This window comes from Equus przewalskii, chromosome 5 (genome assembly GCF_037783145.1).
Source record: "Equus przewalskii isolate Varuska chromosome 5, EquPr2, whole genome shotgun sequence".
Lineage (NCBI taxonomy): Eukaryota > Metazoa > Chordata > Mammalia > Perissodactyla > Equidae > Equus > Equus przewalskii.
Window position 1 is genome coordinate 36154074 of NC_091835.1, and position 109772 is coordinate 36263845.

Sequence of the window (109772 nt, forward strand, 5' to 3'; positions counted from 1 at the left end):
AAGTGATATTACATTTATCTTCTTTAATCAAATTAAATCCAAGCCCAAACCCTTTCCAGCCCTCTTGTCGGGAAATCCCATTTCATCTTCTATCAAGAAGAGGGTAAGGAACTTGCAGGATTACACGCATATTTTGCTGCTTGGGGAATGGGGAAAACCCCATCTAGTCCTCAGCCTATCTCAGCTTCTACAGATTACCATTTTATACAGACACGATGTTCTTTGAAGGATGGCTCTGCTGATTCTGGGCCGTGCCTGAGTTAAAGACATCTACTGATGCTGAAGTCCCAGCACTAAAAGTTCAGCTTCCCTTGATTCACCCCCAAGATTTGTCAGGGGTACATTTCTAAAGTGATGAAAACATATAATTTGTACAGAGTTTTGTCAGGATATGGAATGAGTGCAAACCGTATTATGTGTGGATAATTTTCAGATATTTCATATCTTTTGGCTGGTAAAATGTGAAAGGCATGTAGTCATATGTGTTAAGTATAGAGGGCAAAACTGGGAGCAATTTTGAAATAATCAATTCACCAGGTGCTGTTAAATAATTTCTGAATTGTATGGTGATCTCTAAGGTCCTTTTAAATAGTCCAAATGCATACTTCTAATTCTCAACATACTCTTTCTTATCTTTTCTTAGCCTCACAAGAATAATATAAATAACATATAATAAATTAATAATTATTAATAATAAATAATAGACAATAATACAAATATAAGAATGATATAAATCCCAATCTTGCTTTGTTCCTTCAAAGGCTCCTAAATTTGAGATTTTCAGTAAGTTCAGTCACAAGAACAGTTCAAGTGATTTTCCAGAACAATTCGTATTTATTATATTTTATATGTGTGTGTATCTATCTTGCTTCCATTGGACATACATTCTTTCTTTAAGGATAGATTCTGCAACTTACAATGTACATAGAAAACTCATAAATTATGCAAACAACTGAGAATAGCTACAATTACTCTCATTATTGATTACACTTTGATAAATTTTACTTTCTTTTTTCACATGTAATTTCTGTTTTTTATTTATTGAATGAGTTCTTGGAGACTTATTTAGACATAATTGTATATTTTATGCTTTTGTGTAAGTGAAAAGATAAATAAAACTTCCACATTGAGTATTGCTAATGCAGCAATTACATGTTTGACATTTCTTGTTTAATTTTTAAACAAAAATTGTATATACTTAAGGTGTCTAACATTTCTTTTTCTAAGATTGGCACCTGAGCTGTTGCCAATCTTCGTTTTTTTTCCCTGCTTTTTCTCCCTAAATCCCCCCCAGTACATAATTATATATATATATATATATTTGTTTTAGTTGTGGGTCCTTCTAGTTGTGGCATGTGGGACATCGCCGCAACTGGCCTAATGAGCGGTGCCATGTCTGAGCCCGTGATCCAAACCGGCAAAACCCTGGGCCGCAGAAGTGGAGCTCTTGAACTTAATCACTTGGCCACGGGGCCGGCCTCCTAACATGATTATTTGACATACATATACATAGTGAAATGATTGTCACAGTCAAGCTAATTAACATATCTATCTCCTCACATAGTTACCAGGGCATTTTTGGGTGGTGAGAGAACCTGAAATCTACTATCTTAGCAAATTTCCACTATTCTGTACATTTTTATTAGTTCTAGTCATCTTGCTGTACACTGGATCTCTAGACTTATTCATCCAATAATAACTGCAACTTGTATCCTTTGATGAACATCTCCTCATTGCTTCCACCTTCTTGTCTCCTGTAAACACTGTTCTAACCTTTGCTTCTATATATTCAATGATTTTTAGATTCATATACGTGAGATCATGCAGTATGTTGCTTTCTGTGTCTGGCTTATTTCACTTAGCATAGAGTCCTCAGGGCCTATCTATATTGTCACAAATGGCAAGATCTCCTTCTTTTTTAAGGCCGAATCATATTTCACTGTATGTGTGTATCACAATTTCTTTATTCATTCATCTATAAACATTTAGGTTGTTTCCATATCTTGGTTATTATGAATATCTGAAATAAAATTAGGAGCACAGACATCTATTCAAGGTACTGATTTAATTTCCTTTGGTTATATACTCAGAACAGAAATTGCTGGGTCTTAAATATTATGTAAGTAGAGATGAATGAGATAATTACTCTCCAATGTATTCTATAGAAATATAAAATATTTGTCATCTGCAGCAGGCAACTTTTAGAAAGACATTTAAAAAATTTTATCCTAAAGCAAGTCATTCATTTATTTTTGAACCTATCCATAAATGACTAAGGTTTATAGCATTATGTATGGCCTCCTTTCTCGCTCCACTCGCAGGCGAAGGAAAGTAATGAAAACAAAAGTGTCACAGACTAGAATGTGTTCAAGTAATCAAACTTATAGGTCATGCCCTTTATAATTGCTTCTATTACTTTTATAACTGAAAATTCATTGTATGTTCCAAAGTATTTAGATATTAATTTTATTCCATGTTTAACTTTAAATAGCTTTATTCAAATAAGCAATGTGGTGATTATGTTTTTAAGCCCTTATACATCAAATATTTTTTTCCTTTTGCTTTTGTCCGTAAAGAATAATAAATTGATTGGATCACAACATTTCTTTTCCACTTTACCTTAAAGTTATTTTATTGTTTTCTTTGATCTAGAACTTGGGAAGAAGTTGGAATTCAACCTAATAGTCCAGAACAGATAGGTGTTTCTTCCTCTCCGAGTTCTTCGAGGATATTTGCTCCTTCAGTAATTCAAAAAGTTTGAAAAGTCTAGATTTGAGATTCATTATGATCCATATGCATATTGTTTCTTTTTAAAATAATTTTTTCCTTTTCTTATCACTTCTATTTCCACAAAAAAAGATATATATTATCCACATGTCCAGTTCTATTGGATGTTCATTTCATTCTTATCTTGAATACTTAATCTTATTTCATCTTTCCTTTTTTTCTCAGCTTTATTGAGATAAAATTGACATATAGCATTATGTAAGCTTAAGGTGTACAATCTGATGGTTTGAAACACATATATATTGTGAAGTGATAACTACATTAAGGTTAGTTAACACCTCCATCACCTCACATAATTACCATTTTTTAGAAGATCTACTCCCTTAGCAAATTTCAAGTACACAATACAGTATTGTTAACTATAGTTACCATGCTGTACAGTAGTCTCTAGAACTTATTCATCTTATAACGGGAAGTTTGTACCTTTTGATCAACACCTCCCCATATTCCCCACCCCCTAGTCCCTGGCAGCCACCATTCTACTCTCTGTTTCTATGAGTTTGGCTTCTTAGATTTCACATATAACTGAAATCATATTGTATTTGTCTTTCTCTGATTTATTTCACCTTGCATAATGCCCTCAAAGTCCATCCATTTTTGTCACAAATGGCTAGATTCCCTTTTCTATGGCTGAATATCATTCCATTATATATACACGATATTTTCTTTATCCACAGAACTTCTGTTCATCAGAAGACCTCATCAAAAGGAAAATGCAAGCCACGACTGGCCGAAAATATTCACAATACACGTATCCAACAAACTGAGAGAAAGACAACCCAGTGTTTTAAAATGGGCAAAAGACTTGAACAAACACTTCACAAAAGAAGGTATAGGAATGACCAATAAAAACATGAAAAGATATTAAAACCACAATGAAATTTATTTTCGTACTTACCTGAAGAGCTAAAGTTCATAAAGAATGACCATACCAAATATTGGTGAAGATGTGAAAAGTGCCTGGCACTCTCATACATTGCTGGTGGAAGTATAAAAGGATAAAATGACTTTGGAAAATTTTCTTGCAGTTTCTTAAATACACATCTAGCCTATAAATCAGCAATTTCACTATTGGATATCTACCCAAGAGAAACAAAACCTATGTCCCAAAAAAAACTTGTGAACAAAATATAGTATATTTGTACAATGGAAAATCATCTGGCGATAGAAAAGAATGAAGTTCTGATCCATGCTATAATGTGGATAAGCCCTGAAAATAGTATGCTAAGTGAAAGAAGCTGGAAACAAAAAGTCACATGTTGTATGCTTCCATTTATATTACATCCAGATTAGGCAAATCCATAGAGACAGAAAGTAGATTACTGGTTGCTAGAGCCTGGGGGAAAGGAAGAATGTGGTTTTACTGGGCATGATATAAATGTTCAGGAATTAGGTAGTGGTGATTGCTGCACAACTCTGCGAAGATACTAAAAACCACTAACTTGTACAAATTTTATTTATTTATTGTCTTAGGAACACTTAACATGAGATCAACTGTCCTAAAAATTTTTTAACTGTACAATACAGTATTGCAAACTACAGGTATGGTGTTGTACCACAGACCTCTAGAACTTACTCATCTTGCATAACTGAAATTTCATACCCATTGAACAGCAACTCTCCATTTCCCCAGCCCCTGGCAACCACGTTCTACTCTATTTCTGTGAGTTAGACTATTTTAAATGTCTTGTATAAGTGGGATCATTCAGTATTCGTCCTTCTTTGACTAGCTTATTGTATTTAGCACCATGTCCTCCAGGTTCATCCATGTTGTTGCATTGGCAAGATCTCCTTCTTTTCAAAGTCTAAATAGTATCCCACTGTATGTATATACCATATTTTCTTTATTCACCTCGTCTGTCAATGGACATTTAAGTTGTTTCTATATCTAGATTATTGCGAATAATGCTGCAATGAATACGTGAGTACATATATCTCATCGATATCCTGATTTCAATTCTTTTGGATATATACTCTAGAAGTGGGAATACTGGATCACAGAGTAATTCTTTCCTATCTTTCTTTTTTTTTTTTTTTTAGATTTTATTTTTTTCCTTTTTCTCCCCAAAGCCCCCCCGGTACATAGTTGTATATTCTGAGTTGTGGGTCCTTCCAGTTGTGGCATGTGGGATGCCGCCTCAGCGTGACTCGATGAGCGGTGCCATGTCCGCGCCCAGGATTCGAACTGATGAAACACTGGGCCACCTGCAGCGGAGCACACGACCCTAACCACTTGGCCACGGGGCCGGCCCCCTCTCTCTTTCTTTTTTAAATTTTATTTATTTATTTTTTAATTGCAGTAATATTGGATTATAACATTATATAGCTTTAGAATGTACATCATAATATATTTTGAATTCTGTGTAGATTACATCATGTTCACCACCCAAAAACTAATTATAATTGATCCCCTCACATGTGAACCTAATCACCCCTTTTGCCCTCCCCTCTCCTCCCTTCCCCTATGGTAACCACCAATCCAATCTCCAATGATATGTGTTTTTTTCTTGTTGTTTTGATCTTCTACTTACGAGTGAGATCATATGGTATTTGACTTTCTCCCTCTGACTTATTTCACTCAGCATAATACCCTCAAGGTCCATCCATGTTGTCACAAATGACCGGATTTCATCATTTCTTATGGCTGGGTAGTAGTCTATCGTGTATAAATACCACATCTTCTTTATCCATTCGTCCCTTGATGGGCACCTAGGTGCTTCCAAGTCTTGGCTATTATCTATAATGCTGCAATGAGCATAGGGGTGCAAGTAGCTTTATGCCTTTGAGTTTTCAAGTTCTTTGGATAAATACCCAGCAGTGGGATAGCTGGATCATATGGTAGATCTATTCTTAATTTACAGAGTAATTCTAATTTTAATTTTTTGAGGGACCATTGTTCTATTTTCAGTAGCAGTCACATCATTTTACATTCCCACCAATAGCGTACAATGCCTCCAATTACTCCACAACCAAATGCGTGTTATCTTTTGTATTTTTTTAAATGATAGCCATCCAACAGGTGTGAGGTGATATCTTGTTGTGGTTTTGATTTGCATTTCCCTGACAATTAGTGATGTTGAGAACTTTTTCATATACCTATTGGCCATTTGTATGCCTTCTTTACAGAAATGTCTATTCAAGTTCTTTGCTCATTTCTTTTTTTGAGGAAGATTAGCCCTGAGTTAACATCTGCTGCCAATCCTCCTCTTTTTGCTGAGGAAGACTGGCCCTGAGCTAATATCCATGCCCATCTTCCTGTACTTTATATGTGGGATGCCTACCACAGCATGGCTTGCTAAGCGGTGTCATGTCAGCATCCAGGATCCGACCTGGCAAACCCCGGCTGCCGAAGCAGAACGTGCGCACTTAATCACTGCACCATTGGGCCGACCCCCTTTGCTCCTTTTTTACTTGAGTAATTTTTTTTTTTTTTTGCTATTGAGTTGTATGAGTTCCTAAGATATTTTGGATAGTAATTCCTTATCAGATATATAGTTTGCAAAGATTTTCTCCTATTCAGTAAATTGCCTTTTCACTCTCTTGATTATTTCCTTTACTGTGCAGAAGTTTGTGGTCTGATGTAGTGCCCCTTGTCTAATTTTGGTTTTGTTGCCTTTGCTTTTAGTGTCGTAACCAAGAAATCATTGCCAAACCCAATGTAGTGAAGTTTTCCCCCTTGTTTTCTTCTAGGAGTTTCACAGCTCTAGGTCTTACATTTAATCTTTAATCCATTATGAGTTGATTATTTGGTATAGAGTAATATGACCATCCAGTTTCATGCTTTTGCATGTGGATACCAATTTTCTCAAAACCACTTGTTGAAGAGTCTGTCCTTTTCCTATTGTATATCCACAGTAATGTCAAAGATCAGTTGTCATATATGCATAGATTTGTTTCTGAACTCTCTGCTCTGTTTCATCTGTTTATATGCTTGCTTTTACTCTAGTACCATATCGTTTTGATTACATAGCTCTGCAATATAGTTTGATATCAGGAAGTGTGATCCATCCAGCTTTGTTCTTTCTCAATATTGGTTTGTCTATTTAGGGGTCTTTTGTGGTTTCATATAAATTTTAGGATATTTTGTTTGTTTGTTTCTGTAAAAAAATGCCATTGGGGTTTTGAAAGAGATTGCATTGAATCTGTAGATTGCTTTATGTGGTACAGACACTTTAACAGTATTAATAATTCCAATCCAAGAACATGGAATATCTTTCCATTATGTCTTCTTCACTTCCTTTCATCAATGTCTTATAGTTTATGGGTATAGGTCTTTCACCTCTTTATTTAACTTTATTCTTAAGTATTTTAATATTTTTGATGCTATCTAAATTGGGTTGTTTTCATCATCTTTCTTACGATACTTCATTGTTACTGGATAGAAATGCAACTGATTTTAGTATATTGATTTTCTATCCTGCAATTTTACTAAATTCATTTATTAGTTCTAGAATTTTTGGTGGAATTTCTTGGTGGATCTATATATAAGATCATGTCATCTGCAAACAGAGACAATTTAACTTCTTCCTTTCTGAATTTTATGCCTTTTGTTTCTTTTTCTTGCCAAATTGCTCTAGTTAGAACTTCCAGTTCTATGTTGAATAAAAATAGTGAGCTTAGATACCCATGTCTTATTCCTTATCTTAAAGAAAAATCTTTCAGCTTTTCACATTGAGTATCATGTTAACTGTGGGCTTATCATATATGGCATTTATTATGTTGAGGTCATTCCTTCTACACTCAATTTGTTGAGAGTTTTTATCATGAAAGGACGTTGAATTTTGTCAAATGCTGTTTCTGCATCTATTTAGATGATCATACAAATTTTATCCTTCATTTTGTTAATGTGGTGTGTAACATTTATTAATTTGCATATGTTGAACATCTTGTATCCCAGGGATTAAACCTCACTTGATCACAGTGTGTGATTCTTTTAATATGCTGTTGAATTTGGTTTGCTACTATTTCGTGTAGGATTTTTGCATCTATGTTCATCAGGGATATGGGCCTTTAATTTTCTTTTCTTGTAGGGTCCTTAATTGGCTTTATATCAGGGTAATGCTGGCCTCATTAAATGAGTTTGGAAATGTTCCCTCCTTTTCAATTTTTAAAAAGAGTTTGAGAAGAGTTGGCATAATTCTTCTTTAAATATTTGGTAAAATTTACCCATATAACCATCTTATGCTGGGCTTTTCTTTGTTGTTGAATCAGATTTTTGATTACTGATTCAATCTCTTTGCTCATTATTAGTCTGTTCAGATTTTCTGTTCTTTCATGATTCAGTCTTGGTAAGCTATATGTTTCTAGGAACTCATCCATTCCTTCTAGCTTATTCAATTTGTTGGTATATAAATTGTTCATAGTAGTCTCTAACAATCCTTTGTATTTGTGTGGTATCAATTGTAATGTCTCTTTTTTCATTTAGAGTTTTATTTATTTGAGTCCTCTCTATTTTTTGGTAAGTCTAGCTAACGATTTGTCAGTTTTCTTTGTCTTTTCAAATATCAACTTAGACATTTAATCTATAGTGTTATTCAAATCTGCTGTTTCCTCATTGCTTTCTGTCTGGATGATCTATTGATTGTTGATGGTGGGGTATTAAAGTCCCCTACTGTTATCATATTGTTGTCTATTTCTCCCTTTACTTCTGCTAGTAATTGCTTTATATATTTGGGAATTTCATTGTTGAGTGCAATTATATATATAATTGTTATATCCTGTTGATGAATTGACCCCTTCATCGTTATACAATGACCTTCTCTGTTTCTTATGACATTTTTTTTTCTTGCTGGGAAATATTCACTCCAAGGTAACATCTGTTGCCAATCTTCCCCGTTTTTTTATCTTTTCTCCCCAAAGCCCCAGGACATAGTTATGTATTTTAGTTGTGAGTCCTTCTAGTTCTTCTGTGTGAACTGCCACAACAGCATGGCTACTGACAGACAAGTGATGGGGTTCTGCACCTGAGAACTGAACCCAGGCTGCTGAAGCAGAGAGTACTGAACTTTAACTGATAGGCCATCAGGGCTGGCTCTCATGATAATTTTTTACTTGAAGTCTTATCTTGTCTCATATAAGTATAGCTACCCCTACTCTCTTCTGATTTCCATTTGTGTGGAACATGTTTTTCATCCCTACTCTTTCAGTTTATATGTCCCCAAAGTTAAAGTGAATCCCTTATAGGCAACAGATTTTTGGATCTTGGTGGGTTTTTTTAATCCATTCATTTTCCCTTTGTCTTTTGGTTGGAGGATTTACTGCTTTACAGTTAAAGTAATTACTGATAGGTAAGGAGTTACTATTCCATTTTTTAAATTATTTTCTGGTTATTTTGTAGTTTCTTTCTTTCTCTCCAACTATCTTCCTTTGTGAATTATTTTTTAGTGGTATGCTTTAATTCTTTTCTCTTTAACTTCTACGTATTTACTAGATTTTTTTTCTGTTATTACCATGAGGCTTACATAAAATCTTACACATATAGGGTCTGTTTTAACCTTGTAATAACTTACTTCAATATCATGCAAAAGCTCTACACTTTTACTTCTCCTTCCCCCATATTTTATGCGATTGATGTTACACTTTAAAAATTTTTAATTGCATCCATTAACAAATTAATGTAGCTATATTTTTATTGAGATATAATCAACATATAACATTGTTTAAAGTATACAATTCTATATATGTATATATTGCCACATGATTACCACCATAGCACTAGCTAATACCTCCATCAGGTAACATAATTATCATACCATTTTTGTAGTCAGAACGCTTACCTACTAGTCTCTTAGCAACTTTCAAGTGTATAATTCTGTACCACTAACTATATTCACAATGCTGTGCATTAGGTCCTCAGACTTATTTATCTTCTCACTGCAAGTCTGTACCCTTTTACCAACATCTCCATGATTCCCCCATCCCCCACCATTAGTAATAGTGGTAACAACCAGTCTAATCTTCGGTTCTACCAGTTTGGCTTTTTTAGATTCCACATATAAGTTATATCATTCAGTATTTGTCTTTCTCTAGCTGACTTGTCTCACTTAGCGTAGTGGCCTCAGGTCCATCCATGTTGTCACAAATGGTGAGATTTCCTTCAATCTCATGGCTAAATAATATTCGTGTGTGTGTGTGTGTGTGTGTGTGTGTGTGTGTGTATCACGTCTCCTTTATCTATTCATCCTTTGATGACATTTAGGTTGTTTCTGTATCTTGGATACGGTGATTAATACTGCAAGAAACAAAGTAGTGCAGATTTTTTTATGTCATGCTTTCATTTCCTTTGAATACATACCCAGAAGAGGGATTGCTGGTCACATGGTAGCTCCATTTTTATTTTTTGAGGAACTTCCACTATATTCCATTGCGACTTTACCGCTTTACATTCCCACCAAAACTGCACCAGACTCCCTTTCTCCACATCTTCAACATCATTTGTTATCTTTTGCTTTTTTGATAACAGCCATTCTAATAGATGTGAGATGATGTCTGTTTGGGGTTTTGATTTGCGTTTCCTCATAATTTGTGATTCTGAGCTCTTTTCTATATATCTGTTGGTCATTTCTATGTCTTCTCTGAAAAATGTCTTTTCAGCTTCTTTGCCCATTTTTTAATTGGATTGTTTATTTTTTTGTTCTTGAGTTGAATGAGTTCTTTATAATAACTTATTATATATAAAGTTTGCAAATATATTCTCCTATTCCATAGGTTGCCCTTTCAGTTTGTTGATTACTTCCTTTACTGTGTAGAAGCTTTTCAGTTTGACGTAGTTCCACTTGTTTATTTTTGCTTTTTTCGGTCTGTGCTTTTGGTGTAATATTTAGGAAATTGCTTCCAAGACCAGTGTCAAGGAGTTTCTTCCCTATGTTTTCTTCTAAGAGTTTTATGGTTTCAGGTCTTACATTCAAGTCTTTAATGAATTTCAAGTTAATATTTGTGAAAGGTAGAGGACAGGGGTCCAATTTCATTGTTCTTCATATGGCTATCCAGTTTCCCAACATCATTTATTCAAGAGGCTATTCTTTCCCTCATTGAGTCTTCTTGGTTCCCTTGTCAAATATTAGCTGCTGATATATGCAGGGATTTATTTCTGGGCTCTTGATTCTATTCCATTGGTCTATGTGTCTGTTCCTATGCCAGTGCCGTAGTGTTTTGATGACTCTAGCTTTGTAGTATAGCTTAAAATCAGGAATTGTGATACCTCCAGTTTTGTTCTTCTTTTTCAGGATTGCATTGTCTATTAAGGGTCTTTTGTGGTTCCATACTTATTTTAAGATTGTTTTTTCTATTTCTGTGAAAAATACCCTTGGAATTTTGATGGGATTTCCCTGAATCTATAGATGTATTTGGGTAGTATGGACATTTTAATAATATTAATTCTTCTGAGCCGTAAACACAAAATATATTTCCTTTTGTTTATGTCTTCAATTTGTTTCACCAGAGTCTTATACTTTTCATTGTATGGATCTTTCACTTCCTTGGCTAAATTTATTCCTAAGCATTTTTATCATATTTGATGCTTTTAGAAGAAGATTGTTTTCTCTGTCACTTTTGTAGATATTATGTTTTTCGTATGTAGAAATGCCACTGATTTCTGTAGGTTGGTTTTTTTATCCTCCAACTTTAATAATTTGTCAATTAGCTCTAGCAGTTTTTTGATTGAATCTTTAGGGTTTTTTGTATATAAGATCATATCATCTGCAAATAAAGACAACTTTACTGCTTCCTTTCTGATTTGTATGTCTTTTATTTATTTATCTTGCCTGATTGCTCTAGCTAAAACTTCTGGCACTACGTTGAATAAGAATGATAAGAGTGGGCATCCTTGCCTTGTTTTGAATCTTATAGGAAAGGGTTTCAACCTTTCACCATTGAATGATGTTAGCTCTGTTTTTGTCATTTATGGCCATTATTAAGTTGAAGCATGATCCTTCTGTACCCAACTTATTTAGGGTTTTTATCATGAAACGATCTTGTCTTTTGTCTAATGCTTTTTCTGCATCTATTGAGATGATGCTATGATTTTTATAGTTCATTTTATTAATGTGGTGTATCATATTTATTGATTTGCATGTATTGAACCATTCTTGCATCCCAGGGATAAATCCTAAGTGATCATGATATATGAGCCTTTTTATGTACTGTTGAATTGGCTTGCTAACCCTCTGTTGAGAATTTTTCCATCTCTATTCATCAGTGTTGTTGACCTTTAGTTTTCTTTTCATATAGTGTCTTTTTCTGGCTTTGGTATCAGTGTAATGCTGGCCTTGTAAAATGATTTTTGGAGTATTCCCTCCTCTTTGATGTTGTGAAAGTGTTTGAGAAAGATTGACATTAATTCTTGTTTAAATGTTTGATTGAAGTAAACTGAAAGCATCTGATCTTGGGATCCTCTTTTTTCAGAGGTTTTGATTATTGATTCAAACTCTCTCCCAATTATTGATCTGTTTGTATTTTCTATTTCTTCGTGATTCAGTCTTGGTAAGTTGTATGTTTCTAGGAATGTATCTATTTCTTCTACATTATCGAATTGGTTGTCATATAGTTGTTCATAGTAGTCTTTTATGATCTTTTGTAGTTCTGTGGTCTTAGTGTTAATGTCTCTTCTTTTATTTCTGATTGTATTTATTTGAGACTTCTATATTCCCTCTTAGTCTAGTTAAATGTTTGCCAATTTTGTTTATCTTTTCAAAAAATCAACTCCGTGTTGTTGATCTTTTCTATTGTTTTCCTGATCTTTCAATTATTTTCACTCTGATCTTTGTTATTTCCTTACTTCTTCTAAATTTGGGCTTAGTTTGTTCTGCTTTTTCTAATTCCTTGAGATTTAGAGTTAAATTGTTTTTGGGGATCCTTCTTTCTTCTTAATGTATGCATCTATCACTATGAACTTCCCTCTAGGTACTGCTATTGCAGCAATCTTTAGTGTATTGTGTTTCCATCTTCATTTGGTTCAGATTTTTAAAATTCCTCTTTTGATTTCTTCTTTGACTCATTGGTTGTTCAGGAGTATGTTGTTCAATCTCTACATGTTTGTAAATTTTCCAGCTTTCTTCTTGTTTATTTCTAGTTTCATACCACTGTGATTGGGAAAGATACTTGGTATGATTTCAATCTTTCTAAATATGAAGATATTTGCTTTGTGTCCTATCATATGATCTATTTTGGAGACCATTTCCTGTGAACTTGAGAAGAATGTGTATTCCAGTATTGTTGGATGAAATGTTCTCTATACATCTGTTAGATCCATTTGGTCTAAAATATGGTTCATGTCAAAGTTTCCTTATTGACTATCTGTATGCATGATCTAACCATTGCTGAAAGCAGGATATTGAACTCTCTTAATGTTATTATGTCTTCATCTATTTCTACCTACAGATCTGTTAACATTTGCTTAATAAGTTTAGGTGCTCCAATATTGGGTGCATATATATTTACAATTGTTATATGTTCTTCATGAATTCTTCACTTTGTCATTATATAATGACCTTCTTTGTCTCTTGTTACCATTTTTGGCTTAATGTATATTTTCCTGTATAAGTATAGCTACCCTCACACTCTTTCAGTTTCCATTTCCATGGACTATCATTTTTCATCCCTTCACTTTGAGCTTATGTGTGTCCTGAAAGCTGGAGCAAATCTTTTGTAGGCAGCATACTGTTGGATCTTGTTTTTCTTAAGCCATTCAACCACTCTGTGTCTTTTGTTTGGATAGTTCAATCTATTTGTGGTTAATTACTGCTATAAAAGAACTTAATAATGCCATCTTATTCATTCTAGCTGTTTTGTAGTTTCTTTGTTCCTTTTTTCCTATCTTGCTTTCTACCTTTGTGGATTGGTGATTTTTCACCCTCTTATTTACTTCTCTTTATCTTTTGGAAATTACTAAAGGTTTTTGCTTTCTGGTTAATGTTAAGCTTACATAAAACATCTTATTGATATGGAGCCTATTTTACACTGATAGCAACTTATCAAATCAGCATTTACCATGTGTTCCCAGACCACAGCTGATAGGGGATGAAGCTTACAGGTTCCTGCCAATCCCAAACCCATACTGAGGTCTGTCTGCCATTACTTGATGCACAGGTGAATGAGATTCTTCATGGGTGGCTTGGCATATGGTACTGGATCCCACAATTCACCTAGAGTCAGTTTTGTATGTGGATGGATACTGAATTTTGGTTTTTAAAAGGGGAACAAATATGAGCAACATCTTATGCCAGTATGATGCTGAGTCACTCCCACTATATTTATTTTAATAGTATTCTCTTTTAACTTTTATACTAGAGATAAAAGTGGTTCAGACACCACCATTGCAGATTTAGGGTATTCTGAATTTGACTATATATTTATCTTTACCTGTGAGTTTTATGCTTTTATATGTTTTCATGTTGCTACTTAGCAGGAGCCCACCCAGGGAACTAGTGGGAGCCACATCTGTCCATGCACCTAGTAACAGGCCTGTTATTTTCAGACCCAACGCTGATGCAGACCCTAAGGAGGGAGTGTATCTAGGTGGTCTGTGAGAGTAGGCCCCAGCAATCCAAGGATGCATTGCGATAGTTCCCACTGCTGACAGGAGACACCACAGGGCCACTGAAATCATGAGCAGGGGACCAGGCTCAGTCATGAACAGCTGAAAGGGATCATGATCAGTGCAGATTACACAGCTGCTGCCCTCTCCCCCACCAGTAGAAGCAAGTGGAAGTAGTAACCAAATTCTGTCTCTATGCAGAGACACAAATCGATGCCATCAAGCAGTATGAAAAAAATATATTAAATCTCCAGAATAGAAAGAAAATGGCAAGTACCCAGAAAACAATCCCAAAGACACTGAAATCTATAACCTAAATGACAACAAATTCAAAATAGCTATCACTAAAAAAATCAATGAGTTAAAAGAGAATACAGATAGACAACTCAACGAGTTCAGGAGCTATGTCACAAAAGAGCTTGATACTATAAAGAAGAACCAGTCAGAAATGTTGAAGATGAAGAACACAATGGAGGAGATTAAGAAAAATATGGACTCTGAACAGTAGGGTCAATAATATGGAAGACAGAATTAACAATTTAGAGAATATGAATATAGAAATGCTTTAGATAGAGGAGGAGACCGAACTAAGACTAAAAAGAAATGAAGAAACTCTCTGAGAAATATCTCACTCAATTAGGAAATGCAACATAAGGATTATAGGTATCCCAGAGGGAGAAGAGAATGAGAAGGGGCCAGAAAGCCTGCTCAAAGAAATAATGGCTGAGAACTTCCCAAACCTGGGGAGAGAGATGGAACTCCATGTGACAGAAGCTAATAGATGTCCAAACTTTATCAACGTAAAAAGACCAATCCCAAGGCATATAGTAGTGAAGCTTGCAAAAGTCAACAACAAAGAGAAAATATTAAGGGCAACAAGGCAGAAGAAAATAACCTTCAAAGGAACCCTCATCAGGCTGTGAGCAGATTTCTCAGCAAATACCTTACAGGCTAGAAGAGAGTGGAGTGACATATTCAAAACTCTGAGGGACAAAAACTTGCAGCCAAGAATACTCTATCCAGTGAAAATATCCTTCAAATATGATGGAGAAATAAAAACTTTCCCAGATAAACAAAAGTTAAGGGAGTTCATCACCACAAGACCCTCCCACACACACAAGAAATGCTCAGGAAGACCCTCATACCTGAAAAAAAAGGAAAGGGGTTACAAAACCCAGAGCAAAGGAGATAAGTAGAAAGACAAAATCAGAAAATTGCAGCTCTCCAACAAAACAGGTTAGCAAATGCTAAGCATAACATTAAAGATAAAAGGAAGGGAAACACAGAGAATAAATATAATCTTGTCATTTTAACCACAAACTCACAACACAGAAGGAAGAAAAAAAAAAGACCTGACAACAACAACCTAGAAGGGGAAGAGGAAAGGAAAGTAATGGCTTAATCTGAGGAAATAAGAGGCTATCAGAAAATGGACTATCTCATCTGTGAGATGTTTTATACAAACCACATGGTAACCACTAAACAAATAACAAGAATAAAGACACAAATTACGAATAAGAAGAAAGCCAATATAGAAAACTACCTACCTGAATTGGTAGTCCAAAACTCATGGGACGAGAAACAAAGGAAATGCAGGAGAACTGGAAAACAAGTGATAAAATGGCAGCATTAGGCCCCCACATTTCAATAATCACTCTAAATGTAAATGGATTGAACTCTCCAATCAAAAGACACAGAGTGGCAGGATGGATTAAAAAACAAGACCCAAGAATATGCTGCCTCCAGGAAACACACCTCAGCCCCAAAGACAAACACAGACTCAAAGTGAAGGGATGGAAGATGATACTCCAAGCTAATAATGAACCTAAGAAAGAAGATGTCACCATACTAATATCAGACAAAGTAGACTTCAAAGCAAAATAGATAAAGAAAGACAAAGAGAGGCAGTTTATAATGATAAAAGGGACACTCCACCAAGAAGACATAACACTTATAAATATATATCCACCCAACACAGGAGCACCAAAGTACGTAAAGAAACTATTAACAAAACTAAAAGGAGATATCAACAACAATACAATAATAGTAGGGGACCTCAACATTCCACTAACACCAGTGGATAGATCATCGAGACAGAAAATCAAAAGGAAATTGTAGAATTAAATGAAAAACTAGACCAGATGGGCTTAATAGATATATAGAGAGAGACCACTTCATCCAAAAACAGAAGATTACACATTCTTCTCAAGTGCACATGGAACATTCTTAAGGATAGACCATATGTTGGAAAACAAAGCAAGCCTCAAGAAATTCAAGAGCATTGAAATGATATCAAGCATCTTTTCTGACCATAATGCTATTAAACTAGAAATCAACTACAATAATAAAGCTGGCAAAGGGGCAAAAATGTAGAGATTAAACAACATGCTACTGAACAACCAATGGATCATTGAAGAAATTAAAGGAGAAATTAAATATTATCTGGAGACAAATGAAAATGAAAACATGCCATACCAACTCATTTGGGATGCAGCAAAAGTGGTCCTAAGAGGGAAATTCATTGCAATATAGGCTCACCTCAATAAACAAGAAAAATCTCAGATAGGCAATCTCAAACAACATCTAACAGAATTAGGAAAAGGAGAACAAAAAAAGTCCAAAGTCAGTGGAAGGATGGAAATAATAAAAACTAGAGCAGAAATAAATGAAATTAAAACAAAAAGAAAACAGTAGAAAGCATCAATGAAACAAAGAATTGGTTCTGTGAGAAAATAAACAAAATTGACAAACCCTTAACCAGACTCACTAAGAAAAAAAGAGAGAGGGCTCAAATAAAATTAGAAATGAAAGAGGAGAAATCACAACAGATACCAGAGAAATGCAAAAAATTATAAGAGAATACTGTGAAAAACTATATGCCAATAAATTGGATGATCTAGAAGAAGTGGATAAATTCTTAGACTCTTACAACCTCCCAAAACTGAATCAGGAAGAAATAGAGAATCTGCATAGACCAATCACAAGTAAAGAAATTGAAACAGTAATCAAAAACCTCCCCAAAAATAAAAGTGCAGGACCATATTGCTTCTCTGGAGAATTCTACCAAACATTCAAGGAAGATTTAATACCTATCCTTCTCAAACTATTCCAGAAAATTGAGGAATATGGAGCACTTCCAAACACATTCTATGAAGCCAACATCACCCTGATCCCAAAACCAGACAAGGACAACATGAAGAAGGAAAACTACAGGCCAATATCACTGATGAACATAGATGCAAAAATCCTCAACAAAATTCTGGCAAACCAAATACAGCAATACATACAAAAGATCATGCACCATGATCAAGTGGGTATTCAAGTGGGATTTATACCAGGGACACAGGGATGGTTCAATGTGCACAAGTAAATCAACATGATACACCACATTAACAAAATGAGAAACAAAAACCACATGATCATCTCAATAGATGCAGAGAAAGTGTTTGAGAAGACCCAAAATCCATTTATGATAAAAGCTCTAAATAAAATGGGTATAGAAGGAAAGTACCTCAACATAATAAAGGCCATATATGACAAACCCACAGCCAACATCATACTCAATGGGCAAAAACTGAAAGCCATGCACCTGAGAACAGGAATGAGACAAGGACGCCCTCTATCACCACTCTTATTCAACATAGTACTGGAGGTTTTGGCCAGAGCAATTAGGCAAGAGAAAGGAATAAAAGGAATCCAAATAGGCAATGAAGAAGTGAAACTCTCGCTATTTGCATAAGACATGATTTTATATACAGAAAACCCCAAAGAATCCATTGGAAAACTATTAGAAATAACAACTACAGCAAAGTTGCAGGGTATAAAATCAACTTACATAAATCCGTAGCATTTCTATACTCTAACAACAAACTAACAGTAAAAAGAACTCAAGAACACAATCCCAATCACAATTGCAACAAAAAGAATAAAATACCTTGGGGTAAATTTAACCAAGGAAGTGAAAGACCTATAAAATGAAAACTGCAAGACTTTCATGAAAGAAATTGATCATCATCATAAAGAGATGGGAAGACATTCCATGCACATGGGTTGGAAGAATAAGCATAGTTAAAATGTCCATACTACCTAAAGAAATCTACAGATTCAACACTATCCCAATCAGAATCCCAATGACATTCTTTACAGAAATAGAGCAAAGAATCCTAAAATTCATATGGGGCAACAAAAGACCCCAAATCGCTAAAGCAATACTTGTCCTGGCCCCCACCATTACATGTGTGTTTAGAACTGGCCCCCACCACAACCAAGGCACCTACAGGTGGAACCCATAGCTGAGTGTGTGCACACTACTGGCTCCAGCCACCACAACTGCCAGCCCTGGTCCATACTGCTCAACCTGGAGGTGCCACTGAGGATCTAAGTAGCCCCTGCAGTTTCTGTAGACCCTCCCACAGTGCTTACCAAAGACAACACAAATGTTGATAATGTGGACTTCAGTGATCTGAGCTGATGAGTGATACACCATATAAAATACTGTTATGTATGTAATATATTTCAAGTAAGTCTCAGAGTAACACAGAACAAAAATCTATAATAGTACACACAAAATAAAGGCAAGGGAATCAAAGTATACTGTGACATAAAATCAACAACTCACAAAGGAAGACAGCAAGAGAGGGAGAAAGGAACAAAAGAACTACAAAACAGCAAGAAAATAATTAACAAGATGGCAATGATAAGACTTTACCTATTAATAACTAAATGTAATGGATTAAATTCTCCAATTAAAAGGCACAGAGTGGCTGAATGAGTTAAAAACAAATCCCAACTATATACTGCCTACAGAGACTCACTTCAGCTTTCAGGACACACATAGTCTCAAAGTGAAGGGATGGAAAAGCATATTCCATGCAAATGGAAATTAAAAGAGAATTACATCAAACAAAATAAACTTTCAGTCGGAAACTGTAAAAGAGACAAAAAAAGATCATTATATAATGATTAAAAAGTCAATTTATCAAGAGCATATAACAATTGTAAATATGTAGGCACCCAACATCAGAACATCTATGTATGTTAAACAAATACTAACACTTCTGAAAGGAGTAACAGACAACAATATAAAATATCAGAGGATTTCAATATACAACTTTTGACAATGGCTAGATCATCCAGACAGAAAATCAATAAGGAAACATTGGACTTTGACCTACACTTTATACAAATGGACCTAACAGGCAAAACAAAGTATTCCATCCAACTGCAGCAGAATACACATTCTTTACAAGCACACAGGGAACATTCTCTAGGACATATCACATGATAGCTCACAAAACAAGTCTCAGCAAACTTAAAAAGATTAAATATACAAAGTATCTTTTCCAACCATAATGGTATAAAAATAGAAACTAATAACAGAAGGAAAACTGGAAAATTCACAAATGCATGAAAATTAAACAACACACTGCCAAACAACAAATGGGTCAAAAATGAAATCAAAAGGAAAATAAAAAAATACCTTGAAACAAACAAAAATGAAAACACAACATACCAAAACTTATGGGATGCAGCAAAAGCAATGCTAAGAAAGAGGTTTATAGCAATAAATGTCTATAGTAAGAAAAAAGAGATACCTCAAATAAACAGCCTAGCTTTATACCTTAAGGAGCTAGAAAAACAAGAACAAAACTAAGTTCAAAGTAGCAGAAGGAAGGAGATTATGAAGATCAGAGCACAAACAAGTGAAATAAAGAACAGAAAAACAATAGAAAAAAATCAACAAAACTTGAGTTGGTTTTTGAAAAGATAAATAATAGTGAGAAATCTTTAGCTAGACTTACCAAGAAAAGAAGAGAGATGATCAAATAAATAAAATTAGAAGTAAAAGAAAGGATATTTCAATTGATACCACAGATACACAAAGGATCATATGAGAGTACTATCAACAATTATATGCCAATAAGTTGGACAGCCTAGGAAAAATGGATAAATTCCTAGAAACATGCAACCTACCATGTCTGAATCATGAAGAAATGGAAAATATGAACAGACCAATAACAGTATGGAGATTGAATCAGTAATCAAAAACCACCCAAAAAAGAAAATTCCAGGACCAGATAGCTTCACGGGTGAATTCTATCAAATATTTAAAGACGACCTATGCCAATTCTCTCAAAGTCTTCAAAAAAATTGAAGAGGAGGAGACACTCCCAAACTCATTTTACAGGGTCAAAACTACACTGATACCAGAGTCAGATAAGGACACTATAAGAAAAGAAAACTACAGGCCAATATCCCCGAAGAATATAGACATAAAAACTCTCAACAAAATACTACTAAAGAAATTTCAATGACACATTAAAGGGATCCTATATCATAGCCAAGTGGGATTGATCCCTGGGAAGCAAGGACAGTTCAACATATTCGAATCAATAAATGTGATACACTACATTAAAAGAATCAAAAACAAAAGTTATATCATCATCTCAGTAGATGCATAAAAGGCATTTGACAAAATTCAACATCCTTTCATGACAAAAACTAACAACAAATTGGGTATAGAAGGAATGTACCTCAACATAACAAAGGCCATGTATGACAAGCCCACAGCTAACATCATACTCAACAGTAAAGGTTCAAACCCTTTCCTATAAGATCAGGAACAAAAAGTGTACCCATGCTCACCACTCCAATTCAACATAGTATTGAATATCCCAACCATAACAATTAGGCAAGAAAAGAAAAGGCTTTCAAATCAGAAAGGAGGAATTAAATTTTCTGTTTGCTGATGCCATGATATCGTACATAGAAAAACCTAAAGACTCCACCAAAAAACATTAGAACTAATAAACAAATTAAGAAAAGTTTCAGGATACAAAATCAACATATAAAAAGCAATTTAGTTTATACATTAAAAAGGAACCATCTGAAAAATAAATAAGGAAAACAATCCCATTTACAATAGTATCAAAAACAAAATGCTTAGGAATAAGTTTAACCAAGGAAGTAAAAAATCTATTGTCTGAGAACCATAAGACATTGATGAAATAAATTGAAGAAAACACAAATAAATGGAAAGATACCTCATGTTAATGGATCAGAAGAATTAATATTGGTAACATGTCCATACTAACCAAAGCCATCTACAGATTTAATGCAATCTCTATCAAAATAACAATGGAATTTTTCATAGAAATAGGAAAAAAATCCTAAAATTCCTATGTACCACCTAAGAGCCCAGATAGCTAAAGCAATCCTGAAAAAGAAAAACAAAGCTGAAAGCATCATGCTTCTTGATTCCAAAATATATTACAAAGGTATAGTAATCAAAAGAGTATGGTACTAGCATGAAAACAGACACATAGACCAATGGAACAGATTTGAAAGACTAGACGTAAAATAATCTCTTTAATAAATACGTTAGGAAAACTGGATATCTACATTCAAAAGAGCGAAATTGGATGCTTATCTTCTACCACTCACAAAAATTAACCAGATTAAGTTAAAATTAAATAGATTAAGGACTTTAACTTAAGACTTGAAATCATAATACTCCTAGAAGAAAACATAGGGAAGAAGTTCCTTGACACTGGTCTTGGTAACGCTATCTTGGAGATGACAACAAAAACAAAAATAAACAAGTGGGATTACATCAAACTAAAAAGCTTCTGCGTTGCAAAAGTAGCAATCAACAAAATAAAAAGGCAACCTACAGAATGAAAGAATATGTTTGCAAACCATATGTCCAATAAGGAGTTAACATCCAAAATATGTAAGGAGCACATACAACTCAATAGCAAAGTAACAAATAATCCAATTTAAAAAGGGGCAGAGGACTTGAATAGAGATTTTTCCAAAGAAGATATACAAATGGCCATAAGAATATGAAAAGGTGGGGCTGGCCCCGTGGCCGAGTGGTTAAGTTCGCGCGCTCCGCTGCAGGCGGCCCAGTGTTTCGTTGGTTCGAATCCTGGGCGCGGACATGGCACTGCTCATCAAACCACGCTGAGGCAGCGTCCCACATGCCACAACTAGAAGAATCCACAACGAAGAATACACAACTATGTACCGGGGGGCGTTGGGGAGAAAAAGGAAAAAATAAAATCTTTAAAAAAAAAAAAAAAAAAGAATATGAAAAGGTGATCAACATCACTAATCATCAGGTAAATGTAAGTCAAAATGACAATGAGATATCACCTTACATCTGTTAAAATAGCTATTATCCAAAAAACAAGAGATAACAAATGCTGTGAGGATGTGGGAAAAAGGAAACCTGATGTACTTTTGGTATAAATGTAAATTGGTATAGCCACTATGGAAAACCTTATGGAGGTTCCTAAAAAATTAAACATAGTACTACCATATGATCCAGTAATCCTACTTCTGGGTATATATCCAAAGGAGACGAAACCACTCTCTTGAAGAGATATCTGCACTCTCATTTTCATTGCAGCATTATCCACAATAGCAAAGGCATGCAACAACTTATATCAGATGAATGGATAAAGAAAATGTGGTGTATATATATATATATATATATATATATATATATACACTCACGCACAACGGAATATTCTTCAGTCATGAAAAGGAAGGAAATTTTGCCATTTGTGACAACATGGATGGACATTGAGGGCATTTTGCAAAGTGAAATAAGTCACAGAGAAAGACAAATACTATATGATTTCACTTATACGTGGAATCTAAAAGCATTGAACTCATGGAAACAGAGAGTGGAATGGTGGTTGCCAGGGGCTAAGGGGTGGGGAAAATGAGGAGATGTTGGTCAAAATGTACAAACTTCCAGTTATAAGATGAATAAGTCTGGGCAGGTAATGTACACCTGGTGATTATAGTTAAAAATACCATATTATATACTTGAAAGTTGCTATGAGAATAGTTTTAATGTTCTCACCATAAAAACAGCAACAACAGTTAATTAAAGGGTGTGTTAACTTTATTGTGGTGAAAACATTTTGCCATATATACATGTATCAAATCATCACATTGTACACCTTAAATTTACACAATATCATATGTCAATTATATCTCAATAAAGCTGGAAAAAAAACCAATAAAATTTGTTTTCTCAAATTGTAATAGGCACTCCTACAATTTTGAAGTGTCACATTAGCCAGAGACAGGGTAATAGTAAATTGAAAGAAAGCAGCTTTCAAATCTCATTCCCTGCATATTTTCCCTCCAAAGCTATCATCTCCCAATACCTGGAAGAGGAAAAGTAGGAAAATTCCAAAATAATGTCAATCAATCATGCCACTCTATATAGAAGGAAGCAAACAGAGATGATAGTGGGAATGCAAGAAAAAATTGTTAAATAAACCTTTAAAATAGCATTGCCTTCTCAGTCCAGGGGCAGAGTATATATGTTGGAATATGCCATGTTGTCACCTTGACTGGGAGAGAGAATAGAGAAAGAAATGAGATTGATTGTGATTTTCCAAAGCTATTCATATCCGACTATGAAAAACAGGATTCAACACAGACAGCCCAAAGAAAAAAAAGATGACAAGTATCATGGAAGTCAATTTGAAAACATTCAGAGAGTTAAACTTAAACCTCCTTCCCCACTGTGGACCAAACTTCTCATCTATCTGTCTCCTCCTTTTACTATGAGTGAAGTGGGAAGAATGTTCAGGAGAAATAGACAAACCCTGATCATTGTAGTTTAGCCTGTATTGGGAGAAAACCCAAAGACTTATGTCTTCTCTCTATCTCAGTCTCTCTCTCCATCTCTGTTTCTCTGTCTCTCTCTCTCTGTTTCTCTGTCTCTGTCACCATCTCTCTCTTTCTCTCTCTCTCCCTCTCTCTCTCTCTCTCTCTCACACACACACACACACACACACACAGGGTTACTCCCTGATGTGTTAGAATGATAACAGGTACAGGAATTTTAATAAATTACAGTAAATAGAACAGAGAGAAAATATACCAATCACAAATGCCTGTAACACCAGTTCCCTTGTCTTCCACCTCTAGAAACAGAAAAGCACATAGATCACAACTCAGACATTATCAAATCTTACATTAAAGCTTTGAGAGGAAAAAAATACTTCTCACAACAGGTGGATAGAGAGTCAAGGAGAAATTACCTATGCTATAGTTGGACAAAAAGAAGGTCCAGGTGGAGCTGCCCACATCAAATACAAGTAAAATGAAAAATAAATTACTAGCCAAATACCTATAAAAATATTACAAAGAGAGAGAATGAAAGAAAGAACAAAGGAACAAAAGAGAGAGAGAAGAAAGAAAGAAAGAAAGAAAGAAAGAAAGAAAGAAAGAAAGAAAGAGAGGAAGGAAGGAAGGAAGGAAGAAAAGAAACAGAAAGAAAGAAAGAAAGAAAGAAAGAAAGAAAGAAAGAAAGAAAGAAAGAAAGAAAGAAAGAAAGAAAGAAAGAGAGAAAGAAAGAAAGAAAGAAGAAAGAAAGAAAGGAAGGAAGGAAGGAAGAAGGAAAGAAAGAAAAGAAAGAAAAGAAAGAAAAAGAAAAAGAAAGAAAGAGAAAGAAAGAAAGAAAAAAGAAAGAGAGAGAGAGAGGGAGGGAGGGAGAAAGGAAGGAAGGGAGGAAGGAAGGAAAAAATGAAAAGACAAAAGAAATTAAAAAGAAAAGGAAGGAAGAGAGGGAGAGAGGGAAGACAATGGGAGGAAGAAACGTAAAAGATATCTGAAAGAGGATATATTCTTAAAAACAAAATAAATTTTTGTGCAAATATTTACCACTGATAAATACATGAAAGAAAACATGCCTAGAGAATGCTAACGCTAGAATGTCCTACTCTCTCTTCTCTCTGTGCCTCTACCCAGGCAATTGGCCATTCTGAGAAAACTACAAATCTTAGCCATTTTCATTTTGCATTAGTAACCTCAAACTGGCCTTCTGGTTAAAATGCCTGGTAATCCTACTACATTTTTCTAACAAACTCCTTTTCTCATTTTGGAGTTACTAGATCAAATCTTCTCCTTTATCCTCACTTTCTGCTATTAGCCTTGCTTTATAATTCATTGGAAAAAAAAGAGTGGAAAAATTCCATTATCTTTTACCACCAAAATTAAAACCCCTATGTATCTTCTTTCTCTTCTGTCTGGTTACGAACCCCAATCCCTCTGTTTGTGTTTTTTCTTTCACTCTGTCTCTCCTCTGGGACTCCAGTCTGTCAGTTTCCCCTCTCTTTCCTGCACCGTCAGTGTCTCCATCTCTCTGAGATCATTCCCATAAGCATAAAAAACTGCTCTACTTCTACTATCAAAAGACAACACAACAACAAAAACAACAAAATTCTCCCTTCTATCCACATATATGTATTGACACTATCCTATTTCTCTGGTACCTCTTTCTTTAACAAAAGTCTCTACATAGTTGTTGCCACTTGCCATCTCCACATCTTGATTTCCCATTCTGTTTTGAACCATTTTTAGGCAAAACTTTGCCTCTTTTCCATAAAAATGGCTTCCTTTCAAGTTCACCAATGACTGCCATGTTGTCAAATCAGTGGGTACATCTATGCACTCATGTTACCTTTCAGCAGCATTTGACATAGCTGATCTCTCTTCTGTTCTTGAAACATTTTCCCTTTTTGTTTTCATGTCACTGATCTCTCCTGCTTTTCTTCCTGCCTCGCAGGCACCTCCTTGTCAGTCTCCTTTGCTGACTCTTCCTCTTCAAACCAAATTTTAAAATTTAGGTTCCTCAGTACTTGCTAATACAGCATCTTCTTGCATCATTTTCTCCATGTTGCCTGGTTACCTCATTTACTTCCATGGACACAAATGTTATTTTAATTTTGATAACCCCCCTCAAACTTACATCTCTAAATGAATAACTCTCCTTTGAACTCAAAATTCCAGTACTCAGTTACTTACTTGATATTTCATTTTTCACAACAAACACACATTCCAAATTTATCAAATCCTAAAATTAGCTCTTAATTCCCTCTTTGCAAATCTGTTTCTTCCTTGTCTTCCCCATATCAGCATAGTGCGTAATGTTCCTTGTACCTGCACAAGCCGGAAATCTAAAAATTATTCTTTACTCTGTGTTGCCTCCACAATGCAAACCATCACGTATTCTTATAGGACTCAGAAGTTTAACTCATTGCCAAAATCTAACAACCTGTATCCATCTCGTCTACATTTGCCGAGCAAATTTAAAGTGCAGACGGTCCCTGACTCACAATGATTTGACTTACAATTTCTCAACTTTATGATGATGCAAAAGCAATATGCATTCAGTAGAAACCGTACTTCAAATATGAAATTTTGATCTTTTCCTGGGCTGGCAATATGGGGTACAATAGTCTCTCATGAATGCTGGGCAGGCTTTACATTAGATGATTTTGCCCAACTGTAGGCTAATGTAAGTGTTCTGAGCACATTTAAGGTAGGCTAGGCTAAGCTATGATACTCAGTAGGTTAAGTACATTATACGCTTTTTTAACTTATGATATTTTCAACTTGTGATGAGTTTATCATGGCATAACCCCATCATGAGTCAAGGAAAATGTGTATTCTGTGATACTATTTTCAAACTCAAAGCCTTCATAGCTCAGTAGTGACTTCTGATACTCAGCTTCATGTGTGCATACCAATGTTCTAATATGGTATGGTCTTGTCTTAAAACAACTTGTACTCGATTTTCATTTAGATTTTATAATCAGTCTGCGATACAGAATGAACTGTATGAAGAGTTCCTGTACTCCATACAAATCTCAAATGTACTTGTGTCAGTCAGAGTTCCTGCGGCATATTTAAAGGAGTGATTGAAAAGAGTTTAATGAGAAGATTATTTACAAAGGTGTGGGCAGGGTTAAGGAAACCAAAAAGATAATGAGCATCCTGGAGCTAGCAACAGCTTGAGAGGCATTATCCACACATGCTAAGACCTGAAGAGCAAGAGCTGCCATCACTACTAAATATGGAGAGAGGATTTATAGCTGTAAGCAAGAGACTTGGATAGGATTTGTACCCCTCAGTGAAAAAATGCAGCCCCCTTCTCATTTCCTGAAGGTGTTTCCCATGGTCAATCCTAATGAAGCCAGACAGCAAGGAAATCCACTGATGTTCCTGATAAAGGTCAGCCTCTCAGGGAACAGAACAAGGTGGAGAGGGTGGAGATTGGATCTGAAAATGCAAATGGACAATATTCACACACAGTCAGAATTGTATATTATAAAAGTATCATTTCTCCCTAAATTAATTTATGGATTCAATGTATTTCTATTTTAAAATATTTTTTTGAAAGATGACCTTAAATTTTTCTGATACACCTGTGTAGCAGAGCAAAAATGTGGAAATTAAAAGTAATGAAAGAGTATATATCCTATCAAATATTTTAACATATTAAGACACTACAATAGTAACATAATTTTTGAATCTAGAGAAGGAACAGTCCATTAGTAATGTAAATATATAAGTGGGAATTTGATGTACAAAACTGGTGTATATTTTGATTAGATGTGTAGAAATAAATAACCACTTATAAAATAGTAAAGCTGGATTCCTATGTCACTTCTTATATAAAATAAATTTCTGTATTGTTTTATAATATTGGTGAATAATTAATCACCATGGAGTGCAGAAATCCTTTCTAAGCACAGCACAACATAAAGAAATCATAAAGGATATATGAACAAATTTTAGTATGTTAAAATGTAAAAGCTTTTATACCTGCACTAAATAAATAAATAAAGGCAAAACACAACAAACTGGACAAAATATTTGCCACATATATGAATAATATATGGATAATTCCTAAATATGCAAAGTACTTTTACAAATCAATAAAAAAGAGAAAACATATTCTCCCAAAATGATCTAAAGATATGAACAGTTTCTAAGAAAATAAAGACAAACAAATTAAACCAAAAGATTATTAACTTCATCTGCAATTAATGAAATGCAAAAAAGATTGAGATACCATTTTCTGCCTCTGAGGTTCGATAACTTTAAAAAAGTTCGATAATATCCAGTGTTGGAAAGGGTTTAGGGAAACTTGCATGTTATATACTATTAGGTGAGCATGTAACTTGGTAACATTAGTGGATGGCAATGTACTGGTATCTATTATAAATTTTAAACACTTTAATGAGGTAATTCTACTGTTAGCAATTTATCCTGTGACTATAATCAAACAAGTACGCAAAGATAGGAGACATGCCTGTGGCTCTAGGCTACCTTATCAGCCACAATCTGCACTTTCACAGAGGCTTTAGTCTCTAGCATTGGAAGGGCAAATAGCTGAATGTCTACCTGTAGGTCGTTTCTGGAAGCCCTCGACTTGTATGTGATCATTGTTCACATAAACACATAGGTGATCATCTGATTTAATCAAGGTCAATAATACAACCTTAGCATTCATTTGGAATTATTCTTTGTTTGTTTAGAGAGCCACTTATTTAATTGTTTCTTTTCCTCTGTCAAACCCTCTAAATTATAAGTTTAGTGAGGGAAGGTATCTTGGCTGTTTTATCTAGTCTTTTTCTTTTTTTTAAATTTTTAAATTTTTAAATTTTAATTTTTATAGCAGTAACATTGGATTATAACATTATATAACTTTCAGATGTACATCATAATATAATTTGATTCTGTGTAGATTATATCATTTTCACCATCCAAAATTGATTATAATCCATCACCACACATGGGTGCCTGATTACCCCTTTTCCGCTCCTCCCTCTCCCCTTCCCATCTGGTAACCATCAATCCAACTCTGTTGCTATGTGTTTGTCATTGTTTTTGTCTTCTACTTATGAGTGAGATCAGATGGTATTTGACTTTCTCCCTCTGACTAATTTCACTCAGCATAATGCCCTCAAGGACCATCCATGTTGTCACAAAGGGCTGGATTTCATCATTTCTTATGGCTGAGCAGTATTCAGTTATGCATAAATACCACATCTTCTTTATCCATTTGTCTCTTGGGCAGCTAGGTTGCTTCCAAGCCTTGGCTATTGTGAATAATGCTGTGATGAACATAGGGGTGCATGTATCTTTATGCCTTTAAGTTTTAAAGTTCTTTGGATAAATTCCTAGCAGTGGAATGGCTGGATGATATGGTAGATCTATTCTTAATTTTCTGAGGATACTCCACACTGCTTTCCGTAGTGGCTGCACAGTTTGCACTCCCACCAGCAGTGTACAAGTGTTCCCTTCTCTTCACATCCTCTTCAACATTTCCTGTTTCCTGTCTTGTTAATTATAGCCATTCTGACCAGAGTGAAGTGACTTCCAATACTATGTTAAATAAGAGTGGTGACAGTGGGCATTCTTGTCTGGTTCCTATTCTTAGGGGGATAGGTTTCAGTTTTTCTCCATTGAGAATGATATTTGCTGTGGGTTTGTCATATATGGCCCTTATTATGTTGAGGTATTTTCCTTCTATGCCCATTTTATTTAGAGTTTTTATCATAAATGGATGCTGTATCTTGTCAAATGCTTTCTCTGCATCTATTGAGATAATCATGTGATTTTTATTTTTTGTTTTGTTAATGTGGTGTATCACATTGATAGACTTGTGGATGTTGAACCATCCCTGCATCCCTGGAATGAAACCCACTTGATCATGCAGTATGATCTTTTTAACATATTGGTGTATTCGATTTGCTAGTATTTTGTCGAGGATTTTTGCATCGATGTTCATCAGTGGTATTGGCCTGTAATTTTCTTTTTTTTTTTTGTTGCCCTTGTCTGGTTTTGGTATCAGGATAATGTTGGCTTCCTAGAAGGAGTTAGGAAGCCTCCCCTCCTCTTCAATTTTTTGGAACAGTTTGAGAAGGATAGGTGTTAAATTCTCTTTGAATGTTTGGTAGAATTCACCAGGGAAGCCATCTAGTCCTGGACTTTTATTTTTTGGGAGGTTTTTGATTGCTGTTTCAATCTCCTTACTGGTGATTGGTCTATTCAAATTCTCTACTTCTTCTTGGTCCAGTTTTGGAAGGCTGTATGTTTCTAAGAATTTTTCCATTTCTTCTAGATTATCCAATTTGTTGGCGTATAGCTTTTCATAGAATTCTCTTATTATCCTTTGTATTTCTGAGGTGTCCATTGTAATCTCTCCTCTTTCGTTTCTGATTTTATTTATTTGAGCGTTCTCCCTTTTTTTCTTGGTGAGTCTAGCTAAGGGTTTGTCAATTTTGTTTATCTTTTCAAAGAAGCAGCTCTTGGTTTCATTAATTTTTTCTATTGTTTTTTTAGACTCTATTTCATTTATTTCTGCTCTGATTTTTATTATTTCCTTCCTTCGGCTGATTTTGGGCTTTTTTTGTTGTTCTTTTTCCAATACCTTTAGATGCACTTTTAGATTGTCTATTTGGGATTTTTCTTCTTTGTTGAGGTAGGCCTGAATTGCTATAAACTTCCCTCTTAGAATTGCTTTTGCTGTATCCACAGATTTTGGCATGTAGCATTTTCATTTTCATTTGTCTCCAGGTATTTTTTGATTTCTCCTTTGATTTCTTCATTGACCCAACAGATGTTCAGTAGGATTTTGTTTAATCACCACATTTTTGTGGCTTTTCTGGTTTTCTTCCTGTAGTTGATTTCTAGTTTCATACCTTTGTGGTCAGAAAAGATGCATGATATTATTTCGATCATCTTAAGTTTATTGAGACTTGTTTTGTGGCCTAATATGTGATCAATCCTGGAGAATGTTCCATGGGCATTTGCAAAGAATGTGTATTCTGGGGTTTTTGGATGGAATGTTTCATATAAATCTGCTAAGTCCATCTGGTCTAATGTATCCTTTAAGGCCAATGTTTCCTTAATTGATCTTCTGTTTGGATGATCTATTGATTGGTGTAAGTGGAGTGTTAAAGTCCCCTACTGTTGTTGTGTTACTGTCTATTTCTCCTTTAATGTCTATTATTAATTGCGTTATATATTTCAGTGCTCCTGTTTTGGATGCATAGATATTTACAAGTGTTATGTTTTCTTGTTGGATTGTTCCCTTTATCATTATGTAGTGTCCACTTTTGTCTCTTGTTATAGTTTTTGTTTTAAAGTCTATTTTGTCTGATATAAGTATTGCTACCCCTGCTTTCTTTTCTTTGCCATTTGCATGGAATATCTTTTTCCATCCTTTCACTTTCAGTTTGTGAGTGTCTTTAGGTCTGAAGTGTGTCTCCTGAATGAAGCATATACATGGGTCTTGTTTTTTTATCCAGTTGGCCACCCTATGGCATTTGATGGGAGCATTTAGTCCATTGACATTTAAAGTAGCTATTGATAAATATGTGTTTATTGCCATTTTGTTAAATTTTTGGGAGGGTGTTTTAGTAGTTCTTTTCTGTTCCTTTCTTTTTCTCTTGCTCTCTTCCCTTGTGCTTTGATGGCTATCTTTAGTAATATGTTTGATTTCTTTTGTCATACATTTTTCTTACTTATTATTGGTTTCTGATTTGTGATTACCGTGGTGATCCTATTTAATATTCTATGTATATAACAGTCTATATCAAGTTAATAGACTCTTTAGCTTGACCTCTTTCTAAAAGCTCTACTTTTTCACTCCCCACCTCCCACATTTTATGTTTTTGAAATCATATATAGTCTTTTGTTTAGTGTGTGTTCATCCATTACCCTCTTATCATTGAAATAAATTATTTTAGTACATTTGTCTTTTAACCTTCATATTATCTTCACACGTACTTGATCTGCTACCTTTACTACATTTTTACCTTTACAAGTGATTTTATTGCCTGGTTTGATTTTTGTTTTTTTGGTAATTTTTTAAATATCTCTATTTGTGGTCATCACTTTCCCACTTAAATAAGTCCCTTCAGCATTTCTTGTAGAACTGGTTTCCTGGTGATAAACTCCTTTAATTTTTGCTTGTCTGGGAAGCTCTTTATCTCTCCTTCCATTCTGAATGACAACCTGGATGGATAGAGTATTCTTGGCTGTAGGTTTTTTCCTTTTAGCACTTTAAATATGTCATGCCATTCTCTTCTCACTTGTAGGGTCTCAGCCAAGAAGTCCGCTGATAGCCTGATGGGCTTCCCTTTGTATGTCACTTGTGGCCTTTCTCTTGCTGCTTTTAGGATTCTTTCTTTATCTCTAATTTTGGACATTTTAATTATATTATGTCTTGGTGTGGGCCTCTTTGGGCTTGTCTTGTTTGGAGCTCTCTGTGCTTCCTGTACTTGGATATCTGTTTCCTTCCTTAGGTTAGGAAAATTTTCATCTATTATTTTTTCAAATAAATTTTCTGCCCCTTTGTCTCTCTCTTCTCCTTCTGGGAAACCTATAATCTGAATGTTGGCATGCTTGATATTGTCCCGGAGTTCCCTCAGACTGTTCTCATTCTGTCTAACTCTTTTTTCTTTTTTCTGTTCAGCTTAGGTGATTTCCTCTAGTCTTTCATCTAGCTCGCTGATCCATCCTTCTGCATCCTCTACTCTGGTATTGAGTCACTCTAGTGAATTTTTCATTTCCAGTACCGTATTTTTCATTTCTGCTTGGTTGTTTTTTATATTTTCCAGTTCTTTGCTGAGGAGCTCACTGTGTTCATCCAGTCTTCTCCCCATATCTGTGAGCATCCTTATACTATTTTGTTTGAAATCTTTGTTGAGTAAGTCATTTATTTCTGTTTCATTTATTCCTTTTGGGGGGATTTTGTCCTGTTCCCTTGCTTGGAAAGTATTCTTTTGTCTCCTCATTATGCCTCTGTCTCTGTGCTTATTTCTATGTATTAGGTGAGTCAGCTATGTCTCCTGATCTTGGAGAAGTGACCTTATGTAAGAGATGCCTTATGAGGCCCAGCAGTGTGCTTCCCTCTCGTCACTAGTCCAAATGATCCAGGAGTGACCCCTTTGTGGGTTACTTGTCTCTTTCTGCTGTGGCAGGGTGCTCTTACTGCAGGTACCCAGGGAGTCTAGTCTTTCCTTCCCTGGCCAGCTGTTTGCAAACCCAGTTTGGGGAACCTCAGCACCATTGGCTACAAAGACTATCAGCACACTCCTATTGCAGTTTTCCTCTTAATTGGGTTGGTACCCAGTGTAGCTGGTTGCTGGGCTCAGGGGCTTACAGTTGTGATAGGCTTCAGGCCCACAAGGCTGTTGTCAGTTCTCCTAGGAGTGCAGGTGAGTGGGGCTGGCCCTAGGCACAGGAACACTCAATTGTTTCAGGCTTTGGAAGGTGGGACTGATCCTTTTTGTGGCTATTTGTGAAGCATGGGTCTTCTGTGGCTGATAAGCTCCACCCCCCACAGGTCCACACACACCATTAACACAGTCCTGGCCCTTCCTTACCCCCTGGAGTGTACTCAGTTGCCCCAACACAGAGGCCCCCACCTCTCCTCCAACACTCCCCACAGCTCACTTGGTCCTCACACAACCCTGCCCCACAAAGTTGGACACACTTGTCTGCCTGTAGAGGATCAAGGCACCCAGTCTATGCAAGCCAACAGGTATCCTGAGGGATTGCTGTTGGGTGGGTCCAGTCCCAAGGGCAGGCTGCCTGCCCTGGCTGAACTGGATTAAATCTGAGCTCTAGTAGGTGTGGCAGATCCCAAGGCTAACAAGCCAGGGTAAGAACTTCACTGGCACCTGCCAGTGTCTGTGTCAGCATGCCTGTATTAGGTCACAACAATGGCTGCCACCCATGTCTCAGTCTCTGGAGAAGTCTCCCCTCTCACCGAAATGCACCCAGAGCCTACCAGGTGAGTCTGTTTTCACCAAAGAGATGTGCAGCTGTCTTTTTGGTGATTTTAGGTTGTTCTCTGAGATGGGTGAATTTGTGCATCGGTCCTTTAAGAGACAGGTTTTTTCAGCTTTCCTCTAATAGCTTCACTGGGGGTATTCCCTGTTGCAGTTAATAGCCAGCAAAGCCAGAGGGTAGGACACTCGTCTCAGTTGTGCTGAGTCTGAAGGATGCTTATAACAGTAATGTGTCACTACTAAGGTCCCTACTTCTCCAGGGAGGGCTGTAGACCTTAGGGTGGCTCCCCCCTGGCCAGCTGTGAAGCTCCACTGCTCACGAAGATGGCTTTTTTCTTCTCCAGATGGGTTCTGCCTCAGTCAGGACTGTCCCTTGTTATGGGCGTTCTTTTTATCCATTTTTCAGTTGTCTCTGTGGGGTAATTTTTCCAAGAATGGTTGTAACCTGGTTGTGTTTGTGGGAGGAACTGAGTTTAGAGTCTGCCTATGCCACCATCTTGATGAGATCTCCTGGAATTATTGTTAATATTTGTGTATTTGTTTAAATGTAATTAAGCATTTGACATATAACCTGAATCAAAGAATCTCTTTACATTATATATATGTTAAAACTCCTTTCAGTGTGATGCAATATAAATCTGTACGTGTTATCAAGAATAAAATGCTACAGAGGATTTCTGGGAAGATGGTGGCACAGGAGGCACAGAGTCACCTCCTCCAATGGACACAACAAATTTACAACTACCCTTGGAACAATTACCCCTGAGAGAGAATCAAAAACTGGATAAAAAGAATGCCCACAAGTAACAGTGCTGACTGAGGTGGAAGAAGCAGAAATTCCTTTTTGGAGAGTAAAAACCACATTCTAGCTGTGGTGCTTCATAACCAGGAGCAATCTTAAAGTATGAAGCATTCTCTGGAGGAGTGGGGGATCTGATCAGAAGATCTTGGCTGCAATCAGCAGCTTTTGAACGCAGTACAACTGAGACAAATGTCATCTGGTTTTGTACCCTATTAACAGCAATAGGGAATACCCCCAGAAGAGCTATTGAACATAAGAGAAAGAAAAGCCTGCTCTTAAAGGGCCTACACACAAAATCATGCACTTTGGAAAACAATCTAAAATCAGTAGAAAGAAAGGTGCACAGTCCTTTAGTGAAAAGAGACTCACTTTATAAGCCCTGGGTCTCAGCAAGGCAGAAGGCAGGTAGGACCACCTCCCTAAGGACTGAGACATCGGCAGCAGCCATTATTGTGACTTAGTACAGGCATACAGATGCTGCCAGACATCATTGGAGTCCTTCACCCGGCTTATTAGCCCAGGGATCTGCCCCACCCACTAGAGCTCTGACATAATCCAGCTCATCCAGGACAGGCAGCCTACCACCCAGGAACTGGCCCCATCCAACAGCAAGCCCTCAGGCAACTTGTGGGCCTGCAAAGACAAAGTATGTGGGGCCTTTGCAGCAGAGTGAATGGGTCCTCTTCAGTGTGTTGAGATGTGTGCACAGGGCAGGACTGCATTGATGGAGTGTGTGGGCCTGTGGGCAGTGGGGCTTGTCAGCTGCAACAGACTTGTGTTTCTCAAACAGTAACATAGGGATCAGCCCCACTTTCCAATACCTGAAACAATACTGTTGTGCAATGCTTTCAGCCAGCCCCACCCAGCTGCACTACTGAAAGAACTAGCAACAACTTTGCAGGCCAGAGGCCTACATCAATTGTAAGCCCCTGAGCCTAACAACCAGCCACACTGGGGGTCTATTCACTTAACAGAAAAACTGCCCCAGGAATATGCTATTAGTCCTTGCAGCCAACTGTGCTGGGGCTCCCCACACCTGATAAAGTGACTGAAGGGACCATAGCAGCCTCATGCAGCTGAGCATTACAAACTGCCAGCCAGAGGGACAGCCTAGATTCCCCATGCAACTGCAGCAAGTGCAACCCTGTCACAACAGAAAAACATGCACAGCCTACAGAGAGGACACTCCTGGAACACTAGGAACTGGTAACAAGAGGGAAGCATACTGCTGGGCCTCATAAGGCATCTCTTACATAAGGCCACTTCTCCAAGATTGGGAGATGTAGTTGATCTACCTAATACATACATATTAGCACAGATTAAGAGGCAAAATGAGGAAACAAAGGGATATATTCCAAATAAGGGAACAGGACCAATCCTCAGGAAAAGAAGTAAATGAAACAGAAATAAACAATCTACCTGACAAAGAGTTCAAACAAAAAGGCATAAGGATGCTCACTGATCTTGGGAGAATAATGGATGAACTCAGAGAAAGCATCAAGAACAAACTGGAAAATATAAAAAAGAACCAATCAGAAATGAAGAACACAACACTGGAAATGAAAAACTTGCTAGAGGGACTTAACAGCAGAGTGGATGATACAGAAGAACAAATCAGCAACCTGGATGAAATACTAAAGGATATGACCCAAGCTGAACAGATAAAAGAAAAAAGAATTACAAAGAAATAATTAAATTAAAAAGTCTAAGAGACCTCTGGGACAACATCAAGTGCACTAACATTCGTATTATAGGTGTCCCAGAAGGAGGAGAGAGACAAAGGGACAGAGAATCTATTTGAAGAAACAATAGATGAAAATTTTCCTAATCTGAGGAAGGAAATAGACCTCCAGGTACAGGAAGCACAGAGAGCACCAAACAAGATGAACCCACAGAAGTCCACATCAAAACCCATTGTAATTTAAAAAGTCCAAAATTAAAGATAAAGAGAGAACCCTAAAAGCTGAAAGAGAAAGGCAACTAGTAATATACAAAGGGACCCCATAAGGCTATCAGCTGACTTCTCAGCAGAAACTTTACAGGCTGGAAGAGAGTGGCACGATATATTTAAAGTGCTGAAAGGAAAAAACCTACAGCCAAGATTACTCTACAAAGTAAGGTTAACATTTAGAATGGAAGGGGAGATAAAGAGTTTTCCAGACAAGCAAAAGTTAAAGGAGTTTATCACCAAGAAACCAGTTTTACAAAAAATGCTAAAGGAACTTATTTAAGTGGGAAAGAGAACACCACAAATAGGAATAAGAAAACTATCCCCCCAAAAGGCAACAAAATGACTAGTAAAGGCAATAGTAAAGGTAGCAGATCAACCACCTATGAAGATAATATGAAGGTCAAAAGTACTAAAGTTACCTATTTCAATGATAAGAGGGTAATAGATACACATGCAGACAAAAAGAAGTTAGATATGATATCAAAAACATAAAATGTGGGAGGGGAGGAGTAAAAGAGTAAAGACTTTATAAAGAGGTCACACTAAAGAGACCATCAACTTAATTATAGATTACTATATACATAGGTTATTATCTATGAACCTCATGGCAATCACAAACCAGGAACCTGTAATAAATACACAAAAAATTGAGAAAGAAACTCTAACATAATACTAAAGAAAGGTAGCAAACCACAAGGGAAGAGAGCAAGAGAAGAAGAAAGGAACAGAGAAGAACTACTAAAACAGTCAGAAAAAAGTAACAAAATGGCAATAAGTACATACTTATCAATAGTTACTTTAAATGTCAATAGACTAAATTCTATAATCACAAGGCATATGGTGGCTGATTGCATAAAAAAACAAGACCCATATGTATACTGAATACAAGAGACATGCTTCAGACCTAAAGACACTCACAAACTGAAAGTGAAGGGATGGGAAAAGATACTCCACGCAAATGACAATGAAAATCAAGCTGGGGTAGCAATACTTATATCAGACAAAATAGACTTTAAAACAAAAACTGTAACAATAGGCAAAGAAGGGCACTATATACTAATATAGGAAACAATCCAACAAGAGGAAATAACACTTGTAAATATCTATGCACCCAACATAGAAGCCTCTAAATATATAAAGCAATTGTAGACACAATTATAAACAGACATAAAAGGAGAAATAGACAGTAACACAATAATAGTAGGGGATTTTAACACTCCACTTACATCAACAAATAGATCATCCCAACAGAAGATCAATAAGGAAACATTGGCCTTAGGTGACACATTAGACCAGATGGACTTAGCGGATATATATAGAACATTCCATCCAAAAACCCCAGAATACACATTCTTTTCAAATGCACATGGAATATTCCCCAGGATTGACCACATATTAGGCCACAAAACGAGTCTCAATAAAAGACTGAAATAATACCAAGCATCTTTTCTGACCACAACGGTATGGAACTAGAAATCAACTACAGGAAGAAAACCAGAAAAGCCACAAAAATGTGGTGATTAAACAAAATCCTACTGAACATCTGTTGGGTCAATGAAGAAATCAAAGGAGAAATCAAAGAATACCTGGAGACAAATGAAATGAAAATCTGACATGCCAAAATCTATGGGATACAGCAAGAGCAGTTCTAAGAGGGAAGTTTATAGTAATTCAGGCCCACCTTAACAAACAAGAAAAATCCCAAATAAACAACCCAACAGTGCATGTAATGGAACTTGAAAAAGAAGAACATACAAGGCCAAAAGTCAGCAGAAGGAAGGAAATAATAACAATCAGAGCAGAGATAAATGAAATAGAGCCTTTAAAAAAGTATAAAAAAATCAATGAAACCAAGAGCTGTTTCTTTAAAAAGATAAATGAAATTGACAAACCCTTAGCTAGAGTCACGAAGAAAAACAGAGAGAAGGCTCAAACAAATAAATCAGAAATGAAAGAGGAGAAATTACAACAGAGACTTCATAAATACAAAAGATTGTAAGAGAATACTATGAAAAGCTATATGCCAACAAATTGGATGATCTGGAAGAAATGGATAAATTCTTAGAATCATACAACTTTCCAAAACTGAATCAAGAAGTAGAGAATTTGAATAGACCAGACAGTAAGGAGGTTGAAACAGTAATATAAAACCTCCCAAAAAATAAAAGCCCAGGACCAGATGGCTTCCCTGGTGAATTCTACCAAACATTCAAAGAAGACTTAATACCTAACCTTCTCAAACTCTCAAAAAATTGAGGAGGAGGGGAAGCTTCCTAACTCATTCTAAGAAGCAAACATTATCCTGATACCAAAATCAGACAGGGACAACAACAAAAAAAAGAAAATTACAGGCCAATATCACTGATGAACATCGATGCAAAAATCCTCAACAAAATACTAGCAAATTGAATACAACAATACATTAAGAAGATCATGCATCATGATCAAGTGGTATTTATTCGAGGGAGGCAGGGATGGTTCAACATCTGCAAATCAATCAATGTGATACACTACATTAACAAAATGAAGAATAAAAATCACACAGTCATCTGAATAGATGCATAGAAAGCATTTGACAAAATACAGCATCCATTTATGATAAAAACTCTAAATAAAATGGGTATAGAAGGAAAATGCCTCAACATAATAAAGTCCATATGTGACACACTCACAGCTAACATCATTCTCAATGGAGGAAAACTGACAGCTATCCCTCTAAGAACAGGAACTAGACAAGGATGCCCACTTTCACCACTCTCATTTAACATAGTATTGGAAGTCCTAGCCAGAGCAATCAGGCAAGAAAAAGAAATAAAAGGGATCCAAATTGGAAAATAAGAAGTGAAGCTGTCACTATTTGTAGATGACATGATTTTATATATAGAAAACCCTAGAGGATCCACTAAAAAACTTTTAGGCACAATAAATGAATACAGTCAAGTCGCAAGATTCAAAATCAACATACAAAATTTGTGTTCTATACACTAACGATGAAGTAGCAGAAAGAGAAATTAAGAATGCAATCCCATTTACAGTTGCAACAAAAAGATTCAAATACCTGGCAATCAACCTAACCAAAGAGGTGAAAGATCTGTACACCAAAAACTATAAAACATTCTTTAAAGAAATTGAAGAAGACATAAAGAAATGGAAAGATATTCCGTGTTCTTGGATTGGAACAATTAACATAGTTAAAATGCCCATACTTCCTAAAGCAATCTACAGATTCCATGCAATCTCTAACAAAGTTCCAACAACATTTTTCACAGAAAGAGAACAAAGAATCCTAAAATTTATGTGGAACAACAAAAGGCCCCCAATAACCAAAGCAATCCTGAGGTAAAAGAACAAAGCTGGAGGTATCCCGCTCCCTGATTTCAAAATATAGTACAAAGCCATAGTAACAAAACCAGCATGGTACTGGCACAAAAACAGACATATAGACCAATGGACCTGAATTGAGAGCCATAAATAAAACCACACATCTTTCAATGGCTAATTTTCTACAAGGGAGCTGAGAACATACAATGAAGAAAGGAAATTTTGTTCAACAAATGGTGTTGGGAAAACCGGACAACCAAATGCAAAAGAGTCAAAGTAGACCACTATCTTACACCATACACAAAAATTAGCTCAAGATGGATTAAAGATTTGAAGGTAAGATCTGGAACCATGAAACTTCTAGAAGAAAACATAGGGAAACAATAGAAAAAATAAACATATGGGACTACATCAAACTAAAAATCTTCTGCACAGCAAAGGAAATCATCCACAAGACAAAAAGACAACCTAACAATTGGGAGAAGATATTTGCAAACCATATATCTGATAAGGGGTTTATATCCAAAATATACAAAGAACTCATACAGCTCAACAACAAAAAAACTAACAACCCAGTTAAAACATAGGCAGAAGATCTAAACAGATATTTTTATAATGAAGATGTACAGATGGCCAACAGGCACATGAAAAGATGTTCAACATCATTATCTATCAGGCAAATGCAAATCAAAACTACAATGAGATATCACCTCACTCTCATCAGAATGGCTAGAATGACAGGGAACAATAAGTGTTGGAGAGGATGTGGAGAGAAGGGAACCATCATACACTGCTGGTGGGAGTGTAAACTGGTGCAGCCACTATGGAAAACAGTATGGAGTATCCTGAGAAAATTAAGAATAGATCTACCATATGATCCAGCTATTCCACTGCTGGGTATTTATCCAAAGAACATGAAAACATGAATGTGTAAAGATACATGCACCCCTATGTTCGTCGCAGCATTATTCACAGTAGCCAAGACTTGGAAGCAGCAAATGTGCCCATCAAGGGACAAATGGATAAAGAAGATGTCATATATATACACAATGGAATACTACTCAGCCGTAAGAAATGATGAAATCCGGCCATTTGTGACAACATCGATAAACATTGAGGGTATTATGCTAAGTGAAATAAGTCAGAGGGAGAAAGTCATATACCATATGATCTCATTCATAAGTAGAAGATAAAAACAATGACAAACAAACACGTAGAAACAGAGACTGTATTGGTGGTTACCAGAGAGGAAGAGGGGAGGGAGGAGGGCGAAAGGGGTGATTAGGCACATGTGTGTGGGGATGGATTGTAGTTAGTCTCTGGGTGGTGAACATGATGTAATCTACACAGAAATCAAAATATAATGATGTACACCTGCAACTTATAGAATTTTATAAACCAATGTTACTGCAATAAAAAATAAAAAATGCTAACAAAAAAAAGGAAAATTAATGCATAATTGTAGGAGTCATCTATGCTATTGTCAGCCAGCATGCACCCTTCCTCCTGAGAACTCCCCACACTCCAATACATATAGCTGTAGCTGAGGCGGCCATATTTTTTAGGTCTTAGCCCTCCCTTAACTTGGTATTATTTACTATTTTTTCTAGTGAAATTAAATGAGAAGAATCTCTCTTGTAATAGAAGCTGTAAGATAGGAGGCCTAAGTAGTTATTGTCCATGTTTCCCACTATATGAAGGAAATCTTCTTCATGAAAACGTAATAAAGCCACCCCAAAAGAGAGAGGCAGAGAAAAGCAGTAGAGAATGCTGGTAGAATTAAGTTCCAAGCTCCCATTTTCCTGTGGCTAAGCTGTATCACTACCTTTCTTATGATTTATTTTCAAAGTTTTCCTAAATTATATGCAGTAACCAAGTATATTTCCAAAAGTTTTCCCATTTCTTCCAAGTTAGGTTGAGTCCTGTTTCTGTCACTTGTCATCAATAAAGTCTCACCTGTATAACAGATAAAAGGAAAGGAAGATAGTACAGAAAGAAAAGAGTGTAGATAACTGAATGAAAAATAAGGGTATAGGAAGAAGTGAAAGATAGAAAGCGATGGAGATTACGGAGGCTAATGTGATACATATGAATCGCATGCATTTCACTCACCAAAATTTCTCCATGGTACCATCATCGTTTATAATAAGAATATTTTAAAATCATATAGTGCTTCACAGTTTACAAGGAACTTAAAATTTTTCTTCTCATCTAAAACAATAGTTAATGTCTAATGAATCCCTACTGTGGTTTTGCCATTCTAGATGCTTCATTTATGGTCCTATTTAACCCTCAGACAATTAACTATGAGTTACAGCTATTACCAACCCAATCTTATGAATTAGGAAACTGAACCCACAGATGCAGACTAACTTACAGAATGTCCAATATACAAGAAATGTCACAGAAGATGCTTGAATCCAGGCCTCCTCTCTTATCTTGTACACCAAAAGTCTGTCTGCCACACCTGTGTTAATAAATCAAATGTCATCCTACATGAAATGAAAGTCCCCTAATGAAAACTTCAAGCTGAAAAACATTGGGGAGCGATTAGAAAAAAATCCATAAATGAGACTAAGACTACAGGACCAGAGTGGTAGGAAGAACACCAAGAAAGACAAAACTGTCTTTATATGCTGTCTTTTGTCACAGAAAAATAACACTGTGTCCAAATATAATAATAATAATAAATCAAGAAGAATGAAATAAGTAATCCAGTAAAAATTCTGTTCATAGATCGAATAACATAAGCATTGAAATAAATTGGATTCATGAGTTAAACTTGCTGCCTAAAACAGAAACAGATAAATAAAAAGATTGAAAATAAATAAATGAATGAATGACAGATGATTTGGGTCTTAAACAAAAGCAGTCTCAATACAAAGGAGAAAAGAAGACAAATAACAATGTTCTGAATAATGATTAGAAAGTGAGAAAGTAGATAAGAGATTTGTACTTGAGATTTTTTGCTCAAGTACACTGACTTTGAAGAGAAACTTATGAAAGAGGCGACAGAGGAAGACATGAATTTAACGGGAGGGTGGAGATGTGTGGGTATGTTTACATCTTGAAGGTAATGCATTTTAAATGGAAGTCGTTGTATATATGTGAGGAGGGTAATTAATGGAATAAGAACATGAAACACTGTGAGGGTAGGAGGAAGTGGATCTAGAGTCTATTTAAAAGTAGCCTCTGACAGGATGTATAGTTTCCAATAGAAGCAAGGAATTAATTTAAGGAAAACTGACACATGTAAAATCTGTTAGGAAGGAAGACATCTGCTAGGAACTTGGAAAATAGATGACTTCAGAAATTTATTTTAATTAAATTTTATTTTATTTATTTTTTAACTTTATGTTACTATCTATATTTCTTTGTATGTCTGCCATTTTTTTGTACATTATACATTAAATCTTTTATCACTTATCCATTCATCCCTTGATGGGCACCTAGGTTGTTTCCATGTCTTGGCTACTGTGTATAATGCCACAATGAACATAGGGGTGCAAGTATCTTTATGCTTTTAAGAAACGAGGAAATCTGGCCATTTGTGACAACATGGATTGACCTTGAGGGTATTATGCTGAGTGAAATAAGTCAGAGGGAGAAAGTCAAATACCATATGATCTCACTCATAAGTAGAAGATAAAAACGACAAAAAAAAAAAAAAACAGAACACATAGCATTGGAGATTGGACTGGTGGTTACCTTTGGGGAAGGGGGAGGGGGGAGGGCAAAACGGGTGATTGGGCTCACATGTGAGGGGATGGACCATAATTAGTGTTCGGGTGGTGAACACGATGTAATGTATACAGAATTCGAAATACGATGTACATCCGAAAAAGATAAAAATTAAAAAAAAATTTTATCACTTAGATTTCTCATTGTATTTGTTCTGAAGGTTTGTTTCCATAGGGTCACAATTCTAAATGAATAAATTTTAAAATATGAAAAAGAACAAAAAGGCTAAATATTCATGACAAATGATACGTTTTTTAGTTCACTTATATAATTCTCACAAAATCAAAGAGGTTCTGAAATTTCTAAGTTTCCTGGGATATCCTGATATTTTTCCTGTAATCTTATACCCTGCCTCCTTCTAGCATAAACTCGTTTATCAATTTCTGCCATGAAAAAAAGAGTTATAAATAACATAAAATAACAATAGAATAAAGGCAGGCAGATCTTGAATCTGGAATATTATTGAGATGTGAACCTCATAGCGTTTCTTTGAATCTTCTGATTTTTTAGCGGACAGCTTTCTCACACAGGCATGAATAGGGTCTGGTGCAGTTATCAGTACCAATGGTGTGCACATTTGCGTACACACACTTCCCCTGGAAATCCAGACTTGGCTGTGGTAAATGCCTGAGAAATTTAGAAAACACAAGTCACTGGCCATACTCATTGTATTTGAATTAAATAACATTATATAAGAACTTACTATGTGAATTCATCATAACAGGTGCTGTGGGGAACTCAAGGCACTCTCCTCTTTTCAAAGAGCTCATATATTTATTTTAAAAATGATATAGGCATCTAAGTAACAAGCTTCACAAAATGTGATAACTAAATATAAGTGGGAAAAAATACACCTGAATAGAGAGGAAGAGAATGGTCTCACTGGATAATTATGGCAATATCACAAAAAATGGGAAATATATGGGGCCGGCCCCATGGCTGAGTGGTTAAGTTCCCGTGCTCCGCTGTGGCAGCCCAGGGTTTCGCTGGTTCAGATCCTGGGCACGGACATGGCACCGCTTGTTGGGCCATGCTGAGGTGGCATTCCACATGCGTCACTAGAAGGACCCAAAACTAAAAATATACAACTATGTACTGGGGGGCTTTGGGAAGAAAAAGGAAAAATAAAATCTTTAAGAATAAATGGGAAATATGATCTGGGATATGAAATTATGTTTAAGTACAGATTGGCATGATAGAAACCATTCAACTATGCATGTACAGCTACAATTGGAAGAGGGATATTTTAGTTGTAAATACATTGCATTGATGTAAATACACTTGCATCAGCCAAAATTAGTAACGAAATTTGGAACATAAGATATATGTGTACATACGTGTGTGTATAATATATATATGTAATATGTCAGGACACTTCCCTTTGCTCTATTGTGCACTTCAATTTACAAAATCACCACTGACATAAATGCTATAGGGTAGATGCTACCAAACACTCTGATTGAACTTAGTCCTTAACTAGAGATGTAGATTATAAAGAACATTTTAGGTCAATATCAACAAAACTACATTTCATCAACTCTAGAGCACAATGGTCATCTATTATAGTCTGGAAAAAAGTAAAGCTTACCTACTCATTTATTAAATGCATAATACGTTCCTTTTCAAAATGTCAAAGGAATTAGAAAAAAAAGAATTTTGAACTGTGTTAGTAAAAATAAATTGCCAGACTATTTTTATATGGTCTTCCATTCATTAATTCAACTTACCTATTGAGTATTCTATGTACCAAATATTGTATAAGGTTTAAAGAAGAGGAAAACTTTCAAGTCACAGAATTCCAATAATTAAAATGATCAACCATGAAAGTAAGAATAGATTCACAATGTGAGACAATAGAACAGGCAAGTGTAGGAAAATATTCAAGTATGTTTACACATAAAATGTTTACACAAATTGTGAAATATTTAAATGACATATTAAATTATTTGAATACTAAAATTTTAGCATATGACATTAAAATCAATGATAGAAGAATAATGAATCATTTAACAGCACTTTGACAACTGATTAGTGAAATATATACATAGATATAATTGCATCTATGTGTGTACACACATGTACATGCTTAGCTTTCTCTGTCACATCCCAAAATAAATTTCAAATGAATAAAGACAATTTCAGTATACTTAAACGCTAGCCATTTGTTCACATAATAAAAGCAAATAGACTCAAAAAACAAATTAGTAAAGGAAAACAAGGGCAAGACATATCTGAGAGAGTACAGACAATATATAAGGAATCATACCAAGAAATAAAAGATATATGTGATAAGCGGACAAAAATATTGATACAGGTTATAGGAAAAATAGCCTCACTAAACAGCAGAAGAATATAACCTAAAAGAACAAAATAAAAATAATCAGCTTCCAAAATTATCAAAAATTTGAAATATTAATTAAGATTGGCACAGAGTGATGAAACAGCTTGCTAATATATTTATTTTTGGCATGATTGTCTAAGGCAATGTTTCTAGATGGTAATTTAGCAATATGTATTTAAAACCATAAAAAAGGCCCAAATTCTTTGGCTGAGGAATAATGATTCTGTATTTCTTCCCAATATAAATACCTGATAATAAATACTTGCCAAAATTCATATATAATGATGTTCTTCCCCAAATTATACTTATTATCTGAAATTGTAATCAGACAGATCGTCTAATAATAGAGGCATATTTACATAAATTATGAAATATCTGAATGACTATGATTTATAAAATTGTTGACAGTGTAATATGAAATAACAAAAAAGAGAATTAAAAAGATCTAAATTCTGTGCCCAGTAATCTTCTCTATTTCCTCCAGCTCTTTAAGGAAAAGACACTGTAAAAGGCATAAGGAAATGGATCATATGCTAGAAACTTACAGCTCAGGAGAAGGAAAGGAGCCATCCTCCCACCTCCATTTATTGTCCTCTTCCCTATAAGATAGGCCAAGCCAAGTATGATTTTCTGCAAGTAACTTCATGATACTCTTCATGGAACCAAAATACACAAAAATATTAATACTAAAAGCATATTAGAGATGAAAAATATGGAACTTACATCAAGTGAGAAGAAAAGAATCATAAAAATAAGAACAATGCAGTCTATAAATCCCCACTGACAAATAGAACATCAAAAAATATTTCAGTACCATAGTGTCCGTAGTTTCTTGAACCAAGAATTAAATAGGAAGAAGAAAATAAAGATAGCTAACAGAAAGTTTTATATTCAAGATGACACCACACTAAATATGAATTGCTTTTACTAAATATGAACTAAATTACTAAATATCAATAAATATCAATTATTTTTCTTAACTCATTTGATCATTTATTAAATTTTGTGCTTATTTTTTTGAGTTTGATATACATCATTGAACAAAAGTATCTGCTTTGGGGGCATTTGAGCCATATGGAAATTAACAACATACATATACGGGATATGGTATTTAAGAAAGTGACAAATACCATAAAAAATTTAGAGTGGGTAAAAAGAACTAAGAGTACAGAGGAGGGCATCTGGGGGGACACTGATACACAGGTTGCAATTTTGAATAGGGTTGTCAGGGCAAGCTTTATTAAGGTGATAACTGAATCGATACTTGAACGAGGTGAAGTAGTTATCCATGGCTATATCAAAGAGAGGAACATTGCATGCAGAGAGAACAGCAAATGCATCATTTCTACTGTGAGGGCATGACTGGTGTGTTTGGAAAAGAAAGATGTGCTGAAGTGGAGTATATCTGAGATAGGTGAGTGAAAAACGAAGCAAAAGAGTGCCCCTTTCCCTGGTTTTAGAGCTGCAGGTGAGCCCTTCCTTTGGTACCTACAATATGTTCGTATTCCAGAAGTAAAGAATGAAATATAATCTCACCATCAATATGCCCCTTTCTGTCTTTAAAAATGTAGCATTCAAAGTGACACAAAGATCAGAACAGTTTAACCAAGAGACCATTTCCGCGGTTTGGTGGTAGCAGTGGTCTCTGTATTGCACCCAGTTATTCAGAGAATGTCCACACCTGTCTCCTAGGAAAGAAAATATTTAAACCTCAGAGTTCACAGAACCTCACAAACAAGGCCTTACGGCTTCATAAGTTTTCCCTCTTAAAAGATTGAGGCTGTTATTAAGAATTATTATTAACTCAGAATTTTTTCCCTTCCAGATTACCTTGCATGGTCTTTAGTTCTTCTAAAGCCTCAAGGAGATACACATTCTGGTTTTGGAGCCACTTCAGGGTTTCTACATGAGACAACAAGACTTAATATTAGATGAGAATACATATTACATTTTATTTTTGTACTATTTCAAGAGTCATAATAATGACAATAATCAAGCAGCAAAATATGCAAATAATTTTAGTCCAGCCTCTTTCCCTACTGAATTAGTTTCATCTTTTGCTGAAATAATCAATGGCTTAGAAAGCAGCCTTTAAAAATGCACAACATAGTGATTGTTGTCAACAATGTTGTATTATAAATTCAAAGTTGCCAAAAGAGTAGATCTTGTTTTTAACACAAAAAAGAAATGATTATTATGTGACATGATAAAGATGTTAGCTAAAGCTATTGTGGTAATCATATTGCAATATTTAAATGTGTCAAACCAACACGTTGTACACCTCAAACTTACACAATGTTACATGTCAATTATATTTCAATAGAAAAAAAGAAACCAGCCTTTTAGCAAGGTCAATCACTAAAGGACTCTCAAATGGCTGATTTAATTATTCAATAGAAACTTGACACCTCACAAGAAAAAGAAAAAACTAGTATTTTAATGCAAGTCCTTTGTAAAATATTTATTTATCATCAACATAGACTCTACTGGGAGAGGACCCTTAGAAGCTTGAGCCTGGTCTCCCCCAGACTTCACTCCGTGTGCCTTTCCCTTTGCTGATTATGCTTGTTATCCTTTCTCTGCCATAAATCTGAGATCTAAGTACAACTGTAGGCAGAGTCCTGTGAGTTCTAGTGAATCATCAAAATTGAGTGTGGTCTTAGGGACCTCTAGCACAGATGAAATTTTTAAATACAAGGTGTTATTAAATACCTTTAATATTAGGCATAAAATTTCAGTTCAGATTACATTATCTTCATTAATATGATCAAATGCAGAAATGCTTTATTTTAAACCTATGCTATTATTAAGATGGAATTCTTTAGTTGAACTTGATGACTAGTACCATGTTCCCCTCACAAAAAAATTACTGTAAATTTCAGGGAAAGTTTAAGCCAGATGATATTTGCTTTAGGCCTAGAACGTCTATAATTTTATTAAATTTCACAAAAATAATATGTTATATCCCCACATTCTAGAAGCTAAACTTTCAGACATCATTGTTTATAATCTTTTTGTTGATATGTTTATTTCCCACAAAAGTAAATTTAGGTACTCCAGTGTAAAAAGTATATATTTCCTTATATTAGAAAAGAATTGCACTTTTGTAACAAGGTAAAAAACTGCATCAAAGAGAATGGTTATATTCATAATTTATGTCCAAAACATTCTTTAATTTTCTGAAAAATGTAACTCAGTAGCTATCAACCAGGGGCAATTTTGCCCCAAGGGGACATTTGTAAATATCTCAAGACATTTTTGGTGTCATAACTGAGGGGCCGGTGCTACTGGAATCTTGTAGGTGGAAGCCGGGGGTGCTCTTAAGCATCCTACAATCCTACACCCACTACAGCAACGAGCTATCCCGTCCAATGTGTCAGCAATGCTGAAGTTGAGAAACCTTACCCTAACTAAATGATGTTAAGTTTAACTATGATCTAAAGGAGGCAATCAACTACTAGTGTTTTATTTTTGAGTCCTTTTACATATCTACTGAATTTTAAACTCTGATCATCTTGCGTAGTCTCTCATTTTCATGTGAGGAAACAAGACAAAATTAGGACAAATGGCTTCTTTTTTATCTTTAAACATTCCCCTTAATACATGAGATTTTCAAAGTGAGCAAATATGCTTTTTTTAACTCCTCTATATATTTTAAAATATTTGAATCTCTATATTTTGTTTAAATAGAAAAATTCCCAAATAGTAACACCTAGAGAGTAGTAAAATAAAGGGAAAATTTACCTTCAGATAACAAAAAGAGAACGTAGAAGAATAAAATCTGGTTATTTATACTTTACCATCTACGTTGGTGCGCTCAGGAACTGAGCCCCATTCATCCTCTGCAGAGGAGGAAGAGGAGGAAGAGCAAGAGGGGGTTCCAAGTCCACAATAGGGATTGTCTCTGTCTGCTCTGTGGTTTCTTTTAGCACAACAAATATGTAATTAATTTATAACTTTGTAAAGCAAATGAGATTAGAAGTTGATTCTTTTCAAAGATCGCTAGAAATATAAATGCAGTAACAATAAAATCGAAAACACTCCAAATCACATTTCTACTCAACGGCCCATCCAGTTCTCCTAAAACTATTTAAATTGATTGCACTTTGGATCTAGCCAGGAAATAGATAATTATTTCCGTTAATTATATTTAAAGGCACTCTTTTAGGTATGTGGGAAATATTAAAGAAAATATAAGACATTTATGCCCGTGTTATAATCACAATCAGCAGTGATGATAGATTAAAATAACTAAAATTTTATTTTCATTAAAATAGTATAGAATATTTACATTAAAAAAAAATACCTGGACGTGGTTCAGAGTCTGAAGCATTTGACATTATGGAGCCTTTTGGGTGATTTCTTGTCCCAATGGTGAGGAAGAGCCCACAAAGATGTTGGTAGGTGAATGAAGTGATATTTCTGCCACTATCCTCCTAGAGTTGGTGAGAAGTCCAGACCTAGGCTAAAGTGGGACAGCTACTTACAGTTGTATGATACTAATTTACTTTGGTAAAAACCACAGAGGAAACATGAATCAATAACTGGATATACTTCTAAGAGATTTGCAAAAATTAAAATTGCCCCTATTTAATTGAATTATGTACAACAAGCCTTTTAGTAGCATCTGTTTGGTACAGATGTGCAAATATGTTTATTTAACTCATATGAGCATAGAAAATTATTTACACTGGTGATCATAGGTAGCAAGACTACGGGCAAGAGGAAAAGATTATTCATATTTGCTTCATTATTAAGCCTCATTATATATATATGTATTATATTTATCATGTTTTAAAAGAAATTCTAATAGAAATAGGGAAGTAAAAGCAAAGAGTGATTCAGCATTAAAAAAATCATGCTGTGGGCAAACTTTATCCTAGAGAATGCTAATAGCTGTATTTTATTGAAAGACCAGAAATGTTAGAAACAATGTGTGTCCATAAATGAAAGACTGGTTAATTTTCTATTAATATAATGAAATGCTATACATTCAATGTAATCAATGTAATCACTTTATTGAAATTTGCTTTATGGCATAGACATATATTCATGTAGAGAAATTGACTGAATAAAAAGACTACGTCAAACTAAAAAGCTTCTGCACAGAAGGGCAAACTATTAACAAAATGAAAAGGCAACCTACGGAATGGAAGAAAATATTTCCAATTCATTTGTCTGATAAGTGGTTAATCTCAAAAATATATAAAAAAATTCATAGAAGTCAATAGCAAAAATTAAAAAAGATCTGATAAAAAATGGACAGAGGAACTGAATAGACATTTTTCCAAAGAAGACGTACAAATGGCCTACAGGTACATAAAAAAGTGCTCAACATAATTATCATCAGGGAAATACAAATCAAGGCCACAATGAAATAACACCTCACCTCTGTTAGAATGACTATCACCGGAAAGACAAAAGATAAAAAGTATGGCCAGGGTGTGGAGAAAAGGGAACTCATTTGCACTGTTGGTTGGAATATAAATTGATGCAGCACTAGGGAAAACAGTATGGAGGTTCCTCAAAAATTAAAAATAGAACTACCATATGATACAGCAATCCTGCTTCTGGGTATATATATGCAACAGAAATGAAAACTAGATCTTGAAAAGATATCTGCACTCCTATGTTCATTACGGCATTATTTGTAATAGCCAGGATATGCAAGCAACCTAAGTGTCCATCAACTGATGAACGGATTAAGAAAAGAAGCTGTGATATATATATGCACACAGGCATACACACATACACACACACACACAATAGAATAGAAGAAAATATTGCCATTTGCGACAACATAGATGGACCTTGAGGGTATTATGCTAAGTGTAATAAGCCAGACAAAGACAAATAGTGCATGGTATCATGTATATAGAATCTCGAAAAAAAAGTCAAACTCATAGAAACAGAGAGTAGAAAATTCATTTCCAAGGGGTGGGGGTGGGAGAAATAGGGACAAGTTGATAAAAGGATTTATACTTGCAGCTATAAGGTGAATAAGGTCTGAGGATCTAATATGTAATATGGTGACTATAGTTGACAACACTGCATTGTATAATTGAAATTTTCTAGGAGAGTAGAACTTAAATGTTCTCACCTCTCAAAAAACCATGTGTGGATATATGTGTGTGGTGTGATAGATGTGTTAACTACTAGATGGGAAGTATCCTTTCACAAAGTATATGTATATCAAATCATCACAATGTACACTTTAAATATCTTATAATTTTATTTGTCAATTATACTTCAATAAAGCTGAAAAAAGAAATGTGTAGCTTAAAATCATACAAGGATAGAAAGGAAATGGAAATGTATACTTTAAAATGTTGCCAGTAGATGCCACTAAGCAGTTTATCATGGCTGCTGCTTATATTCTTCTTTGAATTCTAATGTATTTTTAAAAATTTTTTATAAAGAGCATGCTTTACATTTGTAAGAATGTCAAATAACAAATAATACTTAAAATTGTTAAATAGAAAATCAGCATATCATTTATTCACCTTCGTTCATTTTTCATATCAGTCCAGGCATTATTTTCCAATTTTTCTTCTGTTAATAAATTTTCCCCTTTTCATTTAGAAATCATAGCTGCACAACGAATTTTTTAAATCCAGTGATAATAATCTATATAAAGGTGAAATCCTGAAGGAAGTTTAGAGCATGTTAAAATAACATAATCTCGGAGAAGGGGTGGAGCAAAATGGCGGGGTGAGCTGACCCAGGATTCTCTCCCCTCCAAAATACAACAAAAGATTGGAAAAACTGAATTTCAGAGAATAAATCTAATGCCAACATGTTTGAGACCTACCATACCAAGAAGGCAGAGATCATAAACCTTGCTGATGCCCTCGCAGGCACTGGAACGGGCAGGAGAGAACGTCACTGCCCCCCCTAGAGTCTGCGATCCCTGCTGCGTGGGTCCGGGAAGGAGCGGGGGAGGGGCCACACGACTGGGGGATCATCCAGGACTCCTGCCGCTGGTTCAGTGGAGACCCGCTGACGGGGGAAAGCTTCCATGCGCGGGGACCCCATAAACGCAGGGCCTCAGGAGATCAGAGAACAGAACTGATCTGAATCCAGATCAGCACACAAGAATAGCAGCCCCTCCCTCCCGGCAAAACACACTGGGAGCGCCATCTTGCCCGAAGGTGGAGAGCTCAGAACACATGGCTCTCGACCCCCATCTAGTGGCGACAGGGTGTAACTGCAACCGAATTCTACCACCATGTGAAAAAACTGCTCCTCTACCATCCAGCAATTTATAAAAGCCCCAGACCAGAAGGAAAACAATAAAAACATCGAATTAAGTCCTGAGGACTTGGAATTAGGTAAACTAAGTGATAATGAGTTCAGAGCAGCTATAATCAAAAAACTCAATGAGGTAGACAGAAAGATAGAGAAACAAGCCAATGAATTCTGGAGTTACTTCACAAAAGAGATTGAAATCATAAAGAAGAATCCAACAGAATTACTAGAGATGAAAAACACAATGGACCAGATAAAACAGAATATGAATTCCCTGAATGCCCGTGTAGCCACCATAGAAGAGCAAATTAACATAATTGAAGATAGACAGGCTGTATGGCTCCAGACAGAGGAAGAAAGAGAACTAAGAATTTAAAAAAATGAAGAAAATCTCCAAGAGAAAGTGGATTCAATGAGGAGTAAGAACTTAAGGATCATAGGAATTCCCAAGAACGTGGAAAAGGAAAATGGAGCTGAAAGTGTGCTTAACGAAATTATTGAAGAGAAATTCCCAAATCTAGGGATTGATGGAGAAATGTGTGTAAAGGAAGCTTTCAGATCTCCTAGATTTGTCAGTGTAAAAAGACCTACTGCAAGGCACATAGTAGTACAATTGGCAAGAAGGAAAGATAAAGAAAGAATACTCAGGGAAGTAAGAAAAAAGAAGAAAATAACCTATAAAGGAGCCCCTAGCAGACTTTCAGCATATTTCTCTACAGAAACCTTACAAGCTAGGAGAGAATGGAGTGATATATTCAAAGCTTTAAAAGATTAAAATCGTCAGCCAAGAATACTCTATCCAGCAAGAATTTCCTTCAGATATGAGGGAGAAATTAAATCTTTTCCAGACAAACAAAAGTTAAGGCAATTTGTAACTAAAAGCCCTCCACTACAAGAAATCCTCAAGAAGCCTCTCATACCTGAAAAAAGAAAAAAGGGAGAAAGGGGTCACAATCCACAGACTAGGGAGACCAATGGATAGAACCAGAACAGGATAGCAAATATTCAACTGTAGCATTCAGGTAAAGGTAAGGAAACTACCAAAGCAAGGACGATCTTATCACTCTAACTACAAATTCATAACATGAGTTGGAATAAGAAATGAAAATAATTATTTAGGAGGGGAAGAGCAAAGGGACTAAATCAGTCTAGGCCAAGTAAGTAAGAGACCACCAGAGAATAGACTATATTATACATGAAATTCTAAATACAAACTTCAGGGTAGACACTAAAATAAAATACAGAACAGAGTCACAAATCATAAATAAGGAAAAATCTAAGAAACCCAGCATAAGAAATTGCAGTATTAAATGCATAGGCTAAAGGACACAAGAAAAGACACACAGGAAAACAAGATAATGAGTGACAGATTGACAGCATTAAGTCCACATGCATCAATAATCACTCTCAATGTAAACGGATTGAACTCTCCAATAAAAAGACACAGAGTGGCAAAATGGATGAAAGAACAAGATCCAACAATTTGTTGCCTCCAAGAAACAGACCTCAGCCCCAAGGACAAACACAGGCTCAGGGTGAAGGGGTGGAGGACAATACTTCAAGCTAATAGCAAGAAAAAAAGGGCAGGTGTTGCAATTCTTATATCAGACAAAGTGGATTTCAAAATAAGACAGGTAAAGAAAGACACATAGGGACAATATATAATGATCAAAGGGACACTTCATCAAGAAGAAATAACGCTTATAAATATCTATGCACCCAACACAGGAGCACCAAGATTCATAAAGCAACTATTAACAGACCTAAGGGAAGATGTTAAAAACAACACAATAACAGTAGGGGACCTCAACACCCCACTCAGATCAATGGACAGATCATCCAGACAGAAAATCAACAAGGAAATAGTGGAGCTAAATGAAAAACTAAAACAATTGGACTTAATAGACATATATAGATCACTTCACCCTAAAAGAGCTGAATACACATTCTTCTCAAGTGCACATGGAACATTCTCAAGGATAGACCATATGTTGGGAAACAAGGCAAGCCTCTACAAATTTAAAAAAATTGAAATAATAACAAGCATCTTCTCCGATCATAATGCTATAAGGCTAGAAATTAATTACAAGAAAAAAGCAGAGAAAGGCACAAAGATGTGGAGACTAAACAACACACTACTGAACAAGCAATGGATCATTGAAGAAACTAAAGAAGGAATCAAAAAATACCTGGAAACAAATGAAAATGATAGCATGCCATACCAACTCATATGGGATACAGCAAAAGCTGTATTAAGAGGAAAATTCATCACAATACAGGCACATCTTAACAAACAAGAAAAATCCCAAATAAGCAATCTTAAACTACACCTAACTGAACTAGAGAAAAAAGAACAAATAAAGCCCAAAGTCAGCAGAAGGAGAGAAATAATAAAAATCAGAGCAGAAATAAATACTATTGAAACGAAAAAGGCAGTAGAAAGGATCAATGAAACAAAGAACTGGTTTTTTTGAGAAGATAAATAAAACTGACAAACCCCTAGCCAGACTTACAAAGAAAAAAAGGGAGAAAGCTCAAATAAACAAAATCAGAAATGAAAGAGGAGAAATAACAACAGACTCTGCAGAAATACAACAGATTATAAGAGAATACTACGAAAAACTATATGCCAACAGAATGGATAACCTAGAGGAAATGGATAAATTCTTGGACTCCTACAATTTCCCAAAGCTCCCTCAAGAAGAGGCAGACGATTTGAACAGACCAATCACAAGGAAAAAGATTGAAACAGCAATCAAAAACATCCCAAAGAATAAAACCCCAGGACCAGATGGCTTTCCTGGGGGATTCTACCAAACTTTCAGAGAGGATTTAATACCTATCCTTTTCAAGCTATTCCAAAAAATTAGGGAGAATGGAACACTTCCTAACACATTTTATGAGGCCAACATCACGCTGAAACCAAAACCTGACAAGGACACCACGAAAAAAGAGAACTACAGGCCAATATCACTGATCAACATAGATGCAAAAATTCTAAACAAAATTTTGGCAACCAGAATTCAGCAATTCATCAAAAGGATCATACATCATGATCAGGTGGGATTCATACCAGGGACACAGGGATGGTTCAACATCCGCAAATCAATCAACGTGATACACCACATCAACAAACTGAGGAATAAAAACCACATGATCATCTCAATAGATGCAGAGAAGGCATTTGACAAGATCCAACAGCCATTTATGATGAAAACTCTGAACAAAATGGGCATAGAAGGAAAGTACATCAACATAATAAAGGCCATATATGACAAACCCATAGCCAACATCATACTCAATGGGCAAAAGCTGATTGCCATCCTGCTGAAAACAGGCACAAGACAAGGATGTCCTCTATCACCACTCTTATTTAACATAGTACTGGAGGTCCTGGCCAGAGCAATCAGGCAAGAAAAAGGAATAAAAGGAATCCAAATAGGGAGGGAAGAAGTGAAACTCTCGTTGTTTGCAGACGACATGATCTTATATATAGAAAACCCCAGGTTCTTGTCAAGACAGTGCTGTGAGCAGACGTTGAACTCTCCTCCGCCCAAGAACACAACCAGCTTACAACAATTTTGAGAAGAATCACCCTGGACTGAAAACTGAAAACTGGATAAAAAGAACCCCCACGACAAGGGACAGTCCTGATGAAAGCAAAAGAGGCAGTAACTCTGGCCGGAGAGGAAAAAAGCCACCTTTGGGAGCAGCGGAGTTTCTCAGCTGGCCAGGCAGAAGCCAACCTAATGTCCGCAGCCCTCCCTGGAGGAGTGAGATCCGGAGCAGGGGTAAGACTGCTATAACCATCCTTCAGACTCAGTCCAACTGAGATGGGGGTCTTACTATCTGGCTTTGCTGGCTATTAACTGCAGCAGGGACACCCCAGAAAAGCTATCGGCCAAAAGCCGAAAAGATCCAGGTCTTAAAGGGCCCATGCACAAACTCACTCATTGCAGCAACCTAAAATCACCAGAGAGAAGGCTGACTGTCCTTTGGTGAAACAAGACTCACCTGGTGGGCTCTGGGGGCATCTTGGTGAGAGGAGGGTCCTCTCCTGAGACTGAGAAATTGGTGGGGGCCATTGTTCTGAGGTGGTCCAGGCGTGCACATACAGACACCAATGGGGGCCATTGAGGTGCATCCCTTGGGCTGTCAGCCCAGGGGTCTGCTACACCCACTAGAGCACAGATTTAATCCAGTTCAGCCAGGGCAGGCAACCTGCCCAGGGACTGGCCCCACCTAACAGCTAGCCCTCAGGCTACTTTTCAGCCTGCATTGACTGAGTGCCTTGATCCTCTATAGGCAGGCAATGGTGTCTGCCTCTGTGGGGCAGGGCTTGTGTGAGGACCAGGTGAACTATGGGGGGCATTGGGGCAGAGGTGGGGGCCTCTGCAATGTGGCAGTGGAGTACGCTCCAGGGGGTTGAGAAGTGTGCACGGACCAGGACTGTGTTGACAGTGTATGTGGTCCAGAGGGGGATGAGGCTTATCAGTGGCAAAAGACTTGTGCTTTACAAATAGCCATAAAAAGGATCAGCCTCACCTTCCAAAGCCTGAAACAACTGACTGCCTCCATGCCAAGGGCTAGCCCCACTCAGCTGCACTCCTAAGAGAACTGACATCAGCCTTGTTGGCCTCAGGCCTATCACAACTGTATGCCCCTGAGCCTAGCAACCAGTTACAATGGGTACCAACCAAATTAAGAGGACAATTGCAATAAGAGTGTGCTAATAGACTTTGTAGCCAACAGTGCTGAGGCCCCTCCAAACCGGATTTACAAACAGCTGGCCAGGGAAGGAAAGGTCAGACTCCCTGGGTACCTGCAGTGGGAGTAACCCTGCCACAGCAGAAGAACACAAGTAGCCCACAAAGGGGTCACTCCTGGTTCTTATGGTCTGGTGACGAGAGGGAAGCACACTGTTGGGCCTCATAAGGCATCTCATACATAAGGCCACTTCTCCAAGATCAGGAGGCATAGCCAACTCACCTAGTACAAAGAAAATAGCACAGAGAAAGAGGCATAATGAGGAGGCAAAGGAATACTTTCCAAGCAAGGGAACACTACAAAACACCAGAAAAAGAACTAAATGAAACAGAAACTAGCGACCTCCTTGACAAGGAATTCAAAAAATATATAATGAGGATGCTCACAGATATGCAGATAAGAATGGATGAACACAGTAAGCACATCAGCAAAGAATTGGAAGATATAAAAAAGAACCAATCAGAAATGAAGAATACAATACTTGAAATGAGAAATTCACTAGAGAGACTCAATAGCAGAGTAGAGGAAGCAGAATAACGGATCAGCGAGCTAGAAGAAAGATTAGAGGAAATCACCCACGCAGAACAGAAAAGAGAAAAAAGAATTAGACAGAATGAGAACAGTGTAAGGGAACTCTGGAACAATATCAAGCGTGCTAACATTTGGATTATAGGGGTCCCAGAAGGAGAAGAGAGAGACAAAGGGGCAGAAAATTTATATGTCGAAATAATAGAGGAAAATTTTCCTCACCTGAGGAAGGAAACAGACATCCAAGTTCAGGCAGCACAGAGAGCTCCAAACAAGATAAGCCCAAAGAGGCCCACACCAAGACATATTATAATCAAAATGTCTAAAATTAGAGACAAAGAGAGAATCCTAAAAGCAGCAAGCGAAAGGCCACAAGTGACATATAAACGGAAGCCCATCAGGCTCTCAGCAGACTTCTCAGCTGAGACCCTACAGGTGAGAAGAGAATGGCATGACATATTTGAAGTGCTAAAAGGAAAAAACCTACAACCAAGAATACTCTATCCATCAAGGCTGTCATTCAGAATGGAAGGAGTGATCAAGAACTTCCCAGACAAGCAAAAATTAAAGGAGTTTATCACTAAGAAACCAGTTCTACAAGAAATGCTGAAGGGACTTATTTAAGTGGGAAAGTAATTACCACAAATAGAGACAAAAGAAAGAAATTATCAAAAAAAATAAAACAAGACAACAACAAGAAAAAACAGGCAATAAAATCACTTGTAAGGTAAAAGTATAGTAAAGGCAGCAGATCAACTACCTGTGAAGGTAATATGAAGGTTAAAAGACAAATGTACTAAAGTTACCTATTTAAATGATAAGAGGGTAGTGGATATACACACACTAAACAAAAGACTATATATGATGTGAAAAACATATAGTGTGGGAGGAGGGGAGTGAAAAAGTAGAGCTTTTAGAAAGAGGTCAAGCTAAAGAGTCTATCTACTCAATATAGACTGTTATATGCATAGTATATTAAATAGGATCCTCATGGTAACCACAAACCACAAACCTATAACTAGCAGGAAAAAAAGTAACACAAAAGAAATCAAACATATTACTAAAGATAGCCATCAAACCACAAGTGAAGAGAGAAAGAGAAAAAGAAAGGAACTGAGAAGAACTACTAAAACACCCAAAAAAAGGAAAAAGTGACAAAATGGCAATAAATACATATTTATCAAGTTACTTTAAATGTCAATGGATTAAATGCTCCCATCAAATGCCATAGGGTGGCCAACTGGATAAAAAACAAGATCCATGTATATGCTGCATACAAGAGACACGCTTCAGACCTACAGACACTCACAAACTGAAAGTGAAAGGATGGAAAAAGATATTCCATGCAAATGGCAAAGAAAAGAAAGTGGGGGTAGCAATACTTGTATCAGACAAAATAGACTTTAAATCAAAAACTGTAATAAGAGACAAAGACGGGCACTACATAATGATAAAGGGAACAATCCAAAAAGAAAATATAAAACTTGTAAATATCTACACACGCAACATAGGAGCACCTAAATATATAAAGCAATTATTAACAGACATAAGAGGAGAAATAGACAGTAACACAATAATAGTAGGGGACTTTAACACTCCACTTACACCAATGGATAGATCATCCAAACAGAAGATCAACAAGGAAACATTAGCCTTAAAGGACACATTAGACCAGGTGGACTTAGTAGATATATACAGAACATTCCATCCAAAAACCCCAGAATACACATTCTTTTCAAATGCCCATGGAACATTCTCCAGGAATGATCACATATTAGGCCACAAAACAAGTCTCAATAAATTTAAGAAGATCGAAATAATACCATGCATCTTTTCTGACCACAAAGGTATGAAACTGGAAATCAACTACAGAAAGAAAACCAGAAAAGCCACAAAAATGTGGAGATTGAACAAAATGCTACTGAACAATGATTAGGGCAAGGAAGAAATCAAAGAAGAAATAAAAAAATTCCTGAAGACAAACGAAAATGAAAACATGACATGCCAAAATGTGTGGGATACAGCAAAAGTGGTTCTACGAGGGAAGTTTATAGCAATTCAGGCCTACCTCAACAAAGAAGAAAAATCCCAAACAGACAATCTAAAAGTGCACCTAAAGGTACTGGAAAAAGAACAACAAACAAAGCCCAAAATCAGCCGAAGGAAGGAAATAATAAAAATCAGAGCAGAAATAAATGAAATAGAGACTTAAAAAAAAATAGAAAAAATTAATGAAGCCAAGAGCTGGTTCTTTGAAAAGATAAACAAAATTGACAAACCCTTAGCTAGACTCACCAAGAAAAGAAGAGAGAAGGCTCAAATAAATAAAATCAGAAACGAAAGAGGAGAGATTACAACCGACACCTCAGAAATGCAAAAGATAATAAGAGAATACTATGAAAAGCTATACACCAACAAATTGGATAATCTAGAAGAAATGGATAAATTCTTAGAAACATACAACCTTCCAAAACTGGACCAAGAAGAAGTAGAAAATTTGAATAGACCGATCACCAGTAAGGAGATTGAAACAGCAATTAAAAACCTCCCAAAAAATAAAAGTCCTGGACCAGATGGCTTCCCTGGTGAATTCTACCAAACATTCAAAGAAGACTTAATACTTATCCTTCTCAAACTCTTCCAAAAGATTGAAGAAGAGGAGAGGCTTCCTAACTCCTTCTATGAAGCAAACATTATCCTGATACCAAAACCAGACAAGGACAACACACAAAAAAATTATAGGCTAATATCTCTGATGAACATCAATGCAAAAATCCTCAACAAAATACTAGCAAATCGAATACAACAATACATTAAAAAGATCATACATCATGATCAAGTGGGTTTCATTCCTGGAATGCAGGGATGGTTCAACATCCACAAATCTATCAACGTGGTACACCACATTAACAAAATGAAGAATAAAAATCACATGATTATCTCAATAGATGCAGAGAAAGCATTTAATAAGATACAGCATCCATTTATGATAAAAACTCTAAATAAAATGGACATGGAAAGAAAATACCTCAACATCATAAAGGCCATATATGACAAACTCACAGCAAATAACATTCTCAATGGAGAAAAACTGAAAGCTATCCCTGTAAGAACAGGAACCAGACAAGGATGCCCACTGTCACCACTCTTATTTAACATAGTATTGGAAGTCCTAGCCAGAGCAATCAGGCAAGAAAAAGAAATAAAAGGGATCCACATTGGAAAAGAAGAAGTGAAACTGTCACTCTTTGCAGATGACATGATTTTATATCTAGACAACCCTAAAGAGTCCACTAAAAAACTTTTAGAAACAATGAAGGAATACAGTCAAGTTGCAGGATACAAAATCAATGTACAAAAATCCGTTGTGTTTCTATACACTAACAACGAAGTAGCAGAAAGAGAAATTAAGAATACAATCCCATTTACAATTGCAACAAAAAGAATAAAATACCTAGGAATAAACTTAACGAAGGAGGTGAAAGATCTGTACACCGAACACTATAAAACATTGTTGAAAGAAATTGAAGAAGACACAAAGAAATGCCAAGATATCCCGTACTCTTGGATTGGAAGAATTAACATTGTTAAAATGTCCACACTTCCTAAAGCAATCTACAGATTCAACGCAATCCATATCAAAGTTCCAACAACACTTTTTACAGAAATAGAACAAAGAATCCTAAAATTTATATGGAACAACAAAAGACCCCGAATAGCCAAAGGATTCCTGAGAAAAAGGAACAAATCTGGAGGTATCACAAGCCCCGATTTCAAATTATACTACAAAGCCATAGTAACCAAAACAGCATGGTACCGGCACAAAAACAGACACACAGATCAATGGAACAAAACTGAGAGCCCAGAAGTAAACCCACACGTTTATGGACAGCTAATATTCGACAAAGGAGCCAAGAGCATACGGTGGAGAAAGGCGAGTCTCTTCAATAAATGGTGTTGGGAAAACTGGACAGCCACATGCAAAAGAATGAAAGTAGACCATTCCCTTACACCATGCACAAAAAATCAACTCAAAATGGATTAAAGACTTGAATGTAAGACCCGAAACCATGAGACTTCTAGAAGAAAACATAGGCAGTACGCTCTATGACATTGGTCTGAGCAGCATATTTTCAAGTTCCATGTCTGACCGGGCAAGGGAAACAAAAGAAAAAGTGAACAAATGGGACTACATCAAACTAAAAAGCTTCTGCACAGCAAAAGAAACCATCAACAAAACGAAAAGACAACCTAACAATTGGGAGAAGATATTGGCAAACCACATATCAGCTAAGGGGTTAATATCCAAAATAGACAAAGAACTCATACAGCTCCACAACAAAAAAACCAACAATCCAATTAGAAAATGGGCAAAAGATCTGAACAGAGATTTCTCCAAAGAAGATATACAGATGACCAACAGGCATATGAAAAGATGCTCAAGATCATTAGCTATCAGGGAAATGCAAATCAAAACTACAATGAGGTATCACCTCACTCCGGCCAGAATGGCTATAATTAACAAGACAGGAAACAACAAATGTTGGAGAGGGTGTGGAGAGAAGGGAACCCTTGTTCACTGCTGGTGGCAGTGCAAACTGGTGCAGCCACTATGGAAAGCAGTTTGGAGTATCCTCAGAAAATTAAGGATAGATCTACCATATGATCCAGCTATTCCACTGCTGGGTATTTATCCAAAGAACTTGAAAACACAAAGGCATAAAGATACTTGCACCCCCATGTTCATTGCGGCATTATACACAATAGCCAAGACAAGGAAGCCACCTAGGTGCCCATCAAGGGATGAATGGATAACGAAGATGTGATATTTATACACGATGGACTACTACTCAGCCATAAGAAATGATGAAATCGGCCATTTGTGACAACATGGATGGACCTTGAGGGTATTATGCTGAGTGAAATAAGTCAGAGGGAGAAAGTCAAATACCATATGATCTCACTCATAAGTAGAAGATAAAAACGACCAAAAACCCCAAACCACATAGCACTGGAGATTGTACCGGTGGTTACCATTGGAGAAGGGGGAGGGGGAAGGGCAAAAGGGGTGATTAGGGTCACATGTGAGGGGATGCACTATAATTAGTGTTCGGGTGGTGAACATGATGTAATGTATCCAGAATTTGAAAAAAAAATATATCACTTGGATATATAAAAAGAAAGAAAACCCCAAAGAATCCATTGGAAAACTCTTAGAAGTAATCAACAACTACAGCAAAGTTGCAGGGTACAAAATCAATTTGCATAAATCAGTAGCATTTCTATACTCCAATAACGAACTAACAGAAAAAGAACTCAAGAACACAATACCATTCACATTCACAACAAAAAGAATAAAATACCTTGGGGTAAATTTAACCAAGGAAGTGAAGGACCTATATAATGAAAATTACAAGGCCTTTCTGAGAGAATTGGATGACGACATAAGGAGATGGAAAGACATTCCATGTACATGGATTGGAAGAATAAACATAGTTAAAATGTCCATTCTACCTAAAGCAATCTACAGATTCAACGCCATCCCAATCAGAATCCCAATGACATTCTTTACAGAATTAGAACAAAGAATCCTGAAGTTCATATGGGGCAACAAAAGGCCCCGAATTTCTAAAGCAATCCTGATAAAAAAGAAGAAAACGGGAGGCATCACAATCCCTGACTTCAAAACATACTACAAAGCTACAGTAATCAAAACAGCATGGTACTGGTACAAAAACAGGTGCACAGATCAATGGAACAGAATTGAAAGCCCAGAAATAAAACCACACATCTATGGACAGCTGATCTTTGACAAAGGAGCTGAGGGCATACAATGGAGAAAAGAAAGTCTTTTCAACAAATGGTGGTGGGGAAACTGGAAAGCCACATGTAAAAGAATGAAAATTGACCATTCTTTTTCACCATTCACCAAAATAAACTCAAAATGGATTAAAGACCTAAAGGTGAGACCTGAAACCATAAGCCTTCTAGAAGAAAACATAGGCAGTACACTCTTTGACATCAGTATTAAAAGGATCTTTTCAGACACCGTGCCTTCTCAGAGAAGGGAAACAATAGAAAGAATAAACAAATGGGACTTCATCAGATTAAAGAGCTTCTTCAAGGCAAATGAAAACAGGATTGAAACAAAAAAACAACCCACTAACTGGGAAACAATATTTGCAAGTCGTATATCTGACAAAGGCTTAATATCCATAATATATAAAGAGCTCTCACAACTCAACAACAAAAAATCAAACAACCCAATCAAAAAATGGGCTGGAGACATGAACAGACATTTCTCCAAAGAAGATATACGGATGGCCAATAGGCACATGAAAAATGCTCATCATCGCTGAACATCAGGGAAATGCAAATCAAAACTACACTAAGATATCACCTTACACCCATTAGAATGACAAAAATATCTAAAACTAATAGTAACAAGTGTTGGAGAGGTTGTGGAGAAAAAGGAACCCTCATACACTGCTGGTGGGAATGCAAACCGGTGCAGCCACTATGGAAAACAGTATGGAGATTCCTCAAAAAATTAAAAATAGAACTACCATACGATCCAGCCATCCCACTACTGGGTATTTATCCAAAGAGCTTGAAGTCAGCAATCCCAAAAGTCCTACGTACCCCAATGTTCATTGCAGCATTATTTACAATAGCCAAGACATGGAAGCAACCTAAGTGCCCATCAACAGACGAATGGATAAAGAAGATGTGGTACATATACACAATGGAATACTACTCAGCTGCAAAACAGAACAAAATCATTCCATTTGCAATAACATGGATGGACCTTGAGGGAATTATGTTAAGTGAAATAAACCAGCTAGAGAAGGATAATCTGTGTATGACTCCACTCACATGAGGAATTTAAAAATGTGGACTTAGAACAATTTAGTGGATACCAGGGGAAAGGTGAGGTGGGGGTGGGCACAAAGGGTGAAGTGGTGCACCTACAACATGAATGACAAACATTAATGTACAACTGAAATTTCACAAGATTGTAACCTATCATTAACTCAATAAAAAGGAAAAAAAAGAAAAAGAAATAGAATGCTACAAAAAAAAATAATCTCTTATGTGAGAGCAATATATCTAGATGATATATGGATAAATACAGATAGATATATAGATGATAGATAGATAGATAGATAGATAGATAGATAGATAGATATAGTAGCTCATTGCATTACATGTAATTATCTGTTTCCTAATTGGTTTTTCCCATTACTTTCAGGTCCTTGGGAAAAGCAGCTTGTTTTAAACTTTTTTTTTTACGATTGGCCCTGAGCTAACATCTGTTTGCAAATCTTTTTCTTTTCTTCTTCTCCCCAAAGCCTCCAGTACATAGTTGTATATTCCAGTTGTAGGTCCCTTTTTTTAGTTCTGCTATGTGGGATGCCACCTCAGCATGGCTTGACAAGCGGTGCTAGGTCGGTGCTCAGGATCTGAATGTGTGTATTCCCAGGCCGCCAAATTGGAGTGCATGAACTTAATCACTCAGCCATGGGGCTAGCCCAAATTTTCAACTTTTTTTTTTTTTTGAGGAAGATTAGCCCTGAGCTAATGTCTGCTGCCAATCCTCCTCTTTTTGCTGAGGAAGACTGACTCTGAGCTAACATCTGTGCCAATCTTCCTCTACTTTATATGTGGGACGACTGCCACAGCATGGCTTGACAAGTGGTGCCATGTCCGCACCCAGGATCCAAACTGGTGAGCCCCAGGCCTCCAAAGTGGAACGTGCGAACTTAACCGCTGTGCCATTGGGCTGGCCCCCAATTTTCAACTTTTATTCATAAAGCTTAGCACAGAGTCTATATACTAAGTGTTCATTAAATGGTAACAGCAAAAATATGCTTGATGCTTGTCATAGATTTTTGTACCACACTATCTGGTCCTCCTTCTCAGGACTGAAGAAGTTATTCACTGAGCTGCAGGGAAGGTAATCCAATAGGTGGATCAAAGCAGATGTCAGCCCTACCTGTAAATGGCCTCCTCTGAGGAGAAGCACCTCACCCACAGTCATGCTCCCTTCTTGGGGACAATGCCAATGCCAGTGTTTTGTTGTTGTTGTCCTACCTGACCATCTCCTTTTATTCATTTATTCATGTTTTGCCACAGAGGATTCGGGCCTGTGAAATAGAATTAGGGTTAATTCTCAAAGAGAAGATTTGCATTCAAGAAAAAAAGACACATGGAAATAAGTAAAAAGCATACTCCTCTTTCAAAGCACACTTTATTAGAACTATTTTACATATTGACAATAACAAAAGGACAATTGACCATTATGATTTATTTAATGTCATTATTAAGAAAAATAAGGGTATAATTTTCCTTTTTTTGCCCACAAAGTTACCTAGAAGTTGGTCAAATTCTGCTATTAATACATCAGGAGAGTTAAAAAAAGCAAGGAGTTAATAGTAAAAGTTAATATCTGAAGATAGTATATCTGAAATTTTGAAAGAAATTATCTATAAATATTTATCAGATTGATGGCATTTTCCCAACAGATATATGGAACAAATGTATTTTTTATTCTTGTAATCAATTATTACTATGATAATACTAGCTTTATAAACAAATTTCTAAGGTAATTTTATAGTTTAAAATCTAACACCATGCACTCCTATAGCCTTCATTACTTTGCAAAATAGATAAAAGGGAAATAGCTTGAAAATTGCTCTGCCTTAGAAGTATCACTATAATTAAGAGTGGTTCTATATTAACACTCTATTATAAACAACCAGGGTATCTTAGATTGTCATATAGATCTTTATTGTGACATGCAAAATGGATTCTGCTTTGTAAATTAGTTAATTGGTGTGTAGATTTCTCCAGCTGATCATCAGCCAAAAATAAATGAAGGTAAGGATGATAACTAATTCATAAAGCACATCCTTGGAGAAGGAAAACCGAGTTTCACAGAGATAGATATGGAGAAAGGAAGGAAGAAATGAGATCACAGTACCCAGATTCTCAGATCCACCATTATATATTAATTTAACTGCATTCCAATGGTTACTAGTTCCTATGTATAACAAGACAAGCTTTCAAAGTAGAAAAGGACTCAGGCATTCATCTTAAATAGTCACCTTTATCTAACAGTAAGGCACTTCCACTTAATCTTCTTTGGCCACTTAAAATTTTAAGTAGAATGTGTTTCAAGATAATGCTTCATTTCAAATCTATTTTAATAAATTATACATCCACTATTAATTTGTACATCCTCTATATGTCATTTTAAAGCACTTTAAATTATTAAATATTTAATAACCTTAAATATGATAAGCTTGTGGAAATTAACAAACTTAGAGCACTTAATTAGCATGTCCTTGATGATTAGTGATGTTGGGCATCTTTTCATGTACCTGTTGGCCATTTGTATGTCATCTTTGGAAAATGTCTATTCAGTTCCTCCTCCCATTTTTAAATCAGATTGGTGTTTATTTGTGGGTTTTTTTCACTATTGAATTCTGTGAGCACTTTACATATTTTGGATATTAACCTTTATCAGAGATTTGAAAGTAATTTTTCCTATTCAATAGGTTGCCTTTTTGTTCTGTTGTTGCTTAGCTTTGCTTTGCAGAAGTTTTTAGTTCCATGTAGTCCCACTTGTTGATTTTTGGTTTTGTTTTCTTTGCTTTTGATGTCAAATCCAAAATATCATTGCCAAGATTGATGTCAAGGAGCTTACCTTCTATGTTTTCTTCCAGGAGTTTTGCAGTTCCATGTCTTACATTTGTCTTTAATCTATTTGGGGTTGATTTTTGTGTATGGTGTAAGATAGGAGTCCTATTTCATTCTTCTGCATGTGGCTCTCCAGTTTTCCCAACACTGTTTATTGAAGAGACTATCCTTTATCCATTGTGTATTCAAGGCTTTTTGTCAAACCTTAGTTGACCATATATGTGAGAGCTTATTTCTAGGCTCTCTATCTCTTCCATTGAAGTATGTGTCTGTTTTTATGAAAGAACATACTGTTTTGATCACTATAGCTTTGCAATATAGTTTGAAGTCTTTGTAGTATAGTTTGTGATGCCTTCAGCTTTGTTTTCTCCAAATTATTTTAGCTATTTAGGGTCTTTTGTAGTTACATACAAATTTTAGGATTATTTTTTCTATTTTTGTGAAAAATGCCATTAGAATATTGATAGGGATTGCATTGAATCCATAGATCACTTTGGGTGTTATGGACATTTTAACAATATTGATTCTTCCAGTCCATGAGCATGGAATATCATTCCATTTATTTGTGTTTTCCTCAATTTCTTTCATCAAAATCTTGTCGTTTTTGGAGTGACATCAGCAACATTGCAGAGTGAGCTGTTCCCTTTGTCTATCCCCCTTTGAACTACAATGAAATCAACAGTCATCGACCAATAGAGGACACCCACACAGCACAACAGGATGCATGACTGACCCACACAGCTATACATCTGAAGGTGGATGGATTGACTCCCTGGGAAGTGGTGGAAATAGGTGAGCACTTCTCTACCCTCAGAGCAGCCCTGTGTGTGTGTGTATAGATAAAATAAATCCAAGTTAGTGTTAAAAGCGCTTGGCTCTAACAATTTAGATGAGAGAAAATGCCTTCAATTAATATAATATAATTAATAATATTTCTGGTGAAATCAAATTCAAAATATAATACTTAGGATTCCTCCTTCTGTAAAGAAGAAATTAGACTAATTTGGCAAGTTTTTCTCTAAAACCCTACAAATTTATTTCACAAGTATATTACAGAATAAGATAAATAATAAATAGATGTGTTCATATTAAAAGATACAATAATTCTGATGTTGCTACTTCTGCAAGGTACTATAAATATATTAAATCAATATAATAAAAATGACAGTCTCCGAGGACACTTTCCACATTTTATTTACATTTTAAAACTAACAAATCTCAAAATTACCTAGATATACACCTATTTCCTTTTTATTGGTTTCACTAAAACTTAAAAGTACGCTTTGCTAACAAAGACTTTAAGCATATATTTACCATTAATGTTATATGCAAAACACAGGAGGTACATTTAACAGAAATTCCTCCCCACTCCACACACACACACACACACACACACACACACACACGTGCATATCAAAACCATCTTGAATGTATTTTTTTTCAGATTGGCACCTGAGCTAACAAGTGTTGCCAATCTTCTTTTTCTCTTCCTTCTTTTTTCTTCTCAAATCCCCCCAGTACATAGATGCATATTTCAGTTGTGGGTCCTTCCAGTTGTGGCGTGTGGGACGCCGCCTCAGCGTGGCCTCGCAAGTGGTGCAGTGTCCACGCCCAGGATCCCAACGGATGAAACCCTGGGCCATTGAAGCAGAGCACGTGAACTTGACCACTCGGCCCCGGGCCGGCCCCCTTGAATGTATTTTTGATGTGACTATTCATGAGCAGCCACACTGTTAGGTAGCAACCACACCACTTCAAAAATTAATACATTTTGTGATATTTATTGCACTTTTTATTTTAAACGATTTGCCATTCTTTCACTAAGTAAGACGATTAAAGCACATCATTGATGTTTTTCCTTCTTGATGTTAATTTTCAGAAACATGTATCATTCTACAGAAATCTGACAATGCTTCAAAGCTTTCATCCTTTAAACAAGAGTTTCACTTTGTGTACCCCAGGTTTTTACTTAAACCATAGCGATTTGATAAGAGGAAAAAAATGTGCCTCATTTTTTTCCTTCCACTATCTGAAAATATAGCAGGTGCATATATACTCAATATAGTCTTAAAATTTTCTGGGTCATATTTACCAGCTGGAGCTCTTTTACTCACTATGGAGGTGTTTTGCATTGTCATATTTAAGCAAGACTTTAACGTGGGTAGAAGTTGTTGATTTAAGACAAACTTGAGATCCAGTAAATCTGATTATATGATTATCTTTCTGGTGATTGTGGAAGCGTCATATTTTCATTGAACGTGACTAGACGTGTTTGTTCTTAGAGTGCAACTTGAATGCTATACAAATTTGTTATTTTGTTTACAGTGGTGTGCTCTGTGCATTCAACATTCACTGGAAATATTTATGCCATTCATATTAATTTTGTTACAAAGCTTATGGATAAAGGAGCTTCTGGGTATTTAGGCACACACTCCACACACTACATGTTCTCTTTTTGTAATTTGTCCTTGGTGGTGCAATAATCACGTCTGCCCATCTCGTAAGTATCATGTCTCCAACATCTTCAAGGTCTCAACTAACTTTACAATCACCTACTCCTTTGGGCCTTCTTCAAGTTCGCTTTTTTTTTCAGGTGTGCTTTTTTCTTTTTCTTTTTTTTTTTTTGGTGAGGAAGATTGACCCTGAGCTAGCATCTGTTGCCAATCTTCCTCTGTTTTTCTTTCTCCCCAAAGTCCTCCAGTCCATAGTTGTATATCCTAGTTGTAGGATCTGCTAGTTCTTCTGTGTGGGATACCACCTCAGCGTGGTTTGATGAGCAGTGTTAGGTTCTTGCCCAGGATCCAAAATGATGAACCTCGGACTGCTGAAGTGGAGCATGTGAACTTAACCACTCAGCCATGGGGAACTTTAAGTTCTTCTAAAAAGTAAAAGCCATGGGGAACTTTAATTCTTGATTTTTGTGAGATTGTCATCTTCTCCTGATGCCCTGCATGTCACAGAGGGTCATTTCTGGGAGGCCTGCCCAAACACATTTTTATATGCTATGTTTTTAGCTAATGGACTCACATCGCATTTTTGTTTAAAATAAAAATGTAGGCCCAACTTAATTTAATTTCAGTGTTTAATTTTGTTGATGTTTAATTTTCTGAACACATCCATACACATCTTTCATAACAATTGCTTTGAGAGAACATCTTATAATCCGAGGTCCAGTTTAGGATGCACAGAAATGGGAGTTTGTTTACTACATATATTAAACCTCCATAGCAAGTTTGTTTCCCCCTATATATCTGCAAGTTTAAATTTCCTAGTAATTTTAACTATTAACTGATCTAAATAAATACTTCTTGCCAACTAGTACAAGGGTCACTATTGGAAAATTGTTCTCCAACAGATAATAGACTAGATCAACCAGCTATTGTTCTTCTCATATTATATTCTTAGAGGGCTTTATATAACACATTTCAAAATTATACTCTTTATTATTAAGGTTCAGGTATTATGACATTCTAACTTGAAAAATAAAACTGTGACTCTGAAGGATAGAATTTTCCACATTTTTTCTTTGTAAAGCCTACCACCACAAGCATCAACTCAATGTAATACAAACTAGGCCCAAAATCAGATATGTAATGCAAAACTCTGTATGTTCTAATTATTTTCAACAAACAATGTTTGAGATCATAGAATCTGCCACTGAATGGGTTTCTTCCAAGTATGGGCATAACAGTTCAAGATGCATCCAGAAAGAACGAGGCAATGAAAAGAGGTAGAAGAAAGAGAAAACTTTGACCCTTGAATTCTTCTATAACAAATATGGAACTTATTGTAACTATACTATGCATGATTTTTACTTTGCATTGTACAAAAATGAGAAAGAAACTAAAGAGATATACACCATCCAAGCACAATTTTCAGTAAGTGTTTATGAATTAGAATACTCAAAATTGTTAAGATATCAATTTTCCCCAGTTTAATCTATAATTCAACACAATCTGAATCAAAATTCCAGCAAGATTTTTTGTAGGCATTGACAAGCTGATTCTGCAATTAATATGGAAATGAAAAGGAATTGAAATAGCCAAAACAATTCTGAATAAGAACAAAGTTGGAGGATACACATTACCTGATTTCAAGATTATAAAGTTTCGTTAATCAAGACATTATAGTATTGACAAAAAAATAGACAGATCAATGAGACAGTATCAAAACCCAGAAATAGACCTACAAAAATATAGTCAATGGACTTTTGACAAAGGTACTAGGTAATTCAATACACAAAGAGTGGTTTATTTTCCAACAAACAGTGCTGGAACAAATGGAGGTCCATAGGGAGGAAAAAATCTTAGACCCATACCTCACACTTTACACAAAAGCAGAACTCACAATGGGTCATAGACCTGAATATGAAGATAAAAGTATAAAATTCTAGAAGAAAGTAAAGGAGAAAACCTGTGTGATCTTTCGTTTGGCAATGAGTTTTTAGATACAACTAAAAAAGCACAATCTATATTTTTTAAAAAAGGTTAAAGAGGACCTTATCAAAACTTGAAACTGTAGGTCTGCAAAAGACACTGTTAAGAGAATGAAAATACAAGCCATAGACTGGGTGAAAATATTTGCAGATCACATATTTGAAAAAGGACATACCCAGAATATACATAGAACTATTTAAAAATGAACACTAAAGAAACACACAATCCAATTATAAAAAGGGAAAAGAGAAAAATAGGCAGTTGACTAAAGCAGGTATATAGATGGGAAATAAATACATGAAACAATGATCAACGTAATTTGCCATTAATGAAATGTAAATTAAAACCACAAGAGATACCACTACATATCTATTAAAATAGCTAAAAATAAATGCAAAATGGTAAAGCCACTTTGGAGGATAGTTTGGTGCTTTCTAATAAAGTTAAACACAGACATACCAAATGACCCAGCACTACCATTCCTAGATATTTACCCAAGAATTAAGAGCTTGAAACTACACAAAATCCTGTATGAAAATTTTTATAGTACATTTTCTTACAATTACTACAATCCTGTATGAAAGCAGCCAGAACAGGAGTTCAAGATGATGGCTAGGAAGACTCTGAATTCACCTCCTCTCATGGACACAACAAATTTACAGCTACATTTGGAGTAATTTTCCTCTGAAAAGGCCCTGAGGACTGGATGGTCAGTGCCTGTACAACAAAAGATCAAAGAGATCCATTGAGAAGGTTAGGAGAGTCAGAGACTTGGTCTCATCAGGGATCCCTCCCCAGGTGTGGTGTCCCATAATTGGGAAGGGATCCCCAAGTTACAAAACTTTCCCTCAAGGAATGGAGGGGCTGTGCCACACATCAGGCATCTAACCCTTGGGTCAAGCACCAGAAAGGCAAGCCCCCAAAATGTCTGTTTTTTTGCACCACTTTTGCAATCTCATTCTAACTTGTCAGTGATGGAGCTGGTGAACACCATTTTTGGTGCCCTGCTTCTAGCCTGTTATCACCAATTAGCATGCACTACACCCAGCTCACCCTGCACAGCAGCTGAGAACACACTCTTAAAGAGCCTGCAGGAAGAACCACTCACCCTGAAATCCAGCACAAAAGCAACAGTTTGAAAAGCACAGAAACAATGAGTGAGAGAGACCCACTTACTAATCTTGAAGTGGCTGCTGGTGAGGCAGGAACCTGCAGAGACTTTCTCTGGGAACAGAAATGCTGGCAGGCTCTACTTCAGCAATCTCATTCTAACATATTGGTGATGGAGCTGGTGGGTGCCATTTATGATGCCCTTTCTCTAGCCTGCTATCATCTATGGATGTGCTCTTTACTCTGCTCTCCCCATGCAGCAGCTATGCTGCAACCAGATTGCCCAAGAACTTTGGACCATGTACACTCCTTACAGTAGTCATGCCACAACTGAGCTGGGCAAGCACCCAGTGCCTTGTTCTTCCCATGAAGCAGCCAGGCCACAACTGGATGAGCAAACCCCTTGAACCCAGCCCACCCCACACAGCAGCTGTGTCAAAACCAGGTTGGGTGAGTGCCCTGAGCCCCACCCTTCTTGCAGAGCAGCCACATTGCAGTTAGGAAAGCTCACTGTAACCCAATCACCTCACACAACAGCTGTGCCACAACCATGCCAGGTGAGTGCATCCTACCCTGTCCTCACTGCAGAGCAGCCATGGCCTTGCCATAGTTGTCAGGGGTACACAGTTCATATGAGGACTGCCTCTTGAGCACCCGGCTCTGGAGGCCAGGGAAGATTGACTTCTGGGCCCCATTGGGTCAGCTCCTACACAAGACCACTCCTTTAAGCCTGGAAGAGATAGCTGCTTTGCCTCATACATATAGACAAACACACAGAGTCAGGCAAAATGAGGAGATGAAGGAATATGTTCCAAACCAAAAAAACAAGACAAATCCCCAGGAAGCCTTAATGAAAGGGAGATAAGCAAACTACATGATAAATAGTCCAAAGTAATAGTCATAAAGATGCTCACTGACCTTGGAAGAAGAATAGATGAATAAAGTGAAAACTTCAATGAAGAGATAGAAAATACAAGAAAGTACCAAACGAAGGTTATAAGTTAATGGAACAATACTTGAGGAGTTCAACAGCAGAATGGATGAAGTAGAAGCAAAAGTCAGCAAGCTGGAAGACAAGGTAATGGATCTCACCCATTCAGAGTAGCAAAATAAAAAAAAATTTAAGTGAGAATACTCTAAGGAGCCTCTGGGACAACATCAAGTGGAATAATGTTGGCACTATAGTAGTCTCAGAAGGAGAAGAGAGAGAGAAAGTGCCAGAAGAAAATATTTGAAGAAATATTGCCTGAAAACCTCCTGAATCTGGGAAAGAAAACAGACATACAGGTCCAGGAAGTCCAGAGAGCTCCAAATGAGATGAATTCAATGAGAACCACACAAAGACACATCATAATTAAAATAATAAAATTTAAGGGTAAGGAGAGAATCTTAAAAGCAGCTAAAGAAAAACACATTATTTCATACAAGGGAAATCCCAAAAGCTTATAAGCAGATTTTTTGGTAGAAACCTTATCGACCAGAAGGGAGTGGCATGACATATTCAAAGTCCTGAAAGGAAAACATTGCCAACCAAGAATTCTCTTCCCAGCAAGGTTATCATTTGGAATTGAAGGATTGATTAAGAGTTTCCCAGATAAGCAAAAGCTAAAGGAGTTCGTCAACACTAAACCAGCCTTACAAGAAATGTTAAAAGGACTTATCTAAAAACTGAAAAGAAAAGACACTAATTAATAATAAGAAAACATACCAAAGTAATAATTTCACTTTAAAAGGTAAGCTTATAGTAAAGGTAGTGAATCAATCACTTATAAAACAATATGAAAGAAAAAAGTAAAATGAAGTAAAATTATAATAATTAGTTAAGAGATGCATAAAATAAAAAGATGTAAAATGTGTCATCAAAAATATAAAACATGGGGGGCTGGCCCTGTGGTCGAGTGGTTAAGTTTGCGCGCTCCGCTGCAGGCGGCCCAGTGTTTTGTTGGTTCAGATCCTGGGCGTGGACATGGCGCTGCTCATCAGACCACACTGAGGCAGCATCCCACATACAACAACTAGAAGGACCCACAACGAAGAATATACAGCTATGTACTGGGGGGCTTTGGGGAGAAAAAGGAAAAAAATTTAAAAAATCTAAAAATAAATAAATATATAAAACATGGGGCTGGCCCAGTGGTGCAGTGGTTAAGTTTGCATGCTCCACTTCAAGCCAAGACACCAGGAGGCCAGACAGCAGGAGCGGATTGAGAAATCCTGGAGTGCAAGCAGGAGAAAGTGCCACTCCCCCGCCAACCCACTCAGTGAAGCTACAGCCCCTGGAATCTTGGCTGAAGGCAGAGGGCTCAGAATACGTGGCTCTCGACCCCCACTCAGTGGCAATAGGCTGTAACTGCAACTGAATAATAGCAGAATGAGAAAGACCTGACCTACCTCTACCAACATCAGACACTACATCAAATCTCCAGACTGGAGAGAAAATGACAAGCACCCAGAACTTGGTCCTGAGGACACAGAAATATGTAAGCTAAATGACAATAAATTCAAAAAAGCTATCATCAAAAAACTCAACAAGGTAAAAGAAAATATAGAGAAATAATGAGTTCAGGAGCTGCTTCACAAAAGAGATTGAAACCATAAAGAAGAATCAATCAGAAATATTAGAGATGAAAGACACAATGTAAGAGAGAAAACAAACATAGGAATTCCCTGAATTCTTGTGTGGATATCATAGAGGAGCAAATCAGCATAATCAAAGATAGACATGTTGAAATGCTACAGACAGAGGAGGAGAAAGATCTAAGACAAAAAAGAAATGAAGATAACCTCAGAGAAATATTCCTCTCAATGAGGAAATGCAACAGAAGAATTATAGGTATTCAAGAAGGTGAAGAGAAGGAGAATGTAGCAGAAAGCATGTTCAGAGAAATAATATCACAGAAGTTCCCAAATCTAGGGAAATATGTGTGGAGGAAGCTTCCAGATCTCCTAGATTTGTCAATGAAAAAAGACCTACTGCAAGGCATATAGTAGTAAAACTGGAAAAAATAAATGGCAAAGAAAGAATACTCAGGACACCAAGGCAGAAGAAAATAACCTACAAAGGAACCCCAATCAGGCTTTCAGCAGATTTCTCTGCAGAAACCTTGCAAGCTAGGAGTGAATGGAACAACATATTCAAAAGTTTAAAAAACAAGAATCTTCAGCCAAAAATACTCTATCCAGCAAAAATATCCTTCAGATATAAGGAAGAAATTAAATCTTTCCCAGACAAACAAAAGCCACAAGAAAAAAGGGACTTCATAGCCATAAGACCCCTCCACACACACACACACACACACACAAGAAATCCTCAAGAAGGCCCTAATACCTGAAAAAAATTTTAAAAAGGAGAAAGGGGTCACAAAACACAGAGTAAGGAGATAAATAGTTAGAATTAGAATAGGATACCAAATATTCAACCATAGCATTAGCCTAAAGGGAAGGAAAACACCAAAAACAAAGACAATCTTGTCACTTTAACCACAAACTCACAACACAAGTTGGAATAAGATATGAGAAAAACAACTTAGGAGGGGAGGAGGAAAGGGACTGAATCAGTTTAGACCAAGGAAACAGTGGAATTAAATGAAAAGCTAAACCAGTTGGGCTTAATAGACATATATAGAACACTTCATCCCAAAACAGCAGAATACACATTCTTCTCAAGTGCACACAGAACATTCTCAAGGCTAGACCATATGTTGGGAAACAAGGCAAGTCTCTATAAATTTTAAAAAACTGAAATAATAGCAGGCATTTCTTCTGATCATAATGCTATAAAGCTAGAAATTAATTACAAGAAAAAAGCTGAAAAGGGACAAAGATGTGGAGACTGAACAACATGCAATTGAACAAGCAATGGATCATTGAAGAAATTAAAAGAGAAATTGAAAAAAATCTGGAGACAAATAAAAGGGTAACATACCATAACAAGTCATGTGAGATGCAGCAAAAGCCATATTAAGAGGTAAATTCATTGCAATACAGGCTCACCTAAACAAAGAAGAAAAATCCCAAATAAGCAAGCTCAAATTACACCTAACTGAGTTATAAAAAGAAGAACAAACAAAACCCAGTCAGTAGAAGGAGAGAAATAATAAAAATCAGAACAGAAACAAATGCTATTGAAACAAAAAGTCAGCAGAAAGGATCAATGACACAACAGCTGGTTCTTTGAGAAGACAAATAGAATTGACAAACCACTCTCTAGACTTACAAAGAAAAAAAGAGAGAAAGCTCAAATAAACAAAATCTGAAATAAAAGAGGAGAAATACCAACAAACTCCACAGAAATACAATGGATTATAAGAGAATGCTACAAAAAACTATATGCCAATAAAATGGATAACCTAGAGTAAATGGATAAATTCTCAGACTCTTACAGTCTCCCAAGCTGAGTCAAGAAGAAACAGACAATCCGAATAGATCAATCAAAAGGAAAGAGATTGAAAGAGCAATCAAAAGCATCCCAAAGAATAAAACCCCAGGACCAGATGGCTTTCCTGGGGAATTCTACCAAACTTTCAGAGATAATTTAATACCTATACTTTTCAAGCTATTCCAAAAAGTTAGGGAGAATGGAACACTTCCTAACACATTCTACAATGACAGCATCACTCTGATACCAAAGCCTGACGGGGACAGCAAAATAAAGGAGAACTACAGGCTAATATCACTGATGAACATAGATGCAAAAATTCTAAACAAAATTTTGGCAACCTGAATTCAGCAACACATCAAAAGGATCATACATCACAATCAAGTGGGATTCATACCAGGGACACAGGGATGGTTCAACATCCACAAATAAATCAATGTGATACACCACATCAACAAATTGAGAAATAAAAACCGCAAGATAATCTCAATAGATGCAGAGAAAGCATTTGACAAGATCCAACAGCCATTTATGATAAAAGCTCTGAATAAAATGGGGATAGAATGAAATTACCTCAACATAATAAAGACCATATATGACAAACCCACAGCTGACATCATACTCAATGGGAAAAAACTGAGCACCCTCCCCCTGAGAAGAGGAATGAGAAAAGGATGCTTATCACCACTCTTATTAAACATAGTACTGGAGGTTTTGGCCAGAGCAATTAGGCAAGAGAAAAGAATAAAAGGAATCCAAATAGGGAGTGAAGAAGTGAAACTCTCACTGTTTTCAGATGACACGATCTTATATATAGAAAACCCAAAGATATCCATTGGAAAACTAGTAGAAATAATTAACAACTACAGTAAAGTTGCAGGGTACAGAATCAACTTACAAAAATCAGTTGCTTTTCTATACTCCAATAACAAACTTACAGAAAGAGAACTCAAGAATATAATTCCATTTACAATTGCAAGTAAAAGAATAAAGTATCTAGGAGTAAATTTAACCAAGGAGTTGAAGGACTTATACAATGAAAACCATAAGACATTACTGAGAGAAATTGATAATGACTTAAAGAGATAGAAAGAGATTCCTTGCTCATGGATTGGAAGAATAAACTTAGCTAAAATGTCCATACTACTCAAAGCAATCTACAGATTCAATGCAATCCCAATGACATTCTTCACAGAAATAAAGCAAAGAATACTAAAATTCATATGGGGCAATCAAAGACCCTGAATTGCTGAGGCAATCCTGAGAAAAAGGAGCAAAGCTTGAGGGATCACAATCCCTGACTTGAAAATGTACTACAAAGCCATAGTGACCAAAACAGCACAGTACTGGTACAAAAACAGGCACACAGATCAATGGAACAGAACTGAAAGCCCAGAAATAAAACCACACATCTATGGACAGCTAATCTTCGACAAAGGTGCCAAGAACATACAATGGAGAAAAGATAGTCTCTTCAATAAATGGTGTGGGGAAACTGTACTGCCACATTCAAAAGAATGAAGGTAGACCACTATCTCATGCCATACACAAAAATAAATTCAAAATGGATCAAAGACTTGAAGATATGTCCTGAAACTATAAAACTCCTGGAAGATAATATTGGTAGTACTCTCTTAGACGTCGAACTAAAAAGGATCTTTTCAAATACCATGTCCTCTCAGACAAGGGAAACAAAAGAAAAAATAAAGCAGTGGGAATTCATCAGACTAAAGAGCTTCTGCAACGCAAAAGAAGCTAAGATCAAAACAAAGAGACAACCCACCAATTGGGAGAAACTATTTGCCAATCATATAACTGACAAGGAGTTAATCTCCATTATGTACAAGGAACACATACAACTGAACAATAGAAAGCAAACAACACGATCAGAAAGTGGGCAGAGGAGATGAACAGACATTTTCCCAAAGATGATATACAGGTGGCCAGTAAACACATGAAAAGATGTTCAACATCACTAATCATCAGGGAAATGCAAATCAAAACTACACTAAGATACCACCTTATGCCTGTTAAAATGGCTGTAATCACTAAGACTAAAAATAACAAATGTTGGAGAGGGTGTGGAGAGAAGGGATCCCTCACACACTGCTGTTGGGAATGCAAACTGGTGCAACCATTATGGAAAACAGTATGGAGATTCCTCAAAAAACTAAAAATAGGACTACCATATGACCCAGCTATCCCACTACTGGGTATCTACCCAAACAATTTGAAATCAACAATCCAAAGTAACATACGTATCCCTATGTTCATTGCAGCACTACTCACAATAGCCAAGACATGGAAGCAACCCAAGTGCCCATCAACCAATGATTGCATAAAGAAGACGTGGTATATATATATATACAATGGAATACTACTCAGCCGGAAAAAAGACAAATTCATGGCATTTGCAATAACATAGAAGGACCTAGAGGGAGTTATGCTAAGCTAAATAAACCAGTCTGAGAAAGACAAACACCAGATGATTTCACTCATATGTGGAATATAAATAAGTACATGGACAAAGAAAACAGATCAGTGGTTACCAGGGGAAGAGAGTGGGGGGTGGGCACAGGGGGTGAAGGGGAGCACTTATGTGATGACAGACAAGAAATAACATACAACTGAAATCTCACATTGATGTAAACTATTATGAACTCAATAGAAAACATAATTGACAAAAAGTAAATGAGAAAGGAATCTAAACATAACACCAAAGGAAGACATCAAACCACAAAGGAAGAGGGAAAGAGGAGGAGAAAGGAACAGTGGAACTACAAAAACAGACAGAAAACAATAAAAAAAATGGCATAAGTACATACCTATCAGTAATTACTTTAAATGTAAATGGACTAAATTCTCCAGTTGAAAGGTACAAAGTGGCTGAATGGATGTAAAAGCAAGATTCATCTATATGCTACCTACAAGAGACTCACTTTATAAGTTGGGACACACAGACTAAATGTGAAGGGATGGAAAAAGATGTTCCATGCAATGGAAACAAAAAGAAAGCTGGTGTAGCTATACTCATATCAAACAAAATAGATCTTAAAACAAAGACTGTAATTAAAAAAACAAAGAAGGCCACTACATAAAAATAAAGGGGTCAATCCAGCAAGAAGATATAACATTTATAATTGTATATGCACCCAATATTGAAGCACCCAAATATATAAAACAAACGTTAATGGATGTAAATGAAGAAATTGAAAACAATGCAATAATAGTAGGAGACTTTAAAACCCGACTTACAGCAATGGATAGATCATCAGATAGAAAATCAATAAGGAAATATTGGCTTTAAACAATACATTAGACCAGATAGACAATATACACAGAATATTCCACCTGAAAACAGCAGAATACACATTCTTTTCAAGTGCACTTGGAACATTCTCTGGTATAGGCCACATGTTAGGCCACAAAACAAGTCTCAGTAGATCCAAGATGATTTAAATTATATCAAGTATCTTTTCCAATCACAATATGAAATTATAAATAAATGACAAAAAGAAAGCTGGAAGAAACACAAACTCATAAAGACTAAACATCATGCTGTTAAACAACCAATGGATCAACAAAAAAAATCAAAGAAGAAATCAAAAAATACCTTAAGACAAAGGAAAATGAAAGCAAAACGTTCCACGATCTATGGGACAAAGCAAAAGCAGTCATAAGAGAGTTTGTAGCAATACAGGCTTACCCCAAGACATAAGAAAAATCTCAAATAAACAATCTAACTATACACCTAAAGGAACTAGAAAATGAATAGCAAACAAAATTAAAGGTAGTAGAAGGAAGGATAATAAAGATCAGAAATGGGGGGCCAGCCTTCTGGCTAAGTGATTGGAGTTTCATGCATTCTGCTTCTGTAGCCCGGTTTTGCAGGTTCAGATCCAGGCACAGACCTACTGCATTCATCAGTCATACTGTGGAGGTATCCCACATACAAAATAGAGTGAGATTGGCACAGAGTTAATTCAGGACTACTCTTCCTCAAGCAAAAAAGAGAGAGAGAGAGAGAGAGAGAGAAGATTGGCAACAGATGTTAGCTCAGGGTGAAACTTCCTCACCCTCCAAAAAAAATCAGAAAGGAAGTAAATGAAATAGAGACTAAAGTCAAAAGGAAAGATCAATGAAACTAAGAGCTGGTTCTTTGAAAAGATAAACAAAATTGATAAACTTTTATCTAGACTCATCAAGAAAAACAGGAGAGAGCCGAAATAAAATCAGAAATGGAAGAGAAGTTACAACTGATACCACAGAAATACAAAGGATCATAAGAACTACTATGAATGATTATATACCAACAAATTGCACAACCTAGAAGAAATGGATAAGTTCCTAGAAACATACAATTTTCACAGATTGAATCATGAAGAAATAGAAGTGTGTTCTAACTAGTCTGTCTTGGAAATACCTGGATAATAGAAGCAAGACATTCATCTCTATTTCATCCTCATCAGAACTTAGGCAGGAAAAGTAGCAGTCACTGCTCCTAAAAGGTGCAATGTAAATTAAGAACCACAGATACCTGAGGCAAGAGATTACAGGTAGAGACACACAATAGAATGCCTAAGGTCCAGAGGAGAAGATGGGATAATTTCCTTGGGAAATTAGGATATTCAAAAGCATCCACATATATGGAGAAATTTAGAAAGACATGTGCATGCCCAGCAAAAGATATGTTCTCAGAAAAGTCATAAAAACATCTTATGTTTTCAACTGGAGCTGATCTCTAAGCTCAAAGGAAGGCTAGGTGTTTTGGAAGTGTGCCCAGCACAGAGTCAATCTGAAAAGACTGAAAGAGATATTAGTTTCTGGGGTTTTTTTCTGTTTCTCATCTTTTTATTTTATTTTGTAGGTTTGTTTGCTTAGCTCTTGGTAGTGAAGGAAATCTCTGTCAAAACATTAACTGAAGACAAGTTAAAGGAACAGAGACTTCAGTAACCTCAGATGACAAGGAATATTCTTTTCGAAAAGTCACTAAATAAACGAACTACTTCACTGTTTAATACTAATAATAACAAACCAGCAAATCACACAAAACAGACAGAATCTGATTTCCAGAGTTCCTAATTTATAATACTCCTAAATATGCTCAAAGGGCAAAGAAAAACAGAGACAAAAAAACTAAAAGAAACTAGGAAAACAGTGTATGAACAAAATAAGTATACCAATAAAGAGATAGAAATTATAAAAATGAACAAAATAAAAATTCTGGTACTGAAAGTACAATAACTGGAATAAAACTCACCAGAGATATTCAACTGATAGGAACAGGCTGCAGAAAGAATCAGTGAACTTGAAGATAGGACAATTAAAATTATGGAGTCCAAGGAGCAGAAAGAAAAAAAATGAAGACAAGTGAATAGAGTTTAAGGGACTTGTAGAACACAATGAACTGGATTAAAATACATATTATTGGATTCCAAGAAAGAAAAGACAGAGACAGGGCAGAAATGGACAGAAAGACTATTTGTAGAAATAATGGCTGAAAACTTTCTAAACTTGATGAAATACATTAATCTACAAATCCAAGAAGTTCAATGAACTCCAAGTAGGATAAACTGAGAGAGACCCACACCAAAATACATAATGAAACAAATATTGAAGAACAAAGACAAAGACTCTTGAAAACAGGAAGAATGAGAAGACGTCACACACAAGTGATACTCAATAAGATTATGATCCAATTTCTCATCAGAAACGTTGTAGGCCAGAAGGAAATTGGATGAAATATTTAATGTGTCAAAAAAAAAGAAAAATAGTCAACCCTAAATTCTGACAAAATTTACTCAAAAATGAAGGAATTATGATATTCTCAGATAAACAAAGCTGAGGGAGTTTCTTAACAGAGTCCTGACTTATAAGAATGGCTAAAAGAGTACTTTGGGGTGAAATGGAAATGTACAAGGCACTAACTAAAAGTCATACATAGAAATAAAGATTTTTAGTAAAGATAAATACATGAGTAAATATAAAAAAGCAATATTATTATAATTTTGGTTTATAATGCCACCTTTTATGGTCTATGTAATGTGAAAGACAAATGCAACATTAGGAAAATACAAAACTGCATTGTTGGACACACAATGTATAACATTTAATTTGTGACATAAAAATATAAGTGGTAGATTAAGCAAAATGTCACTGAACAACTATTGTGTTGACAAAAAAATCAAAGGAGAAATCAAAAAATACTTGGAAACAAAAAAATATGACAAATCAAAATCTTTAGGATACAGCAAAAGTGGTTCTAAGATGGAATTTTATAGTAATATAAGACTACCTCAAGAAAAAAGAAATTCAAATAAACAATCTAACAATACACCTAAAGGAACTAGAAAAAGAATAACAAAGCCCAAAGTCAGTAGGAGGAAAGAAATAACAAAAATTAGAGAGGAAATAAAATAGAGACAAAAACACAGGAGAAAAGATCAATAAAACTTGGAGCTGGTTCTTCAAAAAGATAAACAAAATTGACAAACTTTTAGCTTGACTCACCAGGAAAAGAAGAGAGAAGTTGCAAATAAATAAAATCAGAAATGAAAGAGGAGAAATTACAATGGATACCACAGAAATACAAAAGATTATAAGAGAATACTACAAAAAGCTGAATGCCAACAAATTGGATAATCTAGAGAAATGGATAAATTCCTATAATTATACAACCTCCCAAAAATGAACCAAGAAGAAATAGAGAATCTGAATAGATCAACCACTAGTAAGGAGATCAAAACAGTAACAAAAAACTTCCCAAAAAAACACAAGTCCAGGACCAGGCAGCTTCTCTGGTGAATTCTACCAAACATTCAAAGAAGAATTAGTACCTACCCTTCTCAAGTTCTTTCAAAAAATTGAAGAGAAGAGACTCTTCCTAAATCACTCTATGAGCCAACATTACCCTGATACCAAAACCAGACAAGAACAGCACAAGAAAACAAAATTACAGGCCAATATAATTGATGAACATAGATGTAAAAGTTCTCAACAATATTAGCAAATTGAATACAACAATATATTAAAAGGATCACATATGATGATCAAGTGAGATTTATTCCAGGGATGCAAGGATGGTTCAAATCCACAAATCAATCAACGTGATACATGACATTAAAAAAATAAAGAATAAATATCACATGATCATCTCAATAGATGCAGAGAAAACACTTGAAAAGATATAGCATCCATTGATGGTAAAAATTCTGAAGAAAATGGGTATAGAAGGAAAGTACCTCAAAATAATAAAGGCAATATATGATAAACCCACAGTCAACATCACACTCAATGGTGAAAAATTGAAAGCTATCCCTGTAAGAACAGGAACAAGCCAAGGATGTCCATTTTCACCACTCTTATTTAATATAGTATTGCCAGAGCAATCAGGCAAGGAAAAAAATAAAAGGGATCCAACTTGGAAAGGAAGAAGTAAAACTGTCACTATTTGCAGGTGACACAATTTTGTATACGGAAAACTCTAAAGAATTCATCAAAAAACTATTGGAAATAATAAACGAATACAGTGAAGTTTCAAGGTACAAAATCAACATGCAAAAATCAGTTCTGTTTTATACGCTAACAATGAAATAGCAGAAAGAGAAATCAAGAATACAATCCCATTTGTGATCACAATGAAAAGAATAAGATACTTAGAAATAAATTTAACCAAAGAGCTGAAAGACCTGTACACTGAAAACAAAAACATTGTTGAAAGAAATCCAAGAAGACACAAAAATATCTGTGCTCTTGGATGGAAGAACAAACATGATTAGAATTTCCATACTTCCTAAAGCAATCTACAGATTCAATGCAATCCCTATCAAAGTCTCAATGACAATTTTCACAGAAATAGAATGAAGAATTCTAAAACTTATATGAAGCAACAGAAGACCCCAAATAACCAGAGGAATCCTGATGAAAAAGAACAAAGCTGGAAGTATCCATTCCATGATTTCAAAATATGCTACAAAGCCGTAGTAATCAGAATAGCAAGTACTGGTACAAAAACAGACACACAGATCAATGGAACAGAATCAGGAGCCCAGAAATAAACCCACACATCTATAGACCACTAATTTTCAACAAAGGAGCCAAGAACATACAATGGAGAAAGGCAAGTCTCTACAATAAGAGATGTTGGGAAAACTGGATAGACACATGCAAAACATGAAAATAGACCATTATCTTATACCATACACAAAAGTTAACTCAAATGGATTAAAGACTTGAATGGAAGACCTGAAACCAAAAAACTTTTAGAAGAAAACATAGGCATAGGCAATCACTCTTCAACATTGGCCCTAAGAGTATCCTTTGGAATACCATGTCTCCTCAGGAAAGGGAAACAAAAGGAAAAATAAACAAATGGGACAAATCAAACTAAAAGTCTAAAAAGCTGCACAGCAAAGGAAACCATCAACAAAATGAAAAGACAAACTAATAACTGGGAGAAAACATTTGCAAATCATACCAGTAAAAGGTTAATACTCAAAATATATGAAGAACTTATACAACTCAACTATAAGAAAAGAAACAACCCAATTCAAAAAAGGGCAGAATCTGAAAAAACATTTTTTCAAATAAGATATATAGATGGAAAACAGGCACAGGAAAAGATGTTCAACATCACTAAATACTAGGGAAATGCAATTCAAAACTACAATGAGATATCACCTCCTGCCCTTCAGAATGGCTATTACTAAAAAGACAAAAAAAAAAACCAACAAGTGTTGGAAAAGATGTGGAGAAAAAGGAACTCTCGTCTACTGTTGGTGGGAATGAAAATTGATTCAACCACTATGGAAAACAGTATGGAGATGTTTCAAAAAATTAAAAATAGAACAACCATATGATCCAGCTATTCCACTTCTGAGTATTTATCTAAACAATAAGAAAACACTAATTTGAAAAGATATATGCACCTCTATGTTTGTTGCAACATTATTTACAATAGCCAAGACATGGAAACAACTTAAGTGCTCATTGATAGATGAATGAATAAAGAATGTGTGGTATATGTGCAGTGGAATACTACACAGCCATATAAAAGATGTAATCTTACCATTTGCAACAACATGGATGGACTTTGAGGGTATTATGCTGAGCAAAATAAGTCAGACAGAGAAAGCAAAATACCATATGATTTCACTCATCAGTAAAATATTGAAAAAAATGACAATAAACAAACACATAGACGCAGAGAATAGACTGGTTACCAGAAGGTAAGGGGAAAGGGGGAAAAGGAAAAAAGGGCAAAAGGGCACACGTGTATGGTGACAGATGGCAATTAGACTTCGGGTGGTGAATATGGTGTAATATACACAGAAATTGAAATATAATGACGTGCACCTGAAATTTATATAATGTAATAAACCAATGTTACCTCAATGAAAATATATATATAACAAGTAGTAGAACTGTATAAGAGTACAGTTTGTTATGTTACATATGTACATGTACGTTATTGAAATAAATTGGTAATTAATTTAAATTTAAATTAGATTGTTAATTTTAAGATATTATATGCAATCAGAATGGTAACCAAAGAAAAAATGTATATAATGTACACAAAAAGAAAAGAAAAGGGAATGAAAATCTTTCACTACAAAAAAAAATCAGCTAAAGTCAAAAGAACGCAGTGATGGGGAAAAGTAGAAGACATACAGAAAACAAATAATAAAATGGAAGAAAAAATTCTTTCTTATCTGTAATTAAAGTGTAAACACATTAAAATCTCCAATCAAAATATTTCTGATTGAAATTTTCATGAGCCAGTTTCATGAATTGGAAGGTTTAATATTATTAAGATGACAGTACTACCCAAAGTGATCACAGATTCAATGCAATTCCTATCAAAATCCCAACAGGGTATTTCTGCACCAAAGAAAAATCCTTCCTAAAATTCGTATAGAACCTTAAAAGACTCTGAATAGCTCAAATAACCCGGTAAACCAAGAACAAAGTTGGAGGACTCTCACTCCTGATTACAAAACTTACTACAAATCTATAGTAACCAAATCAGAATGACACTGGCATAAGGACAGACATGTTGACCAAATGGAATGGAATAGACAGCCCATAAATAATTCATCAAATATTTGGTTAATTGATTTTCAACAAGACTGCCAAGGTCATTCAATGTGAAAATGATGGTCTTTCAAAAATGGTAATGGGAAAACGATATCCACATGCAAAGGAATTAAATTTAACTCTTCTCTTACACCATATACAAAAATTAACTTAAAATCAGTCAAATACCTAAACTTAAGAATTAAAACTATAAAACTCATGGAAGAACACATATGGGAATAGGTTGTGACATTGGATTTGTCAATTATTTCTTAAATATGACATCAAAAGCACAGGTAACAAAAGTCAAAATAGAAAAAATTGGCTATTAAGATTAAAAATTTGTGCAATTAAGGACAACTATCAACAAAATGAAAAGATAACTCACAGAATGGGAGAAAATACTTGCAAATTGTGTATTTGATTACTATTTAGAATATATAAAGTAGCCTATAACTCAAAAACAATAAAGAAACCAAATAACTATATTCAAAAATAGACATTGGAAGGAGAGAGCCAAGATGGCGCCATGAGTAGTCCTCTTTGTCTCTTGCCCTTCGAGTCTACAATTATTTGGACACTTATCGCTTGACAAAGGATATCCAGACAGCATCTCAGGACGTCTGAGACACCCACGCGACTATACATCGGAAGGCAGATGGACTTTCCTCCGGGAGGATGTGGAAATAGGTGAAAACTCTCCGACCCCGACGGGCAGCCTAGTACCCGCAAGCGGCTTTCTTCCAACGGGCGACCCCAGAGGATCCACGCACATCTAGGGCAGGAGCGAGAACACAACAGAGGAGCGACGGTGGAAACAGGTGACCAGAACCCTACCTAAACCCCCCGCAATTACTCCTAAACGCAGAGGGAAACTTTGGAGTTGCACACCTGAGCCCGCGGGGAGAGTCTCTCCCCGCCATTGGCGGGGAGACGCCTGGTGCTCGGGGCGCCCGGAGGGTCCCAGAGAGAAACACGGAGGGCACGGAGGTCTCCCAGCTGCCGTTGCCCGCCCCGTGGGACTAGGGATTGCCGGAGATCTCGGAGAGGACCGGGGCTGGGGGAACTTTCAAAGGCCGGTTCAGCGACCCGGAGGGGAAGCGCCGGAGCTCCGCCCGGGCAGCAGACAAAACTCTCTGTCTGCCGTTAGCAGAGGGGCCACGCTGAGCACTCACGGCTCCGGGAGAGGCCTGGAGAGAATCCCAGAGGGCGGGGCGACCCCCAGCTGCCGTTGCCCGCCCCGTGGGGCTAGGGATTGCCAGAGATCTCGGAGAGGACCGGGGCGGGGAACTTTCAAAGACCGGTTCGGCGACCCGGAGGGGAAGCGCGGGAGCTCCGCCAGGCAGCAGACAAAACTCTCTGTCTGCCATTAGCAGAGGGGCCACACCCAGCATTCAGGGCTCCCGGCAGAGGCCCGGACAGAAGCCCAGAGGGCGGGGCGACCCCCAGCTGCCATTGCCCACCCCGTGAGGCGAGGGATTGCCGGAGATCTCAGAGAGGGCTGGGGCTGGAGAGAGTTCCAGAGACCCAGCTTAGTAGCCTAGGGGGAAACCCTACAGGCTCACAGCAGCCTTAGAGAAAGCCTCTGCACAGCACCAGTAGAAGGCACCCAGCCGCCAGCCACAAGGCTGGAAGACCCCAGGGCAAAAGCAGCATAGCTAGGTGTACTAACCACAGACTGTAGAAGATGCCAATAGCTCTCCTGCGACCCATAGAGGACAAGTGAGATTTGGTGGGTGCCGACAGCAACGGAGCGACAAATATAAGTGATCCCACCCCTGGCCGCTGGAAAAGCCCATAACACCGTTGCAGACCCCAAGGAGAGAGCGCATCTAGGTGGGCAACAACAGTAGGCACCTGCAGCCTGAAGCCCCCCTGTGACGGCCCCCATGGCAGAGGAGGGAATCCAAAGGGCCACTGTGGCTACGAAGAGGGGCCCAGGCCCAGTTAGCAACTACGGACAGGGTTCCTGGTGGGTGAAGTATAAACAGCTGCTCCCCCCACCGCAGCAGCTGAAACAAGTGAAAGGAGCAACTAAACTCTATCTCCATGCGGAGGCACAAATCAACATCATCAAGCAATATGAAAAAATACATTAAATCTCCAGAACAGAAAGAAAGTAACAAATACACAGAAAACAATCCCAAAGAAAATGAGATATATAACCTAAATGATGATGACTTCAAAACAGCCATCATTAGGATTCTCAATGAGTTAAGAGAGAATTCTGACCGACAACTCAACGAGTTCAGGAGCTATGTCACAAAAGAGTTTGATACGATAAAGAAGAACCAAACAGAAATATTGGAAATGAAGAACACAATAGAGGAGATTAAGAAAAATCTAGATGCTCTGAACAGTAGGGCCGATAATATGGAGGAAAGAATTAGCAATTTGGAAGATGGCAATATAGAATTGTTGCAGGCAGAGGAGGAGAGAGAAGCAAGACTTAAAAGAAATGAAGAAACTCTCCGAGAATTATCAGACACAATTAGGAGATGCAACGTAAGGATTATAGGTATACCAGAGGGAGAAGAGAAGGAGAAAGGGGCAGAAAACCTATTCAAAGAAATAATGGCTGAGAACTTCCCAAATCTGGTGAGGGAGATGGATCTTCAGGTGACAGAAGCCAATAGATCTCCAAACTTTATCAATGCAAGAAGACCAACTCCACGGCATATAGTAGTGAAGCTAGCAAAAGTCAACGACAAGGAGAAAATATTAAGGACAGCCAGGCTAAAGAAACTAACCTACAAAGGAACCCCCATCAGGCTATCAGCAGATTTCTCAGCAGAAACTTTACAGGCTAGAAGAGAGTGGAATGATATATTCAAAAATCTGAAGGACAAAAATCTACAGCCGAGAATTCTCTACCCAGCGAAAATATCCTTCAAATACGATGGAGAAATAAAAACTTTCCCAGATAAACAAAAATTAAGGGAGTTCATTGCCACAAAACCTCCTCTTCAGGAAATCCTCAGGAAAACCCTCATTCCTGAAAAATCCAAAAAAGGAAAGGGGCTACAAAACCAAGAGCAGAGGAGATAAGTAGAAGGACAACAACAGAGAGTAGCAGCTCTACATCAGAACAGATTAAACCATGGGACGAGAAACAAAGGAAACTGAAGAAAACCGGAAAACAAGACACAAAATGGTAGTGGTAGGCCCCCACGTCTCAATAATCACTCTAAATGTAAATGGATTGAACTCCCCAATCAAAAGACACAGAGTGGCAGGATGGATCAAAGAACAAGATCCAACAATATGCTGCCTCCAGGAAACACACCTCAGCCCCAAAGACAAACACAGACTCAGAGTGAAGGGATGGAGAACAATACTCCAAGCTAATAATGAACAAAAGAAGGCAGGTGTCGCTATACTAATATCAGACAAGGTAGATTTCAAAACAAAACAGATAAAGAAAGATAAAGAGGGACAGTATATAATGATAAAAGGGACTCTCCACCAAGAAGACATAACACTTATAAATATATACGCACCCAACACAGGAGCACCAAAATTTGTAAAGCAACTCTTAATAGAACTAAAAGAAGACATCAACAACAATACAATAATAGTAGGGGACCTCAACACACCATTAACACCAATGGACAGAACATCCAGACAGAAAATCAACAAGGAAATAATAGAATTAAATGAAAAATTAGACCAGATGGACTTAATAGATATATATAGAACACTTCATCCAAAAACAGCAGGTTACACATTCTTCTCAAGTGCACATGGAACATTCTCAAGGATTGACCATATTTTGGGAACCAAAGCAAACATAAATAAATACAAGAGAGTTGAAATAATATCAAGCATCTTTTCTGATCATAATGCTATTAAACTAGAAATCAACTACAAGAAAAAAGCAGAGAAAGGTGCAAAAATGTGGAGACTAAACAACACGCTTCTCAACAAACAATGGATCATTGAGGAAATTAAAGAAGAAATCAAATATTATCTGGAGACAAATGAAAATGAGAACACGACATACCAAATCATTTGGGATGCAGCAAAAGCAGTCCTAAGAGGGAAATTCATCGCAATACAGGCTCACCTCACTAAACAAGAAAAAGCTCACGTAAGCAACCTCAAACGACACCTAACAGAACTAGAAAAAGAAGAACAAACAAAGCCCAGAGTCAGTAGAAGGAGGGAAATAATAAAAATAAGAGCAGAAATAAACGATATTGAAACAAAAAAGACAATAGAAAGGATCAATGAAACAAAGAGTTGGTTCTTCGAAAGAATTAACAAAATTGACAAACCCCTAGCCAGACTCACCAAGAAAAGAAGAGAGAAATCGCAAATTAATAAAATCAGGAATGACAGAGGAGAAATCACAACAGATACCAATGAAATACAAGAGATCATAAGAGAATACTATGAAAAACTATATGCCAACAAATTGAACAACCTGGAAGAAATGGACAAATTCCTAGACTCCTACAATCTCCCCAAACTGAATCAGGAAGAAATGGAGAATCTGAATAGACCAATCACAAGTAAGGAAATAGAAACGGTAATCAAAAACCTCCCCAAAAACAAGAGTCCAGGACCAGACGGCTTCTCTGGAGAATTCTACCAAACATTCAAAGAAGACTTAATACCTATTCTCCTCAAACTGTTCCAGAAAATTGAGAAAGATGGAGAACTCCCTAACACATTCTATGAAGCCAACATCACTCTGATCCCCAAACCTGACAAGGACAACACAAAGAAGGAGAACTACAGGTCAATATCACTGATGAACATAGATGCAAAAATCCTCAACAAAATTTTGGCAAACCGATTACAGCAATACATCAAAAAGATTATACACCATGATCAAGTGGGATTTATACCAGGGACACAGGGATGGTTCAACATCCGCAAGTCAATCAACGTGATACACTACATCAACAAAATGAAAAACAAAAACCACATGATCATCTCAATAGATGCAGAGAAAGCATTCGACAAGATCCAACACCCATTTATGATAAAAACCCTCAGTAAAATGGGCATAGAAAGAAAGTACCTCAACATAATAAAGGCCATATATGATAGACCCACAGCCAACATCATACTCAATGGACAAAAGCTGAAAGCCATCCCTCTGAGGACAGGAACAAGACAAGGGTGCCCACTTTCACCACTCCTATTCAACATAGTACTGGAGGTGCTGGCCAGAGCAATTCGGCAGGAAAAAGAAATAAAAGGAATCCAAATAGGTAACGAAGAAGTAAAACTCTCGTTGTTTGCAGACGACATGATCTTATACATAGAAAACCCCAAAGAATCCACAGAAAAACTATTAGAAATAATCAACAACTACAGCAAAGTAGCAGGGTATAAAGTTAACGTGCATAAATCAGTAGCATTTCTATACACTAACAATAAACTAACAGAAAAAGAACTCAAGAACTCTATCCCATTCACAATTGCAACAAAAAGAATAAAATACCTTGGGATAAACTTAACCAAGGAAGTGAAGGATCTATACAATGAAAACTACAAGACTTTCTTGAAAGAAATAGGCGATGACATAAAGAGATGGAAAAACATTCCTTGTACATGGATTGGAAGAATAAACATAGTTAAAATGTCCATACTACCTAAAGCAATATACAGATTCAATGCTATCCCAATCAGAATCCCAAGAACATTCTTCACAGAAATTGAACAAACAATCCTAAAATTCATATGGGGGAACAAAAGACCGCGGATTGCTAAAGCAATCCTGAGCAAGAAAAACAATGCCGGCGGAATCACAATCCCCGATTTCAAAACATACTACAAAGCTACAGTGATCAAAACAGCATGGTACTGGTACAAAAACAGGTCCACAGATCAGTGGAACAGAATTGAAAGCCCAGAGATAAAACCACACATCTATGGACAGCTAATCTTCGACAAAGGAGCAGAGGGCCTACAATGGAGAAAAGAAAGTCTCTTCAACAAATGGTGCTGGGAAAACTGGACAGCCACATGCAAAAGATTGAAAATTGACCATTCTTTTTCACCACACACCAAAATAAACTCAAAATGGATCAAAGACCTAAAGATTAGGCCTGAGACAATAAGTCTTTTGGAAGAGAATATAGGCAGTACACTCTTTGACATCAGTTTCAAAAGAATCTTTTCGGACACTGTAACTCCTCAGTTGAGGGAAACAATGGAAAGAATAAACAAATGGGACTTCATCAGACTAAAGAGCTTCTTCAAGGCAAGGGAAAACAGAATTGAAACAAAAAAACAGCTCACTAATTGGGAAAAAATATTTACAAGCCACATATCCGACAAAGGGTTAATCTCCATAATATACAAAGAACTCACACTGCTTAACAACAAAAAAACAAACAACCCGATCAAAAAATGGGCAGAGGACATGAACAGACATTTCTCAAAAGAAGATATGAATATGGCCAATAGACACATGAAAAGATGTTCATCATCGCTAATCATCAGGGAAATGCAAATCAAAACTACACTAAGATATCACCTTACCCCCGTTAGATTGGCAAAAACATCCAAAACCAAGAACGACAAATGTTGGAGAGGTTGTGGAGAAAGAGGAACCCTCATACACTGTTGGTGGGAATGCAAACTGGTACAGCCACTATGGAAAACAGTATGGAAATTTCTCAAAAAGTTAAAAATAGAAATACCCTATGACCCAGCCATCCCATTACTGGGTATCTATCCTAAGAACCTGATAACAGATATCTCAAGAGTCCGTTGCACCCCTATGTTCATCGCAGCATTATTTACAATAGCCAAGACGTGGAACCAGCCTACATGCCCAGAAACTGATGACTGGATAAAGAAGATGTGGTATATATACACAATGGAATACTACTCAGCCATAAAGAAAGACGAAATTGGCCCATTCACAACAACGTGGATGGACCTCGAGGGCATTATGTTAAGCGAAATAAGTCAGTCAGAGAAAGACGATCTCTATATGACTCCACTCATAGGTGGAAATTAGTATATTGAGAAGGAGATCTGATCGGTGGTTACCAGGGAAAAGGGGGGGTGGGGGGAGGGTACGAAGGGGGAAGTGGTGTACCCACAACATGACTAACAAAAATGTACAACTGAAGTCTCACAAGCTTGTAATCTATCATAACATTAATAAAAAAAAAAAATAGACATTGGACTTGAGTACATATTTCTCCAAAGAAGACATACAAAAGGTGATAAGCACATGAAAAATGCTCAACATCAATGTTCACTAATGAAATGCAAATCAAAACCACAATAAGATACCACTTGACACTCAAAAAAAAAAAAAACAGAAAATAAATGTTGGTAAGAATATGCAGAAATTGGAACTCTGTCTCATTGGTGGGAATGTTAAATGGTGCACCCGTGGAAAACAGTTTGGAAGCTCCTTAAGAATTAAACATGTAATCACCACATGATTTAGCAAGTCCACTCCTAGGTATATACCCCAAAGAAATGGAATTAGAAATTCAAATAGATACTTGTACAACAAAGTTTATAGCAGCATCATTCATAACAAGCAAAAGGTGGAGACAACCCAAATGCCAATCAATAGACCAACATTTTGTTTATGAATGAATAACGTTTATGAAGGAATAAACAAAATGTGGTATATACATGCAATGGAATATTAAACTACAAAAAGGAGTGACATTCTAATACATGCTCCAACATGGTGAACCTTAAAAGCTTTATACTAAAGGAAATAAACCAGACACAAAAGGAAAAATATTTGCGATTCTAGTTATATGAGTTATCTAGAATAGGAAAAATCATAGAGATGGAAAGTAGAATAGATTTTACCATTTTCTGGGGAAAGATGGAATGAGGAGTTATCATTTAATGGGTATAGAGTTTCTGTTTGGGATGATGAAAATTTCTGGAATTGAATAGTTGTGATTGTTGCACAATATTGTTATCATATTTAATGCCACTGAACTATACAATAAAATAGTTAAAATGGTAAATTTTATGTTATGTATATTTTTCTGTAGTAAAAAATATTTTTTAAGGAATGAACTATTGATTCACACAACAACATAGTTAAATCTTAAATGCATTTTACAAAATGAAAAAATACATGTGGAATTACACAAAAATATGAAAATATTGACTACTACTGAACTGCACACTTAAAAATATTTGACAGTAAATTTTATGCTATGTTATATTTACAACAATAAACAATTTCAAAAGAGAATACATGTCATATGATTCCATTCATATTATGTTCTACAAAAGGACAGAAAACAGATCAGCGGTCGCCAGGGCTAGGGGGAGGGAAAAGTGCTTACAAAGGGAAGGCTCAAACATTTATGGTTAGCAGACAGGAAGAAATGAGGGAGGAGGGCAAAAGGGGTTATTAGGCACAGGTGTGTGGTGATGGATTGTAATTAGTCTTTGCGTGGTGAACATGATGTAATCTACACAGGAATCAAAATATAATAATGTACATCTGGAATTTATCTAATTTTATAAACCAATCTTACCACAATTTAAAAAAAAACAATCTACCTGATAAAGAGTAGGACAAATTGTCATAAAGATGCTCACTGATCCTGGGAGAAGAATGAATGAATACAGTGAGATCATCAACAAAGAATAGGAAATATAAAAAACCAATCAGAAGAGAAGAACACAATAATGAAAATGAAAAATTCACTACAGGAACCAATAGCAGAGTAGAAGATACAGAAGAACGGATTAGTGAGCCAGATGAAATCACCCAAGCTGAATAAAAATAAGAAAAAAGGATTTAAAAGAATGAGAACAGTTGAAGAGACTTCTGGGACATCAAGTGCACTAATAACTGTATTATAGGTGTCACCTGAAGGAGAAGAGAGAAACAAAGAGGCAGAGAATATATTTGAAGAAATAATAGCTGAATAATTCTCAACCTAAGGATGGAAACAGATATCAAGGTAAAGGAAGCACAGAGAGCACCAAGCAAGATGAGCCCAAAGAGGCCCACACCAAGGCACATTATAATTAAAATGTCAAGAATTAAACATAAAGAGAGTATCCTAAAAGCTGCAAGAGAAAAGCAATAAGTTACATACAAAGGAAACCCCATAAGGTTATCAGCTGACTTCTCAGAAGAAACCTTACAGACTAGAATGGAATGGCATGATATATTATAAGTTCTGAAAGAAAAAAACTTAGGGTCAAGAATACTCTACTCAGCAAGGTTATCATTCAGAATGGAAGGAGAGATTAAGAGTTTTCCAGACAAGCAAAAACTAAAGGAGTTTATCACCAATAAAGCAACTATACAAGAAATGCTAAAGGGAGTTATTTAAATGGAAAAGAAAAGACCACAAATAGGAATAAGAAAATTATCAAAAGTAAATAAATAAAATCACTGGTAAAGGCAAATACGCAGTGAAAGCAGCAGCTAAACCGTCTATGAAGGTCAAAAGACAAAACTACTAAAACTACCTATTTCCATGATAAGAGGGTAATGGATACACCAACAAAAGAAGAGGTTAAATATGATGACAAAAACATAAAATGTGGGAGGAGGAGAATAGAAGAGTAGAGCTTTTAGCAAGAGGTCAAACTTAAGAAACTAACTTAATATAGATTGCTGTATACATAGGTTATAATATATGAACCTCACAGTAATCACAAACAAGAAACCTACAACAAATACCCCCAAAAATAAGAAAAAGGAACCCAAATATAAAACTAAAGAAAGCCACCAAAACACAATGAGAGACAGGAAGAGAAGAAGAAAGGAACAGAGAAGAACTACTAAAACACCCAGAAAAAAAGTAACAAAATGGCAATAAAAACCTACTTATCAATACATACTTTAAGTGTCAATGGACTAAATGCTCCAACCAAAAGGCATAGGGTGGCTGATTAGAGAAAAAATCAAGATCCATACATGCTGCATACAAGAGACACACTTCAGACCTAAAGACACTCACAAACTGAAAGTGAAGGGATGGGAAAATATACTGCATGAAAACGGCAATAAAAAGAAAGCTAGGGTAGCAATACTTAGACAAAAGACACTTTGAAACAAAAACAATAACAAGAGACAGAGAAGAACACTACATAATGATAAAGGGAACACTCCAACAAGAGGACGTAACATTTGTAAATATCTATGCACTGAATACAAGAGCACCTAAATATATGAAGCAATTATTAACAGACATAAAAGGAGAAATAGACAGTAACACAATAATAGTAGGGGACTTTGATGCTCCATTTACACCAAGGGATAGATCATCCAAACAGAAGATCAATGAGGAAACATTGGCCTTAAATGATACATTAAACCACATAGTTTAGATAGATATATACAGAACATTCCATCCAAAAACTGCAGAATACGCATTCTTTTCGAATGCACGTGGAGCATTCTCCAGGATAGATCAAATATTAGGCCACAAAACAAGTCTCAATAAGTTTAGTAAGAGTGAAATAATACCAAGCATGTTTTCTGGCCACAACAGTATGAAACCAGAAATCAACTACAGGAAGAAAACTGGAAAAACCACAAATATGTGAAGATTAAACAAAATGCTACTGTATAATGATTGGGTCAATGAAGAAATCAAAGGAGAAATCAAAAAATACCTGGAGACAAGTGAAAGTGAAAATATGACATGCCAAAATTTATGGGATACAGCAAAAGCAGTACTAAGAGGGAAGTTTATAGCAATACAGACCTACCTCAACAGACAAGAAAAACCTCAAATAAACAGTCTAACAGTGCAGCTGACGGAACTAGAAAAAGAACAAAGCAAGCTCAAAATCAGTCGAAGGAAGGAAATAATAAAGATTAGAGTAGAAATAAATGAAATAGACACTAAAAAATAAAAAACATTGAAACTAAGAGCCTGTTCATTGAAAAGATTAAAAAAATTGACAAACCTTTGGCTAGACTCCTCACAAAAATCAGAGAGAAGGCTCAAATAAATAAAATCAGAAACGAAAGAGGACAAATTACAATGACATCTCAGAAATACAAAATTATAGGAGAATACTACAAAAAGCTATACACCAACAAATTGGATAATCTAGAAGAAGTGGACAAATTCCTAGAATCATACAGTCTTTCAAAAACTGAATCAAGAAGAAATAGCGAATTTGAGTAGACCAATCACGAGTAAAGACATCAAAACCCTCCCAAAAAACAAAAGTCCAGAACCAGATGGCCTCCCTGGTGAATTCTAGCAAACATTCAAAGAAGAGTCAATACCTATCCTTCTCAAACTCTTCCAAAAAATTAAAGAGGAAAGGATGCTTCTTAAATCATTCTACAAGGCCAAAATTACCTTGATACCAAAATCAGAAAAGGACAGCACAAAAAAGAAAATTCCAGGACTATATTACTGATGAACATTGATGCAAAAGTCTTCAACAAAATACTAGTAAATTGATATAGTAAAAAGATCATACACCATGATCAAGTGGGATTTATTCCATGGATGCACGGATGATCCAACATCTGCAAATCAATCAGTGTGATACACCATATTAATAAAATGAAGAATAAAAATCACATGATCATATCAATAGATGCAGAGAAAACATTTGACAAGATATAGCATCCATTTGTGATAAAAACTCTATATAAAATGAATATAAAAGGAAAGTACCTCAACATAATAAAGACCATATATTACAAACCCACAGCTAACATCATACTCAATGGTGAAAAACTGAAAGCTATTAATTTAAGAACAGGAACAAGACAAAGATGCCCACTTTTGCCACTCTTATTTAACATAGTATTGGAAGTCCCAGCCAGAGCAATCAGGCAAGAAAAAGAAATAAAAGGGATCCATATTGGATAAGAAGAGTGAAACTGTCACTATTTGAAGATGATATGATTTTATATAGAGAAAACTTGAAAGAATCCACCAAAAATCTATTAAAAACAATAAATGAATACAGTAAAGTTGCAGGATGCAAAATCAACATACGAAAATCAGTTGTGTTTCTATACACTAACAACAAAGTAGCAGAAAGAGAAATTAAGAATGCAATCCCATTTACAATTGCAACAAAAAGAATAAAATACTTAGGAATAAATTTAACCAAGGAGGTGAAAGATTTGTACACTGAAAACTATAAAACATAGTTGAAAGAAATTGAAGCAGAAACAAAGAAATGGAAAATACTCCATGCTCTTAGCTTGGAAGAATTAACATAGTTAAAATGTCCATACTTCCTAAAGCAATCTACAGATTCAATGCAATCCCTGTCAAAGTGCCAAAGACATTTTTCAGAGAAATAGAGCAAATATTCTAAAATATATGTGGAATGACAAAATGCCCCAAGTAGTCAAAGGAATTCTGAGAAAAAGAACAAAGCTGGAGGTATTGCACTCCCTGATTTCAAAGTATACTTCAAAGCTATAGTAGTCACAACAACATGGTGCTGGCACAGAAACAGACACAGAGATCAATGATTCAGAACTGAGAACACAGAAATAAACCCACACATCTAGAGTCAGCTTGTTTTTGACAAAGGAACCAAGAGCATACAATGAAGAAAGGAGTCTCTTCAATAAATTGTTTTGGGAAAACTGGACAGCCACATGCAAAGAATAAAAGTAGCCCATTATCAAACACTATACATAAAAATTAACTCAAAATGGATTAAAGACTTGAATGTAAGACCTAAAACCATAAATATTCTAGAAGAAAACATAGGCAGTATGCTCTTTGACATTGGTCTTACCAGTATTTTTGTCCCACCAGGCAAGCGAAATAAAGAAAAAATAAACAAATGGGACTACATCAAACTAAAAAGCTTCTGCACAATAAAGGAAACCACCAACAAAACAAAAAGACAACCTAACAACTGGGGAAAGATATTTACAAACCATATACCTGATAAGGGATTAATATCCAAAATGTATAAAGAACTCATTCAACTCAAAAATAAAAAAACAGACAAGCCAATTAAAAAATGGGCAAGGGACCTGAATAGACATTTTTCCAAAGAAGATATACAGATGGCAAAAAGGTACGTGAAAGATATTCAACATCATTAACTATCAGGGAAGTGCAAATCAAAAGTACAATGAGATATCACCTCAGATTCCGATGGCAGAATGGCTGTAATTAACAAGACAAGAAAAAAGTTAGAGAGGATGTGGAGAAAAGGGAACTTTCATACACTGCTGGTGGGAGTGCAAACTGGTGCAGTCACCATGGAAAACAGTACGGAGATTCCTCAAAAAATTAAGAATAAAACTACCATATGATCCAGCTATTCCACCAGGTATTTATGCAAAAAATGTGAAAATATGAATGTGTAAAGATATATACACCCCTATGCTCACTGCGGCATTATTTACAATAGCCAGGATTTGGAAACAACCTAATTACCCGTCAAGGGATGAATGGGTAAAGAAGATGTGGTATATATACACAAAATACTACTCAGCCATAATAAAAGATAAAATCTCACTATTTGTGAAAAGATGGATGGACATTGAGAGTATTATGCTGAGAGAAGTAAGTCAGAGAAAGTCAAATACCGTATGATCTCATGCATAAATAGAAGATAAAAACAACAAATAAACACATAGATACAGAGATTAGACTGGTGGTACCAGAGGGGATACCAGAGGGGAAGCAGGGAGGGAGGAGGATGCAATGGGTGATAGGGTACATGTGTATGGTGATGGATGGTAATCAGTCTTTGAGTGGTGAACATGGTGTAATCTACACAGGAATCAAAATATAATGATGTACACCTGAAATTTATATAATATTATAAGCCATTACCTTAATTTAAAAAAAAATAAAATGCTACAATAATGGTTTTGAAAAAGCTGTTAAATTTGTATACAAAGTCAAATATCAAGAACTTCCTGGGGCCAGACCCATGGCCGAGTGGTTAAGTTTGCACACTCCACTGCGGCAGCCTGGGGTTTCGCTGGTTTGGATCCTGGGTGCGGACGTGCACCACTTGTCAGGCCACGCTGAGGTGACGTCCCACGCACCACAACTAGAAGGACCCACAGCTAAAATATACAACTATGTACTGGGGGGATTTGTGGAGAAAAATCAGAAAGAAAAAAGAAAAAGAAATGAAGATTGGCAACAGTTGTTACCTCAGGTGCAAATCTTTAAAAAAAACAAAAACAAAAAAAGAACTTCCTTTAAAAATTATTTAAGCAATATTAAATAGTAGTTATTTTACAAATTTCATGGGGTTGGCCCAGTGGCATAGTGGTTAAGTTCAAGCGCTCCGCTATGGCAGCCCAGGGTTCACTGGTTTGGGCCCTGGGTACAAACCTACACACTGCTTATCAAGCCATTCTGTGATGGCATCCCACATAAAAAAAATAGATGAAGACTGGCACAGGTATTAGCTCAGCAACAACCTTCCTCAAGCAAAGAGAGGAAGATTGGCAACAGATGTTAGCTCAGGCCAATCTTCCTCACCAAAAACTAAAAAAAATAAAAAGTTCTTTAAGTTATAAAATAAATAAGGAAATTGATAGGAAATACAAATATTAAAAGAGAGTGCTATATCTGGATAGCTTTAATAAAATCATTCATAAAAATTTAAATAATATACTTAACATGTATTTGTAAAATTTGAAATAATACAAGCATAGTAGAAATTAATTATATCATAATTCTAATCTTTCCAGAATACCTCTTTTAGACATAATAATCTTTAAAAGTGAAATAAATTGTTTTGTTATTTAATTTCCATTTAGGCTATAAGTGTTTTTGAGAATTTTTCACATCTTATAGGGACAAATGACCAGCAGGATACCAGTTTTGCCACTTCAAAATTGCATAAGGGAGAAAAATTCCAAAATCTTATTAAACAAAATCCATGAAGAATCATATTTGTTACAGGGAGAACTTTTTGTTGTTGTTGAAGAGTATGAATAAGAAGGGATTAAAGAAAAGTAAAGTATCCAGAAATATCTTATTCTCTACTTTTCCACAATGAAAAAGAAGTGGTTGTCTCATATGTCAAATTGCAGGATAGTGATCACAAGAATAATGTGCCAGCTGCACTGCTGAGCAGTTACTGTTCCTATACTGTAACGTCATTGTGTTACATTTGCCTAATAAGGACTCAATATTAAATTGCAATAAAAATTGCCTTCAGACAAAATTCTAGATTTATTTTTGTATCCCACAATGTCATTCTGCGATGAAGGCTCCAGCCAAATATTGATTTCCTAACGATTGGCCATGTATCATTGAGCCAAAAAGCGTGCACCTACAAAGATGGATAAAGGTATGGCTTCATTTGTTAGAGGGATGAAAAACTAGAAACGATTTAAATGCCCTTCAGAAGTGCCTGGTCTATAAATTATGGAAAATTTTAAACAATACAATTAAGAAGATAGGGGGTTTGGAAGATGGTGGCATAGGAGGACTCTAAACTCACCTCCTCCCATGGATGCAACAAATCTACAACTACCTCTGGAACAATTTCCCCTGAGAGCGATCTGGAGACTGGATAAAAAGAAGCCCCACAGGGCCTGCCCTGCGACTGAGTGGCTAAGTTTGCACACTCCACTTCAGTGGCCCAGGGTTTTGCTGGTTTGGATCCTGGGCATAGACATGGCACCACTCATTGGGCCATGCTGGGGCGGTGTCCCACATAGCACAACCAGAGGCACTCACAACTAGAATATATAACTATGTACCGGGGGGGGGGGCTTTAGGGAGAATAAGGAGGTTGGGGGGAAGGAATATTGGGAACAGTTGTTAGCTCAGGTGTCAATCTTTAGGGAAAAAAAGAAGCCCCACAACAAAGGAAAATACGGACATGGGTGGAAGAGACAGAAATACAGCTCCACTGAGGAAAAAAACCACACCCTAGCCATGGTACTTCATGGTGAGGAATTATCTCAAAGGAATGGATCTTTTCCCGAAGGAGGAGGGGATCTGAGCATGGAATCTATGCCACTATAAGCATCATAGCCTTTAGATTTAGCACAACCAAGAAGAGATCCCATAATACCTGGCTTTGTTGGCTTTGAAAACCAATTGGGAATATGCCCAGAAAAACTATCAAATGTCAGAGAAAGAGAAACCTGCTTTTAAAGGGCCTACGCACAGATTGACCTGTTCCAGATACTAGCACAAAAACACCAGAAAGGAAACTGCATAGCCTATTGGTAAAGGAGACTCACTTACTAAGCTTGAAGCACATCTTGGAGAGGCAGGAGGTAGCTGGGCCCACATCCCCAGGGACTGTGACACTGGCAGCAGCCATTATTGTGACCTAATTCAGCAGTGCTGACACAGACACTGGCACACCATTGGATTCCTTCCTCTAGCCTTTTAGCATAGGAGATTGCCCCGCCCACAAGAGCACCTGAGGTAGTTGAGTTCAGCCAGGTCAGGTAGCCTATCCCGTGGACTAGCCCCACCCACAAGCAAGTCCATGGAAACAATTGGCCTTAGATGACATATTACACCAGGTGAACTTAGTAGACATGTACAGAACATTCCGTCCAAAAACTGCAGAATGCACTTTCTTTTTGAATGCCTGTGGAACATTCTCCATGATAAATCACATATTGGGCTACAAAACAAGTCTCAATAAATTTAAGAAGACTGAAATAATACCAATCATCTTTTCTGACCACAGTGGTATGAAACTAAAAATGAACTACAATAAGAAAACTGGAAAAGCCGCAAATATGTGGAAATTAAACAAAATGCCACTGAACAACTATTGGGCCAATATAGAAATCAAAGGAGAAATCAAAACATACCTGGTGACAAATGAAAATAAAAATACAACATACCAAAATTTGTGAGATACAGCAAAAGTATTACAAGAGGGAAGTTTATAGCAATACAGGCCTACCCCCAGAAACAAGAAAAATCTCACCTAAACAATCTGACAATACACCTAAGTTCACTAAACAATGAAGAATAAACAAAGCCCAAAATTAGTAGAAGGAAGGAAATAATAAAAATCAGAGCGGAAATAAATTAAATAGAGACAAAAAATTTTAAAAATTGGTGAAACTGCTGGTTCTTTGAAAAGATAAACAAAATTGAGAAAACTTTGGCTAGACTCACCAAGAAAAAAGAGAGATGGCTGAAATAAATAAAATCAGAAACAAAAGAGGAGAAATTACAACAGGCACCACAGAAATACAAAGAATTATGGGAGAATACTATGAAAAACTGTACCAACAAACAGGATAATGTAGAAGAAATGGATAAATTCTGAGACTCATACAACCTTCCAAAACTGAACCAAGAAGAAATAAACAATCTGAATAGCTTGATCACTAGTAAGGAGATTGAAACAGTAATCACAAACATCTCAAAAGACGAAAGTCCAGGACCAGGTGGCTTCCCCAGTGAATTCTGCCATTTAAAGAAGGTTTAATACCTATCCTTCTCAAACTCTTCCAAAAAAATTGAAGAGGAGGGGATGCTTCCTAACTCATTCAACAAAGTCAACGTTATCCTGATTCCAAAATCAGACAAGAACAGCACAGAAAAAGAAAATCACATGGCAATATCACTGATGAAAATTGATACAAAAGTTCTCAACGAAATACTAGCAAATTGAATACAACAATACATTAAAAAGATCATATGCTGTGATCAAGTGGGATTTATTCCAGGATGCAGGGACGGTTCAATATCTGTAATCAATCAACGTGATATATCATATTAACAAAATGAAGAATAAAAATCACATGATCATCTCAACTGATGCAGAGAAAGCATTCAACAAGATACAGCATGCATTTGATAAAAACTCTGAATAAAATGAGTATAGAAAGAAAATACCTCAACACAATAAAGGCCATATATGACAAACCCACAGTTAACATCATACTCAATGGTGAGAAACTGAAAGCTATCCCTCTAAGAACAGAAACAAGACAAGGATGACTACTTTTGCCACTCTTATTTAACCTAGTGTTGGACGTCCTAGCCAGAGCAATGAGGCAAGAAAAAGAAATAAAAGGGATCCAAATTAGAAAGAAAGAGTGAAACTGTCGCCACTTTTAGATGACATGATTTTATATATAGGAAACCCAAAAGAATCACCAAAAAACTATTAGAAATAATAAATGAATGCAGTAAAGTTGCAGGATACGAAAATCAGCTGTGTTTCTGTACACTAATTGCAAAATAGCAAAAAGAGAAATCAAGAATAGAATCCTATTTATGATTGCAACAAAAAGAATAAAATACATAGGATTTAATTTAATCATAGATGTGAAAGGCCTTTACACTGAAAATTATAAAACACTGTCTAAAGAAATTGAAGAAAACACAAAGAAATGGAAAGATTCCATGCACGTGGATTGGAAGAATTAACATATTTTAAATGTCCATACTTTCTAAAGCAATCCACAGATTCATTGCAATCTCTATCAAAGTCCCAAGGACATTTTCCATGGCAATAGAACAAAGAATATGAAAACTTTTAAGGAGCAACAAAAGACCCCGAATAGCCAATCCTGAGATAAAAGAACAAAGCTGGAGCTATTGCACTCCCTTATTTCAAAATATACTTCATAGCTACAGTAATCAAAACAGCATCATATTGGCACAAAAAAACCAGATCAATGGAACAGAATCCAGAGTCCAGAAATAAACATACACATGTGTGGACAGCTCATTTTCGACGAGAAGACCAAGAACATACAATGGAGAAAAGAAAATCTCTTCAATAAATGGTTTTGGGAAAACTGGACAGCCACATGCAAAAGAATGAAAGTAGACCATTATCTTACACCACACACAAAAGCTAACTCAAAATGGATTAAAGACTTGAATATAAGACCTAAAACCATAAAACTTCTAGAAGAAAACATAGGCAGTATGCTCTTTGACATTGGTCTTACCAGTCTTTTTGAATACCATGTCCCACCAGGCAAGTGAAACAAAAGAAAAAATAAACAAATGGGACTACATCAAACTAAAAATCTTCTGCACAGCCAAGGAAACAATCAATGAACAAAAAGACAACCCACCAACTTGGAGAAAATATTTTCAAATCGTATATCTGACAAGGGGTTAATCTCCAAAATATATAAAGAACTTGTACAACTCAACAACAACAACAAAATCCAATTAAAAAATTGCCAGATCCTGGCCAAAGGATCTGAACAGACGTTTTTCCAAGAAGAGATACAGATGACCAACAGGCACATGAAAAGATGTTCAACATCAGTAATTATCAGGGAAATGCAAATCAAAACTACAATGAGATAGCACCTCATGCACGTCAGAATGGCTATAATTACCAAGACAAAAAAACAACAAATGTTGGAGAGGATGTGGAGAAAAGGGAAGACTCATACACTGCTGGTGGGAAAGCGAACTCCTACAGCCACTATGGAAACTAGTATGGAGATTCCTCAAAAAGTTAAGACTAGAACTACCATATGATCCAGCTATTCCACTGCCAGGTATTTATTTAAAGAACATGAAAACACCACATCAAAAGATATTTGCTTCATGTTCACTGCAGCATTTTTCACCAATAGGCAAGACTTGGAAACAATCTAAGTGCACATCCACGGATGAATGGATAAAGAGGATGTTGTATATATATACAATGTAATACTGCCTAGCCATAAAAAAAGATGAAATTTTGCCATTTGTGACAACATGGATGGATCTTGATGGTATTAAGCTAAGCAAAATAAGTCAGACAGACAAAGCCAAATACCATATTAGTTCACTTATAAGTGGAAGATAAAAACAACAACAAACACACACATTGATATAGAGATTAGATTGGTGGTTACCAGAGGGGAAGGAGGGAGAGTGAAAGGAATAAAAGGGCACACTTGTATGGTGATGGATGTTAATTAGTCTTTGCGTCATGCATATCATATAGTCTACACAGAAATCAAAATAAAATGATGTATACTTGAAATTTATATAGTATTATAAACCAATGTTATCTCAATAAAAAGAAGACTAGAAATGCTAGGATAAGCATAAAAAGAAAAGAATTGAGGAGATAGATGTCCAAACACATTGGTGTAATTTAATGTGTTTAATGTGTGATGTAAGGTAATTTTCAAAACATAAAAGTATAAATGATGTAATGTTATTTACATAAAAATGAATAAACAATATATTATACAAGCTGCACTTATATAAGTTTAAAAATGTCTCAAATTATATATAAGGAATCATTAAGTGTGGTTGACTCAAGAAGAGTGCACTGAGGATAGACGGGAGGTTTATTAATTGTCATATTCTTCTCCTACCATTAACCATAAAAATATTACTTTTATAATTTGGGAAAAAGTGATATAAAGGATAAAACAATATATATTTTTTGGCTGGTAAATAGTATTAATTTACTAATTATTAATATCTCACTAATTGCATATGTATAATTATTTATAATTATGTATGTATTATTGTTAATGTTGATTATTTTGATTGGTCATAATTAATAAATAATTGACTGTAGTCATTATGCTTTATCATTTAATAATTCATATAATTTCTCCACAAGATAATTTCTGTTTTACTGGCCAAAAGCAATTTGCTGGTAATATGCATATTAAATATGTGCATATTTTATAATATGTACATGTATAATTTTTAGACATTCTTTAATAAATCTATATAACTGTAAAACGGAAAATGCAGACGAAGTTGACTGACATATTGAAACAGTGAAAAGTCCCTTGGAGAACATGAATATTTCCTAACACATGAAAGTCAATGAGTCATTGGGTATGGGAATTACCAGGTCATATACATATGTTGCTAATGCCTCCTGACACTTGTGACTTTAAATCAACTGAGACCAGTTTGAACTTATTCTTAAGGATTTTTAAGGAAGGAGATGGAACATTACTATATCTAACTAATCTTCCAAAGAAGCATTATATTCTTTCTTTTTAAGTTGTTTTTCTTACTGAGGTCACGTTGGTTTACAACATTATGTAAATTTCAGGTGTACATCATTATATTTCAACTTCTATATAGACTGCACTGTGTTCTCTACCAAAAGTCTAGTTGCCACTCATCACCATACACTTGTGCCCCTTTCACCTACTCCCCATCCCTTTCCCTTCTGGTAACCACCAATCTGGTCTCTGTATTTATGTATTTATTTTTTTGTTTATCTTCTACATATGACTGAAGTCATACAGTAATTTTCTCTGTCTGACATTTCACTTCACATAATACACTCGAGGTCCATCCATGTTGTCACAAATGGCAAGATTTCATCTTTTTATGGCTGAGTAGTATTCCATTGTGTGTGTGTGCATGTATGCGTGTATGTGTATATATATATATATATATATATAATATATATATACACACCACATTTTCTTTATCCATTCATCCACTGTTGGACACTTGGGTTGTTTCCAAGTCTTGGCTATTGTGAGTAATGCTGAAATGAACAGACAGGTGCATATTATCTTTTCAAATTAGTGTTTTCATGTTCTCTGGATAAATACC

General features: G+C 36.1%; 1 protein-coding gene across 2 annotated transcripts; it reads right to left on the reverse strand.

Annotated features, from left to right (window-relative positions):
- Window positions 1-27038: 27038 nt before the first annotated feature.
- LOC103544298 (natural killer cells antigen CD94-like) lies at window positions 27039-104678 on the reverse strand. 2 transcript variants are annotated; one of them, XR_011540598.1, is made up of 8 exons: window positions 104487-104678; window positions 50390-50563; window positions 47929-48158; window positions 47635-47786; window positions 46644-46750; window positions 44233-44384; window positions 42394-42483; window positions 27039-27412 (listed from the first exon to the last, which is right to left on the reverse strand). XR_011540598.1 is itself a non-coding variant. In XM_070622150.1 (6 exons), the coding sequence occupies exons 3-6, from the start codon at window positions 47933-47935 to the stop codon at window positions 44264-44266; spliced, it is 387 nt and encodes a 128-aa protein (XP_070478251.1). In that variant the 5' UTR covers window positions 47936-48158; window positions 50390-50563; window positions 104487-104678; the 3' UTR covers window positions 44008-44263. The 2 variants fall into 2 exon arrangements, 1 of the variants encoding a protein (XP_070478251.1); XM_070622150.1 differs by lacking the exons at window positions 27039-27412; window positions 42394-42483 and having other exon boundaries at window positions 44008-44384.
- Window positions 104679-109772: the final 5094 nt, after the last annotated feature.

Coding starts and splice junctions, on each gene's coding strand:
- LOC103544298 (XM_070622150.1), bottom strand. Junction 46,751..47,634: donor CAGAAAGGGGCATATTGATG/GTGAGATTATAT, acceptor GGTTCCATGAAG/AGTATCATGAAGTTACTTGC. Junction 44,385..46,643: donor TCCTTTCCTTCTCCTGAGCT/GTAAGTTTCTAG, acceptor TAAATTTCTCAG/GCATTTACCACAGCCAAGTC.